The sequence below is a fragment of the Oxyura jamaicensis genome, chromosome 13, assembly GCF_011077185.1.
Source record: "Oxyura jamaicensis isolate SHBP4307 breed ruddy duck chromosome 13, BPBGC_Ojam_1.0, whole genome shotgun sequence".
Classification (NCBI taxonomy): domain Eukaryota; kingdom Metazoa; phylum Chordata; class Aves; order Anseriformes; family Anatidae; genus Oxyura; species Oxyura jamaicensis.
In genome coordinates, this window is record NC_048905.1 from 16,693,896 (window position 1) to 16,835,695 (window position 141,800).

The following is a 141,800-nucleotide window of genomic DNA, read 5'->3' on the forward strand; positions in this document are numbered from 1 at the left end:
TTGAGAAGGGGAAAACCTTGTGTCGTTTCTCTTGTGACCTACTTGGCTCAGAGGCACCGTGCAGAGCAGTGCTCTGCACCTTTGCCGTGACGCTCTGCTGGTCGCAAGGCTTATGGAGCTTTTGGGGCATTTTTGGGCAGTTCTTGCCAGCTTTGCAACTTCTAGCTTAGCCTGCCGTGTGCTGGTTGAGCGTGGGCGGAGGTGTGAAGAGTCAGGGCTGGAGGGGAGGTTGGCAGAGATACAGCTCAAGGCTTTGAGCTGGATGGAAAGGGCGGTGGGATGGGACGAGCAGGGCCGCCTCCCAGCCGTTGAGCTCCTCCAGAACTGCTTGTGTAAGCCAAAGGAACTAAAAGAAAGAGAAAGGAAGACCTAAAGTAGGTCAAAGTTGCCTTCAAAGAAGAACCAAATGTTAACGCCTTGTGTGTGATCTGCGCTGGGAAAGTTTGCAGCCCGTTTCCACTTGGGGGCTCGAGCAGCAACGTACGTGCACTGCACGTGGTCACAGCGGGGCTGCTGCTGCAGATATCTGCAAGAGCTTGTGCACAGGTATCTTCCAAGAGGGCTGGTGTTGGTGCTCATCTCCATAACTAATCACAGAAGGTGTCTTTTGCACAGTAATAGTAGGAAAAAATAAAGTTAATTCAGTCTTTCTTCTCCCTGGTTCCCATGCGCGCTGCAGACTCAAACGAGGAAGAGTCTGCAGCTGGGAAATACCATCCATGGCTTTGAAAGCAGCAAATGTGAGTTTTACTCTTTGGGGACTTTTGAACTTGTCATCTCTGGATTATGTGGTTAAGCGCAGAGCAGGTACAGGGATACCCATCAAATGTGTGCAGCTGGCAGTGCACATCTTATTGCCCCTTAAAAAGAGGGTGAATTCATTTCTTTACTTGTTTCCATCCACTGAGAGCTCACTGAAGGACAGCTATAAGAACTGGCCTCTCCAAGGGATGCAGGAATGCTAGGAGCAAAGTGATGTTCATCTCCCCGTGAGAAGCTGCCAACGGTCAGGATATATGGCACTAGCCATAATTTTTGAGGGCTTTTCTCATTTTTATGGCTCATCTTATCACATTTCTGCACTTAATAGTTCAAGGGTTAAATCTTCTTGAAGTCTTGAAACTGATTTAAAAGGGGACAAGGCCAAATAAAATCTGGTGACATAAAAATGTCAGGGGAGAGGACTGCAAAGCTGCAGGGAGCACTGACCTCTGAACTGAGCGGGGAAGAAGGGAACAGGGATCAGCTGCCCTGGAGCAGGGCAATGTGGCCTGTAGCTGGAAGAGGTGCAAGCAGTACTTTGTGTTACCGTCGGTGGGTGTCTCTGGAAGCCATACCAGGCTGTAATTCTTGATGTATTTAAAAACTTGCTGTGAACTCAGAGTGATGTTGAACATGACTTCAACTACAGCTTTTCAGGGACTACCAGCCGCCATTGGAAACAAGCAGCATGATTTCATCAGTGCATAAAATGAGAGAGAAACTATTTCTAAGCTTGTGAGCAGCCTGTCAAAACCTTGCCAGACTTACAGATTTGTGGGGGCTCCAAGCTCTCCACCAGGAGATCAGATTTCTGTGAGAGAAGAAACCTGAGGCAGAAAAAAGCAAGGCTTCTGGAGTCCAAGCCAAGCAAGTCCCCTGTTACGGCCCCAGCCTGGTGACGATCACAGCTGGAGTAACCTCTGATGGAAAGATGAAGGGCCTGATCCAAGCCCAGCCTGGACCAAAAGGATGGAGACAACCAGCATTTTCAGAGAGGGAGAGACACCGCTGCAGCAGGGATGGAGGGACTATCAAAATATGAATGCAAATGGGGCACTTATGGCTTTCAGGTTGGCAGCTGGTGAATACCTTAATGTCTTGCCAGAAACAATGCTCTTAATGTTAAAAGAAAAGCTGCAGGCCATGAAAAGTGAGCATGAAGAATTCAGGGCTTTCAGGGATAAACTTAAAGAAATACGAGAGTAGGTGTATAGGGAAATGAAAGATAATATCTTTAGTAGTTTCAGGGAAAAGGGCAATTGTTTGGGGGTTGAAAGTGAATCAAACTATTTGTCTTGTTACTGAAGGAGAAAGGGATCAAACAGGAAAAATCTGGAGGTGTCTTCCAGGACCTGGGGAAGGTCCCAGCAAACTGCAGCATTTGAAACAGCCAAGAGAAAAGTTGGGTCACATCCCTGACAGCACGCCCCTTGGAGGTGTTTCACTAGGAAATACAACAGAGGTGGATGGTTTGGAGCAACTGGTGGCTTTGGGGACAAATTAGACTAATTGCCGTCCTTTGCCTGGGGAAGAGGATGGAGGAGCAGTCTGGGTCTGGATGAGTCCTTCCTGGGGACACGCAGTCCTCCCACTACTGGTAGGAGAAGGGAGTCTTCCTCCTCCTCGTGTGTCAGAGAAACCGTGTGAAGAGCAAGACAAATGAAACTTTTTGGGTTTTGGGCTGATGACATGGAGAGCAAGGATGGGCAGACCAAAAATGTGAAAAGTGAGGGAGGCTGAAGATGTGAGAAGGCAGCCCTCCTCCTTTGGAGGCAACAATTGGGTGCTGCCTGCCATGATTTTTTTTTTTTTATTTGTGGAAGGAAAATGCTGATCCTTTCTCCCCATGTCTTGTGCTTTGGGTGGATATTTCTTGGAATAAGCAGTCAGCTACAACAGCCCTGTGTGAGATGTGACTGGATGCAGGCAGTGATTGTCACAGCTCAGATGAATTTTGGGGTTAGAGGAGCTCAAAGCTGGAACCCTGTCCATGTGCCTGGTGGCTGTTGCTCTCCTCCCTGATCTTCTTGGCTCATGTCTTTTTTATTTATTTTTTCCTGGCTGCTCTGGAGCATGCTGCTTGCCCGCTGGTTTGTAATCAGCTCTTAAGGAAGCATTTCTCCACCAGGGCACCGTGACATCTCCCTGCACCCAGCTCCACGGCCCGGCTGGGAAACCCTGCTCGGGTCCTTCTGCGTCCCAGTGGCAAATGCAGCAATGAGTGCATTGGCACCAGGCATTTCCAGTTTTTTCTCGAGTATTTCTGGTCCTTCTCAGAGAACTCACACCACTAGAAACCTCATCATCACTAGATGGCGTGTGTGGGCTGCTCACGTCCTAGCGCTGGGCAAACCAGGCAGGGAGGTTTCTTCCCCCTATATTTTTTAAATATACTTCTGTGGCTGCTTCTGGCAGCAGGGCATGTACAACACATCCCAATCTGCCCCGTAGCCCCACAAAACACCGTGCTGCGCTCCAGCAGCTCTGCCACCTCCCCGCTCCTGCTCTCTGTGCCCCAGGGATGGCCCAGCCTTGATGTTCCTCTGCCACCCTTCCCAGGCACTGAACATAATCCCATGATATTACTGGATAAACAAAACCCCACATTTGATCTTTTTAGGAGTGGTCTTGTAGCATATTTGGTGAATTCTGCCTTGGTATAATAGCTGCCTGTAAAAATACGGGCAGAATCTGAAAAGGCAGCGTGGCAGTGGTCCAGGGGTCTGTCCGGGCAGGGTGGCAGCTCCTTGGGGACTGCTGTCACCACGGGGTGACGTGTGGCTGTGTTTTAGCTTGCAGTGGCTGGAACCAAGTGTAAAGAAACAGCCTTGGAGCTGATGCTAACATCTGCTGCTTAATGGGGCCTTTGTCAAGGCCACCAGAGGGGTTTCTGTTTATTGGGTGCCTCCTTCAGGGCTTGGTGTGCCAGGTGCTGCGCTTGGTGGAGAATTCCCCTAAGCTTTCCATCAAGGTTTAAGACTGAAGATCAAAAAAGAGACTTTTGGACAGGCACATTTTGATAAAAAGCAAATAGATGTTGGTAGTGCTAATTATTATCAATCGAATAGAGGCTAGCACCTAGGTGCACATCTGCGTGGAGCCTGAAGTCAGTGGTTCTTGTTGACTCTGCCTTAGTCTTTCAGTATTTCTGCAGAAATCTATGTTGTGATCTGCCATGTGTTTGTCAGTACTCAGAAGGTGCTCTCTTGGGGCTTCTCTTCCCCTTTCTGCCACAACTCAGAGCAGGGTCAGGCCTTTCTGGATCTTCCCAGAATATTCCCAGACTATTTCATTATAAACATTGAGGCAAAACCCTTAAAAACAGTCCCAGCTCTTACTGAAGGGCCGTGTGTGGAACCTGCAGAATAATAGAACTGAATTTCCACACCACAACCGGTGTTTCCCAGAGCCGAGAGGAAAATTGCCCTTTCCTTCTCTAAGGTGGAGTAGATCAAAGAGCAAAATTTCTTCCAGGAGAAGAAACCCACATCCTTTTGGTGAGCTATTATTATTATTACTGTCCTTCTTGCTGGACTTAATCCAGGCTGGATGCAGAAAGGAAAGCAAATCTCACAGAGGTGAATATCTCTATTTTTGTATAAGCAGCAAACTAGAAATTTTTGAGAATTGTTAGCTTGAGTCACCCACTGATTATCCCCGTAAAACTCAGTGGGGTGACGAAAGTGACCAGCAGTGCTCAGCACCAGCTGCAGAAAATATTCTGTAGGAAGAAATCATTTTTCTACGCATTCCTATAAATATAAAACAGCCTGGAAAGTCAGTCATATCGCTTCCCAGTCAGCTGTAGCGTTAGTTGGCCAGTCCTTGCCTGGACTTTTTGTGAGCAGGGAGACCTGGGTGTGGTGGAACTGGCCTGGGAGCTGTGTGGGGACTTGTGTGGGTGCAAACCCCTGTGGAGTCGTCTACTTCAGTGCTAACCACAGTCACCTTCAGCAACAGCAGAAACGTTTTGTGACAACTTAGAGATACAGAAGATCTTGTGTTATATATTCGCTTTTATCCAAAGGAGTTTAAAGACCTGTAGCCTGAACTGCATCCTGTTTTATGGGCTATCAAGGCTGTGGCTCTGTTTAAGGCTGAGGGTGCGCACACAGATAACCCAGCCATGTGTAGATTTGCTCTTCTGCATTTTGTTCAGCTCCAACTGCAGAAGAAATGCTGCAGCTGATGAGCAGATGTTCTTTCTTTTCTTTCTTTCTTTCTTTTTTTTTTTTTTAAAAAAAAAAAAGGAAAAAAAGGTTCATTATTTTTTCTGTATATACAGGATTATCCAGTCAGGCAAGCCTAGTGATGACTTGATTAAATAATCACTTTAATAGAGCTGAACCACTTGCATTTTTTTGGCAAATATCAATCGGATGTGAGCGTTTTGGTGCCAAGGCCCTGTTTGCTTCCAGCAGCGTTCTGGTGTTTCAGTTCCATCTGTGAAGATGACAAAGCCAAGCATCCTCGTTGCTCTAGCAGTTCTTGGCTGCTAAGGTGAAATATCCTTGAAACCCAGCTCTGAAGCCTGCTGCTGTGCTGTGGGTGGCATTCAGGGCTGATGTGCACACTGACTTGGTGCTGCGGCATGGGGCTCCATGGCTCTGGGATTCCTTTCCTGCAGGCACCATTTCCTGCAGAAGCTGGAAAGGTTCCCCATAGCCTGGTCCTCCAAATACATTTGGTAGCTAGTGGCCAGAAAAATCTGCTGGCCAGCATCCTGCTTCAGCCATCCCCGCTTTTGCTCCTTATCTGAAGAACACCTTGCTTATTTATTTATTTGTTTCATTTTTCATTCATCAGTCTGGTCCTGCACAAGGTAAACAAAGTGTTGGAGTGTATTGCTATTAATCACATCATTTTGCAGTGCTGTAACCACAATGTGGAAGTCTTATCTGCCAATTTAATACCAACGCTTCCTTTTAAAGTAGCTCTTTGAATTTAAATAGACTACAAATAATGTTTTGGTTAGTGTGTATTTATCACTTATCTATCTTACATACCATGTCTTTGCTGCTTTTCTCGTGTTGCTTTCAAGACAAGATAGTCACACAGATTTAGAAAATGCCGTGGCTTGTGAAAATGTTGCTTTGGGTTTTTCTTTTTTCTGGGATACTTGTCGTGTATTTAACAGACAAGTGACTGGCTCTGGGTCTGTGTAGGGGCACAAGGTGTGAGGGGTCCCTCTGTGCTCCCAGCACACCTTCGCTGCCTTCTCATGGGTTTCTGGCCTGGGCCGTGCCTCATGACCTTGGCCATGTGCCGATCCTAGTCCTTGTCCCCTCTCGGTTCTTAGAATCAAGATATTCACCAAGTGGGCAGACCAGGGAGGCAGAATCCGCCTTTGTGTGCTTATGTCTTCTATTTACTTCATTTAGTCTTTTGTGCTCTGAAAACCTCTCTGTACCTGTGGTCCCAGCTCCTTGCCATGACGGCATGCCAGACACCTCGGGGCCTCTTGTCACATCCCTGTGGTCACTGATATTGTCCGTGCCCTGCCCTTGAGGGGATGACTTCTCCAGCCAGTCTTGCCTGGGATATAACACTTACAGCCCTCCCAAAATGATTCACGTTGCAAAAACCGTGACATGTTCTGACAGCCCATGCCCAAGGCCTCCCATGCTGGGGAGGCCCCCGGCTGCCTCCACACCATGAGGCTGATGTTTCTGAGGCCGTGAGAGCCCGCGCCCCTGCCAGCCCTCTGTTTGAAGCAGAGAAGGTGTTGCAGCCTTCCCCACTTTCGTTGGGAGTGAAAAGGAAGATACACAGTGGTGGAGAGGAGCTTGGCTTTGATCATTGCTGGTTCCAGGAAATAAAAACATAACCCGAAGGGAGTGAGCGGGGGGCATAATGATGTCAGGACATCTCTTTGTTATTCTCCGAGATCAAAAGAAGCTGAACGAGTTTAGCTTTCATTGCGTTCCCCTTTGGTTTTCTGCTTTTTATTCCTAAAATATCAATGCAGCCCTCTCCAGTCTTGTCCCACCCACGCTCCCCACTCCTGCTATCCCCAGGCTGCTGCAGACTGCGTGGCACCGCTCTGGCACGGCACAGACCTCGGGTGCTGTCTGTGGTCAGCCTGCTGGGTGCTACTTCAGTAGAAAGGCTGAAATAAGTGAGGCATCCTTGCTTATTTTTTCATTCCATCAGCATGTTCTCAACTGATTTTGAAATAACTCTTTGCAAGTTAACAATTTGAAAACCTTTTCATTTATTATTTATTTTATTATTATTATTAATAAGGGCCAAATCAAACTCTACAGAGCAAATGCATCTTGGATCTATGGGTAATGAGTTTTCCAGCTGTTCAGACATGTTATGTGATACGAATGAAGCTGTACTTGAATTAGACCTAGCTGTTAATGTAAAATTCACAAGCTGCAAAGGAATAGCAGGGCATTTTTTTTTTTTTCTCCAAACTTTATTTTAGGCAGATAAATTCTTATGGGAGGCAGAGGGAAAATGGCAATTTTGCATAGGTTAGCTATATAGCAGTGATTAATGAAAATAGTATTACTGACCCCATTTTATGTCAGAATTTAATCAGAAACATACTTTGAAATACAGCAGGGCTGATCCTGCCATACCTCGTACCTTACCACCACCAACTGCTGCCCAGCACTAATGTGAAGCTGTGCCCCACCAGACAGAGCTGAGGACAGGGCACAGTGAGGAATCCAGCCCCAGGGCTGCGATCCCATGGTTTTGTACCCACAGTGAAACTACTGACTTTGATTTACTCCCTGTTCATGCATTATGAAATTGTATCCAAACCAGGATCACAGCTATACCCATTAGAGATAGAGGACACAGCTTAAAAATAATCCTTTGGCTGACAGATTTATATAACAAAGAGTGGATTGGTTCCAGGTTTTCCACCACACTTCTGTTAAACATCCTCTGAGTGCTCAAGACAAAGTTTCTGATGGCAAGGAACATTTAGATGGAACTGGCATATGAATTACTTGTGGCTTTATTATTTGTGAAATACATCTTTATGTATTCCATTTTATTCCATTTTCACCTGGCAAAACATATTCAGATGTAGCATTACCCAAACTACGAGCAGCCAAAATGAAGGAGGGGATTGATGTTTAAAACATTTTGGTGATTTCTTACGCCGTTGAAAGAATCTCTTTCATTTAAAGTGAAGTCACAAGCACAGATATTCTCCCTTGACAACATCTAGTGTAATCCCTCAGTTTTTCTGTCACTCGCTGGGATAATTACAGGAGGTCTGAAAAATAGTCCAGCAGAGCGGATGCCCAGCTCCATACTAGGATATTTGCTGCCATCTTTTGGTAGATGCATGTTACAGAAAGTACTGATTTATTTTATTTTATTTTATTTATTTATTTATTTTTCTGCACGGGCGCTGGACATCTTCTCTCTTTGCCCTTCCTGTGCTCACCTGCTGCATCATGCTCAGCCTCATCCTGCAGAGACAAACGGTGAATATTAAACTCAACCAATGATATCACCACACAGACCCTGAGAAATGGAACAGGCAAAAGCAAGTAAATGGCATCCATGTAGGATGGATTTCAAAATAACAGGGTAAGGGCTGAATTGCTGCCTCATTGCTGCTGCAGGTGCCAGATAAATGTTTCCCTGTGTCTGGGACAGAGGGGACACCCTCTGAGCCGTCTGGTTCCCCACCTCTGCCAGCACCAGCAGTGGGAATGGGCAGGACAGGTCTCTGCCTTGTTCTGCTTGTGGCTATGCTGTGAGACGTAAAAATCTCCTGAGCTAGGGAAAGGATGTAGGGAACAGGCTGTAATCTGTGCGCATGCAGGTAATAAAAGGGTTTTTATGCCAGGAAGTAATAAAACAGTATATTGGAGAAAGCGGGGCAGCAGCGGGGGTGATGCTAGGGGAGAAAGCACGGCGGGCAGGCAGTGTGCTGTAAGCCAGGCTTGGTGTTGCGTGATTCACCTCTGCCACAAGCAGGTGGCGAAGAGCCAAGGCTGCACTCACTCTGGCATGGAGCATGTTGAGGAACTGCTGCTCGGAGTGAAGACACAGCCGTGGCTGACCAAGTGGGATGGGGATGTCCTGCTCCCACCCATGTGCTTCCCCATCTCTTCCTCTGCCTCTGGGGTGATCGGCTTTGGCTCAGCAGAACCCCCCCCAGACGTGTTTGCTGGTCTGGCTTTTGGTGGGACAGCAAGTGACATCAGCCCTGAGCACGCCCCGACAAGCCTCGGGGCACGGGGACAGCGCATGCTGCTGCCAGCAGTGCGATGGGGCTGTTGGCAGCCTGACTTCACCTTGTGTCAACAGCAGTGCTCGCAGGGGTGCTTTGGAAGCTGAACCAACAGAATGGCTGCGGCTAGAAGTAACTCTCCAAATGTGAAAAGGACCTTTTGTTTCCATGGGTTTCTGTTGTGGCAGCAGATTGCGCTTTATTTCAACACAGAATTGGTACCAGGCACCATTTCTTCAGCTTTTGCTGCTACAGCTGGCTCTCCAAGGTCTGCATGTGGTTACACACATACCTTTCTCCTCCTCCACCCCATCACAAAAGCTAAGACGTGCCTGAGACCTCACTGAATCCCACACCCCGCTTCACTTGTGCGGTTCTGTTCAACAGAAAGTCCCTTTTATTTTCAGTTTGAGCCCAGGTTTTGCTCACAGCATTAGCAACAGCCCAACAAAGCAATGTTTGCAGACCTTAGGTATTTCTGTTTTAACACAGGATCTCAGCTTTTCCAGCTGTGGTTTGTAGTATTCCCAAGTGCTCTTTTTCTTTCATTATCCTCTCCAACTGCTGGCAAGAAATGTGCTTGTTGCCAGGCATGAAGTGTTCTCACGTCCTGCTCTTCTACAGCCAGCCTAAAGTCTGTAAAGTTTCGCAATGTCTGTGCTTAAACGTGGACTCAGAAACTTTCCGTCATTTGGAAAGAGCATCTGCTGGGACTGATAGGAAATGGTCATCCACCTGAAAAAAAGGGGGAAAGCAAACTTTGGAAACTGAAATCCTGGACCCAAGCAAGAAGTCTGGGTGCCAAGATCCTGGATGAGCTGAATGGCTGCTGCTTGTGATCCAGCTCCAAGGCTGGATCTGGACACTGCAGCAGGGCAAGACCGGGACGTGCCCCAGCCTTCCCGGCCCTTGATTTCTGCGGGAGAGAGCTGGGCGTTGTTCATAAGTGCTGTGCATGCTCTGGGCACGTTTCTGAGCAGGGTGACTTTGACCTCCAGGTGTGCAGCCACCCGCAGCGGGTACAGCCGCGGAAGCCGTGCCTCTCTGGGGAGATGCTGCTGGGAAAGCAAAGGCGTGAGCCAGGAGAAAGCACGAGCAGGGAAAATGCCTCTTGCTATCCATTCCCACTGTGCAAAGGAGAAAAAGTAGGCAAGAAATCATGGTCAAAACCATAAGTAAAGCTTCCCATGGGTGGGATGTGAGCTCCTAGCAACGATATCTTCTAGCTGAAATCTCCCCCAGGCACTGGGCCTGGAAGGGCGAATGTCAGGACCAACGGCAGGCTGCTGGGTGGGATGCGTCTCCTGCTTGTCTTGTGGGCAATGCTCTGAGCCTCCGGCAGAGAAGGACAGGTTTCATATCTCATCCTCAGCCTCTGCTCCTCGGTGATAGCAGGGCACAGCCTGCCTCGCTTTACCACCAGGACCGTTTGGTTCTGGGCTCAGCAGAGGGCTGATTCCTGCCTCCAGGAGGGAGTTATGCAGATGGAAAGCTCCCGATCACACCGGAGCAGCCAGCTCAGCTTCATTTCACCGGGGCTCTCCCACACCTTCACACACAGCCCTCAACGGCTCGGGGACCAGCTCCAGCACCCCCGTTGCCCTTTTACCCCCCCCTAACTCGGCCTCCCCCCACCAGATCCGACCACCACCGTGCCGGTGACCTTCCCCGGAGCCTTCTTGCGGGCCCTGCCCCGGGGGAGCGGCTCCCGGGGCCCGGTGAGGCGACAAGGCCCGTCGCGGCCCGCCCCTCTCCGCCGCCCGTCCCCGCCCGCCGCCGCGCAGCCGCTGCCGAGTCCGGAGAGGCGCCGGGCCGGGGCCGGGGCAGCCGGAGGAGGCCGAGGAGGGAGCGGGAGCAGCGCGGCCAGCGGGGCCGCCGCCGCGGGGCCAGGTAAGGGGCGGGGGTCCCCGGGGGGTGTCGGGAGGGGTTGGGGGGGGCTCGCCCCTTTCTGCTAACGGGGCTGGAGATTTCCTTACGTAACGCGCAGCGGCCTCGCAGGGAGTCCCGGGGGGACCGGGGGGCAGCGATCGCCCCTTCCCCGCAGCGGCCCCGCAGCCCCCGGCCACGCTGGGCCTTGGCGGGGGGGGGGGGAACCGGGGGAAGCCGGGCCCGCAGCTCCCGGCGGCGGGGGAGTGGGGGGAGAGGCTCGGCCTGGCTCGGGGCAGCTGTTCCGAAAATAAATTAATAAATAAATAAAGCAGCAAGGAAGATTTCTGCGGACGGAGCGGAGCTGACTCATCCCCGCTGACAGCCCCTCTTCCCTTCCCTTCCCTCCCCGTCCGCGGGGTCAGGGCGCTTCCCAGTTTCAGCTGGGCGCAGGTCATCGCCCTGGGGAGCTGCATCTGCCAAATTTCCTCCCGACCCCTTCCCAAAAGGGCCTTTGGGTGCTGGCCGGGCCTAGGGACATCGTTGGCAGGGCATGGCAGCAGGAGCAGTGCCCCCAGTATCCCCCAGTACCCCCAGTGTCCCCCCAGTGCCCCCAGTATCTGCCACTGCCCCCCATTGGGACACGGCCTCACCCAGGGGCTGCAGGGATGGGCGGTTAACCTGGACTCATAACTTGGGGCACAAGGAACTTGGTTCCTTGTTCTCACCTCACAATTTTCCTATCTGCAGCAGCTACCACAGGCTGCAGCATCCCCCAACTGTGTTTAATTGCTATTTATGCGCGATAGCTTAATAAGGGGTTTTGGTACAACGCCGTTCTGAACTTGCACCCACGCAATTAACAGCAGGCTCTCTCTTTCTTTAGTTCTGTAAATATTAGTTGAGACTAAATCACAATATTTGTATTTGCTTTTAAGGTTTTTATCTCCTCTATGCTCCAGCATTTATTGGGGGACAGATGATATTGCATAAATCAATCACTGAAAAGTAAATCTGCTCTGTCATGTGTGCAGTTCGAAAGCAAAGCTGCAGCAGGAGGGCTCTGATCCTACAGGTGTTGGTAGCTTGGTCACAAAATGACACTGCCCAGGCTGGGGGCAGAAAGGCGCTTAAGAGCATGCCAAGGGATAATTTTTCTGTCAATAGAGGAGATAAATAGGAAATGATCAGATTTTGGGATCTTGAGGCAAAAGACCCTGATGTGCTTTTTTTCCTCATGCAGACATTTCCTCCTTTCATGACCTGATGCTCTGTCCCCTCCGGCTCGCACGGTGGGGACGTGTCCCGGCACCTGCTAGGTGTCAGACTAGGACCTGTGGTTACCTTCAGAACTGCTGCACAGGCCCAGGTTTATTAGGAAAAATGCGACTGGAGTAAGGTTAAATGCAACCTTTCTATTTTCTTAGCCTTGAATCTGGTAGACTCCCATTGTCTGTGGCAATTTAACCTGCCATTGATTTTGTTCTTATCTTAAATTTTTATATAGCTCCTTCCTCTCATGTAGGTATCGTAAAGTTGGTAAGTCTGGGTAGGGACATGACACATCTGAGAGTTGCCAGTCACAGAGGCGGACTTGACTTTGGTCACAGCCAGTCCTTGTGTTCACAAAGGGCAGCCCAGCCGCCCGCCGCCTACTGGGCCCATTTGGATTTCAAACCGCAGAACTGCATGGCCAAAATCTTTGCCATCTGTGTCACTGGGAAATATTTAAATTGAGCCTGATGGAACTGCCTTGTATTCAATGAAATCTTCGCTGGGGCTGGCTCTGGGGTCCTACAGCTCCAAAGGAAGCTTCCCATTTCCTCCCTCCATGGTTACAACCCAGTGCTCACAGAGGTGCTGCTTGCAGCCGTGCTTCGAGCTGACTGCTCCGCTCAGGCTTCCTGAACGCAGCTCTGCAGTACTTCGGTGACTTGTGCTGCAGTGTTTCCCACTCAAGAAAATCAAAGTATTTTACTGCTTGAGCATATTACCTATTCTCTACATGGTCTGCTTTGTGCTTGAGCTGAGGTGCGTAGTCACTTTGAGATGTTTGCACGGTTGGAGAAGGATGAGAGCAATGAATTCATCTCACTCCTAACCTAATCTGAGTTAATGTGCTGAGATCCCACTGGTGAAAAGCAAGGGCACTTGGCCACGGCCATGCCTTGATCCTTTAAGGATTTGAATCCCCGTTAAGCATGCTTGTCTTACAGCCCGTGCTCGCGCAGGATGTAATCAGTTTTGTTTTCCATCTGTTAAACAAGAGGCTTCTGATTAGCCCCTGCAAACAGAAATAATTATTTTTGTTCTTGCTGACAACAACAGCAAGGTTAACCACCACATGCATATTTCATCATGTTTTCCACACTCAGCATTTTTAAACACCTTGTTCCGTCTGCATTACATGATTTGCCTTACAACAGGCAGGGATTTGGCTTTTGGTATTGTCCCTTAATTAGAGTAATTGCCTAAGTGGAGATCCAGGCATCTCGTACTGTCCTGTAGGCAGAGCCCAGCCCGCAGCTGTGCAGCAGCCTGCCCCAGCTCATGGGCCTGGCGAGCCCTGCGGCTCCCATGGAGACACACACACATTCTACAAAACCCAAACGAAAAACGTGCAGCGTTCAGTTTTCAAGACGGTATTTTCATTTTACAAAGTGACTCAAAGGGGCTGCTGCCACAATGGAGCTGGGAGGTTCCAAAAGGCAGCTGGCGGAGCGGTGCATTATCGTCCAAAGCAATACTTACCTGATTTTGAAAGGGATGGATCTTTAGCATTTTAAATTTTTGATGATGCTAAATGGAAATACCCGTCAGAGGGCACTCATGAGACCAGGCTGCTGTGGCGGGGAAGAAGTGATTCCCCCTTAGTGACCCATCCCACTGCGTCCTGGGCTTGGGGTCATGCGAGTGCCTCCTTAGCTCTGACTTCAAGGCCAGATCACCCAGGGGTGCACGGAGCTCCGCTTCTGGTGGCTTTAATAAGGGGCAGAGGATCTACACAAAGAAATCTGTTAATACTTGGTTTGTTCATTTATTTATGTCTGAAGGCAGGTTTCGTGTTTCCAGAACCACACCTGGCCAACTGTTAAAATGGCTTCTCTTGCAGAGAGCAGTGCTTATAAACTTGAAATCCCAGCTTTCATGTTTGCACAAAAAACGGAGATGTTTAGGTCTAACGTAAGCATCTGGTACTTTAGAATACAGAATACATGGGGTATTTTTTTTGTTTGTTTTGGTTTTAATTAAACTATTCAGCTGCGTACATATTTGGGGCTGCAACTTACTGATGAACCATAGCTGGAGAGAGAGGAGAGGCCTTCCGCGTGCACCCAGGCAGTGTCCCCAGCTGAAGCTGCACCGCAGTCTGCACCCGGCCGTATGTGTGCTCTGGGAAGACCGTCTGCTTTGGTTCAGCCACCAGATCTGTTTTGTTCCCTCTAGGACAGGGATTCTTCCCTTACGCAATGGCAATATCCCGCTCTGACAGGCAGCAGCTTGCTGGAGCGAGCGCTGGAGGCGCTGGGTGGCTGCTGCAGGTCCCCGGGTGCTGCTCGCGCAGGGTGCCGGCCCAGAGAGCCGCCTCCCGGGGGGCTGCGGGGAGCACCCCTCGTGCTGGGAGCCAGCTCTTGGCGCTGGGGTGGGGAGGAATAGTTTGCTGCTGACACGGAGCAGGCTGGAGCAAGGACTCGCAGGCAGGTTTTCACAGCGTTTCCGCTCTTATGTAATCAGCTTGTTGTTATGCCACATAACCAAAACGTTTGGGAATACAGAATTTCGGTGTATTCAGAGGTGCTTCGCGTGTACGATTCAACTCCTTCGCTTTTTAAAAATGTACCAAGTCTTGTGTATAAAGACAGAAGGTGTACACCACTTCAGACCATGGTTCTTCAGACTTGGTTCCCTAGAACAAATTGCTGTACTGGGATAAGAAAGTAGGTTTGCTTGGTTTGTTGCAGGCTCATATTCTGCCCTCCACCTGTGATGAGGCAGTTTTCTCAGTGGCAGCAAACCAGATGCAGCCCTGTGTCATGCAGGAGGCCTCTGAGCTAAGAGAGCTCAGGGCCTGCTGAACGTAGGAAGCGAGGACCTGCGGGGCACAGTGGGCATCGCTCCCGGCCCCGTGTGTTCATGGCGTGGCTTCCCCTCGGTCCCAGCCCATCTCAGCCCATTCAGATTTTCCCCGGCTGATGACCAGAAAAACGCTTTAAGGTCAACGCCTAAGGGGAAATCTTAACATGTTAACAGCAGCTCCGAAGTCAAAGAAAACTGAAGGTGAAGAATGATTTTGCTAACATAAATGTTATCCGTTTGCTGCTGTGAACTGGGGAGAGAGGCGTTACTGATGCTCGATGCCTGCCCTGGCTGCATTTCCTGAGTGGATGACCTGGGGTCCTAACTCTTCCCATGAGATGAGTTGCAAAAACCAGGAGAAATGTTTCCTATATTATTATTATTTTTAAGTTGTTTGTTCATGCAGTTCTACTGATAAGGGAACAAGAATTAACCCTTTAGAAAGACAGACTTTTTATTCCATATTTGTTCTGCAACCTGTTTCTCAGTGGCAGCTGCACGCTACTCATGCTGGCTAAAGAACAAAATCAAATCCAGCTACTTGTTGGCTTCAGGCTGTATTTAATTAATAGGGTGTGGGTAGAAAATAAAACTGTCTGAAACTTAGAAATTTGCCTTAAGTTGCTTTTTGCTTAAGTGAATTACAAAAACAAGTTTCTGAACACAGTAATAATCTCCCCTTCCCCTCTTTTCTCTCTCTTTTTCCTTTTTTTCCCAGGAAATGGCTGTTCCACCTGCTTATGCTGATCTGGGCAAATCTGCCAGAGACGTTTTCACCAAAGGATATGGTAAATAAATCCAAAATAAGTTTGATCTTTCACTGTCTACCTGATTCCTGAAACTGCTACGATGTTACTGTTTTTCTCTGATAAACATTCCAACCATTTCCTTAGAATCCAGAGAATTTTATAGTCTGGTTTCACATTACCACTGCTGTCTGGAAAGGGTGATTTATTCATGTTTTGACAAAATTCTTCATGTTCCCCATAGGCCTGTTGTCTGTTTTGAAAGAAAATTGAGTGTTGTATTTTAACTGTTTCCCTCTGCCATGAATAGGGCCACTGATGTCAGCAATTTCCTTATGAAAAAGCTGCTGCTCGGTATGAGTAAAGGCGTTATTGCCTAGTCTGGTCCCAGTGATATCACAGGTCAGCAGGACTAGTGCAGTTGGTGCTATCTGAAGGGAGTATGAGCTCCAGAAGCTGCTTCTTAAAAACCCATGGTTCAATAGATGTACCCTATTATTGCAAAATAAATCAGAAATGCCTTTCAAATTGACATATATATATATATTTTTTTTTTTTTTCTTTTCTTACAGGTTTTGGGTTAATAAAACTTGATCTGAAAACAAAATCCGAGAATGGACTGGTGAGTTTGGACAGGCGTTGAAACCCCAAACATGGCAGTGTTCCTGTGTTTTCTGGTTAAAAATAGAAATATGGATCCCTTACTCTCCCCTTATCGGTTTTCAGATACGTTACAGCCCTGTGAATTACTTTGCACTTAGGACATAATCCTGCCATGAGGCCGCACGCAGACGGGGGCCGTGGTGCTGTGGGGGCACCTTTGCAGCCGTCACGGTGCTGCTGAGACCCCCGGGGCGGGTGGCAGAGCTCCTGCCTGGTGGGCTCCCTCAGCTAGAAACACACCCTGCTTCTGCAGCACAAAAGGTTGTGCTCTCCCCTGGCTTTTTCTTCTGCCAAGGGTTTGATTTAGCTCTGGGCTAGGGCACAACCCCCCCGGGGCTCTATTAAGGAGCATTTTGGAATAATGTTTTGCCCAAGGCTGATAATCAGTTTATGCACAGTTGCAATTAGTGGCTTCTCCATGCCCTGTGGTCGACATATCAGACAGCATAATTTCTAAATGTGTGACATGCTATTTTTCTTAGCAGCCATAAAACAAGTGTAGTGGCGATGTAATTGTATATTGGAGCTGATCTTTACAATACCTCTGTGAAGTATTTGCAGGCTTACAAACTGATCCACAGGCACACCTTGTACACCAGCTAGCGCTCAGACTAGCCCCTTGTTTTGTGCTATGCTGATGAATTATCCGCCTCCTGTGCCATGACTGTTCCTTAGCATGTGGTGCTCTTTCTCTCTGACACTGACATTTTTGTGTGTGTGTTGGTATTAATGACTAGAAAACATATTCTTAAGTCTTTTGAGAACACTGAAGTGTTAGGTAGTATCCCAAATTATTATGACTAGTATGTTCTGCATTTACCTGTGCTCATATACACACACACATGTCTACACACACACACACACACACACACACATATATATATAATTTTTTCCCCCTCTCTTTAGGAATTTACAAGCTCAGGTTCAGCCAACTCAGAAACGAGCAAAGTCAGTGGTAGTTTGGAAACCAAATACAGATGGGTGGAGTACGGATTGATGTTCACAGAGAAGTGGAACACTGACAACACGCTAGGCACTGAGATTACTCTTGAAAATCAGGTAATTTTTGGATCAAAAGGTCCAGTTTACAAATTAATTTGTGACAATCTCTGATTATAAATCCAACCTGTGAATTTCTTTTCTGTTCAGCTTGCACGTGGCCTGAAGCTGACCTTTGACTCCTCCTTCTCTCCTAACACTGGGTAAGAAGTTAGTAAGCTTGAGAGAAAAACGCATTTTTTCTTAGTTTTAGTTTTCCAAAATACTGTCGTCTTTGCTCCTGCTGTCCCAAGATGTCATGACATTTAATAATCTGCCTATGTAGAAAGAAATCTTCTTTATCTGATCTAAGTCTTAATATTAACTATCCCTTTTTAAACCTAACCTATAGTAAACCAACTTTGAAATACAGTAACTTGGGAATTACAGTCAGAATCGGGGTGGGAAGGAATTGTTTGTGCCCCTGTTGCTTATTTCTGTCCGTGTCGGAAAATGAGTACTTAGCGACTGCCTGAATAAAAATGCCAAACAAGTCAGCTGTAATGCAAAGCTTAACAAGCTCCGTGAGCCAGTTGGCCATGGCTCTAATAGGTCGACACAGTAATTGGGCTCATTTCCCAAGCTGAATTTATCATCTGAATTCTTGCTGGCCACAGTGTGCCTTGGTGTTGGATGAGCATTGCGGACCCCGTGATTGGATGCCACATTTTATGTGGGCCAGAGGGATTAAGCAGCAGCTGTAGGGCTAGATGTTGGTTTATTTTTTTTCCTCCTGATTATCTTTTTGCAAGCAGTGCTGCCAGTGAGCCAAAATGGTCTGCACATGGGCTTCCCACTGCGGCATGCTACACGGCAGGCTGCAGTGGTTTTAGTCCCAGTGGGAACTTCACCCTGCCTTTAATTTAGTGTTCTCCATTGTCAACTGCTTCCAGCCCTCTAGGTTAAATATATATTTTTGTATTTGTTAACCATTACATAACTATTACAGTTTCCATCATTTCCCTGCCTCTAACAAACTTCTAAAACATGAGATTACTTTGAGATGAGGATTAGCTTTCGTCACCTCAGGTCTGATTTGCTGTGGTGCTGCTTGGCAGAACGCAGCTCAGAAAGGCACCACGCTGCATTGTACTGCACACAGTTCACTGTAAATGAATTCTGTTTTTGCAAATGTGAAATTTAAAAAGGGGACAAATCGTGTGACTCTCCGGCTGTGTATACTATTACACTGATCTAAAGTTGGTTGAATTGCTGCATGAGCAAGATATGAGATTCTTTCTTTTCTCTTTAGGAAAAAGAGCGCTAAAGTTAAGACAGGATACAAAAGGGAACACATCAACATGGGCTGCGACATGGATTTTGATATTGCTGGTCCTTCGATACGTGGAGCTCTGGTGGTTGGCTATGAGGGGTGGTTGGCAGGTTACCAAATGACTTTTGAGACGGCCAAGTCTAGAGTAACCCAGAGCAACTTTGCTGTTGGCTATAAGACCGATGAATTCCAGCTTCATACTAATGTGTAAGTATTGGCAGATGGGCATTAAAAAGAATGTAAAAGGATTTTGATGCATTTAGGACAATGAAAGGGACAGAATTTCAGCACTTGTGATAGAGGGACTGGTGGATTTGACATTGCTCCTTTATTTATGATGACAAAGTGCATTTTTTTAGCTACTTTAGCTTTTCTTTGAGTTACGTGGGTGAAGTAGTGTACATGATGGAAGGAACTGGGACTCCCTGAGCACCCAAGCACCCAGAGTCCCTCTTCCTAGCAGACATAGATTTCTGGAATCTAGTAGTGGATTTATAAAAACAAGTGGGTTACAAAAATATTGTTCATGAAAGTTGCAGTAAAAGCAAGGCCTCCCTTTTGTGCATGTCAAAATCAAACAAAATGGTGGTTTGGTCTGGGAAAAAAAAGTTAAACAGAGGATGAACAAAAACAGACAAAGGGGAGTGAGTGGAAGAGATACGGACTGGGTTAGTTTCAGTACTGGAAGGGATATGGTGTAAAAGTTTGTTTTAGTGTTGTAACTGCTAAAACTCCTAATAATCTATTTATACTAGCACTTGTCTTTTCTGAATACATAGGAAACTAGGACTAAATTCCATGAAAACCTTAATTTCTCTGTCTCCTGTTCCTCTTAAAGAAGCAGTTTATGCCTTTTGGGAAGATTTTTTTTTTTTTGAATTAGGCAATCCCTGCTCCACCCCCCACCTCCTTTACCACTCCCTTGGGTAACTGCATATTTGCATGTAGCAGAGCTGTTGCAGGCTGTTCCCATTTCGGGGCTGAACAACTGTTCTGCTTTCCTGGAGCTGCTTCTTCAAAGGCTTTCTGTTCTGTTTCATGCTGTTCTGCAGAGATCTGGTTTAGGAAGCTCTGCCTCGCAGAACAATTGAACCTTCACGGCCCAGACGGCATGTTTGAAGGGTTGCCAAAGCACAAAAATGTGGGCAGAAAACTTTCATCAAAACAATATGCGGGGTCCCCTCACTCTGTAGTTCTGAGCTATTCCTTTGAGCACAATGACTTTCACCTGTTACACTGCAGCAGTTCAAAATGTTGTATTATTGGCTTTTGCTATAAAATGCTGTAATTACTATTATTCTTCATTAAAGCAACAGCAGAAAATGACTTCAGAACAGTACAGTAAGGTCTGAGCCCCTGCTGCTGTTCCTTGGATCCCGTGGTAGTCTACTTCTTAGGTCACCGTTACTGCCCGTGGATGACGAATCATCTTCAGGAGGATGCCTTGTTTGCTTTTTTAATGTTCGTACTCGACCCCTTGACGGGCAAAAACATAAATGTGTGATATGAAAGAAAATCTTAATTATTGATGTTAATGGATTAGCTAGGTCCTTTTGACATGTTTCAGCGTTGAAAGGTGTCAGAGCTTTTGTAGAATCCAGGAAACAGTCGTGTTTGGAACTTGCATCTCTGCTGTGCTCCGTCATTATATCTAGCCAGTTCAGTGTTTCAAAAGGATGCTGTGGCACAGTAGATAAATTAACTAGGTGGGGCTTGAAACATCATCTTTTGTTCCTGGCTGTTTCACAGACCAGCCAGGGACTTGAGCAAGTTGCTTTCCCTAATGGTGCTTTAATATCTTCATTTCCATAGAGGACAATGTTTTTGATCTATGCATGTAAAGTGCTGTTACTATTACTAGAATTAAAAGAAGCTTTGATAATTTTTTTTTTCTTATAATTTTTTAATAATACATGATTACTAAAGGGAGATAGGGCTGGATAATTTCTAGTTTTAAATATGATTTTCCTCACTTTTTGAGCATAGCTCAGACCGCCCCCCTAATGTTGCAGGTCAAGACAGAGCTGTATGGGAGCCTTGCACAAAATCTGCCTGTATAACCAGCTCTCCTCAGTCCTTTTTAATCCCTCCTTTTCTTGAGAGCCAAGCACATGCAGTTATATGTGAGCTTCAGTCTTATCTGAAGTAAGTATTGTAGCATTTTTCTGGAAGAATTGCTCTAACAGTTTAAAAAGCTGCTGCTATTGCTTGAATTTTAAATAGGCATATCAGTATTGTTTGTGCAACTCTTGTGAATTAATGAACATTGTGATGAAGAGGTAGAAGTGGAGAGATTCGAAATCTGCCTTTTTTAATCAGTAAAGGTTTGGTATGCTCTAATAATTGGAACTAGTTTATTTCGTAATTTAGAAATAATAAGTATTTTATCTCTAAAGGTCTTGCCGTGGTGTAAAGCCTGTTTTGTGCAATACGTTTGTGCAATACTTTTAAGAAAGTGAGCTAAGATGGGAATTCAGATGCTCACTGGTTTCCAAGAACTGCAATACTTATCCAAATTATTTGCTTTTGCTTTTACGATCTGGGTGCTCCAAGGTTTTGCATTTTATTTAGCACACTTTACTCACTGTGTGACACTGGTGTAAGTAGTAACTGGAAGCTTTGCTACTCGGTAGCAGAAATTGAAGGTTTTCATCATTCAGCTGTTGGCTAGCGCTGTCTGCAAACCAAAATGAGTTTCATTTCAGTTTCTAGTGCAGACTTCTATAATGCAGACATACCATAAGGGCCATGGCAAATGGTATTCATTTGCACGAGCTGATAGACTTGGATGTTAAATTGGCATCTTCAGTTCTGATACAGTTCATCTGTGTCTGGTAAAAGCACACTGATGAAGCAATGTTAGGATGACTCTCGGGCTCTGTGATTGGGGTACAGCCCTTTCGGGACACTAGGGAGATGTATGTCTGGGAAAGTAATTATTTCATAGATATGCAGAGAAGAAAAAATGTCCTTACTACAAAGATTCCCATCTACAGAGAGGGGGAAATTGGAAACTGTCATCATTAGTCCATTTTTGATAGTTGGTTGTGGCTTTTTTTTTCATACACTGCTTGTTGAAATATTGTAACTATTGATGAATTTAAGCATTTAAAAATTACTTCATAACCAATCTGGCCAAATGTCGCTATCTTAGTTGTTGCAGAGAGATTAAATGAGGTGTAAGTGAATGTTCTGCAAATTCAGATCCTACTGAAACATAGATGGTTGTTTTGGGATGCATTTTAAAACTAGACTAATATATTCCTTCCAGGAATGATGGAACGGAATTCGGAGGCTCCATTTACCAGAAGGTGAATGATAAACTGGAAACTGCTGTGAATCTTGCTTGGACAGCTGGTAACAGCAACACTCGCTTTGGAATAGCAGCCAAGTATCAGATTGACCCAGATGCCTCTTTTTCTGTGAGTGCTATATATGTGCATTTAAAAGCATTTGAAAGTAGGCTCTTGTAATGGAAATGTGAAGCAACCTTACATCAATGAGTAAAGTACAGTTTTGATGCAATTCCGTGGTGTGTAATTGGCACATACATCTATTTGTTTAGCTTTGCGCTGAATGAGAGCACGCCTAGTGGATTTTCCTTGAAGCTGATACAGAATGTTTTATTGCATTACTGGGCACCATTCTGAGAATTTTTCAGCTATTATTTTTGAAAACAAAAAATACAAAATCAGTTGACAAAAACATTGTCTATAGCAACTGAAGTTTTGTTGAGATTTTGGTTTTAAGTTATGGCAAAACTGACTTTAGATTTTTATTTATTTATTTATTTTGGTGATTTGAAAACTGAAATCATTTACCAGTTTAAAACGTATTATGTAATTTTCAAATGGGAAGGAGTTTAAAGAAAGAGACCAAATTATTTATGTATGCAATTTTTTCCCTTTAAGGCTAAAGTGAACAACTCCAGCCTGATTGGACTAGGATACACTCAGACTTTAAAGCCAGGTAGGTCTATGCAGAAGAAATTCAGGCATCAATAAATGATATTTCAGTCTTGAAATATCAGGGTGGTTTTTTTTGTGACATACTGTGATTGGTTTTTTAACATTGCTGTTCCACGTGTCAACCTAGTGGTGAACTTTTCCAGGGACTAGTCTGTTAACTTTGGATGTCTATTGGAAACTGAATCACTAGAAACCAACACCCACTGACACCTCAGATAATCTTTTACGTTGATACAAAGTTTATCTCCAACCAAATGTTTCACAGATAAGAAGATGTATTTTTAGTACTTCCAGATGTTTCCTATCACTGAGTTTCTTTGCTTTTAAGTGTCACATTTGCAAGGTTTGCTGGTGCAGGAAGAGGACAATCTTACAGCAACATGATTTTAGTGCAGTCTAAAAAATCTGCTTCCAGAATACCAAGCAGATTGACAGAAGGTACTACAGTAGACAGGGCTCAGGCCCTTTCATTCCCAGAGTTCAAAGAGGTTTAGAAAAATGAGTGTGTGTCAAGGTCCCGGTTTTTCATTATACCCAAGCCTGAGATTAGATTAACCAGTATACCAGCAGCAGTGAACTGACTTGAGGGTTTTCATTACTTGGGATGATAAAAAGCAGAGTCTATCACTGCGGTTTGCTTATCCTAACTTTCAGAATTCAGAGAGATTTCGTATCTGCAAATTATTTTACAGAGCTCAGTCCTCACATAGCTAGCTGCCAAATTACATTAACCTAACTACCTGGTAAATCAGAGCAGCAACACAGACACTGCATTTACTGAATATAAAGCTTATTCTGAGTTTTAACTGTTGTCTTTTCTGACTTTTCTGTATTTGCAGGTATCAAACTGACATTGTCAGCTTTGTTGGATGGCAAGAATGTCAACGCAGGCGGTCACAAACTTGGCCTAGGATTGGAATTTGAAGCATAAAAAGTGATTCTACAATTGCTAATTTGAAAATACAGCGTAGCTACCTTCAGAATATATTGTACCTTTCAATGTTTTATGTCTGGGATGCAAGTATTGCTAAGTATCAGTCCTGCTAGTCCCTAAAGACAGCTAAGCTTTAAAATGATGTTGTTTCAGAAATGGAGACAAAAAGCATTAAAAAAAAATCCTAATTCCAGGCTTTTTGGGGGAATGTTGTTGCCTATCACATCTGTCAGCTGCCACATGATAGGAAATAGGAAGGTGTTACTACCTTTACTAACATATTGACTGCACAAGGAATATGTTAATGTGGTATAAAAATTGTGACTTCAAGAATTGCAGACCACTATATTGTACTGTTAATTCTGTAAGCAAAATGTTCTGACACTTTAAGGTTTCAGTTCACGATGGAATGTTCAAGCTTGTTTGAAAAGGGATTTTTTAATTTTTATTTTGTTGTGGGTATTTCATGAATGGATGTCTCATTTGGTTATCTTACACCTACAGCTGTCTCCAGAGTGCTCTAGGTTGTCCGCCTTGTATAACTCCTTTGCAGAGGAGGTTTGATGTGACTCAGCCAATACAACTTGTCCTGTACTGTGGTTCCTTTCCCTTGCACTAAATGGAAAGCTTGTAAGACAGGGACATAATCAGGGAAGAGTCTTTGTAACTGTAATCACATAGTTGCATCACTAAATTTAAAATGGAATTCTGTTTTATTATCACTTTTTTTTTTAGCAACTAAATGGGTACATTTTTAGAGTCTTCCATTTTGTGTGGAACTAGACCCCAAAATGCTGTACTTGACACTAATAAAAATGGATAAAAAAACCAACCCAAACCAACTTGAATAAAATACTGAAATGTCACCTTTCACTTTGTCTATGTGTATTAATTGTGAAAACAAGTTCATAAATATTCTTGTCTCAGGAAGCAGAGTTCTTTTGCCTCAATCCTCCCTTTCCTCCCTTTCCTCCCTTTCCTCCCTTTCCTCCCTTTCCTCCCTTTCCTCCCTTTCCTCCCTTTCCTCCCTTTCCTCCCTTTCCTCCCTTTCCTCCCTTTCCTCCCTTTCCTCCCTTTTCCCTCTCCTTTTTCATTTTTTTTTTTTTTTTCCCCGCTTCTTTTCTCCTCTGTTTTTCTCCTCTTTCTCATTCCACAAAGACTAAGAATTTTCTCTGAACCTTCATGACAAATGGTTCATGGGACACTTGCTGCTGGTAGTCAGAAAGCTGTATCTTATGACAATGACTTTCTCAACATGCATTCCTCAAAGAAAGAAATGTAATGAAGCCAGAATCCAGGAGTGATTTTCTAGTTCAATGAATGAAAACAAACAAACAAACAAAAACTTAATTAGATTTAAGTTCCAGACACGACCATGTTCTTATCTTAGTGCTTAATTCTTGCTAAGCTCTGGCAGCCGTATATATGCATGTGTTTAGCTTTCAGAGAATACAAGATAATGTGACTTGTTTATCTTTCATGGCAGAACCCACCAAGCTGAATTACCTTCTATAAATGAATTGATGAAAGCAATGAACAGTTATCTGCTGGTATAAACCTAAGTCAATTTTCATTAAAACTTTTTATTTTAGCATGTGTAAGGAATCAACTTAGCGTGCAGATGGTAAGAGACTGCGCACAGTAGGACGTGTTTGATGAGACCATTAGGTTACGACATTTTGTGAGGCATGTGTAGCTCCGCCTCAGCAACAGCCGGCAAATTGTGCAACACTTGTTGTCTTATCTTATCACAGGCTATTCCACGGTATTTCTGAGTGTGCCTTATTTCAAATACTTAATGTAATACTTGTAGGGGAAGTGGTCTTCCAGACTTCATATATCTAAACAAACCACATACAACAGTTCACAGTAAATTGGCGGATGCTCAGAGTTCATTGGTGTTCCTGGGTGGTGCGTATGCCCCGTGTTCTTGGTGTGTTTCCTTATGTCCCGTGTTCTCGGTGCTTTTCCCTGAGCTTCTGGGCTCCTTCTGCTTGTTTTTTCCACAATTTGAGGCAGTGTCTTTGTTTCCCATGACGGAGGCAGTGCTTTTGAGCTTGAGCACCCTCAATTATTCTGTCAGGCTGTGGATTGCCTCATTTGGGGTGCCAACAGAAAACTGTTTTCTTCCTTCCTTAAACCTTTTTTCATGTGATACTGACATTTCTGTTGTGGGGAGGTGTGCGTGAGCCCAGCTGGTGGGTCTTCCTGAGCCGGCCATAAGCTGAGCTAATGGTTTATAGTCATTTCCCTCTCATTAAAGTCCAATTCTGCAAAAATCTTTCACGAGGGGAGCCCTACAGCACACAGCCCCGTCACACAGAGGAACACATCGCCTCCCGGGGCACTGGCTACGTGCAGGCCCCAACCCTTAGCTCCCGCCTCCCCCGGCGGCCAGGTCAACCCGTACAACCCTATGGCCTCCACAGCGCAGGCGGAGCGGCGCCGCGCCCAGCCCTGCCCATGCGCGGCGGGCCGGCCGCAGGCGCGCAGCGCTTCGAGCCCCGCGCATGCGCGGTGCCGCCGCCACGTCCGTGGGGGTGCCCGGGAAGATGGCGGCCGCCGGCGGGAGGAGCGCCCCGGCGGGCAGCGCCCTGTGCCTGCTGCTGCTCTGCGGCTCGGCCCTGGCCGCCAGCGGCCCGGACGGCTCCGGTGAGCTCGGCGGGGAACCGGGCGGGCCCCGGAGGCCGTGTGGGAGCGGGGCAGCGCCCGAGGGAGAGAACCGCCCGGAGTGGCCGCCGTTGTGGGTCAGCGGGAGCCTTTTCTCGAAGGTTTTCAGCCTCAGAAGTCGCTGCGGCCGACTTCTTATTTATTTATTTGTGGGGTGTGTGAGAGCTGTGCATCGCGTGAGCCGTGGTCACGGCGGAGCTGGAGGTTTGGGGCCGTGCAGGGGTGCGGGGCAGTGTAACGGGATCCTTCATGCACCAGGCTCCATGGTTTGTTCTCCTTAGCCCAGTTTCCTATCTATTTTTAGTGTTCTCCCTAATTTTCTGTACAGAAACAGGCATATTTCATTCTTCTAATCGACTCCTAGCGAAGTCAGTTTGCTTTATCCCTCATCCCCTGAACCTACGGACCAGCAGTGCCAGTAAGGAGTGTGTATTAGGTGCACTGAACTCCCACTTGTTTTAGGTAGACTGCAACTTGGGCAGCAAAGAGAAGGGGAACTGCGAACAGGAGGGAAGGAGCTGATCAGTGCCTGCGGCTCCTTCCTTGCTCCAGTCTTGCAGTTGGCGTATCCAAAGCATTCAATCCGTGTTGCCTCTCGCCTGGTCTGATAGGTAGGGAACAATGAAGGAAGTGGTTCAGGATGTTGGACAGACGCCTGGAAGAAACCAAGAGCTTTTAATTTCAGAAATCAGATTGCTTTATAAAAAGTAAACTTTCCCAGAAGTTAATTTTTACAGGTAATGTTTACTATGAGGGCAGTGTAGTTAGTTCATCAGTCACCAGTGTTAAACATGACTGTTTGTGAAGCTGAGGCGTCTCAGGAGTGCGGGCGCTACGTCTAACATCACCTGACTGGGTTGTGTAACTGTAAACAGCGCAACCACCATTTATCACGCCAAATAATTTTGAGCAGATATCATAAATCAGTTGTGGTTTAGTTGCTGAGCTTGTTACTCCTGTTAGAACAAACAATCAAAACTTCCTTATAGGAATAAGTAGAAATTACTCTTTCTCACTGATGTGATCATGTTCAATGTAGAAAATAAAGCAGTGTTCGTTGCTTTACTGGCAGGACCTTAATAGGAAGTATTTTTTCCTTTGATGCAAGTGACCTCTTAAAGACTTAGATGGCCACTAGCAATTTAAATCACAGTCCCGCAATATGTAGATGTTACTAGGTAGCTGTTGATCTGTCATTCCCATGGGAAAAGAATCCAGGTAGAAAGAATCTATATTTGCTCCGCTACTTCACTTCCTTCTGGATGAGAAGTGTTTAAGAACGTGTTCTCTTTATTTCCCCCTTTAATAAAAGAATGAAACAGCTTTTGGAGAAGATGCATGTTCATGGAATTACTTAGCAGTTCAAAAATTGTACTGCAATATTTGTAGAGGGTTATTCTCGTTCCTTTTCTGAAAGAGAAGGGGGTTGTAGTAACTCCTGGTGACTGAAATAATTTTCAGTATGTATTCACACCTCTGGGAATTTTTAAATTGAGTAGAGAAATAATATTGACTTTACCGTTGAAAACTTCTAATCTATTTTAATGTGGGAGAAAACCAGTCATCGTTTTCTCTAAAGGTTAGGTAACTGAGCGTTGGAGTCTGGTTGGAGCCGCAACATTAGCTGTTGGGATTCCTTTGCTGTTAAGAGTATATCCTTTTAAAACTTTCAGGTTAGAATAAATTTAAGAACAGCTTAAAAGTCTAAGGACATGCATAGCGTTGCTCTATACAGACAAACATATCTATGCTTGTTTGCTTTTCAGTGAATTTACCTATTACTGTGATACTTTTTGTCCATCTGGTGAGAGCAGCAGCAAGGTCTGACATCTACCAACCTCACTAGCAAGGCACCAACTAGCTGTAAATATGGAACTTGTCTTGCAGCTGCTTTTCCTCGCCTTTAGCTCCACGTATACAGGCTTTATTCCTGAGGGGAGATAAGGGTTCTCTAAACTTGTCCTCTACAACAACCGAACGTTTAAAGTTCACCTGTAATTTCTTCATCAATGACAACCTTTTAAAAGTAAAGCCGTGGACTTGAAACTTAAGCAGAGAGACACCGTCACGTCTAGTTCTTGTGAGAGCAGTGATTCTTTTCTGTGTTATAGTTGGTTAAAGTGTAATTTGTGCTGGAATAGTGTACCGTGCAAACAAGGAGAAGTCTGTTGTAACTGATCCTCTGTAAATATACGTGTTTCGTGAATAACATGATTCAGTATCCTCTGAATAATATTTTACTTATGAGTAATTTGACACAAGGAGTTGGTTCAGTGCTTCATTTCTAGAATTTGTAACTTTCCAATGAGCCAGGGAACTCCTTGGGAGCACTTCATAAACTATTGAGTTATTTATTAAAAAAAAAAAAAAAAAAAGTTTGATATGCCAAAAATACAAGTCAAGTATGGTTCTGCTATTAAAATTATGAGGCCTACTGAAGGTCTAAAACTTGTTTTTCTTTTTTAAGGTGCCACCTGATTTGAATCTGGGAGTTAATCAGTAACCAATGTTTTTTAATTCTTTTCTTTTTTTTTTTTTTAAGGCAAAGAGCTAACTAGTCAGGTTTATAAAACTTCACTTCCAGATTCAAATCTTCCTTGAGAGAAAGTGTTTTCTTAAGGAGAAAATACCGGCCTCATACAATTCTACAAGGCATCGTAAATGTACAGCGGGAGTGAAGGCACGTCTGGGAACTTCTGAGTCTGGAAAATAAGCATGCTGAATCTTTCAGGACACTTTGGCATACAAGTCTAGTAAGCATGTCCTCCCAAGGTGTAATTCCTGTCCCACTTAAGACTTCTTTTTTGAAGTTGCCACCGTATGTGAGTGTGTATTTCTGTATATGAACTCTAAAAGGTTTGTGGTAGGAAATATGTCCTGGTTGTCATTATAAGACTTCTTGTCTGTAAGGTAAGTGCCTTGCAATCATTTTGGTTTTTAGGTGAAGTATCACAAGAGAAAGTGATGCCTTGTCCTTAGTAATGACTGTTTCTCTTCTGTTTCTCAGATTCTGCGGGAGTGGAGATAGTTCAAAATGTTTCTTCTAGAAATGCGAATGAAACACTAAGTAGCTCCCAGAATTTGACAGACACCTTGCAGAGTATAGCCCCAACAAAAAAAGCAGCAAGCCCAACAACAGCTAAAATCAATTCTGTGACCGCAGCGAAACCATCCGCAGCGAAACCATCCACAGCAAAAGGTGATTCTCCACCCAACGAGCTCTCTCATGCCGTGACTGCTAGTCCTGTGTCTCAGATGGAGGTTGATGCTTCTGAAGATACTAAAATTGAGGAAGAGGATCTTCTGACAGATTTGAAAGACACACTAAATAGTTCACCACCCATAGAAAAAGAAACTCTGGAGTCAGATGGAGGAGATGACTATGGTCCTTATGAAATGACATCAAATTCCAGGTACAACCCAGACCTCCTTGAGATGCCAGAAGATGAGGATTCTGACCCCATTAGTAACTACAATGAGGAAATCAAGTCTCTTGATGAGAAGATAAAAGATGTTTCTGTCACAGGGTTGGAAGAAGAAGATGACAGCCACTTCTTTTTTCATCTGGTTGTAGTTGCCTTCTTAGTAGCTGTTGTTTATGTCACCTACCACAATAAGAGGAAGGTAGGTATGCTGTGGAAGGTGGAGAGATGGCTTTAGGATTTAAAATGAAGCTGCATTGCCTTGTAAACTTTTTTTATAAGAGGTATTTAGTTTTTTGGAAAATTAAATCACTGACCACTTAGTCTTGTTGTGGTACTAATATGCAGATGGTTGCTGTCATCTTTATCTGTACAATGAAAATAATCTTGAATTAAGCATTTAAAATTAAAAAATTAAATGATATTGATGATCAATCAGTTCAGTAACATACACTCACAGTATACAACATGAGTTCTAGACAGGAGACCTGAGTGAAGTCCTGTGAAAGGTGATTAATTTTGGTACTGCACAAGATTATAAACACCAAAGGAAGGAACATTAGTCCCAAATGATGTGGGGATGTTCTTGTTCTGACTATGATAATCCTGGTAATATACATTCACTTTCAGGTGGTCTCTATATGGTACGTATTCTCGGGGGTTAACTGTAAACTTGTAGGAAATGTCTAAGGGTTTTGTTTCCGGGTTTACAAAGACAAGCCTGAGCTTAGTGTGATCAGGTAACTGTTTCTTCAGTTCAACCTAAGAATCTGGATCTCCAAAGTAGCCTGGTCAGAGTTACTTCAAAATACACTGTTAGCAGGGGAAAACTGATTCCAGCCCAGCCAGAGCCAGTATAGGTGTGCACACAGACGAGCTATGCATTACTTCTCAGATGTGAGGAAAATTTAGTGTTTATCAGTGTAGAACCACTGATTTGGTCTAGCATTTTGGGAACTGTGAAGCAGAAGTTTTTTTTAAGCTGTGTTCTTTTCAGAGTCCCCATGATCCTCTCGCCTTTGTTTCAGCACTAGCAATACAAGTAATTTTAGGAAGGGTGAAATGTCAGAATAGATAAGATGAATAAGCTGATAAATGTCATCAAGCTGGGAATAATTTTAATAGCCTGTACATGCGCTACCACTGACACTACACACACATCTTCACTAAAAGAGTTATGAGTTGAATGCTGTGTTTTTGCCAAAGTGCAGCTGAAGTTGCCAGTAGGTGACTTGACAGCAAGGGTGACACAGAAATGTCTGTCTGCTAGTGCTGTGTCTAACGGCAACAGTAATGCCATTGCCAGGTCCTCGGATAGAACTGTGATATCAATACAACTGTTAAGCTGGCTGTCAAAACCAAAATGTTTTTCCATGCCATGCTGAAAGTTGTCTGCTTTTTCTTTCAGATCTTCTTGTTGGTCCAGAGCCGAAGATGGAGGGATGGCCTATGCTCCAGAACAGTAGAATATCATCGTTTAGATCAAAACGTTAACGAAGCAATGCCTTCCCTGAAAATAACTAATGACTACGTATTTTAAAAGCACTGTGATTTGAGTTTGCTGAACTTATCACTCTTTGCCTGCCTAATCATGTAACAATATTCAGGTATTCTAAATATGCCACTTGTACTGGAATGAGAGGTACTCTCTTTGACCTGGATGTTTTTGAGATTAAATCTCATGCAAGATCAAGGGCATGATGCATCTGTTTGCTACTTTGGTCAGATTTTAAATCGACTATAAAGATACAGTTTAATAATTAGTGCTCTTTCCATTCGTTAGGCATCTTCATTGCTGTCTGGAGCAGTCTTAATAGTGGTAATACAAAAAAAAACAAGCATAAAATATTTTAGGTCTAATAAATTAATGAGTTTGGCATCACTAAATCAAATTAATGATCTCTTTGCTAATCACTTATATGGCTCATAAATCCTGCTATATTACAAACTTAAAATATAATTACTTTTTCCCGTGCTTAAATTCTGATGCTGCAAATCTTTCATCTTGTCTCTTTTTTTGTTCTGTTTTCGCTTTGCATAGCTCGATCCTGTTTTAGGCAGAATGGCTCGCATGACAACTTCATAATTTCTGTATGTGTTCATGCAGTAAATCATTTAAAAAGAATTATGTATAAAGCATTTTATTTCAGAAGTTGCATACCGCATATTTCTTTTAAAATGTTTGAGATCCATGAGAAAGTATGCAGCTTCCTGACTGTCCAGTTTTTTCCTCTGATGATATTTATGACATTTTCATTATCTTTTGAAATTAATGAATGGAAAAAAAGCCTCGTTGAATAAACCTACTAAGAAATAGGCAGTTGACAGGCTTCCAATGAATCACAGCTTTCTCCTGAATTTTAACAATACTGGGAAAAATTTATGTTGTTGGGTACATTATAAATGGGAGAGGCCTGAGAGAGTAAGAATAATTTATTTTGTTGTTATTCTGACCCAGGTAACAGGCAGATGAAAGTAATGGTGTGTGGGGCTGCCAGTCTGTGGGCAGCACACTCTAAGTTTTGAAAAATATTTACGCATTAATGTAAAGCAAGTTACTGGTACAGTAGGTTTTTTTTTTTTTTTTTTTTTACCTTGTCTTTTGTACTTTATTTATGTTTTCATGAGTTGTAAAATATAAAATCTTAGTTTTTCTGTACATTCTGTTTGTTAGGTTTCAAACTGATAAATATGTAAATAATGGTGGATCAGAACCCCATAATTAATGACTTGGTATTCAAGTAGTTATGTAACATTTTGAAAAAAAATAAATTTACAGCTGTTGGCATGAGGAATCTGAAGGCATGATGCTATCTTAAAAGGAAGTGCTAAAAGTTCTAAATCCTACTGTTAAATGCGTTGTTTTCATAACCACAAGAAAGTAAAGCACAAACAAAATACTCCACCACTCTTTTCTTGCAGTAATTTTTATCATATTTGGACTTGTATCACTTAATATTTTGAATAAGGTTTTTAAAATAAATGACAATAATAATCTTGTGTTTTTTTATCTTAACTATTTCACTGCTTTTATACAATATCTGCTGGTAAAGAGCTTGCTTATGCTTGGGATTGGACAACCCATTCAAAATCATATTTTTTCTTTGCACAGGGAAAGTGGAGTTTGTTTTACGCCTCTCAGATGGTATGCAGGGTAGATGGCAAGGTTCAAATGAATTTTGTAAGCTATAGAACTGAATCATGTCTTTAACAGGTAATGTTTTACATAAGTTATATAATTAACAATTGACGTAGAAGATACTTAAAACTCTCACCTGAACATACCCACATTAAAAGAAACATTGCTGTGGTCAAGATGCAATGGGGAAGGTTACTCTGCAAAGCTCCTTTATTATGTTTAGATGTTGGAATTGGAGAGAAGGGAGCTAATAAATATTTTTGCTCCTAACAAGTTCAGTAACTTTCTCTTTAAATAACAGTCGTAAAGCGTTCTTGATTTTAGTCAATGGTATGTTCACAACGTGTGGTTCCTTTCAACCTGGCACCACAGGCCTTACCCAGAACACTGAATGAAGTATTGGAAGTGCCTGACAGCAGAGAAGTATGATGATACCCATGTTAGAGTCTCACTTCCAGTGCCATTTTCTCTTCAGCCCAACCAGTGAATTAGGCCTTCAATTCACTTGTTACATGTTCAAGCACTTGAAAGCACCACAGTACCTAGAATACTGTTGAAAAAAATATAGAAAATCAATGTTGACCAAAATTAGAAGAAATAAGGCATATTTTATTGGTTGCTGGAGTTCATATCTATGGTTACCTTATTCCATGTTGTGTCTCTTCCAAAGCTCTTGAAGTATGGTTCAGCTGCCTGAATCAAACCACTCTAAATATTTTTCTTCCAGGCTTTCTGAGCTAATAACAATGTCCCCTTTAAGATTACGCATTAATAGGCTAGAATAAAATTCTTGCTTTTTTCTTGTCCTTAAACTGCTTGTACTTGTACAGACTGTCTGTGGGAAGGGAAATTTATTAGCTTCCCAGCTTCTGAGCTGTTCCTTCCAACAAAGAAACTCTTAAAAAAACATCACTTTTGCTGGAGGAAGAATGTGCACAGCTAATAGCAAGATTGCTTTTTGTGAACTTCTAACATCGAATCAATTACAAAACCTGCTTCTTTGCAGTGCGTTTGGGTGCCACTGCATTTTAAAATGCTCTTCTGTTTTAGCTCTGCTGTGACTGTGCTTGTTCCACAGCTTTAGTATTCATTAGTTGCACCTGACAGTATTTAGGCTAATGGACTGAAGCTCGCTTTGGCTGTACTGCGACAGTTAATAAATTCTCTTTTGTAACGTATCTTTAGCTGTTTTCTCTGCAAATGTTTGTGCAGGAGGTGGCCTTTGAGGAGGACATTGCATCTTGAGTGTTTTGCTCCTGATAGTCATATCAATACTGAAATCTTTTCATTTAGGGAACCAATACTGAGATTGTGAAATGATGGCTTGCATGTGTGTCTTCTGTAGCCAGACGCAGCCAACAATGCTTCGCTCCAAATACTTAAGATAAACAGTTACTCTTTGCTTGCTCTAGCTATTGTGCACGATAGCTTTGTATCGCAAATAAGAGAAAAATTTATTTTAAATATTTATGCATTTTCTTTAATAAGGCTCTTTACCAATAATACTGAGGAAAGCTATTCTGAATGGTTTTAAACTCACAGGAAATAAACATGCATTTGAAATCCTTGAAGTTCTTTAAACAGCAGGTTTCATTTGGGGAATTATCTAAATGGATTCACTTCTAGGATGCTAATGTATTTTAAGTGCTTGAGGCAAATCTTGCTCAATAAGGTTGGCAGCAACTATAGTAAGCTGCCCCAAGAGATAGGCTTGCTAGACTATGGTCATACGTAGCAGAAAGTTTGTGGATGCATCTAAGCAAATTAGTTTAAATAATGATGTTTGTGGAATATTGCTGTTTTTAAAACCTGCATACTGATGGTCCTCTCTGTCATTCAGCTGATAATGCCGGCATAAGGGAGAGGCTGCAGTACCCGTTAACACTGGGTGTTCGTGTCCTGAAGGAATGAATGCTAAATAATCAGCTGGTTACTGAAGGCATGCTGCCATCCAGAAACTGCAGTCTGGTAAGGTATCCTGGGCTGAAGGCTGGCTGGTACTTGTGCTCATGCTCACCATTGCTGCTAGCAAGAGAGTACTGGAAATAAAGGCAGAAAGTACTGCACTGTCACCTCAACCCTGGATGACTGTGCTGAATTGCTTCTCCAGTGCACTCGTGCACCGTTCTGTTATCTTGGTACCATAAAAGGACCACACACTTGCGCAGACCAAAGATTTGAAATGCACTCAATGGCTTCAACTCTTTTTTTTTAAATTTTTTTTCCAAGGAAATCTTTTTCATTCACAATAGCCCTTGGATCATCGCTTGTACAGGGGAAGTGCCTTGATAAATTGACTTGGGTGGCCTGATACGGTACTTCCTAATAGCACCAATAAAGGGGGAAAGGTTTCATATGACCCAGTTTTATAAGGACTCCACCAGCACCAGGAGAGCGGGGCGTATGTCATCCGTTGTGCAATAAAAGAGCCATTTGCTGATGAAGTAATCAGGGTTGAACTACTGTTTTTAAATTTTTTTAAATTGAATTTGCTTGTGGAAAATTAAGAGCAAGCAATCAAAAATTCATAAGGTGCTGAGATCAAACAGAGGAAAAAGCAAGCAGATTTATGTCAGATCTTACTAACAAGAAATGTCTTGATGAATTTCTTCACTGAAACAAGGAAACTTTCTTGCATTAAGGTGAATTATGACTTCCATCAGTATTCTGATAAAAGGAATAAAATATTCCTGAAGAGCTTTCTGATTAAACTCCTAAGATGAAAGTTGAAGCTCTATATATGTAGGTTCTAGTTAGTGGTTGAGTTTTATGAAATGAAGGGAGAAATAATGAATAGGATTGTTTAAACAAATGATACATTTCACTTTTACTATCCAGGAAATCAGGTATTTTAAAATATTTATAGTTTAATTTTCATTTAGTACCAGTGCATATTACTCAGCTAAGTCAACTGTCCTTGGCTGCTGCTCAGCTGTGTACCGGGTGAATAGAGGAAGGTTTATCTAAGCAGGGTGGTTTGAGTTACGGGAAATTAATTTGCAACGTGGAGATGAAAAATGTGGTGTCTCTTAAATTTAAATGCTACAAAAATATTAGTAAGTGAAAAGGGATATTTCTATGGTTCTCACACAGACTGCTAGTAATGTTAGGAAAGGAAGAATACTCTACAGCTGTAATTCAGACTTAGGAAATCTTTGGTTAGTTCCCCAAAAGGGAGCAGGTATTTCTTACACATTTATAAGATATATATTTCTTGTACAGCCTGTAGCTGTACAATTCTTCTTCTTCCTGCTTTGATTTTCAGCCGTTCTGGGGCACCGAGATGGTTTACCATGCGGCCAGAACCGTGCCAGAGCTGGCTCTAGGCAAGTGAGCAGAGTGTCCAGGACAGAAATGAGAATGCTCCTCTTGAAGTAGCAGCAAATTGTTAATTTGGCTTCTTCTAAAGCTGTTATCAAGCTACCTCATAAAACCAACCCCAAAATGAGCATTTTATGTTGTAGAGTCTGGGTGGATGACTGCTCACTGTAGTCTCAGCACGATGATGATTTTTGTTGCTGAAAGGCCAGGCTGGCCTGAGGCTTTGGGGTTTCTTTTGGTTGGTTTGGGGTTGTTTTTTTATGGAGTGTTTTAGGAGGGACAGCCCTGAGCTTGGCGTGCTTGGCCCTGCTGCTCCCCTCTCCTGTCCTGAGCCCAAACCAAAGCTGCATTTTGCACTCGTACAAGGCTGAGTGGCTTTATGGGAGTGCTAAATCCTCATGTAAGGCTGATAGAGCAGTAATCTTCAAGGCAATATATCTTAGCCACCACAAAGCAGCAGAACTAATAACATCATTCTTGTGCCTTTTCTTTCACAATCAAGTCTTCTTTAAGGAGGAGCCCACAATACTGTTTTTTGTTAAATCTTTCTGATACAGAGCATCTGGATGTCCTCGCTGTAAGAAAAACAGTTAATATCACAAGTTCTCAGCTTTCCTGTTTCCAATATATCTAATTACAAGGGGAAGAATTAGATCTTTTCTATAATTGGTCCTTAAATCATTATCAAAATCATTTAGCAGCCTCCTTAAACTTATTTTTAATTACAAGGTCTATTGCCTTGTTAAGTTATTAGCACTGAAAATCACTAATCTTGGCAATTTCCAATGTTTATTAAAATGAAAATACGAAGGTCATGTTATCCTTATTGAGGTGCACTCATTCAGGTTTTATTAAAGATTAAATCAAACTAGATTTAATCACTCTATACAATTATGTAAACAAAGCATGTGATTAAGCTATGTAAGGAAGCCGGTGGGATAAGAACTGAAGTTCAGGCTCACAAATATACCAAGGATGCTGAAATACTATTTCCAATTCAGATTACATGAATTAGTGGACTCCCAGATTTGCTGATTGCAAAGCTGTTAAGAACGTAAGCTTCTCCTGCAAGGTTGTGGAAATACGGTGCGTATTTTTGTCATTTTTCCTATGAGGAAAGGCTGAGAGACCTAGGTCTGCTCAGCCTTGAGAAAAGAAGACTGAGACGGGATTTTATCAATGTTTATAAATACCTGAAGTGTGGGAGATAGAGGGATACGGCCAACCTCTTTTCAGTGGTCTGTGGGGACAGGACAAGGGGCAATGGCCACAAAATGGAGCCCAGGAAGGGTCTGAGCCCCGCGTGGGGAGGTGGAGCTGGGAAGGGTGAGTGCACCTGTAGCGAGCCGTGGCACCTGTGGGAAGCCCCAGCCTTAGAACAAGAGGGTCTCTCCACATGGGCCTCACTCTTCATGGGGCTGAGCTGCAGAAGCTTACTGCTGCTTTTAAAGGCCAGCCAGCACAAAGTTTCTGAAGGGGGGCAGTCCCTACCCCCAGCCCCGGGGAGCCCGGACGGGAGGGGAGCGCGCAGGGCACTGCTGCGGGCGAAGCCTTGGACGTGGGCCGAGCAAAATCTGGAGCAAAGCGAGCTGCCGGGTGCCGTGAGGCTGCCCCTGAGGAGGCCACCATTTCCTCAGGGAACCGCTGCGGGAGGCAGGCCCCGGCCCCCAGCAGCGCCAGCAGGGGGCAATGTGGCTGCGCCCACGGGCAGGGGCCGGCCGCGCTCCCGGCCTCACCCCGGCCTCTTCCCGCCCGGGTAGATGTGAGGAGCTCCTGTACGTTAAGGTCTGTAATCGTGTTTTTGTGTGAACAAAGATCGTCTTTGGGCCTGTGCGACTCAGCAAAATAACCCCCAACTCTTAATCAGATGGCTTTTCTAACGCTGGGGAAAAATAAATGTTTTCTTAACCCGGCATACATTGCCTGTGTCATGTAAGAGGGAAATGTTGGCAAAAAGACACCAATCTCCCTAAATGTTACTGCTTGGTAACAGGGAAATAAGCACAAAGAAAAAAATGTTGCTAATTATGGGGTTATAATATGATGAATTTTACCTGAGAGCACCTAACCTTTTCCAGCGTAATATAGAAATGATTGCTGCGTGCTTGAGTAGATCCAGATTTAGAAAGATACCTCCAAAACACTAGTTAATAGAATAATTACATTCATGCTGCTAACACCCATTTCCTTGTTGAACTTGGTGTCTGAAAACTGGTTATTTTATATCTGTAAATAGTTTGCTTGCCTAATTACTTGCTTAGACAGCTCTGCTCCCAATTACACGCATGTGTGGCCATTGTATGGGAACTGCTGGCACCTGTGGGGCCGCAGTGTGGGCCAGGATGTGTCTTAGAAAAGCTGGGAGGGACATTTCTCTGAGAGAGGCATAAACGTTCCCTGGCTAATTGCTGCTGGGCCTCAGGTGATGTTCTCTTTCCTTCCCCAGGACTCAAGGAAATGCAGCGTCCGGCGCCCCGGCTGACCACAGGTATGGAGGCATGGCCTGGGGGGGTACAGCTCCAGCAGCACCCCTGTGTCACCCTTTCTGGTTCAGCTGGGCCTTGAGGTGGCTATGGGGCCATCACAGCCACACAAGCCCTTCTTAAGGCTGCAGCATGTGCCCAGTTCCCACAGCACGTGTGAGGAATGAGAGCAGGTCCCCCATCCCTGCCACAGAAAGCAGATTCCTCCTTCATGCTTCCAGCAGCCATTAACTTCTCTGGCAGCCTGCTGTGGGCTCTGTTATGTTCAGAGGATGATGCTGTGCCTCCAAAGCGTGGCAGTCCTCGATGCCATTCCTCTTCACGCTCCTTGCAAAAAATAAAATTGAATATAAAACCTAAAACATCCACTAAATAGACACAGTCATTAACACGCCTCTTTCCCCAAGATTAAGGTGATTGATTTCATAACAAAGGCTTATCAGAACAATTAAAAGAAAAGGAAAACAACCCATAGGGCACCCACCACACCTCCTGGTTCACTTCCCACTTTCTTTCCCCGTAAATGCTGGTCTGTGACCATGGAGGAAATATCTGTGGCAGAGATAGGTTCTACTTGAAAATGCCACAGTGAGACTTGGGGATGGTTCAGACCCAACGGTTAAAAGGTGGTGGTTCAGCAGTGGCACCGCAGTGATATTGGAGAGTGACTCATGATTATTCTAGTGCCTGTCTTAAATATTTGAATGTGCTCTGTGTAAGCTGAGTATCCTTACAAATTTCAGACTGAAGTGAATTCATTTGATTCATTTATATTATTCATATAGTAAAAGAGCTGTAGCTTCTAGTTTCCAGGTGGTGTGGTGCTTCTTTCCTAAGGTAAGGTCACGTAAAGCTTCTCAGGTTCTGCTGTTAATAGCAATAATGAGTAAGGGCACTACCAAAGCTCCCTGCTCCTCTTTTTGTGGTGCTAGCAAATAACTTGAGATGGGCTAAGCCCAAATGGCCAGAGAGGGGTGTGAGTGAGTGCTGCAGGGGGGCATCAGTGCAGTGAATGCAGCAATATTATATAAGGCTGCACATTTCTGCCCAGTTTCTTGGTGCAGTGCTGCTCTAATTCGCTCTCTACCCAGATTTGCAAACAAATGCTTGGGTAATGGAGGGCTGAGGCTTGGTAGCTGATGGTCTGGGCCCTGCTGCTGCTGTTCAGGCTGGCTTATACCTTACTCCATAAACAACCCCCCCAGCTTCCGACAATACACCAAACAATATTGTAAGGAAAATAAAAAGTTTAATTTAATGTACAGCACTGTAAATGAAACCTGTTCCTAGTGAAATGCCCCTGGCAGCGTGTGCTGGAGGTGCAGGAAGGACGCGGGGCTTTTAGCAGCCTTTGCTGCTTTTTGCCAGAGGGTCTCACCCTGGTTTGGGCTTGCGGTGCTCTTTACCCGCCTCTGGATCACTTTGGGATTGATGTCAGATTGGGCATTTGAATAGAGCTAGATTTTGTATTTCAGAACAAGATTATCTTGAAATATTTACTATAGAGGCGTTGATGGCACCAGCATGTTTGTGTCAAAACGTCTGACTGACATGTTGGGTTTCAAATAACTCTTTGCTCCTGAGATACTTAAAAGCTTTTCCAAACACATTCTCCTATCTCGGGGGGTGTAATCTGCTTGTTTCAGATCTGGTCTGCTAAAGGCTGTCTTTCTGCTTTTGAGCAAGAATATTTGAATGTTACAACTTGTTCAGTTTGAGTGGGACACTTAGAGATTTTTGTATGAGCTTTTACCATTTGTTGTGGAAATCACTGGTCCGATGGAGGTCTTCACTACAAAAATCGTATGTACAACATGTCACCTGTTAGCATCAAACCTCTTAGAAGAAAAAAAAACTAATATAACCCAAACCCTAAAATATTTTCCTCTATTGAAGATGCACAAAAGCCCACTGCTCCTAGCAGAGTTTTAACCCCTAGAGTGTAGTGCAGGAGTGAATGATTTTCAAAATTACTGCAGTTGCTATAAATCCTTGAATACTACATTGGCATGTGGAAATAAGCAGGTGTCGTGCAGAAGAATAAGAACCCTAAGCTCATTGAATTTGTGATCCCGGGGAGATGTATGAGCCTTTTCGGCTGCAAAGTGGCCCTAAAAGTGTGGAACCTGGGGGCAGGCAAGTGCAACCACAGCTAACGTGTGTCCCAGCTCCCTGCCTGTCCCTCACTGGCTGTCCTTTGGGTGAGCTTCTGGGCAGCTGGGAGTGTCCAAACCTGGAGTTTGGTGTGCATCATTTCCATCAGCTGAAAACAGCCCGATTACTTTGTAGGTATTCTCCTGTTCTGCTCTTTGCCAAGAGCTGGAGGGCTTCCTGCCCGAGTCCCCGAGGAGCTGCAGCAGGGGTCCAGCAGAGCCCCTTCCCCTGTGGTGTGCTGCAGCTCTGGGCATGGTGCCTGCCCCGTGCTGAGCCCCGCTGCTCCCAGACTCAGAATTTCAGGAACCTATGGCATCGAAAGTTGAAAAAATAGGAAATTGAATCCCTTCCCCTCCTACAGTTTTCATTATTTTACCACGTTTTAGGGTTTACACATGAACTTTAGTCTCTTCCTTTTTTTTTTTTTTTCTTGAAGCAGATTAACACTTTATAAATAAAGATAAGAGACTTATGAAAACTCTGGAGAAAGACAGCATTTGTGGTGCTAAATTATGCAGCAGCCCTGCCAGTGCTGTGTGTGTTCATTACCAGCGTGGTGCGACACACACTTCGTTTGGAAGACAAACCTCTCCTCACCTCCGCAGCTGATCCTACAGGGCAGGGAGCCCTTCACCCTGCAGCCCTGTCCCAGGGGGCACGAGGGCTGGCAGCACAGCCTCCTCCTGCCAGAGCTGCTGCCTTCAGTCCTTATTTCCCCCTTTCCGTGCCCGATGATGGCCATCTGGGCTTGGGCGCGCTGTCGTGCACCTCGAGCTACTTCCAACAACACGGCAATAAAATTGCAAGATGCCTTCAATCTGTTTGTAATCTCCTCCAGAACATCCCCACCTGCAGCCTGTGAGCACAAGGCCGTAAATACTTCCCTCTGCGCAGGATGGATGCAACTTTCCCCAGGCTCAATTGCCAAGTGAACAGGTTTAGTTTTGCAAACGTTGTTAGACTTTGTTATTATTTTATTTCAAGAATGAGGATTTTACTCCTCTCAACTCCCTTTTTTCCTGCGGCTTGCTCCTCTTTCCAGCAAGCCTGTTGTTCGAAGCTCAGCCCGGGGATTTCTCAAGCCCTGCAGGACCCAGGTTACAGCTGACCCAGGGCCCCAGCAGCAGATGAGATGCTTTGCAGCAACATTTTGCCTAACACCTGACTTATTCTGTGTTACAGAGGGAGAGAAGATGCTGTTAATTTAGTACGTGTTTTCCAGTCCACACAGGTGTCTTCTCTGGCTGAAACACTACCCGAATCTTAGGTGGGCAACTGGTACGAGCTATGAATACATTTATTGCTGAATTACAGCAATGGGATACGGAGAATGTGCATGCAATAAAAGCGTGGATATCTTCCAACTGCTGTTGGCAAAATGCTTGATTTGGTGAAGATTTATCATAACAAGTCATCTCGGCTGGAGATGGGCTTTCAAATGCCTCTGCTGCTGTACAGGCTGTCTCCTGACGAGCAGCAGTCACAGCAGTGGGGCTAAACTTGTGACAAACTGCAGAAGCACACGTCTTGTGTGACATTTGCAAAGTGACAACGAGCCTTTCCTTTGCAGTTCTATAATTTCCTGCAAATAATTTTATTACAGTGCTGTCTGCAGGCTTAAACCCAGTGCATCACAGCTCTCTGTGATGTACTGAAAATGCTTTCACACCAGGGGGGGGAAAAAAAAGTTCAGCTGATACAACACGATGCCTCTCTGTGACTTTCTCACGAGCCTTACAAGGCTCTCTAGTTGGCACGGCACAGCAGCAGGTCGCTCTGCCTGCCTCTGAAGGGATGTTTGCGTTGCAGTTTGTATTTTTGGGGTGGTTGCAGCAGCTGATTTACACTCAGCTTAATCTCAAAAGGAAATTAACGCTTCTGTGACAGCATCGTTTACAAGGAATAGCACATTCCTTGTCTAGAAGATCATCGTTGCCGTAACTAATTAACACAGCATGCTTAATTGCTTTGTGCAATTGAGGGTGGAGTTCCGTTTACCTACAGTTAGGTGGGGAGGGAGGGGGGAGCCTGGGCAGCTCCTCTGTACACTCAGAGATCAGCTCCGTGCTGCATCCAGTGGCTGTCTCAACTCGGTTTATCTTGGAGAAGATGGGCTGGTTGGCCCGGGTGGTTTTCAAAATGGATTTGTATCGTGGGTAACCCCAACATTTGGAAAATGAGACTCAGCAGACCTTTGGTGATCTCAGACCTGCCATAAGGGGCCTGAGCCTGTAATTATTTCCTTTAAAACCCCTCCCTCGGCTGAACGTCGAGAATATCTAATGAGCTGAAAGCCTTGGTAGCTGTCAATCACGTGTCGCCTCAGCCTTCAGGCTCAAAGGGCAGAGTTATTCCTGAAGACTCCTTATTAAAGGAAACCGCTGGTACAGCTGGCTCCGATCTCGCTAAGAAACGAGGTTGTAGATGGGTAATGTTACCGTGGAAAGCCAAATGCTTTAATCATACCCCAGCGTGTAGCAACAGAGTTCTGAAAGCCACACGACCTGAAAGCTTAACACAGCCCGCGTGTCGGATAGATATTTGAATATCTGCAAGCACTCGAGGGAACTTTGGAATGGCTGAATTTGGCGTGGGGCTTGGCAGCCGCAGCAGCGAGGGGAAAGTGCCAGGGATGTGGTGGGGTCTGTTGGAGCATTGTTCTGAAAATATCCAGGGAAGGAACCTGGCTATCGATGCAATTTTATCTGCTCTGTGGTCTCAGGAGCTTTTGGTCGTGCACCTTGTCTGGCACCAAGGAGGACAGAGCAAATCGTGGCATCTTTCTCCTTGGTGACACAGCTCTGGGGTCCCTCAGCAGCCCCCAGGAAACCCCAAGGGTTGTGCAGACCCAGCATTTTCTGACCTTGTTAAGCACTCACTGGTCTACTGCGGGTCACGCTGACTTCGTTTGCAGCCCAGATATGGCATGCAATATTGGATGGGCAGCAAGCAACTGCCACGGCATGTCACTGCTGCGTTGGTGGCTCTCAAAGGAGGGGGTGCTGCCTGCGATCTGGGTAGAATGCAGCTGGGCTCAGTGAATAAATCTGTCGTATCCTATAATGGCTGGAAAATAGATATATTTTGCCAGCAGTGACTTGCACCAGAGTCTTTGGTCCCTTTGTCCCCAAAGAGGAAGATTTGCTCACAGGAAGGAAGGAAGGAGGAAAACTTGCTCACAGCCAGGGACTAGGAGCAGTGGGGGCCAGTGTCCAGACACGAACAGGTCAGTGGTTAGGGCCATGCTTCGGGGTAAGGAGCCACCCCCGGGGGCAGCAGCCAAGAGGATGGGCTGGAAAACTCTGCCTTGTTCTCGTGGAAAGTTGGCGAATATCCTGGGCCTGAAAAAAATAGAAAAAAATACAAAAATACAAACCCACAGTACCCACCAATACCAGTCAGCTCGTCTGGGATTCCCTCCTGTTGTGGCGAGGCAATGAGAATGACTCGCCCGGACATTTTATTATAGTCAGTGGGAACCAAATGTAAATTATACGCTTAAAAATGAAACCGATAAAAAGCAAGAAGATTTAAATAGGAGAGTGGCACATAGCAGCCAGATTTAAAGCCAGCTGGAGGTTATGTAGTGGCAATGAGATTAGGAGAGCCAAAGAGAGAGCCCTGGGACATAATAGAGCTGATTTGTTATGGGTACAGAGCTGAAATAATAATAATAAAAAAAAAAAATCTATTCTGCCTGTTGCCGCACGCTTCCCCTGATCCAATAACGTTAATAAGATCCTAATGAAATGCTGGCAAATTTTGGTCTCAGTCATAAAACTTGAAGGGCACGCTCTGGTTTTCTCCACCTGAATGTCACAGGACAATGCCTCTTGAAGCTGATCTGAGTTTCTTCTCATGCAATCAAGTTATGAATATTTTGATGCATGTACTCCTTGGCAGGATTTAGTGCCTGAGCTGTGATCAGTGTCGGTAATGAGATAATACCTTTCCTTCCCCTTCTCCTGTCTGTGCATAAAGAACAAGCATTATCAAACGCAGCAAAGGGGTGAGTTTGATGCAAGCCAGGAAATTTTTTCTGTTGTATTCCTTTGGGGGAAGCCTGGTGCTCAGACCTGTCTGCAGACGTGCCGATGTCTTACGGATGCCTGCTGGTAATTTTCATGATGGAATAAGATGTTAATCTGCTGTCTTGGATGGAAGTTTCTTGGTCCGTTTGTGGTGGGTTAGCACGTTTCCTGAGCTCCCATTTCTGAACCTCATGAGTCTGGGAAAGAAAATGGGAGCTGTTGCAAATGAATCAGGGGAGAAGCTGGTGTAAAGAAAACGGGTAAATTCCTCTCCAGAGGTCGGTACGGTGTGGTCTGTAAAATCAGATTCACAACTCAACAACATTAGCAAATACACGGGACACCGTCACGCCTCACCAGCCACCCTGGGGCAGGAGCAGGGCCAGGAGCTGTACCTCCTCCCTGGCACGTGCCCGTCCAGGCCCACCAGGACCGAGGAGATGGCTGCAGCCCCTCTCATCACCTCCTCATTGCATTCTGCTTCTGCTTGCAATTAGCAATCCTCTTATTAAATAACGCTTTGTACAAGTAACTAAACATGCTCTGTTGCTACTGCAGCCCTCCCAGGTAGAGGGCTCTGCCTCTCCTCCTGTGCTTTACAGCCTGTGAATTTGTTGGTTAGTCCTACAGGTGTAACGATGGCATCGTATCCCCCTGCACGAGCAGTGAGCAGCTGATCAGTGTTTCAGGTTGGTCTTTCTTTAGCAGATAGCTGGAATTCGGAGAGTTTTCATTTTGAGCCCTGAAGACAGGAATAAATAACGCTTGTTGGGTGGTTGGTGGCACGTCAGTAACAGCTCGTTATGGCTTGGGCATGGCAGAGGAAAAGAAAATGTGGGGTTGGGGAATAACCAAGGCAAAAGCTGGAGCTCGCCTACGGAAAAATTGTCCTTCTTGGACATTGCTTTTTAGTTTTAATTATCTGTGTAATATTATCTCCAGAAAATCTAATTTTTTTGACTAATTGGTTAGTCCCTGGCTGGGGCTGACGGAAGGCAGGCTTTCGGGGCGGTGTTGTTGCACAGCTGAGGAGGGCCATTAGCAGTAACGCACACTGAAGCCGAGTCTCTGAAGTTACACAAGATGTTCCAACGAGACAACGGGGACAGATATGAGCGGGAGCCAAATGCGTTGCGAGTTGCTCACTGTAACTGAACCGAAAACATGTGGTTCAGAGAGTCTCTCGTATCTGCCAAATTCCTCCCCGTCCCCTCGGCCACGCCGTGCCTCTCGGGGCAGCTCTGGTAAGAGCAAGGCTCCTGTCTCCCATCCAGAAGGGTCCCTTGGGGCTTCCCCGTGCCGCCAGACCTGCAGCAAGGTGAACAGCTTCGTTGCAAGCGCCGGATCGCAGCGTCAATAATTGATTTTGTCAGTTCCTGCTGAGATCTTGGAAGCAAATCCCTGACGGCCTGGTGAATCTCAGCAGTGAGGAGAAAGGTCTTTTGTCTTGGAAACCTGCGTTTCCTGAAGGTGTGTTTCAGTCTGTGTGGCTATTCCTTCTGTTAGTGAAAGAAGGGATCAAGTGATCACACTATCTGATGCTTTAGTTGTGGCCCCTGTGAATTCCAGATTCCAGCCTTGGATGGACCAGAAGACATGTGTACTGTGAGGGTCCTCACCAAAGCTGTCGTTGGTGCAGCTGATCCCCAGACACCCACTGGGAAGGCTGTTTCACGAGCCAGCAAGTGCCCTGTTGCCCAAGCACCTGCCTGCGTACAGGGTTTGGGCTGAGGACAGCCGGGTTAGGCAGTGTTGGGAGACGTAAGGTTCAGTTCATGGGCGTCACAGCAGGAAGAGAACATCCTCATTTTGGATTTTTTTCACAGTGAAATTACTTATTTTTCTTTCCGAAACAGAGCTGAGGGTAGGAAGCAGTGTGGTCCTTGCAGCCACGATGATCTCTTTCTGCCCCACTTCCACCATCTCCCCCAGCTGGCCTCCAGCGACATTATTATAAAACTCGAATAATTTTCCTGAAGGAAACAACATGCCAGAATGGCCTCCCAGGGTGTCTGTCTGGAAACGGGCTTGGCTCCCAAGCAGTAAATTGAACTGTAGTAAATTAGAGAGGCATTCTGTAACTTCAAAATTGATCATTTTTTAAATAAATGTTAATATATTCAAAGGAAATTCTCTGATCCAACGGCGTCAGCCTATGCAAGCATTAAGGAAAAGAGTCAATCAAGACATAATTTTGTGATCATGTAATTCCGAATGGCTTTGTATTCTTTCTAACTCACTTATTATTTTATAGCTAGAGCTCAATTGCACATAGCCATAAAATGCTGTTTATGCCGATTCATTCGTTCTCTTGACCCTTAGTTAAAATATAATTTTTCAAGATTCATTTTAAGCTGAAAACATGTCAATCTCTGCAGGTAATAAGAATGTTAATAGGCAAACTCTTTAACTGCAGGCTTTCTCGATGCATTACACATCAGTTGCTAATTGGACTTGTAGAAATTGCTGAAATATGTTATGAACGTTGGGTCTGATCCACTGGAGCGTTCCTCTGGATCTGTGTCAGTGAAATCAATTACCTGCCTTCTGGTCCCTTTCCATTTAAGTCTGGATTTGCAAAGTGCAGTATTGAAAACAGGCTAAAAGCTGACGGAAGTAATACAGGTCACAGCTTGGAACAAGTTGTAGTTTTTAGCATGTTTTCCTAAAGAAATGACACTTGTGTTACCAGGCTGCCGGCGTACGTGTTTGTGTGAGGACCTCTCCCTTCCTTTGGCAACTTTTGAACCCGCTGACAAGTTTTGCCCCTATCGTCTCATGACAGAATCTTTGAAGTGGTGAAATCCCCCCGAATTCAGTGACAGCAGAGATACGCAGAGAAAATCCTTTTTGGAGTTCTAACCTACAGGAATGGCTAAAGGGAGACCTCAGCTCCTGGCTGAGCACCGGGGAAGCAGCAGGGGAGAGGGATCAGCTTGTAGGGATGCTCAGGTGAGCAGAAAGCTCCCCAAAGCTCGGGCTTTGGAAGGCACGCGGGAGGCGCACTGGCTCCTGCAGAGCTGCTTGTTTAGCCGAGCAGGAGAAGAGCTGGAATTTCTAACCAAGTCACAACACAAGCCCTGCTGTCTCTTGTAATTTCTATAAAATATCTTCCACTCTCTCTATTTTACCTGCAGATTCTTCACCTTGCAGTAAATTCAGAGGTAAACCAATCTTAAGGAGGTGCATGCGTGCGCATTTTTAATATCACTGGTGTGGAGCGCAAGGTTACATTTCTGGCTGCAGTACAGCGCGCTGGGCATGCATGTTTTTCCAGCTGCCTGTCTGTGCAGCACCCTTGCAGAGGCAGTGTCAGCCAGGAGGTTGCCTTCCTGCTCGTCTCTTGGCTTTATTGTTGCTTATAATGCACTCACAAGGCTGCTCCTGCTTTCATCTTGTCTTTTTACCGCCTTGCTTGTTTTTATCTTCATCCTGTTGTCTTTAGAAAGGTCTTTATAGAACAGCGTCTATCTGTTATGCACATCTCCCTCTTTTATTAATAATTCATTAATCAATTTAGAGGAGAGAAGAAAGGCTCCCAAACCAGCAGTGAGGAGCGATCACAGCTCAGGAGCGGCGCCGTGCAGATTTTGCACCTCGGGCTGCGTCGCTCGCTGGCGCGCCCTGCACTGCTGCCAGCGGTGGCGGCAGGTCTGTCTTTGTAGATCTGCTCTTTAAAAAAATTGTGTGCTTTTCTACCAAGGGGAAAAATGCTCCCTGGGAAATCCATTGATACTGAGCAACGATGGCGCTGTGTTTCCGGAGCCGGTGTTTGATTTTTGCAGGGAAGCAGCCACTGGTGTGTGCGCCTGCGAGCGGCTGCTGGGCACAGCAATTACCGGCTCATCAAGAATTAAAATTCACCAGCGACTGCGCAGCCGTTTCACTGAAGCTTCTGGTAATAAAGTCAAAATTGGTTCCATGACGTGTAGGAATCAATGCCTCATTCTGAGCAGGCAGCTTGTTTTTACAGCCAGCGTCCTGTGCTGGTTGTTCTTCGTCCACCTTGGAGGTGCTGGTGCTGCCAGGGGCTCCGCGGGCTGGCTCGGCGCGAGGATGCCAGGGTAGGACATGGGCACAGGACACGTGTCCCCATGTGTCCCCGTGTGTCCCCGTGCTTTCTGTGCCCGGTGGTACAGATGTCTGGTGGGCAGCGGCTGGGCAGCAGCTGGGCAGCAGTGTGGCCTCTGCCTTAGTCCCTGTGTCTAATTGCTGCTCATCAGGAGCTGCCTGCGGTGCTCCTTGGGCAGCTCCTGTGGGATGATTTGGGGACGAGGCTTCTCTGGTTTCTGCCGTGTACAGACTCCTCTGCCCTGCAAATTGCCACTGAATTGTTTCCAGTCCCCATTATTTTACCATAACCAAGTTCCTTTTACACACCTTGAAGCTTCGCGTTAAGATTCACCTTCTGGATTTCCTCCAGATGGGCAATACAAAGTTTTGCTTATTTCTCCTATAACCTTTGGTGGGTTTGGTGCTAAACCTGTGGTGTTACGGCACCTTAGTGCTTCATTACTCGTTTTGGAGGCAGCCTGGGATCTGACTGTGCTGCTCATCCAAGGGGAAGTAGCTCCCCGGCACAACGTTACAGCCCCTGTTAATAATGCAGTCAGGTCACCAAGAACGGAGTTTTCCCTCTGGGGAAAGTTAAAGACCTCTCTCGGTCTGCTTCTGACCCGGAGTTTGCCTCTGACAATGCTCCTTTCAGTGCCCACAAGGCAACACACTGAGTAAACGGAGCCGGAGCGACCCTCTGGAGGTGGTTGAGTCCCCAAACCCACGAGACGTTAAACAAGCTCCCATACTCCAGCCCGGCTCCTGCCACTAAGTCACAGGAAGGGATAACATTATGAGTTTGTAATTTATTTCCATATTCCTTAATCATATTTCAGTGGCTATTTGCTTTATGACCTTTAAAACCACCTTAGATTTAGATTGATAAATGGGTGGCAAATAAATTTAGCAAAATAAGCAATTTCAGCCTATGGAAGGTCAGCAGAGGGCTGTGCAATCACGGCTTCCATTAATACGTTATATTTCAGTCAAAAGCTTTTAAACGCTGAAGGTTTTCAGAGGGAAAGCCTATAGCTGTGATGAATGGCTTTCTTCTAATAGCTGAATGGAAAATGAAAAGCAAAGCAAGGCAGCAACCGCCTGGCTGCTGGCTGTGGTGTCCCTGCAGCCACGTGTGCACAGCCCAGCACGGCGCCCTGGGGGGCTCAGCTGGCCGGCGTGCCAGCCCACGGGACCATTTGGATATTCTTGTCGATGAGTTAATCGGCAGAGATTTCTCCTGATAACAGTACTTGTGATTAACACGGAGCTGGAGCAGAGCTGCAGAGGACAGGTAGAGCAAACAGGCGTTTTGATGAGCAGGTCTTATGGGGAGAGGGAGGAGAGCTGACGTTAAGGCTCCGTTTCCCCCCAGCAGCCCATCCTGCAGCACCAGCTGAGGTCCCAGTGGAGGAATGGACCTCTCTGAAGAGGCAAAGTTTGTCGGATGTGTTCCTTGCTGCATGTTAGCCCAGCTACGTTCGTAACCTTGTGCAGGCATCTCCCGTTTGCTGGGGCAGGGTGGGCAAACTCATGGCCAAAGCAACGTGAAAGCCTCCTCCGGGACTGAGCTGAGCTTGGCTTCGTGTTTAAAGCTGTCTGTGGTGTCGGGGCTTGGAGCTGCTGAAAGCAGCAGCGAGAGGGGATCATTACGGGAGAGATCCAGGGGTGACATGGAAGGGGAACATTAAAAGCAGAGCTAGAGCTCATTTCTGGTTCTCATAAAAGGGTACGCTTGCTACGAGTGGAGTTAAAAATCCGCTGTAAAACCTCTCTCTCTCTCTCATACAATGAAATAAAGTCAGTTCTGGCTCCTGAGAGCCGTGGGTCAGATGGCTGCCCTGGATAACAATATCAGGAGAGGCTCAGAGGTGCTGAGCCTCGTGGGGCCGGGCTCTGTGTGGGCTGGGGCTCAGGACCAGCTCCGTGCTCCTCGCAGGAGGCTGAGCCCACAGCGGGCAGCCCCTTGTAGCTGCCGAGCTGCATCTCCTGGGTGCGAACAGCATCCGCCCCGTGACCCCGAGCTGCATGGTGGAGCATGGTGATTCCCCCAGTAAAATGCACAAAACCCGTGCTGGTTCCTCCGCCACCCTGCACCTGACCCAGGGGCTCGTCGGTGGCACCGATGCAGGGCTGGCCTGGGGACAGCCGTGTGCTTGTGCCAGCCCAGGACCTGTTGTCTCCGGAGCAGGAACCGTTTGTTAGTGCCTGAACTGCCCTGGTGTTCGTGTCTGATTTAGTATCACTTAAGAAAGTGATGTATGATTTCAATTAGGAAGCAAAGATGCTTACTGCATCTCCATGATATGTTTGGATGGAGAAAAGTGCTTTGCACGGACTTTCTCTGTCGGGGGAGGGAAATGGAGCACGGGGTGTCGTGGGTTGCCTGCCGCAAAGTTATTTCAATGTCGGCTGGGAAAGAAAAGCACATCAGGTTCATCCTGCGTGTGCCAAAGCTGGCGCAGAGTCACTGGGAGGGATGCAGGGGCTCAGGTTGGTGGGGCCTGTGCAGGAGCAGGCTGCTGGGTGCCACCAGGGGACTCTCCATGGTGCTGGGTGCTCTCTGCTGGCTGCAGGAGCAGCTCCGTGGGTGCCCTTGTCCCTGCACGGCTCACACCTGGCGGGTCGTCCTCCAGGGGGACAGGAGCCCATGGTTTTGGGGGAGGGTAATGAAGGTTTGTCCCTGCTGCTGGTGTGGAGTTCCTTGGCATGGCTGGGCTGAACTTCACAGCCTGGCAGTGGTCCAAGGAGCGCTGGGGTTGTTAAAACGCCGAGCTGCTGATGTCTGGTGGCAAGGCAACGTCACCTCCTCGCACCCAGCTCTCCTTCCAACGCTGGTGCCACCACCACGTCCAGGACAGAGAAGGAGCCTGGAGGTGAAGCGGGGCTCCTGCAGCCCCGCAGCTGCCAGGGCAGGGACAGAGGTTTGTGAGCTGGGTGGATGTGGTGGAGGTGGATGTAGTAACGGCTGGGTGCACGTAACACAGGAGAACCTGGAGCATCAGCCTGGCCCCCTTCATTTACTGGCCCTACCCTACCTCTGCTTCCAGGTCTCTGAATCTGTGGCTCTCCAAGAAATGAACCCTTTGCTCTCATTGCCTTCTGCTAGCAGGAGCAGCACCGGGTCTGTGTCGCAGCCTCAGAGCCCCTCGGCCTGCTGCACCGGGTGGATTTGCTTCCATGGCAGTGTTTTCTCCTAGAGCCACATCATCAGCTGGTTTGGCTAACTGCATCACATCGGGGTGGCCACGTCCCCATCCCCTGGTGTTTTCAGGACGATTTCTAAAGTCTTGTCCATCCTACCCGATCACCAGATGATCGAGGGGGGAAGAATCAAAGTGTATTTAGGAATGAGTAGCAGAGTTGCTTTAAGACAATAAAACTTTAAATTACAGGCGAGGAAACACACAGTGCCAAGAGTGGCTGAAGCCAGCATTGATTATTCCATGTTTTTCACACACTTTTCACTGTTTTGGCTCGGTCAGCAGGAGACCTGGCTCCCCTAGAGTGCTGGGTGTCGGCGTGGTGTGGGGACGGGAGCCGTGCTGCAGCTGGCAGCAAGCTGAGGTTAAACTGCTGGCACCTGGCTCTTCTCACACTCCCCATGCCGGTATTTCAGTAGTGCCGTGTTCTTAGCAAGTCAGCGCATCCCGTACTGTTACCGATATAAAATCGATGCCAGCCCTAGCTAAAAATGTTGGTTTCAGATCCTGCTTGCTATTTATTCCCGGTGAGGGAGGTTCCCATGTTTCGGCCATGAGGACTGTCGAGGTGCTGAACCAGCCCAGAGAGCTCTCGCTTTCCTTTAGAACAACCTGCTGAAGTGCCTGAAGTGCTTACAGGCAAATGAGTTACCTCGCGTTGACGGAGGAGTGGCTATGGAGCCCCTGCACAGAGCAGCACCCATCGCCTTCCCACCTCTTCCCCAGGGCAGAGCAGGGTGCTCGCTTCACCTTTGGCTTTCTGCTTAATTAAACGTGACTTAATTACATCGCAGTGCCTGCGCCCGTGCACCCCTGAACGCTGCTGCCGCCCGTTGTCCGTCCTCAGCCCTGGGAGCTTTGGATGGGTTCCCACAAACATTTGGGAGTTGAAGGTGAAGCTGACAGCAAGCTCTCCAGATTCATGTACTATTCATGCAGTCCTCTAGGCTCCAGTGGAGCCCTTATAAGATAATAAGAAATTAATGAAACGTGGCAGTCTACACCTCCACCACAGTTTTCATCCAGGGCTCTGTGCGTTTTGCTAATATTTATTAACTGAGCCTCGCAACAGTCTGCCCGGGGTGCCGGGGGGTTTGCTGACAGAGCTGCTGCCGCTCGCTTTCCTGGGGGTGCCTCTGCCTTCAGGGTGGGAATACAAGGAGAGCTCCGGGCTGGGTGCCTGGGGGTACGGGAGGGGGCTCGGGAATACTGAGCGCAGCTGTGGGTGGGAGTGGGGGCACGGAAGGGAAAAATGGGCGCTGAGCTGGAGGACAAGGTCGGGAAGAACGTCCCATTTCTCAGCTCTCCAGGGGCAGACTGGTGATGGGAAGTTAGGGATGAGAAACGGCAGGAGAGGAAGCTGGAGAACCGAGGGAAGGACAGGCCTGAGCGAGGGCAACAACGCAGGAGGAGCTGCAAGGTGATGGGAGACAGGGGCAGGAGAAAGGCACTCGAAGAAGGACAGAAGTGAAGGGCTGGGAAGATGAGTTACCAGGAAGGACTGGAAAGCATCTGTGAGCCCTAATGTGCCCTTGTGTCTTCAGGATGCTGCATCCGAGCCACTCTCATGCACATTTCTTGTTTGACAGAGGAATAACGGTTTTCCCAGCTAGGTTCAGTGTGGTGTTGGCTTTTATTTCCATTCGAAGCCGAGTGAGATCCCCCAGCACCTGGAGCCATTCTGCTTCGCTTGGGCACGTGCACCCCAGGCAGGGCAACATCCTGACCTTGGAAACGTCCCTCGCTGAGGCAACAGACCCCTGTGCAAAGGTACGATAGAGAAAATGACTGCCGTGATTGATGTGAGTGCCTATCTGCCAGGTATTGTGTGTAGTAATGTATCTGGAGGAAAAAGTCCATCATTTTCCAGGTTATTGAATCTCGCTGTGTAGCCCACAGATAGCAGGCTGTTGCCGTTCTGCGTTTGCTTCAGAAATCAGAATAATCCCAACCTACAGGCTGGCTCCCTTTCACAGAGGTTTCCTACCCTTTGTTGTGTTCTGTAAAAAGAAATTGGACAACTAGACTGAAAAATACCTTTTTATTCTTTATGCTTCCTAAGCAATATTTGAAGGTAAGCTCGTTCTCTACTTATACCAATTTAATTTCAAACTGCTTCTTTAGATCAGTGATATTAAGGTGCTGCTCAACATCTTCCAGCCATAGGTAGATGTTAAAAATCCCCCACACGGCCCTGCTCCAGCTCGCACTGAGCCCGATACCTTCATTTTATACGGTGGTGGATCCTGGATGCTTCTCTTGAATGTGTTAAGAGGCCAAGCACAAACAGGCACGAGATAACCTACTTCTGCCTCTCACTATCTGATCCTAATTCCTCGTAGTCTGAAGAGTGTCTTAGTCCTGGAAAACCCAAGTGTTTATTATTATTATTAGTTGCAATTTTTGTTCTTGCAGTTAATTATGAACCTCAGTCTATTTGTTAATACTGCTCAGCTAAGTCTCCACGCCTTCAGCTGCAGTCCTTGAACAAACACCAGTGATTTAAACCAGGACTGGTATTGTAATTTCTTTTCTCCACCTACTAAAATTGGATTTCCTATACATTATTTACAACTGTTTACTGTCATCCCGCTGTGATGAAGACAAAAGCTTTGTGGCTTTTCTGATAAAATCTGCTGCTGTTTTGCGCTGACATCCCCTCAACGACTGTGTCAGCACGAGGGTGCTCTGTCACCTGTGCAAGTCAGAAGTGATTCACGTCTGTGGAGCATGGCTTGCCATTGAGGTTACTTTTGTGAGGCCCAGTGCTCCAAACAGCTGCTTCATACGAGCTGCTTGTGCGTGAGGCTCTCGGCAATACCTCGTCCTCTTCTCTTGGCTTTCCCAGGAGGGGCTGAGCCCACCAGAAACGAGGCGATCCTGAGGCCTTGAAGAGCAGCTCTGCAATAAGCACCAGCAATAACAGACGTGAACGGGCTGATGTGGGCATTCTGTATGAGTAGCTGATCTTATGGGAAGCTTAATTAATTCTCAACCTGTTGAATAACAAACGAGATCTGCGTGAAACAGCCTGAGGATGCAGTGCTGGTTGCAACGTCTGGGGCCTCGAGAGGTTTTTGCCATCCGATGGAGAATGAATTAAGGAACCCAAGCACAGACCACCTTCTGCAGCCCAGGTGGAGTTTGCTCTTGAGCAAAGGATCAACTCGGGGCATTTGCAGTCAAAATTCAACACTGCATATGTAAGAGGAGCTTGTGATGGTGGCGGAGGGGCTGGTGGCTGCAGGCTCCCCCTTTCCCTGCTGCAGATGAGGGGGGGACCCCTTAGGGCACGCTGCCGAAGGGCTTCTCCTCTCCAGGTATCACCCGTGTCGCCTGGCTGTGCAGAGGCACATCTCACCTGACGAGGTGCTCTGCCTTTGCACCTTCACGTGTGAGGACAGGCAAATTTATTTAAATTTATGATGGCTAATGGGCTTATCTAACTACAGTTAAAATAACTTGCTGAATTATTCATGTGGTATTTGGAATCATGATTGTGGGAACAAATTAGCCGACTGCAAACTGAAGGCTGCTGCCGCTCATTAATAATGCATGGGAGGAGGCCTGCACCGGGCGAGCACAGCGATGGGAAACTCCGTCATGGCACTGCTCTTTCTGGGCAGTGTTTGCCTGGAAAAGCCTCACAGGCTCCACTGCTGGCTGGCTGCTCGGATGGGATCAAGGACGGGGAGGCAGCATCAGGGAGGCGTTCTGCGCTTCTGAAGGGTGGCGTCCCACATAAACGCGTGGCCAGCGCAGGGAGGATTTAGACTTTCTGTAATATCTCCAGCAATGGGAAATCCTAATGTTGTCAGCTCTTCTTGTGCAAGCAGTCCCAGCAAAGACCAGTTGATTCTAGAGAGCTTCCTTTCAAAGATCAAGTGGTACCCTTGGCTGCTGGGTGTTTAGCAGAGTGATAATTTCCTTTTTTTAGGTGTAGCTGAAAACGTCAGATAATGTGGTGGACATGTAAGAAAGCCACCTCATCACCTGGGGATCACCCGACTGCCATGCCTTTACACAGAAATCAGTCCTGCAGCACCAAAGACCTGGTAGATACGTAAGGACTCAGGATTGTGTCAGTGCTGAAGGCCTGGCAGATTGTTTGGTGTGCCACCAGATAAGGATGGTATAATACAAACAGGGCACGACTTGGATAATGAGGGGCTATATGTGAAGTGATATGATTGCTTGATTAAGATAATAGTTGAAGCATGTGGAGAAGGAAATTATCATTTATATATTGCTGATTGTGAGGTTTATTTTAAGGACATAATTTAGAGATTGTCAAAATCAGAAATAAAGATCCTGAGCAAAAGGAGTCACCAAGAGGAAAAGAGTACTTGGGACTGAATGATGAATGTCTGAGGCCAAGCCGGGGGGACGGGTGGGCAGCAGGGGGTGGCAAACATGAGAGCTCCGGTCCTAGCAAGGACCAGGACCACGAGCCAAACGCTGTCAGGGTCAGAAAGCAATTTGTGGAGGTATCCACCTCATCCATTGTGGGTTGGTGCTGCTCGAGTTTGGCAGGATGTGTGCGAGCTCCTGCTGCTGGCTCGCTCAGCCAGCTCCGTGTCTGTGCTGCCAGGAACAAGGGAACAAGGGAAGGCTTTCTCCAAGGCAGCCGGTACGCTGCCTGCATTGCTGATTTGTTCATCCGGGATGTCTTTAATGTGATTAATGTGGAGGGTTTTGCAAACTGATCAAGACAGACCTGGTCTGCCAGTAATTTCTGCTCAATTACGGAGATGTTCAATTTCAAACACACCATTGATACGGTAATAGAAAAAAGCTAATTTAGCATCTTGCACGGGCTTCAGGTAAAGTGGAGGCGATACTGAATATTGATCAAACACAGACACACACACACAACAATGCTTGGGTTAAGTGATAAATGTTTCTGTAGAGACCGAGTAGGTTTATACTGACTGCTATCCCTCTGCAACCTCGTACCTCAACTCCTGCTACCTTTAATTAGAGCTGGTCGGGGCAGGCTTTCAGCTTGCTTCCATTGTATGCCCATTATGAATCAAAAGTTTATTTACTGCTCCGGTTGATGCGTGGGAAATAACGATATGGTGGATAAGCTCACAACTTGCACAGCCACCATCAAAATGCCACAGCGAATGAACCCACCCGGGTGTTATGACCTTGATGCACAATTTAAATAGATGATTCTGCAAGCCAAATAAAACCTTTCGCATTAGGCAGTAGATGAGCCACTTGTGTGAGCTACAAATGCAGCTCCCTCCTCTCCTAATTAATAACACAAAATAGTGGTAGGGTAGATTTATGCGTGTCAGCAGAGCAGTTAGCTGTCATGCCACTGATGAGTCAATGGCTTGTTGTGCCGTAAGTGCTGATAATGCTCGGATCCGGGCTGGGCACTAAGCTGTGATATGGCAATTTAGTTTTCACACCCCATTTAGTTATGCTTTTATTCCAGATTAATCTCTGTTTTTCCCCCTCTTTATTTCAGTTCTAGTGCAACAGGCTCAACAGTGACCGGGTCACGGTGTGAGGGCTGGCTGTCGCAGGCTGAACTCCGGCTGTGACCGCTGCTGCAGGTTTCGGAGGGCAGGACACCCCGCAGAGCCAAGGGATCAGCCAGCTCCTGGGCACAGCAGCGCCTGGTGACTACTGAGGACCAAGGTCCATGGTCAGATCCCAGAAGCAAGAGGGAAACATCACCACAGGTAATTTATGTTGCATTAGCCTTTGCTCAGCAGCATCATGTTCAAAAACTGAAACAAACAGCAAAAAGAAGAGGTTTCGTGGTCCCCAACTATGAGTTTTTAGAGGGAGGGTACTGTAAGAGGTCTTACGCTGGTGCTGCTTCACATTGCTGCTCCACAGGGATTTAAGGTGAGGAAAATTCAGGAGGGACTTGGGTCACAGCTTGGTGGAGACAGGGCTACAAAGAGCTGCAGTGCCCTCCCTGCTAGCTCCTAGAGGGTCTCCAAAACAGGGGCTTGAAATAGCGCTTGGTTTTGAAGTGCTGCTGCTCTGTCTGATTTGGAGGCTGCCCAGCAAAGACTCTCCTTCAGCACAACATATGAACGTAAATGATCAGAGATCATCTTGGGGCACCACCAGCCGGATTTGGGATGATAAGCAAAAGGCTTTCCCTGCAGACATGGAAATGCTCAACACTGTGCAGACCAAGAGTGCCCAGGACCATTTTCAGCATTGCTCCATTGAGATTTCAGCTGGGGTGCGCTGATTGAATTCATCTGGGACAGGAAACCCTGGAACCCTGCACCCAGCTCACCCCTGGGCTTCCCCACAGCCCTAGCAAAGTGTCAGTCAGTGCTATGTGGCCGGCAGAAATGACCACTGTTTATTTTAGAAAGTATGATGTATGACAAGCAGAAAAAAGGAAAACTAACCTACAAATAATAAGAGATCTTTTACATGGTTTTTTAATGAAAGTATTATATTGAATTTATGTGTATGTTCTCATACAGAATAATCAGCTTTTGGTGCTAGCCTGAAGCTCCTTCAGACCGTCCCCGAAAGGCAGAGGAAAATCTGCCGTGCCCATGGGACTGAGATGGCTGCAGCAGAGGGGAAACTCTACCTGCAGCTGTTCTCTGTACTTTATTCCTCACTTTGTTATTATGCAGAACTCATGAGGAGTCTTTATTTCTGCTGCCCCAAATCTCAAAGCTTTTTTAAAAATTCAGCCAAACTGTTCTTTGTGCTTGTGAACATCCTACACCGAGAAAAGGTTTTAATCCTTCCAGAGCAGGAAATACATTGAAAAATAGCACCGAGTAAAATTAAAGTGTACAAGGGCTGCTACCCCAGACGGGTGATGGAGGGGCAACGTAACTTGCTGCTTTTTGGAAACCCTGACTTGGAAAGGATGCATCTGCTGCCCAGTTTTTGACGGGGTTCCCATGCCCTTCCTGATGCTGGAGCTGTTGTAGCTGAGCTCAGAAGTGTTGTTTGACTTGCCTGTGGCCAGTTGGGGCTGGTCTGGATTTCCACTCCGTCACCCTTTTATATTCGTTGTTCATATACATAAGATAATAAGGCTGAAAGAGGAAAATGGGTATGGTGATAGAGAATGTATAAAAAGAGCAGATGATGCTAAGTAATGACCGTTAAACTACATAATAAATCCTTGGCAATAGTACAAAACCTTTGCAGCTGCTCACAAGGTAGAATTATTTCATTGCTTCCAGGCTTCATACATGGATATATAAGTCAGTGCATCAGCATCTTCAGGGACACATCCATAATAAAGATAAGACTAATTTTCATAGCAATGTTTTTTCCTGTCAGCCAAAGGTAATTAAGTGGTTAAAGGAGAACTCGGTTTGCTACCTAATGTAAAAAATAACTCATGCGTTTTATGTCTCTTAGTCTTCCAACTTTCCTCAGTGTCAGGCCACATTGGTTTTGCATTTACTGTAACAACCTTCCAGTAGATATGAGACAAAGCGTGCTAAGTGGGGGGTTTCTAATCGCTTTTCTTTTGGGTCCGGTGTCCCAGCTACCTGCAGCCTTCAGGTACGATCAGGTCATGGGTCTGAACTAATCAGAAGTAATGTAGAGACAAAAGAATGCGTCCAACACGAGGTGAAACTAAAAATGATAATAATAAGGGAATTGAATAGCAGCAATTGAAAAGGTTTCTAATGTCTTAGATGGTGCAGTAACGCTCCTTTACTATTTACCTTGAGACCAGTTCTTGGCTTTTGAAAAGTTTTGCAAATGTGTACAAATTGATGGAAGTGAAGCGCTGTGCTTTCCGTACCTCCCGTACCTTGCTAATAGAAAAGCTTTCTTGGAAGGGAGATTGGGCTGGTGCTGGGAGTTTGTGCTTGTGCTCTGATCCTCAGGAAGCTATAGGAAATCTGCAGAAAATTAATTTAGTCTGGAAAGTGCTCCGTTAAGCCGAGGTAACAGACAAATCTGGCATTCCTCAATGGCGCTCTCGGGTTTCTTCCAAATCTTTCTACGCTGATCATTACTTCTACACCATCCAGTCCAATATTCTCTAAAATTTCCTAGCACATCTTGCCAAATTACCCCTGCAGTTGAAGAAGCTTCATGGCCGAGGCAGATGCACTTCAAACCACGGTAAGTTTGGCACTCGGTGTTTTAGGACAGAAGCTCGTCCCAGGCGCAGGCTCCTGCTCTCTTCCCAGCAAAAGGGGAGGTTGTCCAAAACTTCAGGGAAAAAATAAGAATCAGATGTTGAAGCTTCATTGTTAATGTTGTTTCTGCGGGTGCGTAAAAGGGAAATTTAAGCCTTGCTTTCTGGCCAGGCTCCCGTGAAGTCCTTCCCTGTGAGGAGCACAACCCTCCCGCGCTGCAGCCAGGCGCATGTCCCGTGGCTTCGTGCCCTTTCCGACCCCCATGCCTTCCAAGTGCAGGAACTACTTTCTTTTCTTCCCTTTGTTGGTTTTTTATGCTTTTCCTTGTAACGGCGTAATAGTGGGAGAGGAGCTTGTAGAAATAAAAGCTTTCCACTTAAAGGCTGCAACAAAATGCTTGATACCAGGGAGGGATGAATGAGACCTTGAAATTACAGCCTGCAATATATGACTCAGTCCTGCTCGTGGGTACTAAAGACATTAATTTCTGAACACTGTCTGCTTTAGTAGGTAATTTTTGCGAAATGCCTGGAGAGGCTGGTGCACTTCGCCATATACTGTAATGAAGTATGGCAGGCTTTAGAGAGATGAAGGACTTTGCAAAGGTGCAGCAGCTTGACACCAGGATTCATTTTGAGCATGAGCTGGTTCCTATTTTATCTAAGCCTGATTCCGTCATCCTTGGAAAGGAGGGTGCTTGCTTTTGATGGTGAATCTTGTTATAAGTACTTATTTGGCATGCCAGTGAATAGGAAAAGCTATCATGATTTGACATATGAAACGTGAAGTCTCAATTACTTTTATGTTGTTTTTCCTTCTGTGGATCGGGAGTGAAAAATATATTTTAATTAAAAAGTGAAATATGATATCCAGATCTCAGCACGCCTCATGGAGAACAATCTAAATTTTGGAGTGCTTCATAAGTCTTGGAGCAGAGCTTACGCTGCAGTGCGCAGGCATGGGCAGCAGCACAGCTGATAGCACCGCCTGATGGATTTGGCCATTACCTGCCAGTTTCTTTACTTAAGGGAGAAGGAGGCTGCGGATGACATCCTGCATATTCACATAGCTGTTCCTGCAACATCCCTCTGTATGGTTTGTATTTAGATCCCTTTCCTCCTCGCAGGCCTGATTTTTTTAAGGAAATGAGGGTTTTGAGCTTGTGCTTTCCGTCTTCCTTCATTACCTCCTGCCCAGCCACCTCCAGCCCACCGACCAGCCTCACCAGAACACGACAAGATGAAGGCTCAGAGACGTCACACCTGGTAAAATGCTCCAGCAGCCAGTGGTGGAGCAGGGATGTTGCTCAGGTAAAACCAGGGAGAGGCAGGTTATTGTGTGTTGCTGACATTGCCTGGGCTATTGGCTGGCACGCTGGGTGCACTGGCAGCAGCACGTGGGCACGAGGCCAGCCAGAACAACGCCAAAGCCACTGGGAGCACAGAGGTGTTTCTGAGCGGGTTATGGTGCCAAAGTCACGTTGAGAGAACGCTTGCCTCAGTACGAAGGAGCGGCGGCTCTCTTCCCCATCACATTACAATGTGGCATCGTATTTTGTGCTGACAGAAATGTAACTGAATTAGCTCCACTGGTCGAATTAATACCTAATTTAAAGTGGGTAATTCTTGGCATGCTGGGCAAAAACTTCTCCTAATACATTTTGAAGAGCTACGTCTGAAAATGTAGACAGTGTTTTTGCTGCCCACGTTTCTTATTTTTTTTAAGGTCTTTCACCGTTCATAAATAGTAACACACTCCTTCAGTCTGTATATTTACAATACAGACCTTGATTCCTCCTCCTTTATGGTAAGTGGATCAAAACCAAAGTCCTTTACAGAGCTCCCTCCAATTTCCAAATAATGCACCGTTTCAGCAATAAAGCAGTGTTTTTTTAAGCAGAAAGCTGTACATACACAACACTTTGCTAAGCTAAGTGTGCTGAAATCTAACTGTTTTTAATATCTACCCCATCATGATGCTTGCATTTTCCTTTCAAAGCTCCAGCTGCTGGAGTTTGAGACCACTGCATGTTGATGGGCGCTTCAGGTGGTGTTTCCTCAAAGCAACCCCACCAAGCAAGCTTAAATGTAGCCCATGCCTTACTGAATAACACCAGAATCATAAAATCCTGTGCTAAGAGAATGGCAGTCGCTACACTCGGTAGTGTATGGTTTGAGCAGTGCTCTCCGTATCTAAAAATGTCAACAACTTGAAAAGGAATCAAAATCAGTTATGACAAAAATATAGATGGATAATTATGCAGTGTTTTAATAGGATCATAAAAAATGCATTATATTATCTGCATATCTTGCTCTGAAAAAATAGAGAAGGAAAAAAATTAACATTAAAAAAATCCTACATCTGTGACATCGGAAAGTGCCTCAAAGATGCTGGTGCTTTGCTCCAGACAGAGCTTGCTGGACGTTCATGGCATGCAGACCCAAACTCCTGCTGACTTTAGGCCCGCAGAAGCGTGGAGCTGAGGACAGGGAGGGTGCAGTGCCCTTCCCGAGGAGGTGGTGGAGGACTTGTGCTGTCCTGCCTCCTGTCCTCACCTGGTGTGGCGGGGGACCCTGTGCTTTCCTCCAGGCCCATGGCAATGGGCTGCCCTCACCCAGGCCAGGGGTGCTGTGGGCACGCACCCTTCCTGGTAGGACGTTTTGGGGCATGGATCACACATTTTTAAGCATGGTAAGGAGTCCAAGAGTAAATAAACGGGATCTTTCTATATTAGTCCTCTTGGCACTCAGGCTAGAGTTCATGATAATTGTTTATTTAATATGTAGTCTAAGTCACTAATCATCTTTACTTGTAAGGATCTGATTGCATTTAAACCCCGGGAAGTCAATGACTGTTTTATTACTGATTTCATTAAGGCCAGTGTTTTAATCCTTGCCATCTAAATCTCCACATTTGAGCAGAAATTCCTCTAGAGCTCGTTACTTTAAGCATGAGAGCAATGGGTAAAGCTTACCAATCACCCCATCCATTATTATATTTAGTACCAGGGTAGCTGCGGTGATAGAAGGACTTCTCAAACAAACAGTCATTAAGTACGACAGCGATAATGGAATGTGCGCTGTGAAATTATCTAATTACTGACACTTCGAGTCTGTATCAACAATTTGTTTTGAAATGGAATATAATTAAATTCCTTTGCTCCGAGTACATCCCAAAGAACAATAAGCTTTCAGACTTCAAATAACAAAAAGAGAAAAAAGATGACGTGTAAAAATGATTTGGAATATTTGCAGAAGACGTGTGCCATGACTCCCGCTGCCAAGCCTGTTTGCTGGCTTCTATTAAAACCTATTGATGGTTCTGACAATGGAAACGATCTTCCCAAAGGAGAGGGAGAAGATGAGGATGGTAGCAGATGTTACAGCACCCCGGAATGCTGTATTGTTGGCAGTGTGAGATATCTGGAGCCTGATTTGAAAAGCGATTGCTTTATTGGGTCAGAGCTTTGAGAAGTCATGTAGCAAAATGAGCAGATGCATCTGATCTGTAATGCAGAACAAGAATGATCATCCATGTTTCCAAGTGTGGAAGGTCGTCGCTGCAATTTGCTGGACAGGCTGCGAGAGGGAAACGTGTCACTGCTAAGTAACAGAGTTAGCTGGGCGCTCGGAGAAGTGTCTGCAGCCACGTGTGACCCAAACCTGCCGGGTTTCTGTAAGTCTGAGCGTGTGAGGGCTGCAGGGAGCAGCCTGTGCCGTGCAGGTGGCACCCGCCTGGTCGCAGGGGACGCTGACAGTGGCACCGTTGGCTTGGGAGGTGTAAGGGGCTGGGGCTTTTCTGTCTCCTGATGCACAGGGCAGCTTTGCTTTGGCTGTGCCAGGAGTCTCTGGTGGGGAAATAGACTCTAGAAGTATTTTGAAGAGTGTCTTTCGAGGCACTAGCACAAGTACTCGTGTTAAGAGCAAGAGTTGAGGTCAGGAAAAAGAGGCCCTAGGCAAAAAAAATGATGTTTTCTGGATTACCTTGCTTGTAGCTTGCCAGAGCTCCTCCCTTTTTATGTTTTTAACAAGAAATCTAGGTTGCATGCAGCTTCTTGCTTTTTTTTAATGTTGCTTTTCCTGCAGTAGCAAGAAAACCTGTGAGTAGTGTCGCCTTCCGGTAATTTGTATTTTTGATTTTTTGAGTTAATTAGAAAACACATAACCCAGCGGCATAAAGCCGCCGAGGATGTCATCGCTCAGGTATCGCAGCCTTAATAAAAGTCAGAGTGCCCCTGTTCGTGAGCACCTGATGTTTATGGCTGCTGCTTCTGAAGTGCATCGTGTTTCAGCGTCCGCCTTGGCTCGTGTCCATTCTTGCTTTAACCTCAGTGACTTTGGCACAGTTATTTCAGTACTGAACTTCACCTCTTTTGTCTCCGAGTCCTCAGCGGAATATGAAGTCTGCTGCTTGCTTATCAAATATGAAGCCGCGCACAACTGGGCAGCCTGATGCTAATGGAATCGATGCAGCAAAAGAGATCTCCCAACCCCTCTGTACTTCTTACAATTTACTTTGCTCGTCACCCATTAATTCTTATATTGATTTTTCTATAAAACACAAACTGCATTCCTATTGCAGCCCAGGAAAGAAGCCCATTGATTATATTGGAACAAGGTATCTTGTAAAAATGAAATGCCTAAAACATTTAAATGTAGTAAGCTCTGGTAAAGTACATAAATCACGTTGCTTAATGTTGTAAATGAGTAGTGCTGCCTTAAACAAGGAAAAATATGGCACCCTAAAACAATTTTGACACAAAATAGCAGCCTCTGATTCTACGTGCCTGCCAGTTTAGAAATGCTATCAATAACGGTTATGGTTGTTTGCAGGCGGGGGGGCGGGGGAAATGTTCTCAGTCTCCCCTTTAAAAAAGTTCCTTCAAAGTCACTTTCCAAAACTGGCAACTGTGGCGCTTTACCTGGCTATAAATAAGGCCTGATTACTACCGTGTCCTGTTTACTTTTATCCTGCACTCATCAAAACCTTTCTGATGCCTCATTACTAACGATGGTTTCACGAGCCGCAGTCAGGCCGTGTGCCCGGCGGTTATTGCTGGGGGGTGACTGCAGCTGCTCCCCGCCACCTCGCGCCCGCAGCGCCCGCGGGAGAGCACGGACACAGCTCCACCAGCCTCGAGGGAAGGTGGCTAAAGGGAAATTCATCCCTCTGCGCTGCTTGGGGTTTAACCCAGAGCACAGAGGGCTGCCGATGGGGTGTAATTTTGCATTGTGTGAGTGTCACAGCAGTGAAGAGGAAGAATTTCTTGATGTCTATTACAAAATAGCTGCTTTTTGTCACCAAAGTCATAACTGCAGAAATCTGTTGTGGCTGAGATTTGTGCAGTGCTTTGTGGACCTGGTCGTGATGGAGGACTCCACCAAACCCTGCACAAGCCCAGGAAAGCTTTGGAGAGCCTGCAGTTAATGAGAAGACGAGGCCAGACAGGGATGGATTCGGGTCCAGCAGGAATGAAAGGGCCGATAGGGTAAGAAGGACTGGCACTGGTCTCAGCAGCTTTAAAACCAGAGCTGTTTCCAAGGTGTTCAGGATCCATGGCAATAAATTTGATGGGATGGGGAGGGGAAGGTAGGAGGAAAGCAGAAAGGAGGGTGATTAAGGTGGTTATTGTGCAGTGGCTTCGCGTTTAAGCTGGTCAGAGTGGGGGCCTTGGCTTCCTGCTCAGCGCTGTGTCTGTGCGTGGTGCCACAAAGCCTCGTGCCAGCTTGTCGTGAATGAGGCTGGGAAGAGGGAGAAGGAGAATTAACTCCTCTCAGATTAGAGCTCTTACAACAGGAATGGGGCTGACGTCTGTTGCCTAACCCTTGGATGTGTGTTTCTGTTTTTTTTTTTAGTTCTTGTTCCATCTTGCTGGAGATGTTCATCTCTTTTTTCTTTGATTCAACTTTTTGCACGTGCTTTTCTCACCTGAGAATCACAGCAGCCGCTGCAGAAGCGGGGACGGCTCTGCCAAACTTTGTTTATCCGTCAGCTAAAGGCTCCCTGCCTCTGGCTACATCACCCTAAACCCCAGCAACACTCATGTGACTGTAGAGGGGTTGCTACAGACTTTACCTAGGGAGAGCTGAATTTGGCCTGTTGCTCCAGAAAGGATTTGCTTTAGGGGATTTGCAGATTCCCTAAAGCTGCTGACACCCTTCCTGCACGTGGCTGGTGGAGGATGATGGAAGCGGGGCTGGGTGTCAGCCCTGGGTGCAGGCGGCAGCACTGTACAAGTGCAGGGGGGAGCCAGCATGCCTAGAGCGTGTGTATAGATCCTTATTTATTTATCATTATTTTTTTCGGGATGGGAACTTTATAGGAAGGTGGCAGATGTTAGATTGACTTTGCTCAGCAGGAAACCTGCAGCTGCAAAATTCCATTTAATTCTTGGGTGCTTCGTTATTTGATTTCATTAATGCCAGGCTTTTCCTGCATGGCTGCCAGTCATTCTCGTTAAATTTATAACATATCTGCTTGATTGGAGGCTGCGCTTGTACCTCTTTGGTCAGCACTATTTCTTCCAGTTCTCTGGGAATTAATACCTTTGGCAGAGCATAGCAGGTCTGTTCTCCAGGGGCTTGGCAGGGCAGCAGGACATCTCTCTTGCCCACCTCCACCCTCTCCCTTCCTCCAAGACATGGGAGAAAAATAAAATAAAATCATAGAATGACATTAGGGTTGAAACTCCCCTGAAAGAGAATCCTGCTCCTGCAGGGGGGAAGTCCATGAGGCCAATGCATACCTAAAAGTCATCTCCAAAACTTTTCTAAGGTAACGACTGAAGTCAGTTGCTATCCCACCAAGGAAGGCTCCATTTCCCAGAATGAAGCTCTTACCTTTTGGATGGGGAGGCGAATCCTGAAAATCCCCAGGATCTTAGTCTTTCTGCAGAGAATAAGTAATCCAAAACAGGAGACTTCCACAACTCTTTTAGTGTATGGGATAGGTTTTTTCTGTTTATTTATGCTATTTTTTTTTAGGTCAGTTTAATCAGTAATGAAATGTGCTGGTTCTGGAGTGCCAGGGGAAGGAAAAAGGGAGGTGTGGTCCCGCTACAGGAGGGCTACAGGGATCCACAACGCCCGGGAGCGTGGAGCAGAGGAGCAGGAGGTGGGCAGCTCCTTGCCCCCACCTTGCCCCGTGCTGCTGCAGGAGCAAGGGCTGTTTTGATCCTTTTCCCATTCTACTCATAACGGTGTAAAAGTACAAGGGAAATGCTGCACGAAAGGTGCATTTACACCCATACAAAATGATTGTTTTCTGCACAGCAAAGATTCAACAGCCATCTAGGTCTGCATTTGCAATTGCTTCTTCCATTTCTTCCTTATTTTATGCTGGTGCATTACAGACACGTTCTGCCATACTTCTTTGGCTCTTCATCACACGGGTTTCATTTCTTGCTCAGATCACTCTTCAGGGCTTGACTGGGGCAAAACTTTGGACATTTTGTTTTCCTAACAGCCCCTTTGGTTGGCTGCTGCAAATGGAAACAGCTGCAAAGAGGGCCCCTGCCTGTGTTTGGGGCGGGGAGCTGGTCCTGTCAGATCAGCCGTGGAAACCCAGAGGAGTTGAGGAACTGGAGAGGAAGACCATAAAGAGAAGTGCCTCATCTATTTATTATTTATTTTTTTTAGGAGAGTGAAGCCCATACAGCTGTGTTACTTACGCATGCAGCACAGCGAGGAGAGCACCTTGCTCTGATGCATGGGCAGGAGCTGCAGCTGCTCAGAGGAACGGCTCAGATGGGTGTTGTGGTGCAGTGCTGGCGTTCTTACAAAGGTGCAGCAGGCGTGAGGAATTAGAGGCAATCCTCCCCCCAGCACCAGGGAGCTGGATGTCTGCACTGGGCTTTTGCAGGCTCTGCTCCAAACCTGGCTATCGCCACTGCACCGTGACTGCTCCCCTCCCGATAGCAGCCGCGTGCTGGGGACACTTGGTGACAGTGAAAACCCCAAGCCAGGAAACGTGCCTGGTGGCGTTCTCTGAGGGATAAAACGGGGACTTTGAGGAGTACAAGCAGAGTTACAGAGGTGCGAGCCTAAATACCAGACCCTGAGCTCCGCTTGTCTCTTTTGTGGAGGTTTTCTAGCGAGCAGCTCCTGGCAGTCCTCGTCCTTTGTAGCTCCTGGCAGCACGCTGTGAGGCTGTGGGAGGTTAATTAGGGAGCCAGGCAGAGCTCAGGCTTCCACTCACAAGCTTCCAGTGACTCAGGGCTTTTCTCCATTAAAGCTAACCTGTTTACAAGCCTGCCTTCTATTTATCTAACGAAGATAATTGTTTTCCTCCAAAATGCTGTGATGTCCTTGTGCTGAGGCAGTGCTCCTGAAGGTGGGTTGTTACTGGGTTCCTTTACCCCATCCCCAGAACACCAAAAGCAAAGCTCGGGGCCCGCAGGATGACGGATAAGATCTGAGTGAGTTACTTTTTGTCGTTAAGCTGCGTTGAACGGGTCTCTCTCAAAATGAAAACTGAACTTGGTGTAGTGCAAATGAAACTGAACTTGGCATAGTGCGACGCTGGGAGCTGGCAGCAAAGGCTGTGCGTGGCGGGGGAAGGCTCACCTGCCTGGTTGGTTGGGTTTTCGGCGGTGGGGTTGTCTCTTCTGGCTTGGCATGGTGTTTTTGTTAGTCGCTGTAGGTGAGCGTTACGGTTGGGGTGCTGGCGAAGCAGTTGCTTCTTCTTAAGGTGCTGTGGAGAGGCTAAAGCAGCTCAGCTCCTGATGGACTTCAGGCGCCTGGTTACCAGGCAGGGCTTGCTCTTTTTCCAGGTATTTTCCTTTCCAAATAAGAGCTCGTTAATTAGGAGTGCTGCCCTGCAGTGGCCCAGCCTACACTTCCGAGGAGGTGATGTGCCCTCAACTCCAAGTGTTTCTCCTCTCTAACTGCTTGCATTGCTTTTTTTCTGCCTTGGACACAGGCAATTGCTCCTGCTGTACAATGCTTCCTTGGATGATTATCAGTTGACTTGTATTAATATTTACAATATCTTTTTTGTTAGTAATTTTTTGCTACTACAGGAAATGAAATGCAAATTAACAACTGTAAAGATTAAAACATAATGAAATGGGACATGAGCTCTGGAGAACTAATGAATAGATTGGCTCGAAGGCACAAAAAGATGTCCTTCAAAACCAGAGATAAATAATGAGATAAATAATTTTGAAGCAATAAACAGAGAGAGAGAGAGAAATACCAAGTGTGGGACTAATTGTTTCACACCGATGTTATAATTGCGTTCCTTTTTCTTAATAAAAAGATGAAGTTTCTCCCTAAAGTTAACCAACTGTGTAATGGCTGCTGGTAGATCTCTCTGAAGGTGCAAATCAGCACATCAAAACATCTGTTTGTTTACTTTGACTGTCCTCCGCTGGTTGTTTAACGAGTGTATCGGGCTAGCAGACAGAAACAATGTCTTTTAAAAAGTATTTGTCTCCTGTGCCTTCTACTTTCAGAAGTAGGAACGTGGATCTGGAGCTGCTGAGTGCTTCTCTGAGGAGTTTAAAGCCTGTCCAAGCTGACAGGCATTAGGCCCTGCTTCAGCAAAGCTCTCAAGCTCTGGCAGCTTTCATCCTTCACGAGATTTGCCTTTGTGGTCGCTTTTAGGAAGGTATGTGTCTCAGTTAACCCAGGGCTGCCTGTTTTTTCAGAGCAAAATCCTCCCGAAGTACCTCCAGCTGGTGCACCCGATCCTGGAGCTGCCTCTGGCACCTTGCGTTGCTGCAGCTCTGCCAGCTGTGCTTTTGTGTGGCTGGTTTAAGTTGCCCTAGATGTGTGAAATCGTGGCGTTGCTCCGATTCAGTGCATTCTGGTACTCTTCCCTGTGCTGTTCCTGTGGAATAGCTCCAGCGCAGTGCAAATACCTGCATGCCTCGACCATTAGGTACGGGTCTAAAATACCTCCCCTTAAAATCAGAGCAGTTGCCAAGGCAGTGCCCATAGTGGCGTTAATCCCTCCGGTCACCGATGCTGGCGGGGCCGGGGATCTCCCTTCTCTTCCTGGCTAAGCCGGGTACAGCTCTGGCATTTCGGAGGGGATGGAGAGGGGACCTCAGGGAGCTGCTGTGCTGGGACACGGGGACATAGAAAGGTCAGGACAGTGCTCGTTGCCCCAGAGGACGCACAGCCTAGCTGGTTTCTCATCTCCTGTGAATTTTGATGCTATGGTTTAAAGCCCCAGGTGAGACCTTCCAAGAAGTAACTTGCCCGGGTGAAGTTTCCTTGCATGAGCTGAGGCAGCCAGGCTCACCAGCAGCTCGTGCTTGGAGCCTGCAAGGGTCTCTAAAGAGATTTTTTACTCTGATTTATTTTTTAAAATATATATATTTCTTTCTATTGATGAAAAGATACAGTGTCATAAAAATGAAAACCTTTTGTTTTTGAAGTCAGTTCATGGAAACACCACTTCTGTTTAATCTCTGGTGTCAGAATAACTGTGCATGGTGCTGTGCTCGTACATCACGTTGTGATGGCAGAGGCCGTCACCTGGACAGCAGGGAGCAGGACCAAACTCTCAAACAGATCAGACTTCAAAAGTTAGTTGAAGGGGGAAAAATATTTATATGAAATGCAATGTTTGTATTTCTTTTTCTCCTGTTGTCGTTTGTACTTCAGCTTTCCTGGCATAGCAGATGTAATAAACGCTCTCTCCTGACTGAGATGTTTTTAGCTGCTTATCGTGGAGTCTTGGCTCTTAAATGCCATCAGTCTGTAGTTCCAACGTTGTGTTATCTAGCAGGTTTTGGTGGCCTCAAGGCTGAAACTTGTTTGGTCAGAGCTTTCCAGCTTGGAGCTCCTCACGATGCCTGAGCGACAGAAGTGATCCTTGTACGCTATTACCTGTAGAAGATGATCTATCCCAGTAAATATATCTGGTGGGGAAAAAAAAACCTTCTCAGCGTTGATATACGTTCCCTTGCACCTTTCCATAACCTTGGTGGCTAGGTTATAAAATAATTCATCTGCTGAACGCAGACTTGGCTTTAGAAAGTGTGTTTCAGCTCTACATAAATAAAAATAATGGAGCTAATCTTCAGCTATGCTGGGGACCACATATCTTTGGGGGGATAGATCCTTGGCTGCTGAGCTGTCGTGGTGCCTGGTGGTGTCGTGGCGCCTGATGTGGGTTTGCTGCGTGGCCCCGTGTGTGGGTGCGAGCTTGCACCAGGGCACTGTGCTCCAGCCGGTGCCGGGAGGAGAAACAGGTCTGATGAAGTTTTGTAACCAGAGTCGTTACTAAGGTCTGTCACTTCCACCGTGCAGATACTCCAGCTGAAAGGATTATATTTACAAGTGCTATTTATAATTAAGCATTTTACTTGATTCGCCCGCAAACAGAATGTAAATCATATTTTGCTCCGCTAAAAGGCGAGGAAAAGGGGGAAGTGTCTCCAGTAATCTGTGCTACGTTTAGTGGCTGGTAAAAAAAACAACAACAACACAGGTTTATGCAAATATGGGTGTGTTGAAGTCTGTATGTTGCTTGTGAAGGTACTTTAGGGCAGTTAGGCTCTGTTGGGAGCATGTGGGGAGTGGTGAGGGTGGAACTGTGACCCGCTCATCTTCTGTAGGGCAGCTGAGCACCTCCTGGGCTCTGCAACCTGTGCTGGGGGCCAACTCATCCCCCCCCCGTCCATCAGTGGCTGTTACAGCCCTGCTGCTCTCACAGCAGTGGCTGTGGTGGTGCTGGGGGGCTACTGGGTGCCTGAGCCTCTGGTGGGGCCAGAGGGGCCTGGCACAGTCGCCAAGAGGAGATTGGTCCCTGAATCCAAGAGCAGGGGCTCTGCACCGAGATGGGGGAGCCTTCCCTTGGAGGCAGCTCACTGGGCCATGCTTTCTGTGCTCATCCCTCTGTATTTTGGGTATTTTTTAATGCAGCAGCCTGTAAATGTGGCCTCTGCAAAAGAACAGCATGATGCTGTTGGTGGTGCCTGGACGAGCAGCAGGGTTGTAACCTCTCCCACGGGGACGTGCAAGTGAAGAACAACCTGCCCATAGCTCCTGTCAAAACATGTTTTCCTGGCCTTTTTGCCACTCGTCCTCTTCCCAGACGGGCTTTGTGTTTAGGGGTTTGTTACCCTTCAGTTCTCAGGGTCACGTAGATGCAGCTGCCCCAAGTGAGGAGGAGGAGACCAGGCTGCAGGGCGTGCAGGCTCCATCCTTTCCCGATCATCTGCTGAGCCTGCTCTTCGGTGGCTTCTCCACCCTGCTTGTCGTGGGGCTGTTCTGTGCTGGTGTTAGTCAGGTAGAATGAGTGAAGTGAAGCACGAAGGGTCTGGGGACAAAGCTGGTGCTTCTGAGCTTGTCTTGCTGGTAGGACACCCACGTGCTGGCTCAAACATGGTATTTTTTGGAATGCACAAGGTCTGGGGCCAGCACAAGCACGCAGCTGGGCTGGGCGCAGCAAGGCAGAGACTTTTCCTCACGTGTGGAAACAAATCCACATGAGCCCAGCCCGCGTTCGAGGAAACAAAACATGGGAAGACAAATAGGGCTAATCCCACCGCAGCCTGCAAACAAACAGCACTGCTCAGCGCCGAGACTGATACCACAAACAGCCCTGGGAAAGCAGTTCGGAGGGCGTCAGACCGCGGGACAAAGCCAATACATTGCTGCGTGCCTTCCAATTAGGGACTCGCGGCTGTATAATTAAGTTTCTGGTGACACTGTATTTAAAGTCATGTCAGTGCTTTCATCTATAAATGCTGCTCTGCAGGTGCCTGAGCTCCCAGCTGGAATCTGGCTCTCAGCATCTAATCCTAGCAGCGAGGATTGTGTGTTGTTTTCAGCTGGGGGGAAGTCCCTCCAGGCAGTTAAGCTACACGGGAGAGAGAAGAATCGAGTATTTTCAGTACGTTTTAGTTTTGCTTTAGGTCCCAGCTGTGGATGTGTGGGTTTTGTTACTGGCAAGGGCTGTGTGCGTGCTCATGTTTGCACTTTTCTGCAAATGAGCAGTAATCAGGCCTGGGACCTGTGCTCTCTGGGGTATTTTATAGTTCACATAAATTGCAAAGGACATTCGTTCACCTGTGTGTTTTTTTTTTTTTAAGTTCATTCTCCTTCCCTTGTAGGAACAAGATGCAGAAAATGATGTCTTTGCTTTTTCCTGCCGTATTTGTGTGTTCCCAGGTTCTGGGCGGTGGCTGGCTGGAGGCAGCACCTCTCCTGCTGCGGGCAGGCTGCACGCCTCCCGGGGCGTTTATCCATGGGGACATGGTCAGGATGCGAGGGGTGAGTCAGGGCTGGCTGCCCCTGCATTGCAGCAGCAGGGATTTGTGGTGATGTTAAATCTCCTCTGGCATCCCGGCACATAAAGGAGAGAGCTGAGGGTGCAGGGAAGCAGCTCCCCTTGGCACCAGCCCACACCGTCACCTTCTCATGTGCCTGGAGCTGGGAAAATCCTGATTTGAGCAGCAGCTGGTCTCATCCACTATGACCACGTCCATGCTCTAATTTTAACGTACTTTTTAAAAGAAAGTTAATTAGCAATAGCAGGATTAGCATCACCCTTACCCTCTGCTTGATCTGTCCACAACTTTTTCCCTCCTCTGCTTGGGGAGTTGCTGCCCCAGCAGGGAAACCAGCCTGTTTTTTTCTATCTTGAAAGCACACTTGAGTTCTTGGTCATTGCAGTGCATTCGGAGCCACATGCCGATGCCTGCTGCTGCTTTTATGTTTTATTTTTTCTGTGCCGATTGCCATTGTGTGGAGCCCTGAAGGATGGGGAAGCTGCGGAGCGCCCTTGGGGCCAGAGGGGCTGCTGGGCAGGGGTCTCCATCCTCCAAGAGGCTTTTGTTCCATCAAACCCAGCAGACATAAGTAATGACACCCACGGAGCTGTGAAGCTGCGTGTTCGCTTCCTGAGGACTAAACCATTTGATTTGGTCTCGCTTAAAGGGCTGAAATTTCCACACGGATAACCGAATCCCCGAGGCCATTAAGCACGGCAATTTGCAGCCTTCCCCAGCTTTGCCCATGGAAACACATTAACACAGTTTCCTATTTGGCTTGTAGAAAAGCCATTATTCTAAATACAAAAAGGGGGATGGAAAAAATCATTTTTCAAAGTTTATTTGTAGCGGCTGCAGCAACGCCGTGAAGACTTTCCTAGTTGGAAGGAGGTGGGGATGGGTGCTGGGTCCCCACATTAAGAGGGCTCGCGTCAGCCCCTGCCCACCCAAGCTTTTCTTGGCAGCTGCCACGGGGCTCTGCGCCTTCCTGCTTCAGGGACAGGCTGGCACGTGAGAAATGAAGGCAGCCCTCGGAGCAGCCCCAGGTGATGTATCTTGGCATACCCGACCACTCCTGCAATTGCCAAAATATACGTGAGGAGAGATGGTAAATCGTCCCTGCTGCTGCCTCTGACAATTTCACACCTCCGAAGAGATCTTTAGGGGGATTGATCGCTTGTGGCAAAGTTTTCTTCGTGGGTTTCTTTTTTTTTTCTAAACTTCTTAATATTCTGCATCCCTTTTCTTGTGCTGAAGGAGTATATTTCTCCAGTAGGTGTGAAATGAAGGATGGATTTGAGGGAAATGGGTGATGTCAAAAGAGGTTTCTTAGCCAGGGTGGGAGTGCCTTGCCTCCCTGCTTCTGCTTCCCCTCTGCAAGTCAAAGCCCTCATGCCATGTAGCTTTTTTGTGGCTTTGGCTCTCAGTGGCATCAGTGGACAAAGAGGTACCGGGCAGCTCTAGGAGGTGATTTGTTTCCAGGGAGCATTGGCCAGTGACTTTTAAAATCTAGTTTTGAAGAGAAGTAGAATTTATCGGTGGCTAACACGTGGGCTGTTCCTCCAAGACAAAGTGCGATCCTGCTGCTCAGTTTAAGGCATTACCACTTTTTTGTCTGGGATCCTGCTGGGGACAGCCGGGGAAAGAGATGCCGAAGTAAGTGGCCCGCGTTACTCAAGGAGATGGGTACCTTCAGCCTGACGCTACTAAAAAGTACTACTTAAAAAGTACTTACGCTACTAAAAGTACTTCTGGCACATCAGTGTTGGGAACTAGCAGTAAATCCTGCTCATCTGTCACACACGAGCTTAAGTAAACACCATGTGTTATCTGGGTACTCGGCCACCTACGGAGAGCTGACTTCAAGATGACAAAACGGCTAGGACCTCTCTGCTTCCAGAAGTGGCTGTGAGGGTGGGTGGGAGGGTGGCTGGGTGGGAGGGTGGCCCCACGAGGGTGGCCCCACAGCAAAAACGGCCTCATAAAAATGTGTTTTAAATACGTTTCACCTGAAGCAGCTTCCTGTTGGCATCGTGTCTGTGGCACGGCACCAGGCAGTGGTAGTTCGTTTTACCTTTGTGTTCTAATTGCTACTTGCTCATTGAAAATGTGGCAGGCAGTTTGTCTGAGCACAAGATGATGTGCGCGGGGGCAGGAAATGAAGGAGGCTACAGCCGGGGTGTTGCTACGAGAAGAGAAGCGTTTGCTGAATCTCACGTCGGGCCTATTCAGAGGAGAGGCACTCGAAAGGTGACATACTCGTACACAAGCAGGGAGAAATGGTGCTTAGAAGTCGTGAGCACTTGTTATTATTATTATTATCACTTCTGTCAGTATGGGTGAAAGGAAAACTTCCTTTGAAGATATTTCCACAGCTCAGTACCAGGGCCAGGCTGTTGTCATGCCTGAGAACACTTAAGATTAGAAAGAAAATCGGAAGAGAGCAGAGAAGAGGACTTGAAGTTCTGGAGCTCCCAAGTCACCTCATTGCATGGAGAACTTCTCCGGGGTCCCTCTTTGGAGCTGCCTGGTGGGATTTAGGGTGCCTGCTTGTGCCTCGGGCCAGGCGCAGGATGTGTCCCATGCTTAGCGGTGCCTCAGGTGCACAAAGCAAGGTGAGGCTGCGAGATGCCCCTCGCTGGAGGTCGCAGTTTGAAGGTTGGGCAAGCTGCTCGCTCTGCTGGGCTTTAAATAAAGCCGGCTGTTATTTCCCAGGTTATCTTGTAAGGCTTACCGCAGGGCTGCGGAGTTGGTACGTTGCTGAAGCGCTGCAGCATGATACAACTAGCATGGTGTGGAGGCTCTACAGTTCCAGCTGATGATTCACAGCAGATCATCTGATATTTAGGGCTCTGTTCATTAAGTTATGCTCCGTTTACCTTGTTTTCCATGGAATTTATGAGTCAAAAGTGCAGAGTGCACCAAAAATGATCCATTCATCAAATTCCTCTTCCCTCTGTATAATTGGCTAAGCCATCATCGCCACCCCAGCGCACGCTGCACAAAAAGGTGTCCCACACGAGAGAGCAAAGCGGCCTCAGGAGAGGAAATAAGGACTTGGCTTTTGTTAGTCTGCAGCCGGTGTCTTTGAGCTGTGGGGGTGAGGAGCTTCCCAGGCCTGTTTGTTTTTTAGTTTGCTGTGCGCGTAGCCCTGGTGTTGGGACAGCAAAGATGTCCTGCTTGGCTGCAGATGTTGCAGCTGCAAGCATTGAGGTGGAGGGGGAAGACCAGGCCTTCCTGGTAGTGCACATCCACCCGTAGATTGCACGGGTGCAAACTCCATTGAAAAAAACACCTTGCCCAAGGCTGCCTGCTCCGTGCTGTGAGCTGGGTGGCTGGGACTTCACCAGGCAGCACCAGAGAGACAGGAGGCTCCTGGCAGATCCTGGCCGTGGTTCCTGCCTTCCCCTGTAGGGCAGACCTTTCGTTCCAGTAATTAAAAACACTTCTAGATATCTTTTGGCTTCGAAGCTCAGTTGTGCTCTGTGGCTTCCCAAGACTTGTTTTCAACAGAGCTCCCAGGTGGCCGGGAGGCTTCTCACGCTGAAGCTGAGGTGCACCAGGCAGAGGGTTAGACTGACAGTGGTGTAGGAGGTCATTGCCTTGGACAAGTCCTGGCTTCTGCGTTCAGCGGGGATGAATTTGTGTGGTTTGTGTGATGCAGAAGCTCACCTTAGTTTATAGGAGGCCTCAAAACTGATCCTTGCTGGAGCTGTGGCTTCCATGTACTGCCCATCAGCTGGACTGGGTATGGAAAGCCTGCTCTTCCTGGCGTGTAGGCAGGTGTGAAGCATGCACAGCAGTTCTGTGCACAGAGCATGCCTTTTAGTGTTGCTCTTGCAACAAGAACCAACTCTGCTTGCTATAAAAGCAGCTGATGTGCTCAGCTGATCCCAACAAGGGAGGCTGCAGGATGAGTCTGACCTCCCTGGGCTGACGTGTCCATGCCCGACTGCGCCGGGGTTAATACCTGCAGGTGCTGAGCTTGGGAAGATCAAAGCATTGCTTTTAAAATCGACCTGCAGTAAGCAACTCCTGGTGCAAGCCTAAAAGATGGACAGTTATTCTCAATAACTCGTCTTAATTGCCCTAGCATTAAAGGGAAGGAAACATCTGTGCATGTGAGTGGAAGCAAGGAGAAAAGATTCGGAAGCGTTTTGGAGGTCACGAGTTTTAAATTGGAGCTTGTATGAATGTTATTGCTGCTGGGAGCCGCGTCCAACAGCGATGTAATTTATACAAAATACATAGCCGGGGGCTGTGTCTCGGCTCCGCTGAAGTTAATGGTAGAGCTCCAGTGGCCTCAGTGGGGGCAGGGCTTGATGCCTGGAGAAACATTTGATTTTTAAAAGTCCGTTAACGCTTCATGTGGAAGGGCTCGCTTCCCTCGCCATGTTGCTGCTTCTGTGTCTACACAGTGAGAGCTGAAGAGCTGAGCAACGCAGGCAGTGCCCCAATCCTTCCTCGTGGTCCGAGGTCCTCAGCACTACCCTGTGTTAAAGGATGTATCGAGAACATTTGGCACACAGATAAATTATGGATCTTTTAGACAAAGAATCCTCAGAACAGGGCACACAAGTTGCAATGGTTTTTCTGCTTAATTGTTTTCTGTGCAGTAACTAACACGGAATTAGAGCAATTTGCTCTGATTTTGCAGGTTTCTCTCCCTGCCCCTGCAGGATGAGCTCTTCACGCACGCGACGAGTTTTCCACTTCTCTTGGTTCTGCCTGCCTGGGATTCATCTCACCCTGCCTTTTCCTAAACGTTTTGAAATTTCTTACATTTTAAAACTTAAGTTTTCGGTCCGTACAAATGCACTGAGTCACTGTCTTGTTCTGGGACTGTCACATTGATTTTTTCATTTACACGTACACCGTTAGCACTTCTTATGACCTTATAGTCCTGTCGAGCCTGTACTTCAGGTATGGGTATCTCTGTCCTGTCACGTCAGGGCCCTGCTAATCTTACAATGAATTCCCACCGTAATCTCAATTAAACGTGCCGACACCTCGGCTTTGTCTGTGGAAAATGAATGGTCTCTATTATTGCCCGCTAAAGGCGCACGGCCTGTGCGTGGAGCTGCGGGCGGCTGGCTGAACCTTGAGAAAAAGGTGTCCTGAGGCGGGGAGGTGCTGCTGTGCACAACGAAACGTCCTCGTCTGCTTGGCTGGGGAGCGGTCCTGCTGCCCGATGTGCAGGAGCGGTGGGGTGCCCGCGTTTATGAGTACTTCCCAACGCTCTTCCCGTTAATATCTCATACGAGTAAGTTCCAAGAAGGCTTAAAAGGAGTGCTTAAATGAATAAATGACCGCGTTTTAGTTGCTAACGCTATGGATAGCAGAGGAGGGTTCAGCCTCGTGGGCACTTGGGTGGGCCGTGCCAAGACCGAAGGCAGTGGTCAGGGAGGAGGATTTCTGATGGCTCTCTAGAGCTAGCCGAGGGTTACAAGGCTGCGTGCCTTGTGAGGCAGCAAAACTCCGTACAAACACTTGTAGAAGACAAGCCAGTTCCTAGCCAGCTTTGAAGCCTGCCTAATTTGAAGGCAGCTATGATGAAATCAAACCTGATCTGACAGCTGTGTCCACAGCTGCCACGCAGGAGGTTGTAACCTTCGCTAGAGTCTTGGGGGTAGGAGCCGTGAAGCTGATTTTCAGCTGTCAATTCCACTTTCATCCTTGCAGCCGAACTTTGAGGTTTCCATTGCCTGTACTATTTGCCTTTGAAGTGACCAAAGGGAAAGACTTCTGCCTCTTCCTTTTCCTGAGCTCGCACTGTCGCGTTACCCGTCTCACCAGTGCAGTTCTGCTCACCTGATTTTTAAGCTTTTTTATTGACTTTACATCTGGTGCGTCGTGTTGGATCAGGGCCAGGGCGAGGTTTACCACCTCGGGCTTTGCGGGCCACCACGTGAAGGTGGGGAGCACACGGGGCAGATCCTGGGAGCCCGCGGTGGTGCCACAGCTCCGAGCTCTGCTTATCTCTGAGCCGGGCGAGCTGGAGCTGCCAAATCTGCCGCCACCTGAAAGGCACAAACATGGGAGAGAGGGGATTTGGGGAGAGAACATACGGAGCAACAGAAAGCACTGGAGGTCTGCTTCATCCATCGTTAAATGTCTTGGATATTTGCATTTGAAAAAACGCCTACCCCAGGTGAGGCCTCTAGCCACAGCCTGGTTTTAACAGCTTTGAAGTCCAATCCGTATTTTCTTTTGCAATTTTTCTTTTTTTTTTTTTTTTCCTGAAGGCTCCATTATGAAGGCCTGCAAGCAAACAAATATTATCCACAGAGTTTCATTTTAATTCAAATTAGTCCAAAAGCCTTCATGCTTCAATGGCTACAAACTGGGTGAGTTATTGGCGTGTTCAAATAAATCTATTAAAAAAAAAAAAAGGAAAAATAGAGTAAAAAAAATAAAGCTGTTGTTTGGAGATGGATTTCAGGTGCTAAAGGCATTTGTGTGCGCGCTGCAGATGTGCTTGGTGGTGCGGTAGGATGGGGATCGCCTGGGAGGGTTGGGGTTTTTCTGCTGCCTTGCAAGATGGCTCTGAAAGAAATGCGTCCCGCGGAGGCTTGCAGCCGGGCAGGCTGGCCACGCCGATGTACGGAGCTTTTGTCCCCCTGGTTCACTTTCGAATCGCACCCATAAACTTTATGGCTTTGCCCAGTGTTCAGTGAGCTGGGCTGGAACAATAAACTGTAGCTTATGACAGGCCATGAATTAAATCCTACTCCTTATTTTGACCCTTTTCTTCCTCTGTTGCTGATTAAGAAGGGGCAATATTCAATGGGAGGAAGGAATCGCATATAAATCGCCGGGTTTAAAGCAGCAGTAGTGGATAGCTATTTATTAATCAAGCATTAGTTATGGTAGTTAAGCATTTAGGGATAATAAAATGCAAATGTGCTTTCAGCACCAGTAGTGGCTCTTAAAAGAGAAATGGATATATTCTTTAAGAAAAATTGTTGTGGTAAGGTAATGGCTAATATTAATTGCCGAATTTACTCGCACCACCAGGGCTCTGCAGGCACTTCTTATCCTAAAAAGCAACGTAGGGAATTGCTCCTATTAACAGCTGCAGCGTGGCTTCAATTGTCTGCTCTCCAGCAAGGTAAAACGCGAGGTCTCTGCTCGGAGATTCTCATTTCAGACCTCGTGCTAGCACGTCTGTTTTAAAGGCGGCAGGCAGGGTGACCCTGTTCTTCAGCTAGAGAATATACGGAAGGAGAACGCAGTTTGCTGGGCTCTAAAGGTCACTCTGCTGTGAAACGGGACGTCAGGCGGCGGTGGCCCTTCAGGTAGGGCTTCGGCTCTCGGCAAGAGCCAAGTGCCGTCTGTTAACACCAGCAGGCTGTGGGGATGTAGCAGGTGATCTGCAGGATCCTGGGGTTGCTGCTTTGTTCTTACTGCTCTCCCACCTTTTTCTTGCCTGTGTAATGCCACGTTGGAACTGTAGGTGCACCTACAGTGACAAAAATGTCATGTTTTGTGGGTAAAATAAGGCAACCAACACGCAGCTGGGAAATACGGTGAATAAAGGTATCAGACATGGTAGGTAGTCATGAAGCGCTCTGTGGAAACCAGAAAATGAGCATCCTTGATCTGCGTTGGTTAAGTAGGAGCATACAGGGCTGCGTGTCCCTTGGCTGCCTGGTGTGGACAGCCACGAGAACACGAGCAGCAGCGGCTCCAGCTGGCAAAGCTTTTTGTTAAAGTCACGTTTTTGTGATGCTCCTTTTCTGAGATCTTTGCTTGCGGCTGAGGGGCTTGGAAATGCTGGCTGGCTGCAGGTGAGCTGCGTGCTGTAGCCATCCCCTGCCCAGAGAAGTCCCTCGGGGGCAGGCTGTGCTGCCGGGTCTGTGCCGGGCCCCCTCTGGGGTCACCGAATGGGACTGAGGTGCTGAGGCTGGGCTGGCAGAGGGCTGGGCTGCAGCCGTGCTGGGTCTGGCCACGGGGTGCTTTTGGGGAGCCCACAGCAGAAATGGAGCTGTGAGTAGCAGCTTCACACCTCCCTGGGAAGCGTTAGACCTGTGAAATTGCCCTGGTAACACTCATGGTGGAAGCAAACCTTTATGGTGGAGGTGCGAAACCCCAGTGATGCTGCCGAGTGTCTGCATCGGCTTGCTGACTGGTGCCGCTTTTCCCTTGTATTGGAATATTGGAGGCATTAAAGAGATTTTTAGGGGTTAATCTATACTTCTGATTGGCTTTAATGATCTCTGCAGCCTGTTATTTATATACAGCGTTATCACACAGCGAGCTTTGTAATGCATTAGGTCATTAACGTCATGCGTTGCCTTTACAGCTTGTTGGTTTTGCTGCCGAGCCTGCCCACGGTGGTGTTCCTGCAGATGTGCCTGGCTTCGGGATGAGCCTCCTGCATTGATAAAGACAAAAAAAGACGGTAGTAAGCGAGCCAACTAACATGGCTCCGTAAGCGAGGGGGCTATGGAGTTAGAGATGGGCTCCTGAGTTCGCGATGGAGGTGCTCTGTGCCTTAGTTGTGTTGTCTGTTCCTGGTCCTCCGCTGGCTTTCTTCGTTTGGGGGCGTGCTGCCCACCCTGCAGCAGTGACGGGACGCTGAGCGTTTGGCACAAGGGGTGCTTTCTGCCTGGGGGGGCTGGCAGCACCCCTGCTCCATAGCAGCGTCAGATAGCTGAGCAGATTTATGCTCGGAATTTGCACTGAGCACCCGAAGAGCCTTATAAATGTAAATAAGCACTCACTCGCCTCTTGTTTCCATTATTTTTCCTGTCTCACAAATGAGCACCAGATGACTCTTCTGTCAGGGGCTGGAACCAGTCAGGACCTGAAATTGCCTTTTGGTGGGGAATTCTGACATTTCGAGGCTTTTCACCCAGAACTGGAGTGAAAAGATAATTTTATGTGATGAAAGGAAATTACAGAAATAAAAAGCATGTAATTCACAACTCTATTATTATTTCAGTAGGACTAAACGATTGCCTTCCTCTATTTCTGAAGCTTTAGTCTGATAAAATATTTTGCTTTAATTACTTGAAAACATAGCACATTAAACATGTATAAATGGAACAAAATTAATATCTCAGCATGATACAGAAGTTGAAAATAATGGAAATATCAGGTCCAATACCAGCTTTTGCCTTTTCTGAACCCAGCAGAATTGTCCATATTTCCCTTGGGTGTTTTCCCTGTGTGCTGTATTGCTGCAGGTCGCTCCAGGTTTACCAGCGGGGATCTTCTCAAGGCAAACAGCTCAGTGCTGGTGGGCGACAGCAGCACCCTCCCTGACCTGCACACAAAGGGGCTGGAAACAAGCACCTACAGCGTCCTGTAAGCAGCTGGTATGATGGTGTAGTGTGTGCGCCGATACAGAGTGGTAAGGGAGAGGAATGTACGTTGCCTTATCCTTAGAAATGTGTGGTATCGGCCCATACGTGATCCCCACGGTCGTTTTGCCTGCCTGATGCGTTATGCAGCTGATACACGGCCGACACGTTCAGGGTTGTAACACATCGGTTACAAGCAACTGCAGCTCAGAAATGGCAGGGATGTCCCGGTATGTGTTCAGCCTGGTTCTCACCCTGAAACCTGTTGGAATTCAGTCAGTGAAGCCTGGGGTTGCACAGCTTCGCTGGGCACTGTTGCTGTGTGCGCTCCCAGAGCTGTTTTTGCGGTATTTAACAGCAATTCGCAGTGTTCAGGGCAGCACAGCTGTGAGGCTGGCAGAGCTGCAGCGCTGCCCGCTATGCGGTGCCATGGCTTTTAACTGTCTTTCCAAGAAATGTTCAGGCAATTTCATCATTTCCTCTTCTGTTTCTAACAAACTTGATCTGCTGACCTGGCAGAGCAGGTGAGCATTCAGCCCCTGAACTTGGTGAACACCTGGGATTGATTCCCCAATCCGACCTGCTTGGCTGGAGCTGGAGCATCCCCTCCAAGCACTGCTCCTTTGCTCGGGTTGCTCGTGATGTTCTCCTGCTTGTGCTTCTGGGGGGTGTAACGGGTGCGATGGGCACGTGGCAGCTGGCTGTGCAAAACCACGTGTGCTGTCCTTTCTGGGAACTGGAACAGAATTGGGGATAAATATTGTACCGGTATTTTAAAACACAAGTGTCCAGGGATGTCATCGCTTCTCAGGGATGTTTTGGAGCATGTTTTTTCCAGCTTGAAGGCAGATCTAACAGCTGTCTGGCTTGTCAGGCTGGTACCTGCAGAGGAGGAGGATGCTGGCTTGCTGCTGAAGCTGCGTGTTGAGCCTGTTAAGTGTGGTGGCTGCTGTTCGGCCAGCACGTATGGCCTCGGAAAAGACAGGTGATTTAAGGACTCTTCTTGTGATGGGCACTTGGCTCAGCTGGTCTCGGGTTTGTTCTGTTAGTAAAACCCCTGCCTGGGCTCCTAACTCTCACAAACACAGACAAATCCCAACCAGCACAGTTACTGTGGGGGTGTTACTGAGCACCGCTGAAGCTGCTGCCGGGAGGGTACGGGGCGATGGGGTCCTTACCCCTCCGGGGCTGTGGGCAGAGGAGGTCAGAACAGAAGCCCCCGGGTGGCACCGAGGAGGCAGCCCAGGCTCCCGTGCGCTGTGGGAAGCGACTTGTGCTCCCTTTTCTCAACTCTGCTGTGCACAGCTAAGGAAATATTAATAAGCTGCATGTGGGGTCCTACATGCGAACGATGTGTTTGCTTACATCTCAGCAACAGGAGCTGTGCGGCCGGGCGCTTGCTGTGCCGGTGTTAATCAGGCACATCCCGGCTGGGATCGGTACCTTGGCCTTCAGCTGCTCTGTGAAGGGAAGGTTGGGCTGTTGCTGGCTGTGTCGGGGATGCTCCGGCCCTGCAGGGATGAAAGGGCTGCGGAGCTGGGGCAGGTGATCCAGGAGCCCTGCACGGGTCTGGGTGTGCTGAGCCCAGCGGTGCTGCTGGCATGGCTGGAAGAGAGCAGCATCCCCTGCGCCTCGCTCTTCCGATGCGAGCAGGGGAATAATAACCCTCTGCAAAGGACGTCCATAAGGCTTAAATTTATTAAAGTTTGTAAAGTGTTCTGCGTTGCCTCACACGGGTGCTGGTACACAGGGTAATTTTACTCCCGTGCTGTTCAGGGGGGGCGCTGTGATTTTCTGTTCTCCCAGCTCCCGGGGAATCTGCGAGGACTGCTTTGCAGTCCCAGATGGGATTTCTGCATCCTTAATGCATTGAACTTACTGCAAAATAAAGAACATCACGACACCCAGGAGGCTTCATATCAGATTTCATATGAATAGCATTACAGCCGAGCTGAACTTCTGATGAGGCAGTGCAACCCCCTGGCTCTTGGCTTTGCCAGCATTTGCTTTTATTGTTTTTGTAATGAAGAGAAATAGGTCGGCACAAACACGCACCGAGCACGGTCACCAGCAGGCAAAGTATGGCCCCGGATCCCAAGATTTATTAGAGGTGGAGTTTTCTGGGCTGGACGGGGAGGCTTTCAGGTTTTGGGTAGGACCAGGGCAGGAAGGAGCAGGAGCCCCGGGCCCAGATGCTCACATGAATTTCCATGTCCTGGCTGTTCCTAGAGGAGTTCCCCATTTTTATTATCGGTTATGATCACATGGAGCCTGTGAAACGTTTGTATGTTCTGATTTAGGTCTAGGGAAATAATGTTAAAGCTGAGGCAGGGCTGTCTTGTGTAGGGGGAAGTGACCTTAAGCCAGAAACTACAGCAGTATTTGGGGAGAAGGAGGGAAGCCCCAACCAGCCCCAAACCGGTGCCTACCGAGAGTCTGAAGCAGGCAGCAGGAGAAGCCCCGTTCAGCACGCTGCTAAGGACCAGGGCGAATTGCTCTCGATTGCCATGCATAGGCCTGAGAGCAGAATAAAGCCAGATGTAATCTGCTGAAATCAAGCCAGGAAGATTGCAGGATGTTTTCTTTAGAACAAAGCTTTCATCTTTTTTCTTCTTTTTCATTGTGAAGCCCCTTTGATGTTAGGTGGTGAGCCTGAGCCTTGCCAGAGTGGGGGGTCTGGAGCCCCCTCCCCAGCTGGCAGAGAAGCAAAGCCGTTCGTTTCCTTAGTTTGACTTTTTTTTTCCCCCAGAATCTGCATTTTCTATGGCAATAGGCTAAACTCAGCCGAGATAATTGTGTACTTGGCTATTGATTAAGCCCATCCTGCTCCTCAGCAGGTGTTTGTTGTCCGAATGCTCTTTATTTTCTCCTCACTGATTATAATGGTGGAAAGTCAATCCGTGCCCTTACAAGAGAAGAAAGCACGTTTTCTCCTGACGTTGATGTGGGACCCAGCGCCGTGTCCAGCTGTGCCCTTCCTACAGGGGTGCTTTGGGTGCTCAGGACGGGTGCTGTGTGCAGGCGCGCGTCTTCTGGAGCAGCTGAGCAGCACCCGGGGTGCGTTTGGTGCTAATAAGCAGGATTTTGGGTCAAGCTGATTGGAAGGGCTGTTAATACTGAAAGAGGTGCCGTGACGCTGAGCTGTGTGTGCAGGCAGGTTGTGTAGGTGGCTGTGGTGCTGTTCCCAAGTAAAGTTAGTCTGGGGTGAAATTATGAATTAATGCCAAAGGGGGAGGGTATTGAAATATTAAATATCTCATTTATAATATATGTGCCTTTATAATAATGTACATTTCCTTCTGACATTTGCAAACAAAGTGTTTCTGGCTCCAAAGGCGTGGTTTGAGAATGAAGCTACTCAGTACGTAGATTTCTCTAAGTGGGGGACAGACCTAAAACTGTGCCGACTACAAATGGCATCTTTGTTCTCTGATGGAAGAGAAATCACTTGGGCTATCACAGGGATGATAAATAAACATTGTTTTCCTCGGGTATCTTTGGATTTTCATACCTGCAAGGCCGTTTTTGCCCCAGCTCTGCTTGGTTGCTGTTCCCTGAGTGTATGGGAAGGAGCTGCAGGGGCTGGGGCTGGGGAGGGCTCATCCTGCTCGGGATGCAGCAGGGGAGCCCAGAGGTCCCCGGGACTTACCAGGGCCGCTTTAATATTCTGTCAAATTAATTTTCTCCCCGTTGTTAAGATGACAACCTCTGGCGATGGGATTGACTTGAAAGGCAATAAACAAGGAAATTGCATATTCTATTGCCAGCGTATTAATTTGCTAGCTTGAAACATGAACTCATTTTCTGCCGTTGCCCTGGGTGCTGTCTCGGTGCGTGTGCGCAGGTACCTGGCAGCCCTGGCAGACAGGCGCCCCTGACCGTGAGCGGCTCGCAGCGGCGTGATGGGCAGCGAGGATTTTGTCGCGTGCTGCTGGCTGCAAGCATCCGACCCGGAGCAGGAATCGTGCCCGCGTGCAGGGCGCGTGGTGCGGTGCTGCCCTGCTCAGCTACCGCTCGTGAAAGCTTGGAGACGGTTTTCAGGGTGAAATTAAAGTGTCCGAATTAGAATAGGGGCTAAAAGGTAATTCGTGTAATACGTGTTTAGTTTCACCAGACAGCCAATTTCCTTCGAGTTTGGTTAAATCAAGGTCATGAGGACTACGCCGAGCCTGAACTTGTTCACCGTTGGTGCGCCCGCAACCAGCTGCAGGGCTCTTTGTGCAGCTGTGCAGCACGAGCTGAGTGTCCGGGCAGCGTTTCACAGAGGTTAATGAATTTTGTTTCTCAATATAACAACTTTCTGTAAGGCCCCAGAAGATGAGATCTGGGCCGTAGCTGTGCTGCAGACAAGGTGGCTGCATTTTGGTACGGGTCGCTCTGTTGGTAGATCCTGTGATATATATATATTTTTTCCTTTTTCTTTGTCCTTTTCTGGACAGCCTTGTCACTTCTTTCCTTCATGTCTCCAGACCATTTCACCGATGCACAGGCTTCTCTGTGCCGGGGAAGGAACACTGCTTAGTTCCTGATTAAAGATATGGTACGGAAATATTCATAAACTAGGTTCTTTGTAAGAGCATGCGTCTCTGCTGAAGTTCCTGGAGATGAGATGCTGCTGCTTTCACTGAAGAATGAAGAGAGAATGAAGAAATCCCAACTTTTACTGGCAGTTGAATGAGCCCCACCTGTTTAACTGAGAAATGGATTTTTTCTGCTGTTTGGGGAGGTTTTTTGTACTGACTGAACAATTGGGATGTGAGACTGAAGCAGGGTGGAATAAAATGCTTCCCCCTTTGTCATTTGGCTTCTGGAGCAGCAGTTTCACATCCACCACTCCTCCAAGTTGCATTTGGAACTGGTGATTAAGCTTCCTTTAACTTTTTAATCTTGAAGTGATATTGAGAAGTCTTTAAAAAGGTGTTAGAGTAAAACAACGAACTTCCTAATCCATCACAGAAACTATAATATATTGAAAACTTATTATTAATAATGGACTATTATTTTTTATGTATCACATCGTACCATCCAATCTATCTGTATTAGTTACTTTTTAAAGGAATCAGGTGATAAATTACTCCATTAAAGCCGAACGAAGAGACTTGAGTTCTTCAACAGGGAAAACCAGGAGGGTTTTTTTGCAGTGACTCACCGGTAAGGCAGTGCTGCCGTGTGGCCTCGCAGCGCGTGCGTGCTGGCGGCAGCGTGGCAGTCTTATTTAAATAAAGAAAGAAACCCACCACTTGATGATGATGAAATATGTTTTAAAAGTATGTTGTCCTGGGCTCTAATCAGCTTCTGCTGGGTGCTTGTTGTCATCAGCGAGAGTCTGTGCCAAGCCCGAGTTATGGCAGGTTTTGTGCTGGCCCCGTGGAGGAGCTGATGGAAAGGAAAAGCAAGCAGCAGTCTCTTCCTCGGGCTCTTCTGAGACCATGCAGACAATATGCAGGGGAATTTGGGCAAAGGGCTGCCGCAGGACATTTGCATTCCAATTTTTGTTTTGTGTTTTGCCCGTCTCTATCTCATTTTCTATCACTTTAGGGAGAGTTTTTCAGAACTGCCTCAAACAGTCTGCTCGTACGCGGTTCTGTTTCTGTGGGCACCTTTCCCTGACAGGTGGGGATTTATTACACAGCTTCCTTAAAGCTCTTGTTTTCTCCCCTCCAGCGTGCCACGCGAACCTCTTTCCTCACGGCCTCTTGGGTACGTGCCAGGCCTGGGGAGACAGAATGAGAGAGATGAACGCGTCTGTGTGTGCATTTGAACCGGGTGGGGGAAAGGCTGCAAACAGCCCGTTCTTATTTTCCCGCAGAATCATGAAGCGCTGAGTCTGTGGCGCTCGGAGTTTCCCTTTCAGCTTTTTTGATCTTTCTCCTTGTTCTTTGGTCAGATTCAAACCAAAGTGGAAGCCCTGGAGTGGGGGAATGGGATGTGTGGGGCTGCTGGAAGGCGTTAGGCTCCCCAGCTGTGATGGAGCTGTAGTATTGGTAATACCACTTCCAGTTCATTCACCATCGCTGTTGCTACAGCTTATTGCTATTACAGCACCCCAACGGTCGGTGTTGTGCTGCTCAGGGCGCAGTCTGCACTCGGGAGATGCCGCAGAGGGAGAATTTGGAAACTCGGATGAGTAGGGAGAGAGGGGATCAAGGCAGCAGAACGGGATTCATCCGTTTTCATGTTGTAGTTGTGCGGTGCACATGGAAGGGAAAAATCAATTTGCTGAAGTCCTGAATAAATAACTGATGAAAGAAAACATTCGTCCTGAACTGAGAACAAAAATGGAAGCGGTCAATAAATGATTGTCTGGATGGGTGAAAGTGTTAGAAGTAGTAGTAGCAGGGTTGGAGGGCTAAAGGCCCTTCTCATATAAAAGAGGCATGAATTGACGATAAAGGCCTGCTAGGAGGACTTTGTTTTCTGATGCTTTAAACAGCTCATTTTTCCTCCTCGTTTTTTATTTAAAATAACCTGAGCTGGTGGGCAGGGATTTGCTGGGAAGAAGCACAGTGTGCAGCCTAACCTGCCATCCCGTGGACTTGCCAGCATTATCATAAAAATGCTGGGGGTTTTCTTGGGTTGGAACTCATTTTTTGTGAAAGTCTTGACAAATGAGCCCGAGTGCATTAATAATGGAGCCGGAGTGATTTTCATGTGCACAGGGAGACAGGCAGCCTGTCTGGATTTTGCATTTTCATTGTTTTTGACAGTCTTTGTAACGTCCCACTGGTGACAGCAAACCCTTCGGCTGGGGCTTGCTTTGGCAGGGCTGGGCTTCCCCAGCACCCTGCATCAGCCCTGTTTCAAACTCGGCTACTGGAGGCTGGAAACCTTCCCTCTGACTTTTGTGGTGAGCAAATGAGCTAAATGGCAGCGCAGCTGCTACGTGTGTGAGCCTCTTCATGGAGATACCCATGAACTGGTGGTAGGAAATGCGTGTGGCTGGGCTCACCTGCTGTCACCCCTGAGTAATGCGGGGCGATGCCTGTGCTGCGATGCTCCAGCCCCAGCCTGGATGCCCAAGAGGCTGCAGCTGTGGGAGCCCAAGGAGCTCTCAAGGCCTCTGCAGTCACCATGCGGGCATTTATCCAGGCAGGCCTTATTTTAGACGCCACTCATTCATCCTTTCTCTTCTCTTGCATGCCAGGTCCTGACGCTATTAGCCCCCGGCTCCCTTGGTAATTTCCCAGAGCAGTGCTTTGTGCTGGGAGGGTGAGTTCCTGTGCTGTTGCTACCGGCGTTGCTCTTTTAACAGCGCCGGTGCCCGCAGATAGCCCAGGGGGGCAGGGTCTTGCTGTTCTCCTGCATGCCAGTCTGCTGGCTCAGATATAAACTGATACAAGACTAAAACTGATATAAATCAGTTTCCGGTGGCCCCGTTCCTCCTCTGCCCTCGGGGGGCAGACTGGCGGTGTGTGAGGGAGCGGGGAGTGCTGGACTCTGGGTGAATGCTCCTGTAACTTAGCTTCGCCGTTTCCCAGTTGTGCTCCTTTACCCGTTGCCATGGTTAGTCAAGTTTTTGCTCGAATGTGACCTCTTCTTCTAATTCATATGATTTTCAGGAATTTCGATATTTCTTGACTTTGACTGTAAGATCCAGTCCTTTGTTTTGTGTTTTTACCTTTTAAGCCCAATTACGTACTTGCTTATAAAATTGCGACTCTCATTCTCGAGTCACTTACGAGTGCTTGGAAATCTTTTTCCAGAATGCACTTTTGTAACACGTTCAAATTTTTGTAAGGCTTAAAACCCTCCTTTTGCATTACTGATATTGGTGAAAACTTCATGATGCTGCAAGTGGATTTGGAGATGCTTTTCTTAGGCAGATCAAGGAACCTTTTGTTATCTTTTTCCCCCTAAATGCGTTTAAATTCAAGTGTTAGAGCACGTTACCTTCTGGAAACCACTGAATTTGTAGGTTTCTTCAAAAAGCCTCTAGTATTATGGCAGTGTTTGAGTTCTGCTCTTCTTTTTTGTCTGCCAGTTCTTCCCCCCACTCCCTCATCCAACCCATTGAGAAACCAAAGGATGTGCAGGGTGAGCTGACCTCCCCCAGGCAGCACAAAGCCCCATCGAGGTTTCCAGCCTCTGCCTTCATCGCAGGCAATATTTCTGGAAAACAAGAGTCCAAGTGTTTGTACCTCAGGTTCAAAACACACAAAAAAAGGAATCCAAATAGAAATGTTGGCTTTTTTCCCCCTCCGCGTGTCCCTTCCATCACTGCACATCAAAGCTGGCGTTGCCGAAGAAGCTTCTCTCCTCCCGGGTACCAAGAAGGGATGGTGATTCGCACCGGGGTGCTAATTACTGGCAATGTCTTGGTGTCCTTTACCTGAATCTTCAAAGGGTGAAGCTGTTGTTGTAGATACACAGCCCGTGAAATATCACAATTGCGTGTGCAAGGCTGCGGATCAGGAAGATTGTCTGCATTAACTGGGCTCCGGGATGAACGGGAAGGGTAATAACTTCTCTGCAGAGCTGTAGGAGGAGGCAGCGCTTTGATTAGCGGTGATACATCACGGCTAAAGATCTGGGGAAACACAGATCCGGAAAGAAATGACTCTGTGGTGAGGCTGCGCGCCGGGGAAGAGACCGGCAGTGAATGTGGGGAGATGGAGCTGCAAGGAGAGCGCTGCTGGGGCTGGGCCAGCATCGGGGCTGGCAGCACCTGGCACAGGAGGAGCTGGGGAGGGACAAAGGCCCCATCCTCCATGGTCATGTTAAAGCCTCCATGCTGGGGGTGACTTTTAATCATGGCAGTAATAAGCCCTCTGAAAAGGAGTTCCTGGCTTTCCTCTGGCTTACCCAAAGGCAGATCAGCGACTCCACAGAAATCAGCAGAGTTTATTTTGATTTACTGAGTTTAAATGAAAGGATTATGCCAAAGGCCCGGAGTCTTTAAGCTGCTGTACTTTATTGAAATTGATGAGACAACATCATGTTACACCAGCTGAGGACGTGGCCTGATTTGTTTTGTTTCTGGGATGTAAATGTGGAATCTCTCCATGGAAATGGCTATTTTGAGATCCTTCCCCATTTGCTTTCAGTTGTGTCTCTCCCCTAATTACTCAGTTCTAAGTACTCCGGGAAGAAAACTCAGGTGTTGATCGTGAGATATTTTAAAAATATTTTATTAACTTTTAAAAAATTTCTATTCGTGATGTTGTTCTAACAGCTGGGAATCTGGAGATACTGTCTCAGGGATTAATATTTGGTAATCTAATATTTAACGGACTGTTCATTTGTTAATTCACCGCTTCCTCCTTCTGTTCTTCCTTAAATACTGCTTTATCATATTTTAAAATCTAGCTAAATCTCAAGATACTTGGAATTGGATTTTTGTATTTTCTCGGAGTACCGTGCGTGCTCAATTAGAGCTCACTGAAGCCCATGGAAGTGTCTGGGGGATGCTGGACGTCTCTGCACGTTGCTGCTCCCCACCATGTCCGGGGGCTGCCGAGCATTTGAGAGCAGAGCCCGAGTGCAGGTCCCCAGCCGCGAGGCTCCGAGCCCGTAGCACCTACCCGTGCTCCAGAGGGTTTAGAAATGCCAAACTTACATATGGTAATGGACATTTCCAGGCACGTGAACCAGCTCACTGACACAAGATTAGCACTGGAACACAGACAATTTAACTTTCTTTCCTGACCACAGAACTGCCGGGTTCATGTACCCCCCTTGTTCCTTATCTAAAAGGTTGTGGTGTAGAAAATCGCTCTACCATGGCACTTTTATTAAAGCAGCCCTGCAGCTTACACCCAATGTGTGTGTGTTTTTAAATGCACTGTCGGAGCATGCAGAGGATCACCCGGTGTATATACACACCCTGTCACCTCAAGATCTTTATTAAGTGCCTTGGGAGTGGGCTACTGGGGAATAGCCTGGCATAAAAGGACTCGATTTGAAGAGCCACGTGTGTTGTCGGGTGGGTGGCTGTGTGAAGCCTTCCCCAGGAGCAGGGAAAAGCCAAGCGGTGCCAAAGCAGAAGAGTAACTCGCATCGTTGCCTAAAAGGAACGGATGAAGATCAGGTGGAAGCGAGCCGTTCATTCTGAAATACGGCGGTGGTCACTTCCGTGCCGGGGCTCCTTGGAGCGCTGCTGGGTGCTGGCTCTGTGTGCAGCCCCAGGAAATCAGAAATGGCAGTGGTCAGGGTGGGCTTCTTGTTGTTGTTTTTGGTATCGTGATGGAAATTACTCCAGAAGGTGCTGCTTTGCTTTCGCATTTGGGCTCTGTAGCCAGTCTGTGCAATTAAAATGCAGAAGATTAAACAGCTGGCAGCAGTTCCGAGCAGGAGCCTTCTGCAAGGCACTTAGAGCTGGAGAAACTAAAGAAGCCTCTGCTGAGAGTTTAGCTCCCGAAGCGAGGTTTGGGGAGGGTATGCAAGCAGATTCTTTCAGAAGAAATCCACACCCAGCTAAGAGTGTAAGGATTAAATAAGGAAAAAAGAGAGCAAAAAAAAAAAAAGGCCATTGCAGCTGCCACTTCAAGAATTTTAGGCAGACCTAGCAAAATCACAGGCATTATTAAGGGATGGAATACATCTAAAACAACAACCCCTGACCTTCTACCATACAGGAGACTTTGGGATTCAAAAGATTCCTTACAGCAGAGTCCCAAATCTTAGCCTTGCCCTGATTCAGTTCTCACAAAACTCTGAAGTTCAAAGAGGGTTATTTTTCTGAGGTTATAATAACGAGTTTTAGATATTTTAATAATGAGTTTAAACTTATCCAGTTGATAGATAAAACGTGATATATGTAAGCAGCATTACGCTTTGTTCCGCAGTCCCGGACAGCTCTCCCTCGAGGATAAATCAGAGTAACTAGGGAGCATTTTTTGTAACGTAGATCTATGGCCGCGTACACTAAACCACTGCTTCTCGGTTGCAGGCATTTTTGGCATTCTGGTTAATGGTAAAAGTGTCAAAAGAAATGATTGAATTTAAATTACCCTGCAGCAGCTCTGTCACCCCACACCACCGTACTAAAACCACAAGAGCCAAACTAGCAGCGTCCTCCTGCCGTGGCGTTAACTTTCTCCCAGATGCTGAGACGTTTGCGAGCCTCGCTCCGTGGCTGCGATACAGAGAGGAGCACGCCTGCTCTCAGGCGGTGGGTAGCAGGAGAAGCTGTGGGCAGCACATCCAGGGAGCAAGTCGCCGGGTAAAGCAGTGAGATTGAGGAGTTACCTAACGCTGTGTCGTCCCCAAAGCAGGCCCTGTAAGGTGTGAAGCTCAGACCCCCGTCTGCAACACGGTCCTGGGCAAAGAAAAAGGGACCTGGGACGGCTCAGGGTACGTGCATGGAGTTAGCATCTCTGGGTTGAGTTCTGTATGGGGTTACACACCTGCAGTGCCTGATGGCAGCCGAGTGTGTTACGTTTCTGCTGCCCCTGATGGGGAAACTCCTCAAAGCACTTTAGCAGGAGAGGCACAAGGGCTTGACTTGGGGTATGCTTAGTTCCTGTCTGCCCCATGATTTTCCTGGGCTGGCCAGCAGGAGATCTGTCACTGGGACGTGCTCAATGGTACGGGCAGAGCCTGGCGGCTGGAAACCGTCCTTCGGCGTCGGTTTGATGTGGAGGTCTCAGGGCTGAGGAGCGGGGCTGGTGGGTAGCTGGCATTTGTAGCCCTTTGAGGAGAGCAGAAGGGGCACCCTGTAAAATGCAGAGAGAAAAGTGAAGTTATTTGAATTTCAAGTCAGTAACATCATTTTGAGGCCCAAAGTAGTGACTTTTGCCTTTTTTTTCTTAATGAATGTTGGCCATACTGTCCATGTAACTAATGCTGGGCTAAACACAAATCAATCTTTGGGATTAAGATCTCTCCACCCCTAAATCCACAGCTAGAACTGCAGGTACTTGGGCTGGCAAGGAAACTGCGGGAGCAGAAGGGGTGAAGTTCTCCCAGCTTCCTCCCAGTTTGTCCCCACTGATGGGGGAGCGTGGCTTGGCTCCAGCGTCACACTGGCCCCGCAGTGGTCAGCGCCCTGTGGCAGGGGCATCCTCTTGACATTTTAAACTTGACACAGGAGGAAAACGCTTTGGTCCCGGGTTTCAATTACATGTGTGGAATGTAGAAGTTGATGATATTCTATGAAAATTCAATAAACCTTGAGAACAGCATCAGAGCTGGTATCTGTAATTTAAAATAATGGATATCAAGAAATTGTTTCTCATTTATCTTTACTGCCGAGTTTCAGAGGCACCAAAGAGACTTCATTAGTTTTTTTTTTTTTTAAATAGCTTCATCTATCTCAATCAATGATGGGTTCTGGAGGTGGCTGACTATTATGTTTAATAATACACAGGGTAGGAAAACGTCCCCCATCCTTTCACAGTTCTTGACATCTGTGGAAAGGATGTATGAAATCACTTCTCTGTGGGAGATGGAAATAGATTTTGTTTGTTTGTTTGTTTAAAAAAACCCACAACTTCATTATGCAAGATAGATGCATTTTTATTGCGAAATACGTTCTGTAGGCAGAATATTTAAATCTTTGTTTTACACAGATTGGAGTTTCATTAGAAGAAATTGCTTCGGAAATTCGAGTTTAAGCAAACATTGCTTCCAAAACACAGCTGGAAGTGGCCCTGTGAGCGCTGCCCTTGAGAAGCCTCTCCAGGAGACCTGGCCTAGCCTGGACGTTTTAAGCCAAGTTTTGTCACTTATGGGACACGGACGACTGGAATTAGCTATCACTAACCTCTCCCAAGTTAGAAGAGGTCTTGCAGCTTCCATCTTCCTGCTCTCTCAGGTAACTTGCTTACCAGTTTGGCACACCCAAGGAATTCAGATTTGCTCTTCAAAGTCCTTCAGCTCTGCAAAAATAAGTGATTTTCCTAGGTTACTGGAGGCAAGTTCCTTGTGCGTGAGCAAAGGAGCATTGCGTTCGGGAACATGCAAACAGAAGGCTCATCTAATGAGAAACACTAAAGAATAATGATGTCCAGGAAGTGAGGAAACCTAATTGTTGTTGTGGGCTCACAGCCAGTGCTCCACTTTGGAGTGCTGCTCCCTGAATTCAAAGGAATTAAAGGAGATGACATTTTAAGGGGGAAAAAAATGTGGATTCTGAAGCAAAAGTACTAAAACCTGCTGCCAAACACAGGTGGCGAGCTGGAGGCTTGCACCTGCGACATCATACGGCGATGCAACGTGGGCAGAGCCTCTGACCGAGGTCCTTTTCCCCTCTGAACAAAATGCAAGTCTGAAAACTGAAAGTTTTTGGTTTAAAAGGGATGCGCCTTCTTGGTTGTTACAGAGGCAGCTTTGCCTGGCAGATTTGAATACTGTAACCTGCCAAAGGAGAAGTGTTCCCATGTTCTGGAGTATGAGGAATGTAGGAAGCTCCATTTGTGCTCTGAGCTCATTTTGTGAGGAGTTGGCGAGGAAGAAAGGCCTGTTTTGGATACGTGGCCCCTGGGGAATAACCCCCAAACCACTAATAACTCAGGTGGCATGACAGTGGCATGTAACTGGTTCTATACATAAGCAACAGATGCCAATGTCTTTGTCTTTTTTATGTCTTTAACTTTGATAAACTGGAAATGAAGCACAGAGGAGCTGCGTAATTGCTGAGAGAGGGAAAAAAAGAATTTATGACGAGAACAGGCTTCGTGTGGTGTCAGGCACAACTTCAGCTTTGCCAGTGAATGTTGTGGAACAGCCTAAGGTAAATATCTGGGTTCAATTTTTTTTTTTTTTTTAATATTCTCATGGTTTGTTAAAAACATGAGCCTGATCTTCAGTGAGGTGCTTTAAGGAACTCTTGAACTACCAGAAAGTGAAGGTCAGGCTCTGTTTCCAGAGGGTAAAGCTGCCATTGGGTCACTGAGAGGGCTGGGGCAGCAGAGTGCCTCATTAAGAGGCAATGCTTTTTATATACTCTTTAAAAAAGAACTCTACATTCATGCTGGATTTCTCCAGCTTGTAATTCTCCGAGATCCTATTCATTCACGTTGAGTGCTATTGAGAAATAGAGCTTCCAAAGGTTACAGCCCCTCCTGGGATCGATAATTCTGGCATGGTTGCATATGAGGAATAAGTGAATCTTGGCATTCGGACACTTGGGAGCATTGGGTTGTGTGCTCAAGCAGGATGTGATGGATCTCCAGATCTGCAAGAGAAAGAGGTGTGCTCGTACCCAAGGTCACTCAAGTTACTGCCATGCATGCCCATGTAATTCTGAGCTCCCATCAATGAGAGGGGAGGATCATTTCATTGCTCCTTGGAAATTAGGGCTCCCAGCTATGTGTGGTGGGCGCTTCAGCCCTTAGATTTCAGTGCTGTGGGCTGTTTGTCAGCTGGGCTTCCTTTGTGCCAGTGTAGGAAGTTTTGAAGGCAAAAGGATGGAAGTGCCCTGGTAGAGCAGCGCTTCCCATGGGTTCCTGGAGGATGCTCCAGGCTGTAGGGGCACACTGCAAGTGGGGGTTCTTGAGCAAAAACGGGACACCCAACAACCTGCGGTTAGATTTCCTTGTGTTTGCTGAGGAATTGCAATGTTTTGAGTCAATGTGTGAGCTGGAGACACTGCATTAACTGCTGTCGCATCTAATAAACTGATCATTAATCAGCAGTCATCAGCCACGTTCAGAATGTGTTGGCTGTGTACTTGTACATATTGCTCAGGTAATAGTTCCTGGTACAGGTAAGTCAGAGATCTAAGCGTGTCACTTGAATTCAATAAAAAGCACTTTAAAGTTCATCTTTTATGCTAGTGTTTTCAAGTACTAGTCTGGAATTTGCTGTGAAAGTACTGAGCAAAACATATATATATATATATTTAAACAAAACATACTGAACTGAATCAACAGCCTGGGAGGGTACCAGACCTTGCCAGGATCCTGCCTGGATGCTGACTTTCAAATGAAATTTACCTTGAGCTCAGCAAATTAAGAGGAAGTAACTCACCTATATTAGAAAATATTTCTTCTATGTGAATAAACTTCAGCGTTAAGACTGCGACCATTCACACTGATTGTAGATCCCGGGGAAGCTTAAGAGAAACAAAGCCCCATTTTCTGGATAAACATCCCATGTTACTCCACGTAACACCTGCAGGGTGCTGGGAAGTAACTAAGGGCTGATCTTGCTCATGGCGAGAAAGATCTATACACGAAGCAGTGTCGCTTTGTCTCTGCAACAACAACAAGTCTGGCAAATAAATTGCTTTTTGTTGTTGATTTTTCTCTATCTTGCTTGTTTTGGGGCACTTCCTACTGGTGCTATAAAAATGATATAATGTTTTATCCCGAATGTGTGGTATCTACAGGTGCTGGTGGGTATTTAAGGGCTTTAAGAGTGGTCCTGAGTGCTTTGTTGTGTTTGAAAGGGGCACTTAGGAGCGTGATTTATTTAGGCACCTCCAAGAAGTTTGGTTTTCCGGTAGTTCAGATATGCCACGGGTTATCAAATCCAAGTTATGTTCCAGGAAATGTCCCTGTGATCCTGTTTTATAGGGTTCGTGGTCCAGAGTTGGGTAGAGTGAGATTCATCGAGCTCTTCTAGAACTGAAAGAAAAGGACAAGAAAAGAGGGAAAAAGTAGTACTGATGTCTAAAAACGTTAACTTTACCAGTATAGGCATTCTTAAGTATTGCTCCTCTGTGCGATGGGACAAAAAATATAAAAAGCCAAAAGAGATTGCAGGCTTATTACTGCTTTTTGCAGTCTGGTGGGACCACTCCCTGTCCTCCATTTGAATTGCTCCCAGTGTTCAAGCTTTACTTGGCCATCTCTAATTGTTCTATCTTCCTATTTCACCTCAGGCTTCCTAGAAAACCTTGGTTCTCTGTCCCCTAAAGGTCACAAACAGCTGATTTTGTTACACGGACTCCTGCTCCATTAACACGGTCCATAGGTTGTTTCTAATCCCCAGAATTGATTTATTTAATCCTTGTAGGTGCCATTTGTTACACATTATTCTGGGCGTTTATTCACAGCACAAACAGATGGTCAACGAAACCAATTAACCTTTCCCGAACTCCCTTCCAGGCTTTCCACGTTTTCCGAGCCCATGGACAAATGAACAAACCCCACCAGGAGACGGGCTGCCAGCGCGTGATGAATAGGACGGCCGACGGGCGCACGTGAGGAGCTCAAACAAACCTCAGCCCCCGGGGCTTCGTGCCGCAGGACAACTACTGCTGACAAAACAGGTAGGAGAAAAGAGCTGCCAAGAAGTGGAGTGACCGGAGTCTGTCCGTTTGCTTATTTAATGCTGTGAAGGGTGGAAGAGATGGTAGTTTAACCTCACTCTTTGTTTAGGATTTAGGAGGGCTGTATTTTGTGGTTAAAGGGCAGGTTTTGTTATTAAAACCTTCTTTCAATCACCAAGACCTTCACTATTTGCCATGCGAAATTAAATATCTTTTATTAGCAATAAATGTAATATATGCATAGTTATAAATTGCGTCCCTACCCTTTGCTAATCAACAGGAAGACAGGCTGTGTCAATTTAGAACAGTCTATTCATTGCGAACTCTGCAGACAAAGCTATAAATAAGTATGGAGGTGGATCCTATCTTAGTCTAGTTATTTATGTAATAAAAACACGAGTGGTTGTGGTGCACAAAACATCCTCTGGTGGTTTCACAGCTCATTAGTTGTTACCAGAGCATGTGGCCTGTTGGATGGACAAGTTTGTCGTATTGCTAAATCCTGAACAAAACAAAGTGGAGGGACCTGTCTGAGTGCAGCAGGGTTGTGTCAGGGTTTGCAATGGATGCTGAAGATCATCCCCAGATTTTCAGGGGATCATCCCCATAAGCTGGGAGGAGCCCTAGCAGCTCCTGCAGGTGGCAAGAGATGAGTCTGCCAGGAAGAATGCAACAGGCAGGGAGACTTCTGAACTTTTAACCCAGGTTGATCGTCTGAACAGATTTACAGAGGCTGTTAGTTTGGCCATTCCTGAGCTAATCTAGCAGTGTTGTTTCAGGAACGTTGCCTTTAAAAACGGATTTAGTGCAGGTGAATGTCATGAAAAGGAAGCCTGTATGCCAGATGGGAAGTCACATTTATTAATTCTACAAATTCTTTTCCCTTTGTTTCCTCCCGCCGTTAGAAGAGCTGGCTGTGCGCGGGGATAGTTGCTACAGACGTTCCTTTCCCCTCCAGCCCCACACTTTGATGTCTGGATGTGCATCGGAGCTCGGTGGCTTGGGCTCCGCCAGCACCAGGGCTGAGCCAGGAGGCTGAATCCCTCTCTGCTGAAGTGCGAGGCATAATAATTCAAACAAAATCTCTACATCTTGGGTCCCTCTCTAGTTATGACATGAAAGAAGCAAAGATTAAAGTAGAAGCGAATGTATTCTGCAAATCCGAGTCTGATCTCTGCTGTTTTACAGATTCTGCTCTTCAAAAAAAAAAATATATTTTTTGCTAGATTTTCAAGTGGAAGCAAGATGCTCTTATGTCAGGCTGGATCTTAGCAACAATGTGTGGAAAGGATCAGTGTATCTGGAGGGAACATTTGAGGACTTCCATGCCTTGCAGTTTTGAGTGCCTCAAGGCTGGGTGGGTGGGCAGCCCCTCGGAGCGGGGCTCAGTTCAGCTGGGATTTGGGGCTGCAGCCCCCCAGCTCCTGGGGGGTCCTTCCCTTTCCTGGGGGTCCGTTATCCGGTGTACTGAGAACAGATGAAGAAAGCCTAACCTCAGACAGAACAGGCAGTGGCACTTATAAAACAAGCAATAAATCCATGTAGCCCTCGTGACCAGCGGGAGCAGTGCTGGGTTCTGAGTCTCCATCCTCAGCCTCACAGCAGAGCATGGGAGTGGTGTGTGGGTGCCTCGGGAGTGTGCTGGTCTCATCACCTGAGTGCTCTTTGCATGGCCAAGCCCCTGCTCTTGGTTTGTGTGGTTTTGCCTGGCAAATTTGGCCGCCGGCAGGTTTTAGAGCAGTTCGAAGCCATCCTCTGCAGGCCAGGTTTTGCTCTGCCTTCACTGTCTCCAAACAGTTGTGTCATTGGATGCTCTTGTGCGTTTCTGGTGCTTTTTTGCCATGAGCAACTACTTCATAGGGTGCCAGCTGAGCCCAGGCAATGACTGGCACCCAGAAACTCGTAAATCAGCCAGAAACTTCACTGTCATCGACCGACTGTATCACGATAGAGCCCTGTGTGCAAATGACTCCTGAAGTCTTTGAATTTCCTCTGCCCATACAGAAAGCTTTCAGAGAGCTGCTGCTCTGACAGTCTCTGTAAGGCTTTTTTTTTTAAAAAAAATTACTTTTCTTTAAATGTAATGCCTGCTAGTCAGCTTCTGTTTCAGAGAAAGCTGCAAGGCCGTGACGTTTATTTGCCACCCGTCTGCTGATTCCTGCCCCTGCTTTCCTTGCTGTTTGCATGGTAAATGCCAGCACGGGCAGCTGCAGAGCAGCCCTGGGAGCGTCCATCAAGGGGGTTCTTAAAACTCCCTTAACAAAACCAACTGGCTGTGCTGAGTATTTATTTTTCAGCTCCCAGCTGAGTCGTATGTCAGAGCACAATGGAAGCTGCTGAGGATGCTATCTGATGGGGAAGAACTTGTTGTTGTGATTTATGTACCTGATTTGTTGGGGTGGTCAGTTTTCTGAAAGAGAAAGGCTGGACCGGGCCTCCTACTTGGGTTTGGGAGGCTTTGAATTTGATGTAGAATGAAGATTGGAGTCCATGCACAGGTGAAGAGATGATTTTTATCACATAGGTTAGCCAGCTTGGTGTTTCATCCCTGCGGATTGGAAGCAACTCCTAATTCTCCAGCAAAGAGCTGCCAGGTCTCTAGTATGTGATATAAACACAAGCTGTGTCCGTGTTTGGTGGGGAAGATGCTGACCTACCAAGGCAGAAAACCCACTGCCGCATCCAGAAAAGCCAAAATCTGTCTCTTCATGAGCAGCTTCATTACAGAGTTAAATCTGTCCTTTTCCTTAATAGAGGATTATTGCAGAATATGGTTGGTAAAAGTTATTAAAAGTTCCGGAGCATGAAGACAAGCTGACTTAGGGATGTTTTGAACCCATCTTTCTTGTGTGTTTAAAAAAATAATAATCATGAAATGTCCGTCCTTCTGTCCCGTGCATCCTGTTGAGGTACAGTTATCGTACAGTTCTCCCCCTCCTCAGTGGAAAGGTAACCTGAGGAATGCCTGCAGAGCTAGAAAATAGCTTGCTGGCGCTAGAGCAGTTCTATAAGTAGAAGAAATCTGTAAGTAAACCCAAATTTAGCTTCAGACAGTAAATTTCTCAATTCCCTTCATGAACAGTTTCTTGCAGGAGTTAATTACATTTTAAAGTGATGATTGATTATCCTGATGTGGTTGAAACCACTGCAATTAAATGTGAGAGCAGTCAGAACAGTAAGAGCAGTATTAATATGCAAAATGTTCAAATATCTTTTTTTTCCAGCTCCCTCTTGAAGTGTTTCCACACCTACGTGTATTTAGCTCCTTTTTTATAGCAGGTAATTACCAAGCCGGTTAACTTGACAAACACAGGGGCGATTTTATATGATGATAGTTGAGATATTTCAGTATTGATACATTTTTGCTTGCGTTGAATATTTTTTGCATTAAATCTAAGCTGCACAACTCAAGTATTTTAGTGGCTTTAAAACAAACTACGTCTTCCTCTATAGTTTTACCCGTTTGGATTTGTGGATTTGTAGCTATTGATTTCCTGGGAAAATAAATATTTCAGGAAGTAGCTCCTTAAATCGAGAGTTAGATCTCTTGGTTCTCCGTGGTTTAAATCAGGCTTTGATGGCTATGTGGAAAATTCTTCAGCTCACTCTTGCTGATTTACAGCTGGAGGAGAAGTAAAATCATTTAAAAATTTGAAGAGTTCATCTTCTAGCACAAGGGATCTTTTCATAAACAAATTCTCTTTAACATTAAAGAATGAATTGTCCCAGTTCCGCTGAGCTGTATGAGTCTGTTCCAGCAGGGAATGCAGCTGACATGTTCAGCTAAATCCGACATGAGACGCAATTAATGCACGGGAGTGTTTGTGAGGTAGCTTGTGTCCACAAGCTACATAAAGTCTCCCCCCCCCCCCCCCCATTGAAAGATTTGCTAATTGTTCTGCCTGATGGGGCCTTGTAGAATCTGGAGAAGTAGTCTAATTTCCTGCTTCATGTGATTTTTTGTTTCATTTTTATTTTTTTTTCCTAGCTGTCAAAAGCTCCCCAAACATGCATTAGTTTCATTTGCTACACAGACAATGAATTAATTTCCTATTTTTTCCTGTCATTGTGCTCGCTGCAGATTTACTTTTCAATAAATAATCTCGGTGTTCTCGCTGCCTGTTACTTCTGCAGTTTTTGTTCATGTTCTCACAAACGACCCGACCTCTAAATCCTTTACTGGGTCCCAAAATGAGCTCCAGAAGCGACGGCCTTGCAGTCTGCTTGTCTGCCTCGTGGGGAGAGGCACGGGGATGCTGCAGGTGGATCCGCAGTGGCTGCACCCACCAACCTGGCAGCCCGAAGGGCGGCGGTGCCAGGCGCGCGCATCTGTTAGTTAACAGCTACTGCCATCAGCAGCACCTCACAAGAAAACTGTATAACTGCCAGGGTGATTTATGGGTTTCTATCGCTAAGCTCCCAGTCAGATAATTTTTCAGTGTCCACTTTTCTGCAGTGCTGCTTCAAATGGAATTAAAATTGAGATTTCAGGTCCTTTGCCTTGGGAAATGACTTGTTTTGGGAAGAGGGGCAGCGGGGGCACGCGGGGAAGGCAGCCCCACTAGCAGGTGCTCCTGTTGGATCTAGGTGGGTGTTGGATCTGCTGGGCTTTCGGGTGCTTGCACTTAGGAAGGGTTTTATGGGAAGGTGCTACAATAATCTGGGCAGGCAGGATTATTGTCCAGCTGCGGTCTGGCACAGGATTTAGGCAGAAAGGTGGGGAAACAGGGATTGGAAAGACGCACACCTTTAAAATGTGAACACTTCATAGGAACTTGGGTCGTCCTGCCCATCGCCTGCTAAATGGGATCTTGTGATTTCTCCACCCTTATGTCCTGATTTTCTTAAGCTTCAGGAATGACAAGACAAGTGGCTTGGGTCTATTTATTGAACACCCAGCTGCTAATACAAGAGCAAACGTCAGAAGTCCTCATGGCACAGCTCGGTTCCTACGGGCTGAGGCAGCAGGGCCTCTCCTGAGGACCCTCGGTGCCCTGAGGCCTACGAGTGTTTGTGGCTGCTTCTCCCCCTCTCAGCTCCTACAAGGTGGGGTTAACCGTGTTTGCAGAACCAAAAGCAGCATCTGCTACATCTTTAAGCAGCTCTTCTGCAGCGGCTGATTGCAACAGGGGACTGGTGCTGTGTTGTGCACTGCTAGAAGTATCACCCACATCCCCTGCGAGATTTTGGAGCTCCTGCTGCGGGTAGGTAAGGGAGCGAGGGCAGGGCGCCTCTTGCTAGGGAGAGGGAAATGTTCACTGCCGTGGTACCTGATCTGTGATGAAGGCGTAGAGCACCCTGCAGCTGCGCGCAGTGGGCTGATGGCTGAAGTGAAGCTCTGAGGTTTTCCTGGTGGGAACGCTGTCACCATGTCGTGCGGTGGAAGTCTGTCTGACGGGGTTTTGCTCGCTCTCGGATTTCGGAGCTCTTATTATTGTAGAGCACTGACTCTTCGGAATATTTGATTGATGAAAATTGGCCTTTTGCATGGGTTCGCGGTGCAATATTTTATAGTTTGTATTAGGCGCCGTAGCGAACCCAGCAATTTTGCAGAGATGGGGGAGATTATGCAGCATGATGATAAAGTATGAAAGGTGATGGGAAGTTCACGAGAGAGGAAGGAAAAAAAGAAACCACAGGCCAGCGTCTCTGAGTCTTACAGCTTCCTAACACAGCAGCTGCTCTGAGATAAATTTGCCCTTAGGATAAGCCTAGCGTTTATTTACCTTTGTGTAAGTATTTGGTGATCTACAGATAAAATCCACGGGAGGGTTGCTTGGTGGTAACGCAGGGGGCAAGCAGAAAGTTCCTGAAGCAGGCAGCGGTGGCCGGGATGGATGGGTATCCTTTCGCTATCCTTCTCCCTCCTTAGAAAGCAGAAAATGCCTGGCTTAGAAAAAATATGTGTATAAATCACTGCAAACGTGTGCAATATTTATGGCGCTAATTTGTTAGGCTGAATTTATCTCCTGCCCTGAGAGCAAAAAAAGTTTGTTCTGATGCCCTCGATGGCTGCTGCTTCCCAATTGGTAGCACTGCTTGCCATTTTTTGTACCGTTTGAAAGGCTGTGTGTGAAAGTGGAGTTTGTACCAATGTGTTATGGTGCAGTTCCAAATAACTTGGGTGGGTGTGCAGGTGTCCTCCTGCTTGCTGGAGGAGCAGAGGGCTTCCTCTTGGAGCGCTGGTTAAGTGGCCTCTGGAGGACTAAGTTCATCTCAACATTTAAAATGAGTGCTGTGAAGGACTCAGCAAGGCTGATGGATTAAAATGTAACTCTGAATTTCTAAGCTGTAAACTGCCCCAGGTTTCTAACCTGTTCTTGGAAAGAGCTTAATAAGAGAAGTAACGTGCTACGAAACGTGTTCTCCTCTGAGATCTGGAGAACTGTGATCAAAGCTCCCTGTATCTGTTTTTACCCTTGGTGCAAGCCTGTGGTCCAGGCTTTCTCTTTTCTCTCTGGAGTGGAAGAGCAATTTTCTGGAAAAGCTGTGGTCATGCAGGTCGGTAGAGGGGGGCCCGAAGTCGAGTGATGTGGGCGAGGGGAGGGTGAGGTGGAAGCTGCAGGCTCTCTGCCACTGGTTTTTCTTCATGTGCTTGTGTATTTGAGTAGCGCTTTGCAAAAATGCCTTAGCTCTGTGCTGAGGACAGGGTCACAGAAAGCGTAATGCTGAAAAGTTGTGCTAGTGCAACTGGTGATGGGCATGGGGCAAGGTTGAAGGAAGGCCGTCCCCCTACAGTGCTTGCGCTGCAGTTTTTAGACAACTGTGAGCGAGCTTTGATTTTAAACACCCCTGGACAAATTAATACCTAGAGCTGGGTTATGATCAGACCTTGTTCTCTGAGATAATATTCCTGAGGCCAGCAAGGTAGCACGACTACTAAGATATTATCAGGTTAAACCATTTTACCTTGAACCCCAGGTATGAATTATTCAGAGCGCTTCATTAGTATTCATCCGTATAACCTCGCCTGTCACTCATCAGAGGTTACACTTTCCATCTCTGCCCAATTGTTCTTGTCCCTGTTGAGCCCTCCCAAGCCCTGGTATTTTTAATAAGCGCTAAATTACAGGGGCAATGCTGCTGGTGCCTCTCCTGTCAAACTTCTGCCAGTGCCGAGCTCCTGATTTTTTTGTTCAGGCCTCATAAAGACCAAGCCAGCAGCAACACGAGCTTTTGTAGCTGAGCAAGCCCGTGAAGAACATGGAGGAGATGTTTGCTAGCAAGTGCTGGTTTTCTCCAAGGTTATGCTTGCAGGAGACCCGTTAGCAAATGGGGCAGGCCGGAATGTTTTGGTCACATCGGGCCTGGAGAGAGAAAGAAGCTGGAGAAAGCAGGAAGGGACAGGTTGGTGGCGAGCAGTCAAAGCAGGAGGTGGGCTGTGGAGGCAGGGACAGATAGAGCGTGCAGGTGTTGGGTTGCTGAGGGCTTGGCAGGGAGCTGGGGAGACTTGAGACTGGTTGACTAAGAAGCTGCAGATATTTAGATGTGGTGGATTCTCGTGGTGCGGTTTTGTGGTGGTTTGTCTTTTGTTGCTGGCTGGAAGCTGTTTGTCAGTGCCTCAGATGTTCTGGATGCTTGAGGCCCCCTCCTTGAAAGCCACCAGGTGACCCCCGCAGCTCCCTCTTGTATTTGGCTGCTGTCAGCTGCGATGGATGGCGTCCATCTGGTTTCTTTGTGAGGTCTGTGGGTCACGTGCCTTACAAAGAGATCTGGGCGCGGGAGCAGGTTATGCATGGGAACAGTCCCTGGATAGCTGAAATGGGGCTTTCAGCCCCTGGGGTTCCTCATGGTCCTTGGTGGGCCCACAGAAAGCCCTGGGCCAGGAGACCTGAGAGAAGCATTCTCCTTCCTCTCTGCCTCCTTGTCCCCAGCAACTTTGGTACCTGCTCCAAGTGCCGCTGGCAGGGAACGACAAGGTCAGAAATTCCTAGGAAGACTTGTCAGAAGAAACCTCTGCCTGGAAGGAGGAGACATAATGGACGCCAGAAAATCCATGCAGGAAGGTGCCACGGGAAATTAAAATAAGCTTTTGGTTTTCCTGGGAAGCGTTTCCTTTGTTGGGACCAGGAGGTGAGAACTTGCACAGACGTTTTGCCCGGCGGTCCTGCCTTCGGCACGGCTGGGAGCGTGTCGTGATGCAGGGAAGCGGTGTTAGGTCAGGTCCAGCATCTGCAGAGGAATAAAAACTGCAGGCCGTGGGGATCTTCTGGCCGTGGGGATCTTCTGGCAGCTGCAGGCACGTGGAGAAAACCCTGCTGGCTTCTACAGCTGAAAAGATAAAGCAAGAAAAAGTGTTCTCAATCCAAGCAATTTTTAGTACAGGTAAAGCAGTCACTCATTTTCATCCTTATTCTAAACTGAATTGCAAGTGGAGAGCATTCAAGTTAATTACGAAATTAAAATATTTTTGGAAATAATGAATTTACGCATGGTAACTAAAACTTGTTTAAAGGTCACTGGGTAAGGACTGTTTAAAAATCTATTAAAGATCTTGGATCTGCAAAACGGTGATCAAATTATTTGCTCCCCCTGTAACAAGCTTCCCTGAGTTATTCAGATTTATTCCTGGGTGAAAGGAGGTGGAAGAGGTCTTTTCAATGAATTCTCTTTTAACATTTAATTTCCCTTCTGAGGTAATGTGGGAGCTGATGATTCAACCTAGACTGCTGTTGTGGTGTTGACCCGGGATTTTTTGTCAGGGGCGGTTATGGATGTATAGCGAGCAGCCTGCTCTGCTGCTGGTGGTCCTGTGTGTCACGAGTTGTTGGGTTCCACATCTCCGCGTTTGTGGCCCTGTCTGAAGTGCAGCAGGCCTGTGCGGGGTCTTGGGCTTTCTGCTGACCTGCCTCCTGCCCAAGAGGTGCTGCTCCAGCCCTCAGAGCCTTTCCAGGTCTCTGCTGTGGCGGTCCTGCATCGCATCCTTTCCTCCACGCTGTACCTGGGCCCCTTCTTGTGTTCGTTAAAGCTTCCACTGGTGAAGTGAGGGGCTGGGCTGGGCTGCAGGGGGGACGATGTCCTGTTCAGCTTTAGGACCAGCAGAAAAATCCATGTCTCAAGTAGGGAGAGCAGGGGAAGCACCAGTTGGACATTGGGTGCCCAAATTGGTGCTTGTTGGGCTTGTTTCCTAGACGTTGATGCTATTAATTTATGTTATTAGGACAGGGGAATTCCTGACGGGCACCTGTGAGGAGTTCGGTGTCCCTGTTGCCATCCGCTGCCTCCCTGCGGGCCAGGGCCGTGCCGCTGCCTTTCCCTCTCCCTCCATCTCGGTGAGGTGCCGTGGGTGGACAGGAGCAGGCAGCTGAGACCTGGGCTCTGCCGCATCTCTGATGGGAAACTCAAACCCCCGACGTCTGAGTGACTTCCAATTTTTTTCACAATCGGCTGCTATTATCCTTGCTTCTCTGGCTGAATGAGCCGACATGATTTTATTAAATTAGTCATTTGTTATGTCTCTTGTACAACGTGGAAAGCAATTTCGGAGACTAATGACTGCAAGGCCCTCACAATAGCAGGCGTGAACTCTCCCGGCTGCATCCCGTCCTGCTGAGGACAGTGCCACCGGCATCCAGTGGGCAGGGATGGCAGAGCCTGGCTGACGTGCAGCAGCCGTCCTCGCTGGAGAGAGAGCACCTCGACCTCGGGCAGCAGCACGTGAGTGCGGAGATGTCTCTTCGCTGAAGATCAGGTCGTGATTTCCTCCATCTCGTGCCCCAGTGCAGTGCCACTGGGCCAAGCTCAGTGTGGGAAAGGCACTGGGCTGTTCCAGGCGGTGATCGGAGACTTCTGTTGGCCTGTCAGAGAGGGAAAGCAGAGCTGGGGTTTGAGGAACGCGTTCCCCCGTCCTCCCGCTGTGATGGAATAATGCTCTTGAAGGAGAGAAATCAGAAACTGAAAGTAGGAAAAGGGCATTTTTATAAAAACGTGTGAGAGAAGGGCTGGCAAACCGTGGGGCAAAGCCAGGAAAAGGTTTTCCCTGAGGAGCAGGAGGAGGGCGGGAGGTGTGTGTGGGCCGGGGGGAGATGGCAGCAGACAGGCACTACTGAATCCCGTGTGTGCTGAGCTGGAGCTTTGCCCCTGGCTGCAGCAGCCACCCTCGTGGCGCTGTGCTCTTCTTAAAAAAAGGTGTGATGGTGCCAGATGCCACAGCTTGTCACCCTTCTGTGGCACCCGTGAATCAGCTTTTTTCATTCTCAGAAGCCCCCGGAGATGGTGATGGCAGTCCTATAGAACAATGCCTTACCGTGGGTCCTGTCTCTGTGAACTGGTGGTGTTGCAAAGCGCGCCCCGGCAGGAAGGTCACTGGGTTTACCCCCGCACTGCGATATTTACAGGGCACTTGCAGCCTTTCTGTCAGGATCCCCTCCCCTAATACACGCATCCGAGTTTTTGAGCCCGGTGTGCAAGAAAGATGATAAAGCCTGCACGATAAATCCACTCGTATTAATTCAATGGCTCTCTTGTGCGAAGCCTCTTTACTGCTGCCGATACTGAGCGAACACAAAGCAAAGTCCAAGCAGAGTGATAGTTCGGAGCAACTCACGGGTGATGCATAATGCTGAGGGAACTCACACAGACGTCGGAGCTAAACCACCTAAGTGGTTAAGCCTGAAAATGTGAAGCCAGGAAAAAATAACTGGGTCCCTCCCTGTGAACCAGGCAGAGAGTGTCTGAGTGCTTCGGGTGGTCTGGTGAGCGGTTTCCAATAGAGGACAGTGTTGCACAGCCACGCTGACTTCTTATTAATCAGGATTCAGGATCTCAAGTCGTAAAATTATCTAGTTTAAAAGTCCTGGCCCAGTTCCTTAATGGGCTTCACTCTCCTGTTTTGCCAGATTGTTGCTGTTGCAGTGTCTGACCCTACAACCTCCATGCCCAGTGTGGCATGCTGTAGGCTTGCAGCGGGCTTCTCTGACTCCAATGTATTTTACAAAGGTTTGTGTGATTGCCAGGAACGGTATTTGGAAGAGGAGGGTCTTTTCTAGTTCTTGCTTATGTAAAACGGACTGAGGAGTTTGTAAGTTAGCCTAAACTCCTAATCTATGAGCTTAATTTCATGCCTGTAACCGTGGCATGAACAGCGCCCCTTTTAGGGCCACAGGTTAATCCTGCTGGCAGGAGTTTCTCAAAGCGAGTCGTTCTGACTTTCCACCAGAAAGCTTTTCCTCTTGGAAGGAGTTTCTTGCAGCATTGTGTCACCCTTAACCTGGAGGGATGGGCACTTGTCTGTATCCTCAGTCACTGCCACATCCTGGGGAGGCGCCGGTGGCATCTGGCGTGCAGTCAGATTTTACTTTCCTTGTTTCCATACTGGCATGCTTTTAGCCATAGTGTCAGAAAACTGGGGAAAGTATCTTGGCAAATGGGCAAATAGGTGCTGCCAATAAACCCTGTAAGCAACAAAGCCTTTTTTTTCCCCTTGCATTGTGAGGCCATGCTTTATTGGTGAATTAATAGGAATAACTGAACTATTTTAGTGGCTAACTGGGAGCAGTATATTAACAGCAGCATTAAGAAGTGCAGAGTGACAGGAGACTTGTAAGAGTGGCAAAATGAGATGCAGTATTTATCCCTTGTGCCAAATCTCTCTTATTATTAAAGATATTGGGCTAACTAGGGATAGATTGAATACTCCAGCTCTGCTTTTATTGGATAATTAGTGGTGAGCAATTCCAGTCCTGGGACAAGGATGGAAATCTGTAAAAACCGAGGAAGGCAAGAAAAGAAGCAGAAGTGTAAGAAAATGGGTGGCAGGTTTGTTTTTCACCTCCCATCTCTCACATGGTTGTCCACAAAACTTTGCTGGAGCAGGCTGGGGGGCAGCTCCAGCCAGGGGCACACCTGGTGGCAGGGCTGCGGGTGCCCCTCTGCTGCCAGGTGCTGACTGCCTGCAGGACGAACCCTTTGGGGCTGCTTTGCTGACTTTTTGTTAATTGTCTTGCCACCAATCAGCTCGTGCACCGCCAGTTCTGTTGCAGGGAAGAGTGAAAATACCTCTGCTGTGCGATGGTGACGGTCGTCCTGTTAGCTTTGCGGATCAAAGCGTGCCCCAAGAATCATAACTATAAACCACGCTTCTTAAAGAATTGGAATAAGATTTAATAGCTGGTGTGAGATGTTTTCAAAGGCTCTGGAGATGTTAGGCGTTGATGAAGGGCATGCAGGATGCCAGCATTTGGGGAGTTTGAAATGTAAACCACACTTCCTTAGGCTAATTGTGCAGAAAAAGAGCAGAGTGCTGCAGATTTCTCTGCAAAATAGTGCGATTGTGCAGCACTGCTCGCATTTACTGACTACGGAGTCTGCTTATTTCCCCCATTTTTTATTATCAGCAAAACTTTAATTACAGCTTACCTACCACCTTCTGCCTCCATTTACAATGCGATAAATTTTCTTTCTCCCTATGCAATCTGCATCTCAAACAGCACAGGGCTCCCGCAATGGACGTTATTGATTCCTTGAAGAAATTATAATGGCATTTGTTCCAAGGGAAACAGGAGCGCGCAGCCATGCACACGTACACGCCAGATATTAAAATGTCCCCTCTCTCCACCAGCAGGCAGTTGTCTGTGCTTTATTGAGTAACACAACTGCGAGCTGGAAACCCGCTACAATTCTTTTAAAGTGATTGATGGGAGGCAGCGGGAGCAGAAACAGGGATTCTTGACTGAATTTGATTCCTGTCTTCTCCAAAAACAGCAACAGGTTTTTTTCTTTGTTTGTTTTCCCTGGGTTTTAAGACTTTTTAAAACTGGAGAAGATGTTTGCTTAACGATTTTAAAAGAATATGTGAAAATACTCTGTAGTGTTCAGTTCTTCTGGAACTTCGGAACAGATGTGGCTGTGAGCAGTGTTTGAAGGTGGAATCAATGCGCACTTTGCTAGGAGGAGGGAAAAATAGCTGGAAATGGAGTAAATGAAATACTTTATAAAAAAGTATTTGCTGTCAGATTACTGCTGGATTGAAAATAGATACCACTGAATTAATTGAAACAGTTTGAAGGTGACAGCTTTGTTCTCGTCGGAAGGTTGTGTTGGTTTATCATCACTGCTCAGTGACCCGATGAATGCCATAACTGCTGCAGCATCCAGGTAACCCCTGATGAAGCTCTGCGGGCTGTAGGTGGAAAGCTTCCCAAATGCCTTCCCTTAATAACACGCTGGCCACGTTCCCATCTGTTGTAAATTAGAAAATCAGGGGTCTTGTACCCATTAATACCCGGCGGTGATCGTTGCAGGCTTGCTCTCAGATGTTCAACTGCAAGGCATGAGCCAAGGGGTTTGCTAGTGCAGTACCCACAGGTGGGAGCTTTCTGCTGCTGGCCAGGGAGAAAATAGCTCAAACGCTGCTAACAGGAGAAAAACTGAGCTGTTGGGTGACAGTGAGTGAAATGCAGAGCCTGCAGCTTTGCCTACAGAGGAGAGGAAGAGCGAGCGATGAAGGCAGCCCCACAGGTCCTGCTCCTCCGGGGGCTCACACCCCTGCGGAGGTGAGGTGTGAGGCTGAACCAACGCACAGCATCGTGGCAAAGCCCACGTGGGAGTTCTCGAGTGTTCATCCTGAGCAAGAGGAATGTCACTGTGCTTCTGTAGTGCCGGCTATTGGATGTCGGTAATTGTGAGTTATCTCCAGAGTTAAGCTGGAAGAACACTGAAAGGTTGCAGTTGTTGGAGAGCCAGCCTGATTATGAACGTGGCATGGTGTTCCCCCTCCATAACGAGGAGAGGAAGAGAACTTAATTCCCGCTGAATTTCCTGCGTTTCAGTGTCGCGCTGTCATCTGTCCCCAGGCAGCACCCTACAGTGGTGCTGGACAACCCAGCTTTGGGAAAAAAAGTAAATCAAAGAAAAAATAGGGCCAGAAGCGGGGGGTGCTCTCTTCCTCTACAGAATCTCTGACACTGAGGGCAGCGAGCTGTGCTCCTGCTGTGGCAGGCTGTGGTGATGCTCCTGCGGGTGCGTGCCACCTGCGGCCCCCTGCCCACTGCTCGTGGTGCTGTGCATCTCCCCAGGCACTTGCAGCTGGCCTCACTGCAGGGCACTGAAGGCAGGGCCTGGGTCATGGTTGCCCGAGTTCTCCAAGCAATGAGTTCCGTTTCCTTCTATTGTGCCTTTAATTTATTTTTCCAAGTCACGCCGTGTCGTCTGCTGCAGTTCTCAACCCGAGTGACGCTGTGAAGATGAAATGTAAAGATTTTCCAAGTGCTCAGATACCACGAATGTAAGAAGTCTTTCCTTCCTGTTTCTGAATGCAGGATGTGATTCTTGGCCGCGGCACTAGATGGAGATAAACCAAGCAGGAGCGGGGAGGCAAACTGGAACCCCAAGGTCAGGGGAGCTGCTTGAGCTGCGGTTGAGGTGTTACCGCGGTGAATGAGCACCGTGGTCTCCACTCCCATTTTTTTTTTTTTTGAAAAAGTCAGGTTTCAGCACCCTTTTTATTTTGAAAATCAATATCACTACCGTGTATCTTCACCCTTTGTATAATCAATAATAACAAATGAGTAAATCTACCGCTAAACCTTGTGGATTCTGATAGCATGAAAAATACCCTGCTGGCCCCCTGAAGGAATTTCGATTCATACGAACTCTTGACGAGGAGGAAGGTGTTTCTCAGAGTGAGTTACGCTGTCCTTGTCCGAGAGGTTCCCCTCAGTGTGCGTGGTGTACGCAGGAGCATAAACCCTGCTAGAAACCGGGGCCGGGTGCAGTGCGGTTATGGGTGCGAGGCTTTGTGGGGCCATCTCTGTCTTCTAGATGAAGTCAGAAATTGGAAGCCGTGCTTTTGGAGCAGAAAGGGGAAATGGGAGGCCACCAGATGAGCAGGCGTGGAAAAACAAAACAACAAAATCAAAGCAAACCAAACAAAACCCAACAGAACCTCCCCACCCGTGTAACGATCCCCAAAGTGCTTCAGGGCACCCGAGTAACTGGTGTGGAGTTAGCCTAGCACAAGGCACTGTGTGCTCACTCTGTTTATAGTCTGAAAATAACTGTCACAAGCTCTTATCTAGGAAAAACACTTACAAAAATCATACAAGAAGTGTTTAGCTTGGCAAGCTAGATGTTTGCCTGTGTGTTGATGTTGTTTAATACCTCATGTTACAGCACAAGACCCAGAAATCTGGATTCAGTCAAGCTCAAATTGAGCTAAAAGCTCTGATGGAGAATCCATGCACGATATTAATAAAGGTTTGGGGGGGAAAAAGAACAAACCTCCTTCAGCGAGATCCCAGACTTGGCTGTGGGATAATGCAGACAGGTGTACAGGTTTCCTTTGGCAGCAGTGAGCTCTGAGGAGTGAGGGTGCTCTTGGAGTTTTTATCTGGGAGCAAGGCTTGGGGTAGCTCTCCCCAGAAACTCAGAGACAGCCAGGAGTTGTTGGGAATTCATGCTTGGGGTGCTCGCTGATGGCAGCGCTTGGAGGGGCTCTGTCCTGTGAGTGATGTCCCCTCCGTGGGGACATCAGCATTTCACTCCGCTTCCACCTGCAGGCCAGGTCAAGGCCATCGTCCTGTCCTATAACACATTTATAGTGATTGAGTTAGCAACTCTCTTGTTTTTTTTTTTGTATAGGTTTTAGCGTCCCGGAATGACTTTGAAACCCAGCATATGAGGAAGCACGTAAAGCTGGCCAACAGCCTCAGCACCCGGACATGGTGGCACAATTTACCCCGAGTTACTGGGCAGTGTTTTCGGTTTTCCTCATCACACTGCAAAACAGTCAAAAATTGCTGAAAACAGCAACGTTAAAGAAAAAACGAATCAAACACCATCAGACCCCTTTGGAACCAAATTTCAGAGTGACAAAAGCTGAAGGATTGCCATGGGGTGGTGGCTGTGGCTTTCAAAGTCGCCCAGCTCCTCCTGTGCTGTTGTAAATTCAGTCCCAGCTTCCAAACACCCCTAGTTTAATCAGTGAGTTCCTTTATCCCTCTTTTCTCCCTTTCTTTCTATCTTATTTATTTTTTAAAAACGTTATTACCGGTTTACACATTTAATTATGTTGTTTTGCAGTACTTCTGTCAAGCCAGCGTTTCTCTCCCTCCAGCTAGGACAATGGAGCGACGTATGCAATACATAATGCTCTTTGATTAATATTAAATGCCACAGCAAATACCTTCGGAAGATCTTCATCTTCTGCTGGGCTGGGCTCTGTGCCGGCTCCCCGGGGACACGTGGGGGGTCCTCTTTGTTCTCCAAGGCTCGTTACGACCGAGTAGAACTTAACACCTTTCTTCTCTCTTAGTTTTGTAGCATTTAAAATATTTTCAGTACCTTTCGGCTATTTAACATCTCTCACACATTAAATTTTGCAGTCGCTGGCTTTGGTTTAGCTTCGAAAGCAGCCTAGAATTTATGATTATTGGGGTCCGTCTGCTCTGCCCTTGTGGTACAGCAGAAAGAACAGGCTCCTTCACGTGTTGCGAGTCCAAGTTTGCTTTATGGGCAGCCTAATAGCAGAAACGTTGTTCAAAGCAGTAAACAGGCATCCACAGCCGCTCTGCTTTGTTGTAGTTTGGATTAATTTCAAATTCTTTGGGGATGATAAATGTCGGGAGGAAAAAGGTGTTTTTAGGAGTGAAAGACTCATTAAGTGTATATGGAAAGAAATGTAATGCTTGCACGAGGTTCTGCAAATCTCCTGCTCGTGGCCCGAAACAGCTTTCTGCTGCGTGCAGATCGCTGCTGAACGCAACCAGTGATGTTACTGCCAGCCGTTACATGCTTCTGTTACACCTCTGCTGTCTTCCGCTGCTTTTCTTGTCATTTTGTGTCCAGGTGTTTGCTCAGGGAGATGAAGAAAGTGAGTAAATATTGCGGGCTTTCAGGAAACCCGGAGGGCTGGTTGGAGAAGGATGCTGCCGGGGGTTTGGGGACGTAACGCACTTCTGTCGGCATTGACCGAGGCGGAGGTCATCAGAGAGGAAAGAAAGGGCAGTTGCCAGAGATAAGTGCTCCTGTTTTCGATGCGCTTTGACCTTAGTTTGTGCTGTCGGCTGTGGTGGATCGATAGCACGTCCCTGCGGTGGGCCTGACCTTGGACGTGGTCGTGCAACGTGCGGTGCAGGCCCTCGTCTGCAGCAGGCAGGTGGGTCCATCGCTGGCTCGGGCTTTCCTTGAGCTGTGCTAGTAATTAAAAGCAAACAAAACGAGAAACTGAGCTCAAACGTAGATCTGTCGGAGGGACTGGGGGCGAGGAGGCCTCCCCGTGCCCTGGGGAAGAGCTGGAGGCACGGACTGAAAGCCGGTGGTGCTCCCACCCATCATTGCATCCCGTGTCTGCTGCTGGACACCAGGTCAGCAAAGCTTCCACCGGGGCTTCATAAAGCAAGCGGTGTAACCTTTTCCAGCAAATCATCTTTTGTCAGTGCTTGCCTTCACAAGGTATTTGTAAATAAAAGAGCTTGCTTCCTACCTGTAATAGAATTACATAGATAAATCAGTGCTCGGCTCCTTCCCTTCGCTGTAGCCTCCTGCAATTTTCTCGGTGAAGTTTTCATGTAGGATGGCCTCTCTGGGGGCTTAAAATGAATCACAGAACAAAATGAAACCTGACCTTATGCCGTATGTATTTTTTATGACTGGAGCTTATCTTAGCAGGCTCGGTTGCCTGCCTTGCACCGGAAAGAAATTTGGGCTGATGTTTCCTAGCAGAAAGAAAGAGACGTTCCCTTAAAGCTCGATAATGCCACCGGACTCGCATCTGCCTTTCACCCAGGTGTGACCCCACTTAAGAATAAAGTCGTTGCCGAGCTCACTTTGAAGCGTGGCGTAGCAGACGTCCAGGGGCTTGGCAGCGGCTGAGCGCAGAGGGAAGGGTGCCGCGGCCGGGCTGGCGGCACCGTTGTCTCCGCTTGGCTTTGATGGTAATCGGGCTGGGCACATGTCTCCGGCAGCTGCGCCTGATGGGCTGCCACGCTGGGGGGGGGGCAGACCTTGAAGCTCTTTCTGCTCTGCGTGGGGAAAATAAAACCTATGCTGCAATTACGTTGCTGTTAAATTCTGCCCTCCCGGCTAAACCAACGCATTGGTGGTGCTTTACACTTGGAAGTTGGCCTTTTCTCCGTAGCTTTTTTTAAATTATAATTATTAATTTTGGTTGATTGAAATAGCTGTTTAAATTATCGATAGGAGCTTAAAACCGAGCTAATTCACTTCAGTTTATCCCATAGACAAAACTATTTATAATTAACAGAGAGGCAGAGGTCGCTCCGGTGTGTAATAGCTGCCAAGCCAAATGAATAATAATTAGGCAGTTTTTTATGCGAAGCTAAAAATTATGCAAGGACTACCCTCCGAATAGCCTTGAAACGATTAGTGAGAGGTTCAGGTGACAACGCCGGGGAAGGAGGAAAGAAATCCGGGGGGTCTGAAACCGGGCGCTTGTTTATCTGCTGGGCGAGCTGTGTCAGCACGGGAAGCAAGCGGTCTTCTGAAATCAGCCTTATCTTGAAATCACAGCGACAGCAGAAGCTGTTGTAGATACATGATGATACATAATTGAAAAGGACAAAGGGTGAGGGTTTTATTTAAAAAGAACGGGGTCTGAGCGGTGCCTGCTTCCTCCGTCAGCGTTCGCCTGGTAAGTTCCTAGGGCCTTTGGTGGGCTTAGTGCAGGTGGAGACGCTCTGATCAGTTACATAACCTTTATTCATTCATTTTCTTTTTAACATGAAAAATGGGGGAGAAAATGTCCTGAAAATGTCCCCGCCACCTTGCTGCAGATTTCCCTGGGGCTTGCGCGCTGTTTGAGAAGGCGAGGCATGGAGGCACAGCCTTGTTGGGTCGCCGTCTGTGCAAAGTGCTTCTGTTTTCAGGGTGTTTTATTGCTGTGAAACAATGAATGGTTAAAAGAAAAAAAAAAAAAGAAATTAATGCAGGCTACAACACAGAATTATTGCACCAAAGCTGAAACAAGGGTAAAAAGTAGCAACAATTGCATAATGGAACTATAAAAAAGGTCCTTCCCTCTGCTTGCAGGATGTAATACCAGCTCACAGCACAATATAATTAGATGGCCACATCGCCCCTTGTAAAACCGGAAAGAAAAGAAATGTAGGGAGGCATTAAAACTCCTTTCATTTTCTAATGCCTTTGGAGAGCTATTGGCCATAGAGGACTTGCTCTGGCAAAAAGCTCTAGTGAGCTATTAGGTTTTTAACTATTTTATAGTATTTTTTATTGTTGCCAGGCCTAGTTTGTCAGTGCAATGACTTTGCCCTCTTTCCCTCCTCCAGCCTGTCATACGTTTATCAATCTTACAGAAACCATTCGCTATAAAGATAAGTCCGGGCTCTCAGGAAGCATGGTGCTGCCATACCCTTCCTCCCCTCCGCTTTTTTTTGATGGGTTTCACATGACTTCTTTTATCTGGGGATCTTCTGATACAAATTCCTTGTGTCAGCCCCAGGATCAAAACCCTGTTGTGCAAGGAAGTGGCCACCACCACGTCTGGGCCAGGCTTAAGTGAAAGAGGAGAGCAGAGACTCTTCTGAGTCCAAAGATCACCTTTATGAAACGGTTACCTACAAGCAACACCCTCCCTCTTCTTTCTTGTGCATTGATGCGGTGTTTTGCTCCCCGTTAGGGCTGCAAGGCTAACATGCAAATGGACAGAAAGGAGGGACCGAGTGTTGAGAAGCAACTTTGTTCTCCCGGTGAAGCTGAAGACTTTTACTTTTAGAAAAAGACAGCTTTTGCCAAGGACAAATGGATGCAAAAATCACTACATTGCCATGGGTTGATTAGAATTGGGCCTTTTCAGAGGAAAACAATATTACTTATTAGTGGACCTGCCAAATTTTGTCCTGACTCAATTTTTTTAAAATCTGTGGAAATGTCAGAGCTGCTATAAGCGTACGGAGCTGACAATGATAAGTTGTGTGTGTCTCTAACCAGCAGTTTTAAAATGATGCATAGGGAGAGTAGTTGAAAGAAAACTCACAAACTGATATGAGCAAGAAAAATGTTCCCAATTAATGCAGTGGAAAAACACAGAGCTGAAACTTCCGTGTGGTTATGGTGGTGGGACACAGGCTTAGCTGGGAATTAGGGTTTGATCAGGGCTGGCATCGTCCATGCCAAGCCCTCCGAGGCTTCACCAGGCATCTAGGGAGTGGGCTACCCAAAGCACACCTAGAAATAGGTGGGATGCTGACCTGGCAAGAGTCTCTTAATGTGTTCTGGTTCGCCTCTTTCACCTACCGCCTGTCTAATTGGCTGTGACTGCCCTTCAGAGCAGTGTTCTTGGCTCAGTGATGAACAAATCTGGGTTTCTGTCCAAGAGGAGGATATGCCTGCCTGGTTCCTTCCCTGTCCATCCAGCCACTGAAAAGTTGGCCCCTGGGGGCAGAGGACGCTCCAGCTCCCTACTCGCTGCACCATCTCTGGGCTCTAGGGCTGGACTGGCTTCGCTGAAACATTTCCTGAAGTTCACAACGTTATCTTGGTGCTAACAGAGACCTCAGCAGTGCATTTCAGTTTAGATCTGCGTGTCACAGAGGAGAGCAAGAGGAACCTGCTCCTAGCGACCAGGCTGAACTCCCCTCCCGAGTTACAGGACTTGCAGCAGGTTAAACGTGCTGAGCTGGTGGAATAGGGCTGGATCACGCCGTTCCCGGGACAGGATGTTTCCAGAGGGCCTAAGCTGACATAATCTGTATCTGATATTTAATTCAAGGTGGCAAATATCAGACAAGACAGTGGGAAGCCCCGCTATTAGGCTTCTCAAGCTTATACACATGTTGTGGGAGTATGAGTGCATTTGCCCGTACATGCCATAGTTTTTATGCAGTTGTACGTGTGGTATATCTGTATGTTGTTCAATTATCTCTGCTGCTGTTAAATTTTATTTAACTCAGTGTGTTAACTCTCACTGCCTGCAGTGCAGCAGCTGAAGAGTGAATTTGTAAGCGTATAGAAGATAACAAGGAGAAAAATAATTAACCAGAAGTCATGTCAAACCTCTGCAGTTTTCATTTATAGCAGCCACAAACCTTGTGGGTAGAGAGCCGGTTGCACATAACATTACCATAAGCAAACATGTACAGGGTAAGTACAAAAGGGGCTGGAGAAGTGTACTCCAACACGACAACACGGCGTGCACACGTAGCCTGCTCTGCACAGGGCAGGGTGGGTGAGGGGAGGGCAAAGAGGCTGGCTTTTGGGCACCAAAAAGCCTCCAGGTGTGCAGGTTGGGTCCACCAGGCAGCGATGCTCCGAGATGCAGCCGACTGACCGCGTCCATCCTCAATGGCACGCGGTGTGAAAGGAAATAGCAGAGCAGCTCCTAAATAGATGAATTTACCCCAGTTTGGGGTAATTTTTCTCTGTGATGACCTTTCAGCAGTCCAGGAAATGGTCTACAGGAAGCAACTTTAAGGCAAGCGATTAAAATGTTAATTATTGCAGTGCTTCAGCGTCAGGTTTCTAGGCTAAATCACAAAAGTTTGCCCAGAACATGAAGCCTCATGCAAGTGCTGCTGGGTGATCAGCTTCCAGCAACAACCACCACCGAGGTTTTTTTTCATTTGTATTTGATGGTTCTTGCTAATTTAAATGTCACAGCTCATATCTGTGTCTCTGTTACCTCAAGGGTAGGCTACTCAAGTGTGAACTATAATGGAGCTGCATCTCAAACACACTTGGAACGGTACTTCAGTGTGGAATGCCTCTGTTTACATTGACAATGACATATTATTATTTATATCGCAGTAATATCCAGCAGCTCCAGACATCTATTAGGAAGCCTTTATGGTCAGTGCAAAATAGACCATAAAGTAATGTCCCTATGCCTGAGAGAAGTAAATTCATTTATAAGTAAACCCAGCCATGAATATATCAGCATGTCTTCACGGAAGCTAGCTACATCTGTGCTGCAGCACAGAGGGATTCGTTCCCAGTTACACGGCTGCCAAGGAGCTGACATTTGTCCACAAAAAGCCTTCAGCTTCCTTTCTTCGCAGCTAAATCACTTCAGGTGCTCAGGCTGGGGCTACTCAGGTAAATGACAGAGAGTAGTTGAAAGAGTATTTGTGGGTTGGCTTTTAAATTGGCCTTGCTTGGTGCCGATAACAATTTGATAACATCTAAGTCATGTTGCAGGTGTGCCTTCCTCGCTTCTGCTGCTGCCCAAACCATCCCCCCTTCCCGCCTGCGACTTCCTTCTCCACGCTGGAGGAACCCTCACCTGTTAACAGGGAGCCTTCTGTTCTGTGTGTGCCTCTGTTGACAGAAAGATGTATTTTCAGGCTAAATTGTTGCTTTGCTGCACTGCTCTGAGAGCGGATCAAGGCACGGCTTGTTCCTCTGTTCCCTTTCTGCTGCCTGAGTGAGTGCCTGCGTTTAAAAGCATTTGCCTGAATTGAACCCAGTGAATTCACCCGCAGTATTTGAGGAAAGCTGCCGGCAGAGCTGTGTTCCTTCCTTTTAATCTGGTAAGCATCATACATGTTCAGGAGTACGGGACTCAACGTCAGACGTCTCCGTGTGCCTGTGAGCATTCATCTGCCCATTTCTCCTTCCTGTGCCTGCCGTTCAGGAGCGTTGCCTGGGCATGAACGCGATCACATCAGCAAACAAAACCCCCTCGTCCCGTTACACTCATCAAAGCTGGGCTTTGTTACGAGGGCTCCGAGCGCCTGCTTTCTGCTTGGCAGGATTATGAGCAAGGCTGGGTTATGAGCAAGGCAGAGGGATGAGCTGCTGGAGGATGCAGCCAGTGGTGACTGCTGGCGATAGAGCCAGGGCTTCCTCTGCTCTGCAGTGCTCTCCTCGAGGGCTCCGGCACGCCGTCCCGTAAAGGTGTGTGGGCAGAAGTCAAAGCTAGGGGCGGCAAGTAGTCCATCACCCTTTGGAGCTGAATCAATAGGTGTCACGCTGGGAAACCTCTAAAATCCTCCCAAACTTTTCCCATCCCAAACAATATTTCAGTCGAGGTTTTCAAGGTTTTGTGTTAGTGCCACACGAATCCTTCAGAAGCACATAAGCAGGTTGGGTAGGCTTTTAGCTCCTATTGATTTTAATGAGACTTAAGCACCTAATCAGTTTATGTGTGTGGGTTTCTCGAAAATGCCTCTTTGCATCGTTAAGCACCTTAATGCCACCAGAAATAATCTGGCCCTTTGGACAGCAAATATTATTCAGATGCGTGGTCTGTGTCAATAAAGGGTTACGGTTATTGGCACAGTGAAAAACTCTCCTCACAGGCAGTTCTTAAAAATCTTGGAAATGGGAGTATGGCTGCTTATAATGATGGTTATTAGGAATGCTGGTGTGATGGAGAGAGTTTGCAGATTGTGTCAGATCGTACAACGGTAATGGAGCGTGGAGTTTATTCCTTCACGTAATGGCTCCTGGATTTCTTATCCGCCGGTCCTTCAGCCCATAGGAAGGGGTGCTTTCCTGCCCCTCTGTAGTTTTCTCCAATAGAATAAGCTTTACCCAAGTGATATGAATAACAGCATTTGGATTAAATGGAATAATGAACAGGATGAAGTCTCTTGCAAATATTTTATTTGAGAAACGGAAGCTTGAGAAGGCAATGTGACAGAGTGAGGGGCTTGTGAGAGGGGCGTGGAGCAGCTCTGGGGCAGAGGTATAAAACCTGCGCTCCCCTGACATCCCTCCCCTGCAGAAAAACAGCTGTGTTTAAGGCTCTAGACATGCTTACCTTTTCTGGGGAAATGTAGGAAACGTGAAAGGAATGGAAAAATGAGATTGATTGTTGGTTCAGAGACGTGTAGCGTAGTTTGGCACTATAATGTGGAAGCTCATCAGCTAGAAATGTCTAATGAGGAGAAAAGCTCTGGTGTGGTGTTTGATCACGGGGTGATTATGAACCGCTGAAGTAGTATGGCTGTGTAAAAACCAAATGTACTGTAAGACTTCTTCCATTTATACAGGAGCGTTAATGTCTTGGTGGCAATTATCAGCAGAGCACTGGATGCAGCACCGATCCCTTGTAGTCAAAATAGATGGAAAAAATGCAGACCAACGTTTAGGGTCTGATAATGTGGGAGAAAGCGTCCTACAGGAAGAAACTAAAAAATAAACGACCCATAGGTTGTTTGGCCTGGCAAAATGAAGTTTTGGAAGGGTAAGGTTTCTTTATGTAACATATCAAAGAGGTAAATGCTACAAGAACGAGCTTTTTAAGCTAAAAGTTGACATTGTGGCAAGAGCAAAGAAGTACAAATGAGCCTTAAATTAACAGAGCAAGGAGCAGCATGGTTCTAGGACCCCCTTGCAAGGAACTGGGAGGGTAACAGAGAAAAGGCATTTAAGATGATGTTTGACCCACACGTCGGGATACCTCTCTCTGGGTACAAAGCGACCCAGGAGATGCTTTCCAATCTCACGTTTCTGTGATTAAAGCTGCCTTTGTTTTTTCTCTTACGTCTGATCAAGTAATAAGTACCTCCACTTATTAATTGGGTGACTTTGCCGTTGCTCACAATATAATTCAATTCAGATATCTGTTCAATAGTCAGGAAAATATTCATGAATCTTGATTGTTTTGTGGATTTCAGTACCATAATCAGTCAAATGAGACGTGTCACACCTTGGTGACTAGACACTAAAACACTAGTTCTTTGCTCCATATAAAGTGACAGCAATTTTAATTGCATGCTTGAAAGGTCTGGGGTGGTTTCTGAACGAACGAATGAATCTATTAGTGCTGTTGTCTTTGCCCATAACCGCTCTCCCATAATGATGAGGGAAAGCTATTACATTTCCTTGTATGCAGAACTCCCACTCCCGTGTTGTTTAAATTGGTTTTAGTCAATGGTCAACACTGCTTTTAAATTGCGATCGCGGAAAGCTAAGTGGGAAACTGATGTAGAGCACCACTGACCCTTTTCAAACATCAATGTTTTTTGGGTTATTAGGGGAGATACACCTTCACTCACATCTCGCTCAGTGGCGTTGGGGATCTTGCATGAGCCTCATGCAAAGCCTTACTTACGCTGGGAGATCTATTTCGCTAGTGGGATTGGTCACTTGAAGGGATCAAAGCTATTTTTTCCCCTCAAAAATAAGGCATACGTTTTGTTTGGCCTTACCTAGCGTGGTATCTTTGCAAAAGGCAATCCTTAACGCCCAAAATACTAGTGGAGAAAACCGCTGGGAAAAGTCTTGTATCAAAAGCGGTGTTGTATGTTTCATTCCTGACAAAACGTTACGATGCCTGCTGGCTGCATCGTTCTGAATCTTGCTTTGGCACCCAAAGTCTTTTAAAAGATTCCTCTGCAGGTACAAAACCCCGTGATATGTGGAAATCCTAATCGCTGCTGTAGGATTTTCTGGGCACGCTGGAGAGCTTTCCCAAAATAGCTGGAATAAACAAGAGTTTATTTTTGCTGCTAAAAGGAGGGTCCATTTTTCATCTTACAAACGAATGTTTAACGTACAGTAATATGGACGAATGAGGCCAACGCAGAAATCACCCTGAGGGCTGGATGCATTAATTGCTCTGCCTGTGCTGTGGCGACATTATCTGTGGTAAAACTGGTGCAGTTTGCTTCTGCTGGAGTATGTGTACTCGGGGTTTTTTAGGCTAAAAGATGCATCCTGTTCGTTCAGTGCTGACGAGCCCCTGTAGTGGCTACAGCTGATGAGAGCACAGGAGTGCTTTGGGCACTCTTTGTATTTACATCAGTTCTGTAAACAGTTTCTTGCTGGGATAACTGGGATATGGTGGTGTTTTTATTGCTTCAGATATCGTGCTCATAATGTTTTGCCTTACTGGCCCAGTTACCTACCAGGAGTTAAGTGTCCCAGTAAGAGTGGCAGGTCTGCAGACTGGATGAAATTACCCCCTCCCGTAGGCTGACCACGAGTGAGAGTTTGGGGCGATGAAGAAATGGGCAAAATAAATTTATCCTGCACCAGGCTGGATTTCTGCTGCTGAATCTGGATGTTTTCCTCTCCCTTATGCCAAACTCCATAAAACCCACAAAAACACCTCTATATGCTAGCACCGAGCTCAGCGTGTGGCTGCAGTACAAATGGGGCAGCGCGGGAGGAATGGCAGAAAGAACCCTTGTAAGGACATCTGGTTATTTGTGTGCACAACCCTATTGCTCGGAATAATTTGGGGGGCTAGGACGGGGACAGAGATGATTTCAATTTAATAATGTTCTCTTTTGGGACAGAGAAAAATAATTAGGCCTGGGACTCTCGGAGTACTTGTCTGTGCCTTTAGGAGCCTGAAAAATGCAGAAGCTAAGTTCTGGTCCCTCTCCTGCAGATTTGTGTTTTTTCTGCTCTCATTTCTTGCTTAATGCCTGTATATCCTGAGCAATTGCAAGCCTGAAGTTACATCTTTCATGTCTAGCTGCACAAACCCAATAAAACTAAATGACTGAAATGCAGCATTATGGAACAAAAGCTTCCTCCTCCCTCGTTTTCTCCCTACATGACAGAAGCTAATGAGTTGTCCTCGGAATTATTGTACGGAAGGATATAATCTCTGAAGGCAATCCTGAGCACCACCACTTCCCTCCGTGACACGGGGAAGTGATATCTCCGTGGCACAAAATCGGTGCAGCTGGGTGCGGAGCCAGGTTCCAAATGTGCAGTGATGTCTTAGTGTAATAGAATAAATTAATTCTCGCTGAAGAAAGCGGCACGCTATTTGTTAAGGACATCAATAAATTTCCGCCTCTGTTTTATTTTTATTTTGTGTGAGCAAAAAGCCGACAACAAGAGAACTAACAAACGGTTCCTCTCCCTCAATGCCTCAAACATTGCTATAATGATGGAAAAACAATGGCAACTTCTATAACTATCATGAAACTAAGAACTCACTGTCGTAGTTCTCATGGGATCTAATTTAAAGCAGTCTTCTAAGAGAAACTCAGGTCAAGAGTAAAGAAGAAAAAGTTGATGGAGATCTGGTTTGACAGCTGGAATATCACAGCGTACCCACTTAAACTCCAAAGGGCTTTATGAATAAGGACTTCTTCCAGGGAATGTGCTCGAACCACAGCTAACTGGAAATAAACAGCAAAGCTTTGGTTCCTTCGTATGTAATTTCCTTCAGGTATGCGTGCTGTTCATCGCAGATGCTATTTTGCCAGAAATGGTTTCCTGATCTGCTCTCTTCTTGCAGCAGGCCTGGCCATGAGCCTTCCCTTTCTCTAGGACGAGTCCTGGTTGGCACTAAGGTCAGCAAGCAGACGTGGGAAAAGCTCTTTGAAGAGAATGCGGGCTGAAGGCAAGCATACCCTGGTCTGTGACGTCCCTCTTCCAGAAGGGTTTCTTAGCTCTTGCTAGTCCATAGCTCTTGCAGCTTAGGGGATTTAAGAGGAAGTCTTTCTGACCAGTGACGATGCCACTTTGGTTACAGCCATCTGCAGGTAATCCACTGCCTGGACTTCGGCACTTCTTGACTGAAGTCCAAGAAAACGAAGTCAGTGCATAAATTAACCAAAATTTGGTATCTTTGCTTTAGGCTTCTCCGCGTTGTGTTAAATTCTTTCCACACTTACTGTAGGACTAAATTTGGCACGAATATTTATCAGAAATGCAACAGCTAAATATTTTCCTTTTCTAAAGTCTCTAAAAGGAGGGGAAAAGAACGTATCCTTTAGTTTTAATCGATATTCCTAACTTCAGAGAAGCAAAGTGATATTCTGAAGCTCTCAGTTCCTTGCAATTTGTTTTAAACTTTTGCAAAGGTCGTGTAAGCGAAGGGGTGGGGGGTATCTGGAAAGAAATGTCTGTTTTACAAGAAAAGCAGGAACCTACAGTTAAGGATCTTTTTGTGGATTTTGCTAGCAGAAGGGGGGTTTTTAACTGCCTTTATATTCTGGATATTTTTATTGTTAGAGGTAGTAGGACACTTCAGCAATATTTTAAAAAAAATGCTCCCCAGGGTCTTTGAATTAAATGTTCCTTTTGCCTTTAAAGGTTCAAGACTTTGAAATATTAGATGGTGAGGCCTCCTGTGTTTGAGGGCTTTTCAGTTTGAACCATCACTTTTGTTTTACCATCTGAAACATCCTCTGGGATTCTGAAAATGTTTCTACAAAGCATGAGTCCAAAAGTCATCCATTTATGGCCAATTCCTCTCCAGAGAGAGGAGAACAAGTGAAATTGAAGTAATTCACTTTAAATAAAGACAAAAATAGACACAAATATCATCAGTCTTTAATAATATATTAAATGTTGTCATGTTGGGGATGAGGAGGACAATGGGGAGAGGCAGGATCTCATCCTGGGGTGCTTTGCTCCCTGCCCACAGCAGGGGGATGGGAATTAGATGATCTTTAAGGTCCCTTCCAACCCAAACCATTCTGTGATTCTCTTTATTGATGTTGCTCGTTTTAAGTTCAGACAGTATCAGGACGAGCCCTCTTTTCCTCCTGTCACACCAGAGGGCCTGCCCCAAGATATTAAATACCCTGAGCATTAGGGGCATTGCCATTGTTTTAGTTGGAGCCGACTGGTTGTAACTGACCCAAATCTGGAACAAAACCTCAGACAAAGCTGACCCTTGGTCTCTAGGACATAAAACCCTGCCAAGCCTGTAACAGCATTAATGTAAAAAACGTCATCCAGAAAAAGTCAGAGCAGACATATGCAAAAATTTGAATAATTTGCACTCTTATTTTGTAGGGGAAGCTGTATCATGTAGGATTAGAAACTAGATGGATCTACTAGGCTTACTGGATGTTGTGACAGATCCGTCACTTTTCCATGAATAAAATGTTATTCAGAAATATTTATTTCAGGAACAAGTGCATGCTACTGAGTTTCCCCGCACCCCGGCCATACTGTGTTTGCTCTAAGCAAACCTGTGCTCCAGAGCTGCCAGAAGCTGGTAACGCTAAAAGCACAATGTCTGCCAGAAAGCGTAGTACGGCTTTCTGCTCGTCATTTAAACGGAGTAACAAGAACTGCTTTGCATGACCCAAATTTCCTTTTGCTGAAGTGGGACAATGGTTCGTCCTTATGAAGCAAATAGCTCAAGAAGGGCAGAGGGAGGGTCTCTCTGCTGTTAATGAATCACAGGACGGCTTGGGTTGGAAGGGACCTTAAAGACCATCTAGTTTCAACTCCCAGAGAAGTCAGGCTTCATCACAAGACTTGTGTCTTTGGCTCTTTGCTTTCCGTTCAGGCAAAGGACGTGTGCTTTGGCGTGCAGTTTAAAAATAGTTCACTTGGTTCACTGGGGAAGGGGTGTCCTAACCCGGGGACGTGCGGTACCCCTGAACGTGTCTGCTCCTGGGGACAGCCCTTTCTCAGGTCACCGGGCCTCCTTTGCTCTGACCTCCCCTGCATGCTCAGGACTTACATCTCCTTGTGTTTAAAGTGCATTTGTCACACAAAGAAACCCATGTTGTAACATGAAAGTATATATTTCAGAAAAGACATTTTTGGCAACCTGACAAAGGTCAGCTACACGTCAGCTACTCTTTTAAAACCTCCGGTTCTTCAATACTATAACGGTGCTGCAATGTATTTTCATGCTTTAGAGATCTGTCTTTTAGTTTGGTTGCTACAGAGTGAAGAAGATTGTCTTCAGGTTGGTCTGAAGTCTAAGATAAAGTCTCCTTGGATATACAGGTTTGTTTGAAGAGATGTACTTGATGTGAGTAGGACTTACTACTACCAGGCAGCAGCTCCACCTCAGGATCTGGCCCTTCACTGAATGTTTTTGTGTGTTACAGCAACGGAGTAAGTCATGAATTGGTTAAATTAAAAAAAGAAAGTTTTCTAACAGGGGATATCATCCACAGCTATTATCCAAAGCTTATTATAAGGTGATGAAAATAATTTCCATCTGTGTTATACCTGCAGTGTGTTGAAAGAGCTTGCATTTGAAATGGACGCTGGGCTTTGTGAATCGGGGCTGCAGTTGGGAGACTTCCCCACAAGCCCTGCCCTTGTGCCTCGCCTCCGTGTGGAGCTGCAGCCGGACTGAACTGCAGGTAGTCCTGCAATTGTGCCGTGCTAATCACGCCCTGAGAGACTGGGAGAAACTGTCACCAGCTAACAAGACCTAATTTAATCATCCTTAAGTGGTAGAGATGAATAAGTATTGTAGGCTAACGTGGTCGGTGGCCTTCACAAGAGAGTTGTTTTTATGTAAAGGCAACAGAACCTGAATAAGGAAATAATTGGATGTGTGGGCTTTGGGACGTAGATTTGATAAGGCTTTTTGATGAGATGGATGATGTATAAACAGGCATAGGAAGGGCTTGTAAAGAAGGTGCACACCAGCGTGCAGCACCATGCAGCTTCTTTATAGCAGCTCTGGTGGTCTGACCTTACGGCTGGAGGCCTCTTCTTGAGAAGCACCTGCATCATTACTCCAAATTTTAAAGTGGTTTTGATAAAATGGTCAGCTAAGTGTAAATTTAGGCTGGAAGTTAGTAACGTGCAGCTCTGCTGAAGGAGCTGTTAGCTCTGAGAGAGCTCGTTGACCTGGTCCTTCAGTAGGTCTTGCCACCTGCTGGGAGGCGTGTTGGTGTGGCGCTCGTACCTTAACAAACCGGAGCTCCGCGCCTTCTCCAGGGCGAGCCCACCACGGTACCCAACTTGCTTCGTTGCTTAACAGCTCTTCCCCCAAAAGTTCTTTCCAAATTAACTTAATTAGCAAATGACCTCCTGTTAAAGCACAATGCTATTTTCTGTCCAAAGAATTTAACTGACAGGTCTCAAGGTACCGGAACGTTTTTATCTACAAGTCGATAGCGAAGCTCCCCAACACTTGTACCACCAGACAATCAAAGGCCATCAGTCACGGCCTCAGCGAGCACAATGCCGCTCCTAATGACACGAGTGTTATCTGAGATTTGCAGGACCTGATCAATTGAACGAGACACCAGCTGACAATCAATAGTTTTCTATCATTACAGCAGCCTCATTCATACTGCTGGAGGAAGAGGTTTGTCAGCATTTTTGTTTCATGCCTTTTTCTGGTTTTGCCCACTCAGGTGGCTGAGCTCAAACCTGATTTACCAGATGTGTGCTTGGAAAGAGTCTCTGCTCGCATCCCAAAGAGCTGAGTGATTGTTTAATTACTTTGTATTGACTTTTTTTTGCATATCTGTAAAGGGAAGGCTAATGAGCAATTGCCTTGGACAACACTCTTTGGAGGAGAGTTGCAGAGGGGATGATGCTGCCCAAGAGCCACGACTGCTGCTGGTATCAGTGCCTGGGGGACTGGCATGGGGTCCCTGCGGTCCACGATTCAAAATATTGTCACCATCTCAGTTGCTGCTCCGTCTGCATCTCAGCTACAGAGGTGCTCTTAGGTCAGTACTGGAGTACAGGAGTAAAGACCTTGAATTCTGGCATTTATTTTATGAATTATCATGTACAAGTAGAGCATGGCAAAGTCTTCTGAGCCAATATTTTTTCAAAAATAGAAGCCAAAATCAGTCTCCTAAATCTGTGCCCAGGCTCTTAAACAGAAGACCTGATTTTCTCAAGTGCTAAGCCCCTGCTAGCTCCTATTAATTGGATACTCGGCACTCTTCAAACCTACTTACTTATTTAGGAGCTGAATTACAGATTTAAGAGCTTAAGTTTGGGTTTCTATTTCCAACACCCCAGTTTTTGTCATACTTGTGTTTTTAAATTTGGAGTTCCAGTCGTGCTGAGTGTCTGGTTGAGAGACTCAGCCCACCCGCAGCAAACATCTCCAGCTTTGCCCTCGGATGATGCCTCTGATGTTGCCGCTGCCCTTCCTTGGTGGTGCTGAGCAGAGCAAGGCACTGTTGCTTCCTCCTCTGCCCAGAACAGTGTGAGCCTTGTCTTGGCTTCCCAAGACATTTTTTTTTTTTGGTATCACCTTTAGCACAGGCTGGAAGGACAATTTGGTGGTGATGATAGCTCTGCAGGACTAGCTTCTCCATTAAATTTAGGGCCAGGTGGCTGGGTTCACTGAAGAGGGGGTGAAACACCCCTGCGCCATGGAGCTGCCTCGTGCCATTGCTTGCTGCGGGTTCTTCAACTGAAGTATTTCAACAAAAGCATTGCCAAAACCAAAAAACACAACCCCAAACCTCTGTATGGGAGAAGAGGGACTTGCTGTATGGCAGAAGTAATATGTTTCTAGCAGAGAAGGAGGCCCAAGAGGGTGATTCTGGGGTTAGGTGGCGCATGCAGGGTAGGAGGGGACCAATAAGTTACCCGCAGCTCCAAAGCGGCTTTCTTTGCTCAGCACACAACCCCTCGCCTCTGCGTGATGGGAGCTAAAGTTCACGGGCTGCTTATAAGACCAATGGAAAAAATGGTTCCTGTTACACGGGGTCATATACTTGTCCTTGCCTATTAAAAAAAATAATGGAGGTTTAGGCTCAGATCCCCACCTTTGGCTGGAAGTTAAAATGCGGGCCCTGTGGAAGGCTGTGTGCCCGGCTTCATTCATTCTTTTGCTGTGTAAATAATTCAGTTTAATATTTCCTTGTGAACTCTTGCCTGGCTGTGGTTTTCTTATCCCCGATTTAATCACGCATTACAGCTGGATTTGGGCTGCTGGCTGTACGGTGTTCCTGGGCTCCCAGACAGGAGTCTATCTCTTTATAAATTCTTTATCATATTTGTAGAGAAATATACTAACTCATTTGAATGTAATTAACTTTGTCACTGCACAATTAGTTTATGGGATTTATTAATGCAACTATTAAAGCTAGCTAACAAGCTGTGGGAATCCCTGTGTGGGTTTTAAACCACAGACAGGCATAATAATAAAAGGAAAACTTTTTAATATTCTCCTGCGGATGAAATCCTGGCTCCCCAAAGTGTTTTACAGTGTTTTGAAATTAAAGTGTCTGCTGGCAGCTCAAACACCGAGGTCCTCACTCAGATTTTATTTTGTTTGGTTTAGGCAAACTCCCCCTGCCTTATGTTCTTTTGGCCATTTCTTTTATTATTATTATTATTTTTATTGGTATTTATAAATAGGGGTGGGATTTGGCAGAAGTATTTGTGTTAGAACTTTCCCCGTGTTTAAGCTGACACGATTATGGTGGAAGGTGATTGTGGAGCTCTCGTTTTTGCCAGGTTTGGCCCTGGCTGTTGTTTTAGAGGAGTCAGTGTACCTCGAAAGGAAAATTAGGGCAACACTGATGAGAACGGGCTCGGAATGTGGAAATGTTTCTGCTTTCAGTGTTAGGATTGAGAGAACTGTTCTATATTTATGCATTTATAGCAGGAGTTTATATAAAGGATAGATTAAATAATAAATAAATAAAAAAGTATGAACGCCCCCAAGCCAAAGCTTACACTTGCCACATTTGTAGCTTTGGAGGAAATTAGGGAGCGCTGGCCTTTTCATCTTCAGGACTCCTACTGGAAGTAAAATGGCAAAGATCAGATTTTCATTGCAGGGTTATTAGATTTAGCTTTATGTGGATTGGGTTTACAAGAATTAAAGGATATCTTAACCGTGCACCTTGCCTTGCCCCTGTGGCTCTTGTGGCAGGGAAAGACATGATCTTTTCCCCAGCACAAACAATTATCCCTTAAGCAGCAGATAAAGTGATTCGGTCACAGCTAAGTGCCAGGAGAGGCCGTCGTTGCTGCAGGGCCTGGCCTGGCAAACAGGCGGCCACGTGCCAGGGGACAGTGCCACCGCTGCCGTGAGCAGCAGCCCCCGGGGCCATCGTTCCCCTGGCTGGATGGGGACGTCTCCTTGGTAATTAATTTATTTTGGGTGCATACTGCCTCGGCGAGCCATGGCGTATATGTCTGCACCCCCGTTGGCGTATAAATTGGATGTGACTTTAAATTAGGAGGTTGAAATGATGCTCACATCTTGCTGTGAAATCTTTAGATGAGGTTTGGACACAGAAGGTGTGCTGGACGCGCTTCGTGGCCACGCTGGGAGGGAAGCGATGGACGTATATTATTCATTAAAATAAATCCGAGATTTCCTGCTGCTCACAAAGAAGCGCTGATCGCATGAGTCCAGCTGTTCCACACCCCCTGTTTCCTACAGATCTCTCTGCGCTTCTCATACGGGACGTGCTCTGCTCTGAACGTCACCGAGAGCTCATCGTGCCCCAAAGCCGGGGAGGTCTCCTGGTTTTTCCCGGGGGGCAGAGGATGTCCGTAGGGGTTACCGAGTTAATGGAACTGGCTGTCTCCTTCCAGGTCAGGAGCTGTGATTTCCCTGATTTAGACGTGTGTTTGCTCTCTTTCAGAGCCTATTATGCAGGTTTGTCATGTGAGAACGCGTGCTCCCAGCGGTGCTGGAGGCGCGTGGCCGTATGTCATGAGATGAAACTTCTGCCTTTGCTCGAGGTGAAACATCACATTGATTCGGGTTTTCTGTTGAGGGATGGAAGTTACTTTCACAATAATATTCGCCCATTTTCTCTTGACTGGATTGTTAATTTCACAAAGAGATATCGGGGAAGCTGTTACTGGAACAAATAAGTGCACTTTGAATGGAAAATCAGTGGATTTGCGTTTATATAAATAAACATAGAGGGTAAGTAGGCCATTAGTTAGAAAATTCAGGTTTTGAATCAACATACATTGAAGAAATGCCTGGAGTATAACCTTTAAAATAAATACCAATAATTCAGGTTTCATAAGCCCAGGTCATTCCGTGGAGTTCAGAGCTCCAGGTTTGGGATACAGCAGCTGAAATCCTGGCTCTGCTGACACTGACGGGAGCGCTGCCATTGCCTGCCGTGTGGCCAGCACTTCGCCCCGAGGGAAGCTGCTGCGAGAGTGCGGGCTCATTTGCTATGACAAATTCCGATTTTCCTCCCGTTAGAGTGTGCTGTTCAGAGCAGAGTACCAAATGGGAATCTCAGATGTCCGTCCATGTGAAACATGGGAAGAACAGATGATTTTCTCCCTGTCCTGCCACCGGGAAGGGAAGTGTCAGCTGTACGAGTGGCAGACAGAAAGATTGCGCAGGAAATTCTTGGCAAAGCTTGGAAACATTTATATAAAATGTCTGAAATAAGCATGGCATATGAGCGTCCGGCTCTGAATAGGTAATATAATTTAAATATTTATTATTTTATTTTTTTTAAGGTTTGTCCAACTTCCAGGTTTGATTCAATAACAGCTGCCATTAAAAGAGGGTTACACTGCTCCTTTCCTTTTGTCTATATTAAGTAATTATTTCATCTTTGATGGGAAATTGCATTTTATATCAGTCATTGCCACTTGAAAAAATATTTTCCTTGAAAGTGAATTAAGCTTAATTAAATAGGCTGACTTAATTCTGAAAGAAATTGTCCACCTAGAATTGTAATGTTGTTTAACTTACCAGCTCTGAAGCTGTCTTCTAGCCAGCTCAGAGGATCTTCCTTGAGAAGCTGCTTCTGGTTTAAAAGGTTTTGGAGGGATAAGTTGTCATGGAAGGGACTGTTTTGCTCTTCATCATTTTGAAAGGGAATAAAAAGGGTTTGGAGGATATAACAGTTTCACCCCAATGAGGCCTGCCTGGAGCCAGGCGGGCATGTTCGCTGCTCGCTTCTGAGCTGTGGTCTCGCTCCAGTGGGGTTTGTGGTGGCTGTGGCCCCCAGGACATCTGTGTGTGCCTCAAGGAAGGACATAAACCCGGAGGGGACTCTTAGAGGTGCTGCGAGTGACTTGTTCTCGGCCAAGTTCTCTGGGTGTGAAATTAATCGCGGGAGCAGCTGAGATGGAGACAGGCCCTGTTAGGACATGTCCGTCTGTGAGGTACGTAGACTTCCACAAATGAAGAGGTCTAAAGGAAGGAGGCAGATCCCAGGAGAGCTTCATGAGCTCTGGGGAGAGGAGTGTTACCGAAGGGGGCTTTGGGTGGATCTGGGTACCGGCACGCATCACGGGACTGATGGACACTCAAAGGATGGGTGGGCTAATCTTCCTTTAACTTCTTTTGATGTATATCAAGCTGTAGGAAAAAGTGACATGCCCCAAATGTAAGTCAAGGCATGAAATGGCATTTTTGGTTATGCTGTGCACAGGCACAAAGCTAAACTGCAGAGTGACGCTTGAGCTCACTTCAAGCCCTGTGCTCTTTGTGGTTTGTTATTCTCATGATGTTTCTTGGAGGATCCAATGATTGCAATCTTCCTTTTTCTTGGTTTGTGGGTGATTTTGGTCCAACCCGTAATTTTGGAAAGAGGCATTCCTTGGAAGGCACAAGCTCCTCACTGCTCTAAGTGCCCTGGAAGCCCCTGCAGCCTGCCAGCAGCCAGCCCCCCCCTCCTCCTCCCACCCCCAGCTGCTTCCTTCCCCTTTCCGTGCTTGTTTGCCTTTACCTGCCCTGTGCAGCACTAAAACTGCCAGCAAGAAAAGCAAACCTCTAAAGAAAACAGTTGTTTCTCTGGACAGATCTGTCATCACCCCCCTTAAACCGCATTTCCACCTGGCTTATGCTGACACGCTCAATCTATCATTATTTTGTTTACTTGGCAAGCATTGAGCTGTCTTCGGTATGTGTTGTCTGGAGTCTTAAGTGATCCTATCCAATTTTAAATGATCTGTGTCTATTATGGCTTTGGCAGCATCTCCCTGCATTGTCCACGGTGACTCTATTAGCCCTCTCTGAAAGCATCTGTCTTCTTTCTTAATTTCCCGAGTCAAGTATCAGCACAAAATCACAGAGCTGTATGAATTTAAAAGCCAAGAAACCACAGTATTTTTTTTCCCCACATCGAATGATATTAGGGGAGATCTGTGGTATATTTGCACTGACATTTACCTATACGCTTCTGCATCAGTGAGCTGTGCTAGTTTGCTTTTCTTCTGTATTGAAACAAAAACTGCTGCAGGCACTAATGCATTAAAAAACCACCCTTTGCCTGGACTTCTTTCCTGTCTATCTCTTTCAGACGGAAATCTTCCGAAGTAAACTCAAAATTCTGCTCGGCAAATTGTATCTAGTACACCCAAATCCTATTTCAGTAAGCAGAAGCGAGCAGTTTTGTACTCCCCCGTTAGGGAGCTGAGTTGAAGCCCCTTTGGAAAACACCATCCCCCAAGACTGAAAAGTTTAAAGGTTGGATTTTAAAAATATATATATATATATATTTTTTTTTTTTCAGCTACTTCTTCAGGAATTGATGCTCCATCCCCTTAAACACATACACCACCACGTTCTGCAGGCTATCTCTGTAGCCATGTGCTCCGGTGGAGATTTTCCAGGTGCACACAAACAGCATTTCAAACCAGCCCCAGCGAGGAATATTGCTGGCAACCAGGCTCTGTCCGTGGTAGAAAATAATTTCCAGTTTTAATATTTAAAGTTCATAGCCCTTCAGGTAGTACCTTATTCCATGTGTCTGTTGCTCAGAAAGCAGGGTAGCTACTGTACGGGCGGATAGCAGGGCGCGGGATTGTGCTGACATCTAGGTGAGACAGGCAACGTGTGGGGGAAGAAAATGTTATCGACTCCATTTTACAGAGGCAGAGCTGATGGACAGAGCAAATCAATGCCTTCCCCGCACATACGGTGGAACACTGCAGCACAGCAGCAGCTGGGCCTTGGTCATTGAAAAGCAAAACGTAAGTCTTAACCGCACGCCCGTATTTTCTCCTGCCTCCCTTGGGGTGCCGGAGATCTTTCCTGTAGTTTCCCCGCTGACGTTTGTGAAGCCATCTCGAAGTCCTGGGTTTGGTGCCGTGCCGTTTAACTCTCCTCTCCGGTTTTACGCCGAGCATCTTGTGCAGAGGTCCCCGAGCAGCTGGGCTTCCAGCTGCAAGGCTTCCACCTCGCTCCCCCTCTCCCACGCCTGCTGCTGAGCTGGAATTGTTTTTACGGTGAGACGACAACAGCCATGTCTGTTTACAGCTAATTTGTTCTGACTACCAAGCCCAAACCTAAACCTTTGGTTTAGGTTTCCCACACTGGAGATGTCCCCTGGTACCTTTTAAAACGTGCAGTGATGTGTGGTTTCCTTGGAGCTAGCTTTCCTACCTAAAGCACCGTTGTGCAGGTGTCCTTTCAAACAAGATATTTAGCCTGTAACGCCCCTTTGTGTGCCCTTGTATTGAAAATCTCCTCAGCTAGTCGCCAGATTAGGGAATATAGACTCATCTTCCTTCTAATCTTCCTCCTCTGTTTGAACTTTTGCTGTGCCTGTATATTTAATAGTTTTTTTGTCTTTTAATTCGAGGAGTGCGAGCGTACTCCTGGCTATTCTTTATTTGTCTTTTGTTCACGCCGTCCTGTTTTAATCAAGAATCTTATTCTGCATTCCAAATGTAAGGGAAATCTAATAGTTCTTGAAAATTAAAACATGAAATTGAAATTAAAATCAAATTTCAACCCTTAATTGACCTGATAAATGGAAACAACCAAGTCAACGAAGGGAAGCCAGCCTGCTGTACGAGACCTCGTTGCCCAGCCACGGTGCTCCTGTGCCCCGGGGTCAGTTAGGGGTCCCTGCGCTCCGCACCGCGGGCACTGTGAGGCAAAGCATCACCATGCTGTTTGTTAGGCTTTGAGCCTTAAAACCTCCTTAAAACCTGTTTAATTCTCTTTGTCTCTCCTCCCGTACAAGCGCAGCCGCCAGCGTTGTCACTCGCCAGGTGGTGAGCAGCTTCCCAGGTACTCCCCTCTGACGGGAGCTAAAAATACCGAAAGCCTTGCAGGATCGGGCCGGGAGATTTGTGAGGCTGTCAGCACCATCCAGCGCCGCAGGGCTCGGTGGCACTGAGCACAGCTAAATCCTGGGAGCAGAAGTTTCCTCTGGAAGTTTGCTGGCGGCCGTACCACAATCAAATCCCAACTTTCTCAGAGTAACTTGTACCGCTGCGGGTGTCAGCGAGGGTCCTGCCCCTGTGAGCTGATCAGGTGCACTTTGTAAGGCCTCTGTAAGTGCTGAGAGGCTCCTGCTTTCCTCCTGGTTCAGGGCTGGGATTGTTCTAGTTCAGGTTCTCTTGGAATAATCTCATTTTCGGGTGGAGGACCAACAGGCCAAGGGGTCAGAGCACTTGGTCAGCCCCTCTCCGGCCCACCAGCACCATGACGGGTGGGTGCAGAACCCGGCCGCAGGGCTGTGACACGGGGCACTGCTGTGTACCCTGCCCTGTATCTTAAGGCAGGACGAGACGGCACTCTGTTGGATTATTATTCAGTATCTTGAGCCATTTGAGTGTTTTTCTCGGTGGAATTAGGTGAAGGAAAGTGGAAAGGGATGGCTCTTTTTCTGTGGAGAAACACACGGTCCATTTTCTTTGCATTATCTTTTCGGAGGTCGTGAAGGGATGATGGAATAGATCCCATGGGCTGTGTTTGAAGTAATTATGTTCCCAGGCTATTTAAAGACTGGGGTCTCCTTTTACTTACGGCCCTGTTTAGAATTAAATAAATAATTTGCTCTAATAGTTAGTCTCCAATCATTGTATGAATTATGTTTGCCGCACATAATGAGAAAATTGCACTGTGCAATTTTAATGTGTATGTTAGCATATTTATCGTTGGGCTAGGTTTATGTTTAAAGAGATGAGTAATCAGCTAAAAATGTGTTAAAATGATATCTGATTTTTTTTTTTTGATGGCTTAGCAACTAAAAGAAGACTCCAACTGCCTCCCTCCCTTGATGAGCAGCGAATAAGAGCTGTAGAGGTTTGAGGCGGGTGAGGACGATGCTGGCATTTTTTGACTGTTGTTCAGCTGCTCAGTTTAACCCTGCTCATTCACTAGGGCTCAGCGCATGGCGATAAGGCTGGGTGGGTAGGGGATAATGTACAGAAATACATTTCAGGAATGCTGCCCGGTGCGGGGTGAAGTTAAGGCAGCAATGTGGCACTGATGCAGGCAGAGACAGCTGGTGCTGCCCCAGCTCCTGTCGTTGGCACTGGGGAAAGCACGAGAAGGAAGCAGGGTGGGGAAGCAATAAAAAAAAAAAAAAAAAAAAGAGAGCAAAAGGAATCCACGAGGTGATGTAGGATGCTGTGAGCGGTGACAGACCCGTGCTCAGTAAGCGGCTGGGCTCAGGATACTGAACTGGAGGAGCTGGGGATTCCTGTCACCTTAATGGAGCTGTGTTCGTTACCTTGGGCTGATAATAAACACAGGCCTTGCATGTGCCTAATGGCAAGGGCTTGCAGTGCCTACAGGGCTCTGAGTCAGTGGGGCCGGCAGCAATCCGAGGCAGAACTGAAGAAATTTCCTTTTAAGCCCTCGCAGGACCCATGCAGGAGCTGAGCCCTTTGCTGGGGCGGGGGCTTTGCCTGTCCCGTGGGGCTCTGGCCCAAGGATGTCAATGTCTGTTCAGCACTTCGTTACAGCCCCAAAGCTGCTGTTCTCCCCGTGCTGAGCTGCTCTTTAAAAGTTGTCACCGAGGTTAATAATTGTACCTCTGGAGACCTGTTAGGTGTGTGATTTTTTGTCAGTATAATGCAGTCCGCTGAAATGCAAGGGTTTAGCTCTGCGCTGGGAGCAGCAGAGGCAGTTCCCGGATGCCTAATGAATAAAGCCTGTCGATGGAGATCAATGCAATTTTCAGGTTTTGAAAGACAACTATTTCACCTTCATATGCTCCGTACGGATGGCGCTGCCTGCTCCGCACAGTGAGTGGAGGTTTTTTTTCATTTTACTGATTTATCATTATTTTTTAATGGCACAGCAGAACAGAACAAAACCTTGGTTATTTAGCTACGAGCTAGAGCACGTCCCACCCTGAACTAGAGGACAGCACGCTAAACCAGCGTGTGTAAGCATACATAACTGTTCCTGTCTGCTCTCTGGGTTTCTGTAGCTACGGCAGATTGCATGAAGAGCTGGTGGCTTTGCAGCCTAGTTAGTTTCACCTCCTATAAGACTCCTGGCTTCCTCAATGGCCCTGCCAGGGATTTTTCCCAGCCTAGGTTGATTCAAGCCCACGGGCTACAAACTATTTTAGGTTCCTCATCCTCGGAACATTACAGATTTGTGAAATCTCTGAACAGCTCTCGGGGGCTGCGATGAGCTGGGAAGCTATGGGGAGGCTGGTGGACTGCAGCTAATTGCTAGGGGTAATGAGCGAGTATTAGAGGACCTTGGCAATTTCTGTTTGTGAGTGTGTGTCATGATCAGGCTCCAAAGCTGGGGCTTTGGGTACGTGTGGTCCTCTGGAAGAAGAGAGACGACAGAGCAGAGTGCCTGGCTGTGTTAACATGGAAGCGCGCTGCTGTCCTACTCCTCGTGCCTCTGAGCTGCCCAGTAGCCTGGAACAGGAGGAAAATTATTCCTATAGCTGCCAAGAGGGTGGAAGAGAAAAGCAAGGGTCATGTACACTAATGTCATGATCTGGCTCATTGAACATTTCTATTCATGTCTCCTGTAAGGAACCGGGAACACGAACTAAATGCAGCCACCGCCACAAGAGGATTCGGTGTGCATCCGACACGGTGACCTCTTGGATCCAGGGGCCTGGGTATGAAGAATTGTTTGTTGGTGCAGCTGTGTTTGTATTTTCAGTGCTGCAGGATGCTGTGAATATAAATCTTCACTAAAAAGAAGTATGAAAACCAAGAGCAGCAGCACAGCAAACCTAGTAAAAATGTCAGCCTTAGCACCAGGCTGTGTACGTACAGATTTTTCTTGTTAGCACCAGGTGAACGTAACATTTCTGTTCTGTAGAATACTGACATCTGAAAATGCACTGAGCAATTAGACATTGCAAATACTATTGAAAAATGTTTACATGCAACAAGAGATATTTTTTGCCCAGGAAGTTAAAACATTGCTTTTTGATTTTTGCTTTTGGCGTTTTAGTGCTTGATATTTTAGCTTTACCTGGGGTTCCCGGTTTTTCCTCCGAGAGGTGCACTTTAAATGGGAGTCTGCTTGGATCCGGTAATAGAATAAAAACTTGTTTCATAATTTTAAATTGGATTTCTAATTAATTGCTTTTGTCGGTGGTATTTTGGTTGGATCAGCATTTGATTTTTAGTTTCAATGTGTTTTGTATTTAAAGTGTTCTTTGTAACTGATTCCTGATCTGATAAGGTGGAAGAGAGGAACCGTGGCTTTGGGTTATGTTTGTTTAGGTGCTGTGGCTAATTCCTAGGAGTAGAAGCAAAGTCCCAGGGTCTTTTGCTATTATTTAACTTTATTTCTTGTTTCTTACTCTGCCTTTGTTTTCAAAGATTGACACAGGAGAAGGACTGTGCTTCGACTCACATCTAGACACAAGTAGCCTCTACCAAAAAGTTGCATGGGAAGCAGTTAACTCACGTTTTTTCTACCTAGCTCAAGTCATTAAAACAAAATACAGCTCCCCCCCCCCCCCCCCCCCCCAGCAATAATACTCAAATAATGCCTTGAATTCATTGCTGCTACTTTTTATTTAATGCACAAATTGCACCCTATAAAACACCAGGAACATCTTATCACTTGGAGGACAGAAAGCATGCGTGCTGAAAGATTTTATTCTGTGCCTGGCTTCAAGCCTTTGTAATAAAACGAAACAGGGCCTCGCTATGGAGTGAACCTTAATTCAAGCAGACAGAGCTCTCTCTCGGGGGGGACACGCTTTCCTGGTCGCTGTGTGTTGCTGTAGCCTTTAATGCTTCTGCACGGTGGGCGTGCAGCGCCGAGGGGAACGGGCGGGAGGCTCCCTCCTGGTGGGTGCGTCTGGCAAGGACTCGCTGCAGCTCACAGTCCTTGTCTCGTCTCCTTCCAAGGAAAATGCCTTTGAGGACAGGACTTCTGGATGGTTTGTAGGCCTGGCAGGTGCCAGTGGGGCCGGAGAAGGTTCTGGGATGGGCTGATGCCTGAAATCTTTACCGAAGGCAACTGGCGGCACTTTTGTTTGTTGTATTTAACGTCAATGACCTTTAAAATGCAGGTGTAGGAAGTGCACGCTCTTACCCATTTCTGTAATACAGACATTGGTGAATCACACTGAGAGGATGGGCAAATCACCAAGTTGCAGTCGCAGGGACAGATTTTGGTCAGAGTTACACCTCTGTAGCCCCGTTAGGGCTCTGCGAGGGTGGGACTGCCTGCAGCATCCCTCTCTTGCTGGGTACGAGCTGAATGCCCAGAACAACTGAGCGGTATTTTTCAGTTCCAGGT

General features: G+C 46.7%; 2 protein-coding genes and 2 long non-coding RNA genes across 6 annotated transcripts; 3 read left to right on the plus strand and 1 right to left on the minus strand.

Moving 5' to 3' along the window:
- Positions 1-9,137: 9,137 nt before the first annotated feature.
- Positions 9,138-11,011, minus strand: LOC118173797. The gene is made up of 2 exons (XR_004754398.1): positions 10,948-11,011; positions 9,138-9,706 (listed from the first exon to the last, which is right to left on the minus strand). It is a non-coding gene; the product is annotated as an uncharacterized LOC118173797 (long non-coding RNA).
- On the plus strand, positions 10,813-24,409 carry VDAC1 (voltage dependent anion channel 1). The gene is made up of 9 exons (XM_035338677.1): positions 10,813-10,861; positions 15,633-15,702; positions 16,233-16,282; positions 17,230-17,382; positions 17,473-17,525; positions 18,614-18,841; positions 21,906-22,056; positions 22,546-22,603; positions 23,442-24,409. Exons 2-9 carry the CDS (start codon positions 15,636-15,638, stop codon positions 23,531-23,533), a joined length of 852 nt encoding a protein of 283 aa, XP_035194568.1. The 5' UTR covers positions 10,813-10,861; positions 15,633-15,635; the 3' UTR covers positions 23,534-24,409.
- Positions 24,410-26,044: 1,635 nt separating this feature from the next.
- On the plus strand, positions 26,045-32,623 carry C13H5orf15 (chromosome 13 C5orf15 homolog). Its single transcript, XM_035338692.1, has 3 exons — positions 26,045-26,188; positions 29,214-29,830; positions 31,037-32,623. Exons 1-3 carry the CDS (start codon positions 26,047-26,049, stop codon positions 31,166-31,168), a joined length of 891 nt encoding a protein of 296 aa, XP_035194583.1. The 5' UTR covers positions 26,045-26,046; the 3' UTR covers positions 31,169-32,623.
- A 5,865-nt stretch (positions 32,624-38,488) lies between these two features.
- LOC118174021 lies at positions 38,489-115,736 on the plus strand. Of its 3 annotated transcripts, XR_004754496.1 has the most exons (4): positions 38,489-38,576; positions 57,495-57,711; positions 98,652-98,815; positions 115,601-115,736. It is a non-coding gene; the product is annotated as an uncharacterized LOC118174021 (long non-coding RNA). The 3 variants fall into 3 exon arrangements; XR_004754495.1 differs by lacking the exon at positions 115,601-115,736 and having other exon boundaries at positions 98,652-99,235; XR_004754497.1 differs by lacking the exons at positions 38,489-38,576; positions 57,495-57,711; positions 115,601-115,736 and adding an exon at positions 67,863-68,539 and having other exon boundaries at positions 98,652-99,235.
- The last annotated feature ends 26,064 nt before the right edge of the window (positions 115,737-141,800 follow it).

Coding starts and splice junctions, on each gene's coding strand:
- VDAC1 (XM_035338677.1), top strand. CDS start 15,636: ATGGCTGTTCCACCTGCTTATGCTGATCTGGGCAAATCTGCCAGAGAC. Junction 16,283..17,229: donor CAAAATCCGAGAATGGACTG/GTGAGTTTGGAC, acceptor CCCTCTCTTTAG/GAATTTACAAGCTCAGGTTC. Junction 22,057..22,545: donor ACCCAGATGCCTCTTTTTCT/GTGAGTGCTATA, acceptor TTTCCCTTTAAG/GCTAAAGTGAACAACTCCAG.
- C13H5orf15 (XM_035338692.1), top strand. CDS start 26,047: ATGCGCGGTGCCGCCGCCACGTCCGTGGGGGTGCCCGGGAAGATGGCG. Junction 26,189..29,213: donor CAGCGGCCCGGACGGCTCCG/GTGAGCTCGGCG, acceptor TCTGTTTCTCAG/ATTCTGCGGGAGTGGAGATA. Junction 29,831..31,036: donor CCTACCACAATAAGAGGAAG/GTAGGTATGCTG, acceptor TTTTTCTTTCAG/ATCTTCTTGTTGGTCCAGAG.